This window comes from Phyllostomus discolor, chromosome 8, assembly GCF_004126475.2.
Source record: "Phyllostomus discolor isolate MPI-MPIP mPhyDis1 chromosome 8, mPhyDis1.pri.v3, whole genome shotgun sequence".
NCBI classification, from domain to species: domain Eukaryota; kingdom Metazoa; phylum Chordata; class Mammalia; order Chiroptera; family Phyllostomidae; genus Phyllostomus; species Phyllostomus discolor.
The window spans coordinates 108,448,962-108,588,683 of record NC_040910.2 but is presented as its reverse complement, the minus strand read 5'-3'; the positions used below and the strand labels follow the sequence as shown (position 1 = coordinate 108,588,683).

The following is a 139,722-nucleotide window of genomic DNA, read 5'->3' as shown; positions in this document are numbered from 1 at the left end:
TTTGGACTTATATAAATAATTTTGATATAAAAATGTGTTATGCGTTAATTCTAATACATATCTTTGCCTGTTAAATCATTAAATACTTTTCAATATTTTTAAAAAGGTAACTTTTGGAAAAAATAATTTAAAATTTTTATGTAAATTTATTTTTTATAAAAATATATTTAAAGTTTTATACTTCGAATATAATTATGTCTTTAATCCTTAAATATATTTTAAAATCTGGACAATAACATGATTAGGGATTTTGCTGGAAGGAAGACAAGAAAAATAAATTTCATGTAATTGTTATAATCATTTATGAGTTATATATGTATTTATTACTCATCTGAATGTGGTCAGCCCGTCAACCCAGACATGCGCAGTGAAAATTCAATTCGGTCGTCTTGGATGTTTTGCTACCTCTCGGTCACATATAAACCAAAACTTTGTATACATTTCAAATGTTTATCCTTTGAAAGGCGTATCGGCCAGAATATGAGGATAGAACACATTTAACAGCTTGTTCGTTGATTCACAACTTGTACATATTCAGACGGATGACCTGTTGCCTTCAGCTGCCTTCCTGCCCCCCAGGGGGGCTGCGACATGGAGAATTTTTTCTTGGACCCTAGATTGGGTTTTCCAGTTCCGTGGGTGGAGGGCCACCTGCTGCAGGGTCCGTGTCTGTCCCGTCGGAGGGAGTGGGGGTAGAGAGTCCTCCTGGGCCCCTTCTGAATGCTGACACCATCCCCTCCCAGATTGTAAGCTGCAGGAAGACCCTCCTCTGGTCAAATCCCCGGCATGTGGTCCTGGGCTGTGGGAGCCTCCCTCCCGCCCGGGGCTCTAATCCTGTACAGATCAGAGTTTATCTGGGTCATCTGAGACACTGTTAGATTTGGGGGGGTCTAGCTCATACAGTGGTACCCCAAGAATGCCTTCCTCCCAGGGCTCTACCTCCACGCCAGCTCCAGCTGGCCTCACATCCCAACCTGCAGGGCGCTGCTGCCCCGCTGGGAGGCGCCTGCGGGCAGAGGGCGTGGGCAGTGCTGCCCACTCAGAAGCGCTCCAAAATTCTTTGGGTCAGGCCCCGCCATCCCGTTGTAGAGGCCGGAGTGGCCACCGGTAACAAAACTCTTCTGCCTCCTTGTTGCTCCAGTGGGTGGCAGTATCTCCCGTGGTGACTAATGGTACCAAGATGCGTGGCCTTCACGGGGAGGTGACAGGTGGTCAGGTCATCATTCCATAGATGGCTAACCCCACGCCGACCCTGCCAGGGGGCGCTCTTTCGGGTGCAGGGGTCAGAAACCCAACCCGGACTTGTTTTCACAGAAATGGGCTGCACTGCGTTGCAGGGCCGCGGGAAGGAAAGGCCAGGGTGTGTCCGGGGAAGGTGGACGCCGGGGCTGGCCGCCTGTCTGGGCTTGGCTTCCTCCTCCGGAGGCTCCTCCCCTCGGTGGGCGATATCCAAAGGAGTTCAAACCGTTGGCTGCCGTGGGCTTCCTTCCTGCGAGCTGGGCTGGGCCGCTGAGCTCAGTTTGGACTCGAACTACATTGTCACCCGGAGGGCGGAGCCTCAGAAGCAGAAGCCGCTCCCAGGAGAAGAAGGCGGGCAGACAGAACCACCCGTGCTGCCCGCCCCATCTGCCCGGTGGTCTTCCCACAGTTGTCACTTATCCTTCGAGGCCCATCTGCCATTCTCCCCGAAGCTGCAACAGGCCTCCAGACGCCCGATTTCCACAGTTAAGGCCAGAGTATTTCCAGGCAGGTGATGATGTCACAGAACAGGGGTTCCAGAAGGCGGGGGGGGGGGGGGGGGGGGGGGGGGTCGGGCAGCACTCCCACCTTCTTTAGAACACAGACCAGAGTACAGTTCATGAAAAAGAGGAGACTCCCACCAAACAGCTTCGTTCTACAGACTCACACAGACACCCCTGAGCCGCCTGGGACCTGGGGTCACCGGGGGGTAGGAGAGAGGTAAGCTGCAGAAGGGGGGGTAGAAACGCACCTGCCAGAAACACTGTCGACCCCCAGGGGACCCCAAGAGGGGACTTTGTTGCCTCCCAAGGCTCAGTGACACCTGTGTCTGAAGGAGCCCTCCCGAGTCTAGGGCAGGGTAGGGCTGCACGAGACACACTTACACTAAAAAATGTATTTGTCGTTTGTCTGAACTTCTAAAGTAGCTGGGCATCCTGTGATTCCGTTTGCTACATCTGGCGACTGTAGGGTGGGGGAGAGACACGGAAGGACGGTGGCAAGCTCAGGATGGTAGGGAGGGAGTCTCAGGAGACCGAACAGAAGGCGTGGGGGAAGGCAAGGCCTTTGGGGTAGCCTCCCAGTCCAGACAGAAGCTGCTCATGCCTGACTCATGGAGCTGATGGATGGAGAAGCGGAACCTTTGCCCTCAGGAACCTTAAACACCTGGTTTAAGGGAAAGATACACAACGCCACCCCGACTAGGGCCAGAAACAGCCCCGCCCTCTGTTTGCACGGGGTTGCCTGTTTCTGAAGAATATGGGCCATTATTGTATGCACATTCCCTGTGTCTGGTTTTGTCTGGTGGTTCCTTGGGGTTAGACAGAGGTTGCACGTCCCTAGCCAGAACACCACAGAACGAATGAGAGGAGACTGGAAGCAGCCAGGCGGGCAGCAGCGAGTGACTGCGCGAGGACCTTTGGCTGCTCTCTCCAGATCCCTCAGCCTCTCGGAGAAGACCAGTGGAAACCGCCGCCGCACCTGCTCCCCTCCGAGGATGACGCGGGCCTTCCTCGTCTCCCTGGTCAGCTGCCTCATTGCCATAGATCAGGCCGGCCTCATCCACCGCTGTGACTTGGCCAAGGTGCCGCCCCGGGAAGGCATGCGTGGGTTTGAGGGCTGCTCCCTGAGAGACTGTGAGTGCCCCTTCCCCGCACCCCCACCCCATTTCTCCTCTCCTGGTCGTGCCCTGAGTGGCCATCTTTCTCTCTCTCATTCACCTTTCAAAGACAAGTTCAGAAAGCAGCCCTCTGCAAGAAACCTCTCCCAACAGTCCATAGTCATTCAACAATCATTAAATGAGCACTTATGAAGTGCCAGGAACTACTGTAGGTGCCGGGGATGTACCCAAAGCCTCTTCCTCACAGTGTTCCCATTCTGGGGGAAAGACCAGCAATTTACAAACACACAAAAATATACAAAGCACTTCCTGATGGTGATAAGTGCTATGCAGAAGAATAAAGCAGGGGAAGTGATGTGTGATGCCGTTCTAGAAGGAGAAGTCAAGGAAGGCATCTCTGAGGAGGTGACATCGAACAGTACTGAATGAAGGACCCGGTCACCCAAATTCTAGGGGAAGAGCATTCCAGGCAGAGGGAACAGCCAGTGCAAAAGGGTATATATCCTATTGCATGTTGGGGAAATCTCCATTTCGCCCAGAATTTGTGCACAGCTATCTTAAAACATTTTCTCCTTTTAACTTGCTTTGTGGGTTTTTGGGGTGCATATCTCCCTTGTACTATAGGCCCTTTGAAGGTAGCATGTGCATTAGACCCAGCTAAATGTCCCTCACTGGGCTCAGCACTGTTCCTGGCACACAGTAGGTGATCAGTAAGTGCCAGAAGCATGGATAGACAGATGAAGGATTGCACTGGGGTTGGGGGGGGTGGAGGATTTAAGGGGAGAGGAGAAGCGAGGGGTCATTTCTAGCCTGCTAGCCCCCTCTAGCCTCTCAGGTCTTGTTCCTTCCTCTTATCCCTGGTGTTGGCCTTGACCGCTGTGTGTGAGGCCTCCTGGTTTGGTCTGGGGATGCCTGAAGTTTCATCTTGATGGGTGGAAGTTCTTGCTGAGGTGGTCGGGGCTCCAGCTGGGATACTAGGAAAAGTGAGGGGGGGCCGACACGCAGCTGCGTTCCGCAGTTTATACGAGGCCCTTCGGGTGGGGATGCCAAAGCCAGGAGTCCCAGAGTGACCCTCCAGGTCTGGCAGTCCAGGGCGTGGTTGCTGGCACGGCCCCCACACAGGTGTCATTGGGATCAGTTTCAGGACTGTTGAGAGCCAAGTCTTACGAGTTTCACATTTCCGGGGGCTCGTCTCCCCGCCCCTCCCAGTTATTTTCCCTTCGGCTTCCCCCGCCGCGGTACCCTCTGGCTCTTTCAGCATCAAGGGGGCAGAGGGGCGGTATACATTTGGGGACTCCCCTGCCCTCTTCTCTGAGCCGGAAAAGGGGAGACACCGAAGGAGGCCCTGCTGAGCTCGTCTTCAGCATAGGATCCCCCGATAGAGCCGTCTCCAGGGGCTTTTGATGCGGGGCACGTCGCAAGGGTCAGCGGCTTTCTGGTCCACGCCACTTGTGTCTGTGGTCCAGCCGCGCCATGCGGGGGCTCCCCGGGCTCCTCACCCGCGACCCGGTGCTCCCGCGCTCCCCCTAGCGGCCGCCTTGGGGCCTCGCTTGGTCCCGGGACTCTCGGAGGCGCAGCTCACATGACCTCGCTCCCGGGCGGGACCCGACCCATTGGGGGCTCGGTTCGCTGCACCGCGGCAGCAGCTGGCTCAGGTGGGCCGCTCAGGTGAGATGACGCCCCAGACGCCCAGTCTTTCCTAGCACTAGATAGGTTTGCACACACGCGCACACGCCAGGCTTCTCTGCACACCCCTAGCCTCGTGGTTTCAAAATGTGTTGAGGAAATGGATCGGTTTGCATTAGCACGGGAGCCCTATCTGGTTCTGTGTGTGTCGTTTTCCTTGCGTGCCAATGGGCTCCTGCAGCAGTTGCTGGTGAATGGCTGATTAAAAAGCAGCGTTGAAAACCAGACAAAACCAAAGCAAATGTGGTAATTCCCCCAACTCAAAGTCATTTTGGTAAAATTCAAAATAAAAGTGAGACATTGTAGGGACACGGGTTTTACTAAACGCGGTTTCGAGTCTCGTGCTGCAGGCGATGTACAAAGTTGATCGTGCAGACACAGTTGCCGAGGGTGAACTTTGGGGTCAACTTCTAAATCACACAGCAAGCGTCTACAGGGACTTGTTAGAAAATGACTTTTTCTTTTTATCCCCTTGGGAAGGATAAAAGTCCTTCTTGGATCTGGAGTGAATTTCTCCATGGAGACTCCTCTCCAGTTTTCTCAGGGAAAGTTGCTCTAGGCTGGTGCTGAGATGAATTTTTTTTTTAACTGCACAATTGCTGCTTTGTATTAAATACGTAGTTGCATGTTACTAAACTATAAAAAAAACATAAAGCATGACTTGTAGCAATAACCTACAAGATTTTTTATATGTGTGTTTGTTAATCTGGATTGACTCAATTAGAAGCCAGTTTTAAGAGCATTTACCAAGTAAAGTTGATGAGGAAATAGGATCTTTAAAAAGTAAGGTGTGTCACTTTTTTTTTAAGGAGATGGGAGCAATAGAAGTGGTTAAATAAATGTAAATGTTTCTGTTTTTTAAAATGCTTGAATACTTACTGGAGAACTGAAGGAACAAACCAGGTGTAATCCCATTTAGAGCATCCAGACTGGGAATGGGAAAAGTAACTTCTTTTGCCCAAAGGTAAAAACACCTGCCTTTTGGGGGGCGGGAGGGAGGTTGCTGGCTGGAGAATGAAGGGAGTGAATCATCAAGTTTCATGTTTTGTATGGAGAGAGGACTTTGCCACCTCTTGCCAGCTTGGTTTCGGTATATCTTTCATGGTGACAGTTTTTACTGTAAGAAATCACGTGTGGTCCTCTCGACCAAGTCACCAGAATCGAAAGACCCACAGAGACGGAGTGACCCTGCCCCACGGCGGTTTTGGTGGGGCAGTTCAACGAACATTAATCGTCTTTGAAGACCTAGCGATCATACCTGGATTGATCGCCAGTGTGTGTGCTGAGTTAAATTACAAGTTGTGGTTGGGTTTCCTTTAAGAAAAACTGGATTATTTGCATACTTACGTGACATTGTGTTTTTCCTAATGACAGTCTTCCTTGTGTATACTTGCCCCACATTTATCCGAAACTAAGGGTTCTGTATCTCTCTGTTAATCTTGTATCCCCGTCATTTCCTGGCCTGGTGTCTGGCAGATGGCAGACACAGGCGCTCATCAGAGATCAGTAAGGCACTGATTGTGAGTAGGGGAGAACTAGGAAGGGATGAAGTTTTGATCATTCTTCAGGGGGTTCCATAACTAAACATTTTGCATGTGGGGGACTCAAACCGGCCTGAGTAGATTCTGGCACGCAGTGCAACCGGTGACTGGTTTTAACGGCAGTCGGTGCGTTTTGAGCTGCCGTTTCGTATCACTTGCCAGGCGTTTTCCTTTCCTGATCGGATATGGTGTTAACTTGTTAGATGCTTTCCTTTTTTTTTTTAGATTTTTATTTATTTATAGAGAGAGACATCAATGTGCGGTTGCTGAGGGTCATGGCCTGCAACCCATGCATGTACCCTGACTGGGAATTGAACCTGCAACACTTTGGTTTGCAGCCCACGCTCAGTCCACTGAGCTACGCCAGCCAGGGCCTAGATGCTTTACTTTTTGAAATGTTATTTCCCAAGATTATGGCAACAGGGGTGGTACCTTTTGTGTTCTAAACTTTTAGCACATGTCCACTTGCCTAGAATGAGTAGCAGCGCAGGACGGTGGGCTGTGTAGGCTAAGCACTGGTTCCATTCACTGTTTCGTCTGTGCTTCCAGACAGTAAAGGCCAGGAAGAAGCGTATCGGGCTAATCACATGCATGTGTGTGTGTGTGTGTGTGTGTGTGTGTTATTTGGAAGTAGAACCATTCTAGGGCTGGTTTAAGACATTCTCCCCAAAGCACACAAAGACATGTGATTGGTGGGCTTGAATCCTGCTGTGCTGTCGAGGCTAAATGTGAAACAGACTTTACTGGTAATTTAGATGGATTTTTGTAGACTAGAATGTTGGCTTCAGTGCTGACATTAAGTTTCTGCTGAGTATTTTGCAGGTAAATATGACTGCGGATGGTGCAAAGACAGTGGTTGATGTTATCAGCATAATTTTCTAAAATTATAGATTTAAAAAGGTTTATTCACTGGAGGCTGAGTGTTTTCCTTTTATGGAGAAAACATTTAAATGACATGTGAGCACCTTACATACCCATGTAGAGATGGCAGCTTGTTACGATGGTACAAAACTGAAATCATCTAGTTTTGCTTAAGCTAGAGGTATTTGGCAGAATGAGGCCTTTATTTATTTTTCTTGTTAAAATTCAAGGTTAGTTCAGCCTGTAGGTTTTATGACCTACTTTGCCAATACCTTGAGAAGGATTGTATAGAAAATCTATTTTGAGCAGGCATTTGGGAAAGTTCGGACAGCACCTTGAAATCCAGCACTTGCTAACTTAAACATTTTAAATCCTAGTCAAAATAGAATGGTTCTCACACTTCACTTGCGTGGGACTTCTGAGAACACTAGCTGCAATCTTGACCTTGGGAGCCTCGGATGACCACAGAGAGCACAAGGTCGGCCGCTGTCCTGGGCTGTGCGGAGTCTGGCTTCCCGTGCACTCTGTGAGGAAGGGGCTCACTGTTGATGCTGAGGATTTCAGAAACCCGAATGTAACAAGAGACCCACCGCTCGTATGAGCCCAGTCTTGGAATCAATTCCGTTTAAAACCCGTCACTATGGGCTAGACACTGGAAATACGATGCAGCCCCTTCTCTCTCTTGGAGTTTACATGCTGGGGGCTGTGCCAGATGATAAACAGGAGTGAAATAAAACAGAATGGAAAAAAAGCCGCGAAGGAAGCAAATTGGGTGCTGGTTACAGCAGTTCGAGAAAATTATTTAACATGTGGCTTTAGCACCCTGAGTGTCTTCCCCACCTGCACGCCCAGGGTAGCCCTCGGACAAGTGCCGCTGTTACCCTCTTAGATCAATGGCTGCGCTGAGCCGAGGTGGCGGGAGACGCTTCCTCCCATCAGCACTCGGTTTCAGACCCTCTCGCCCAGAACGAATTGCTCACCGTCCAAACCCCATCTACAGAAATCTGGGAGTCATTACTGATCCGGCGGTAGCTCTGTCTCATCGAGTAGCGAATGAAGAGTCAGACGTGGATCCCGAGAACACGGAGGGAATGGCAACACTGCAGAACTGTGAAGTGCGTCCCCCTCCCACCCACCACCCTGCTGGTGTTCACTTGGTAGATCAGCTGCTTTCCTTGGAAAGTAGGAAGCAGTAGGGCCAAGAGGAGGAAGAACACCTCTCAGATTTCAGCTTTTTTAAAAAAAAAACTTACTTATTTATTTTTAGAGAGGGAAGGGAGGGAGATAGAGAGAGAGAGAGAAACATCAATGTGTGGTTGCTGGGGGTCATGGCCTACAACCCAGGTATGTACCCTGACTGGGAATCGAACCTGCGACACTTTGGTTCGAAGCCCACGCTCAATCCACTGAGCTACGCCAGCCAGGGCTAGATTTCAGCTTTGAAAAGGAGCACAGATCACCAGAACTGGACGAGCACGTTTCCCGGGACGGCAGGCCCTGTGGCTCCCTTGGACAGCTCTACAGCCCCCCAGCTCCAGCCTCCTTTGATCCACTCCCCAGCATCCCTAGGCTGCCGGAGCCTGTGACCACCCCAGCGTGCAGCCCGAATCCTGCCTCACTATAAGGTGGGGAGGGGAGGCCCAGCAGAAGTAGTTGTCCCCTCTGCAGGGGGGAGAGGACCACTGGGTCCCTGGAGATTCTGGGGGCCAGGCCCCCTTTTATGCAGTCACTTGCAGCCCAAGACAAATAAAAGTTGCCTAAATAAAGGTTGGAACTGAGGCGGGGAGAGGTGCTGGGTTGCTGGGGGTGCATGCATGGCTGGGTTGCCAATGGTTCTGCTCCCGCTCAGCATGTGGTGCAGGCACACCACTCGCCTGGGTGACTCGCTGTGCCCCAAACCTCTTCCTGCCGTGTCTCGGCTGCACCTCGGGGCCCCACAGCGCCTGTTCACGTGGCAGCTGCTGTGGTTGCTGGCCCAGGCAACTGAGCCTCTGGCGTTGGCCCTGGACTCGGCCCTGCTCACCTCCATCACCCCCGTGGGGCCAACGGAGCCCCGGGTTTTTGGATCAGCAACCCCCCACCAGAGCCTTCAAATACCTCCGCACCCCTGTCACTCCAACAAGAGGCCTCAGCTCGGCCCACCCACAGGCCCCTAAGGAAGTGGGACCTTCTCTAACCCCTCAGGGGGCCCAGCTCAGCAAGCAGAAGCCCCTTCAGCCCAGGAGGAGGCCTCAGCTCCGGCGACGATGTCCTCTGAGCCGTTGAAACCCTTGTTAGTCCACCGAGGAGGTCCCGGTGGGTATCCAGCCCCCTCCCAAAATGCTGAGTCTTCAATCCAGCAGGGTTGCTCAGCTCTGCCCCAAGTGCCTCTCGCGGGTGTGCAACCTTCCCCACTCCAGCAGAGGCCCAGCTCAGCCTCCAGAATCCCCAGTGGATGTTGAAGCTCAACCTTCAGGGCACCGTGCAGTGACCGTCTCCCTCTGGGTTCGGCGGAAGCTCGGCATTCGGTGCTGCCTCCCATGAATGTTACAGATGGGGAGCTGGGGCCTGGAGGGCCGAGGAGCCCCCAGAGGAAATGCAAACACCTGTATCGCCGGGACATCTCAGGCTGTCCTCGCCACCCAACGGGGATTCCTTCCGCAGCCCCTCGAGGAGATAGACTCCTCTGCATCCCAGCAGGAGACCCCAGCTCAGCCTGCCGCAGGGGCCGGCACTGCAGCCCTGCAGCAGACCCAGCTGCTCCACAGCGCCCCCCGCTGACGCTTCCACGCCCAGCTCCTGCTGGGCTCCGCGGCCAACCCGGACTGAAGTTGCAGTGCAACAACCATCGGACCTGGAAGCGATCAGCCCCCAGCAGGCCGAGTCGTCTGAGACGGGCCCTCCAGCGACCGAAGAGAACCCGCCATGAGCACACGTGGGCTCCGCCTGCAATGAGGAGACGCTGTCGTGTGCGGCCTGGACTCACGGCAGAGGCTCCACGAGGTGGCACTGTGCCCGAGCCGCCACCTACCACGGCGCCTTCACCGTGTTGTGAGAATTGCCTTTCTTCGTTGGCTCTCTGCATTCTGCTTGACACGGCGGCCTCCCCTCCAGGTCTCCCTGGGCGTCATCTTTGGTTCATCAACCATTCCTTGTCTTCCCTCTTCTTACTCTCGCTGGCGCCCTCACCAGTCTCTCGCTCGTAATTGCCCGCATTGTTTTCCCTCATCCGTGTTTTCAGCCCCATCATTTCATTCCCTCCCTCGACTTTCCTCCCACTGTTGCTCCGTCCTCTCCACAGGGACGCGGCCCTCTCCCCATCCTGTCGGTGGTGACACGACAAAGTGGCTAAGAGTAGAGATTCTGGAGCCGAGTGGCTGGGCTCGCACCCTGGTAGGCCGTGGCTCAGCGCTGGGACTCAGTTTCCTCATCTGTAAAATGGAGACCGTGGTGGTTACTCCCCCAGAGGACCGGGGCGGGGGTTCGATGAGCTAATGTATAGAAAGTACTCACACCCGCGCCCAGCGTGTATGTGTGCGTGTCACCTGCCATCATTACTTGACTCTTCAGTTACGTGCAGAGCTCATCGTGCCCTCTGGCTTTCTGTCTGTGTCACCCATGTTGTGTCCACCTGGGGGCTAAGTAACCGTGGGAGCCACAGATGTGTGACACTGTCCGCAGTACATGACGATGACAGATGGGAAGAAATGAAATATGCACAAAAGGGAGGTGATATCTAATTACCGTCTTTTGCCATGGATAATGCTTTTTTGCCCAAATTTCTGAGGGAAAAATAAGGATACACATTACACATGGGTCATGCTAATTCTGTAGCTATATAGACATTTTTAATTCTTGTATTTATGCTTATGCATTCAAAGTGTAACTCTAGAAAGCATTAACAATATTTGTATGCAAAATAATACCCTGGAATACAGTGACCAGTTTTGTTTCTAGACATCAGTAAATAAAAAGTTGAATTGAAAATTGAAACAAAGCCCTGGCTGGCATAGCTCAGTGGATTGAGCACGGGCTGGGAACCAAAGTGTCCCAGGTTCGATTCCCAGCCAGGGTACATTCCTGGGTTGCAGGCCATAACCCCCAGCAACCGCACATTGATGTTTCTCTCTCTCTCTCTCTCTCTCCCACTCCCTTCCTTCCCTCCCTAAAAATAAATAAATAAAATATTTTTTTAAATGTTTATTAAAAAATTGAAACAAAAGATTCTTTTTCGTGAAAGTTTGGGGCAAAAACGTTGGGGCGCATTATACAGAGCAAAATACGGTAAGTACTAAAAGAGTCACAGGCCAGAAATGCCATAGAATTCAGCAGAACCTGCAGTCACTGGGATGATGTAGACATGGGAAAGCCTCACAGATAAGCTAGATTATCCATGAGGATATTCAGCTGGGACTTCAAGGGTGGCTATGATTTGTTAGGGAAAAAACAGTGAGTACAGTGTAGGCAAAGAAAGCCATGATTGTGGGAACGATCAGGACTTAACAGACCGGTCTGGCTGTAAAGAATCGATTTAGGAAGCAATGAAAACTGTGGTTCTGAAAAACTGTGGCTGTCGGCCAAAGGGGCTTGAAAGCCCCACTGAGATAGGGAGAGCCCCTGGAGTTTTCAGGTGAGAGAGAGACAGATGATTAAAATAGAGGATTATTTTAGACTCCCTGCATAGAGAGATCTAGAGGGGAAGCTTGATTCAGGAAGACCAAATCGGATGTTCTAGCAAAACCGAGGAGTAAAATGAGAAGGCACTGAGTCCGGGTGGTTGTGAAGTGAGTCCACACGTTGTGGTGAGTCTGAATCACCCGGTGATTTTAATGTTATTGACGTTTTCATTTCCATTTTCAATCGAGGATGGTAAATCTTTAAACAAATAGTGGAACTGCATTGTTTTTATTCATTCATTCAGAGCTCAACCCCCTGCTTTTCCAAGAACACCGCCCTCGCTGTAAGTCAGATTAAGGAAGGAGACAAAGGAGTGGAAGGGGGACGGAATGGACAGTAGTGGCCGCGTGGTGTGTGCTGCGCTCTCTGCTCCGCGCTTCACTTCCAAGTGAGAACTGGTTCGTTCGTGTGTCACAGATTGTGCACCTGTTTTGTGGGCATCAGTTGCGATTGCCCTTTGCCTCCTAGGGCAGGTAGAGATACATGTTTACTTTGTTTGTTTCTGCAGTTTTATAAAAACAGCACCCATGATGCTGTTGTGCGAAAGTTCTATTTACACCCTGAGGATTCCTGGTTCCTTCCCCGGAAGCTGCTACCAGGCCCTTCCGGCAGGTGGGAGGGCTCCTGTCTCCTTCCACGGTCCACCTCTGAGCTTGCTCTGAAGCTCAAGGTTTTCTACCCAACAAACACTCAGGTGCTTCTAAGTATTTTTCTACATAGTAGGCTGATTGGCACCTACAGGGTAACTTACAGAATGTGCTTTCATGCCCCGGTAGCTTGAATACAGCTTTCTGACAGTGATCTGGAGCATGTCATAAATAATCACACGGTGATACTCACATAAAGATAGCATTGCAAGCCCTGGCTGGCGTAGCTCAGTGGATTGAGCGCAGGCTGCGAACCAAAGTGTCGCAGGTTCGATTCCCAGTCAGGGTACATGCCTGGGCTGCAGGCCATGACCCCCAGCAACCGCACATTGATATTTCTCTCTCTCTCTCTCTCTATCTCCCTCCCTTCCCTCTCTAAAAATAAATAAATAAAATCTTTAAAAAAAGATAGCATTGCTTAGTTTTCAAAACAATGTTTTAACCCATGCTGTTACCCCCTTCTACCCCAAAGGTGGGCAGAACAGGCATTTTCATCTCCTTTGGCAGGTGTGTGAAAACAAGACTGGACAGCGTGGAGACCTATCGCTCAGGTCTCCGGTTCCCAGTCGGGGGCTCTCCGCAAGGCCCCCGAGTCTCTCCTTTCTCAGGACCCTTCCTCCCGTCTTTGACCCTCACCACCACAGCGGTACTTTTAATTCTTCAAGAAATGAAACCCAGCTGCATAACCATACCTTCGACCCTCACGCAGGCAGAAGCTTTAGACAGTTCCCCACGTAAAGCTGACAATATAAACAACGACTGAAAAGAAAGCAGAGTAGGCCGCTGGCAAAGGTCACCCTTTCCCTTCTGTACTGAGGACCCCGAACATGATGGCACTGATTTATCGATCATTCCACACTGGTGCACGACCTGCCAGATCTCAACCTACGCCCCAGAGGCCTGCCTGAGTTTAAGCAAACAGCACGTGTGGTCATGGTGGTTTGTTCTGTGTAGAGTCTTCTGTTATGGGGGCCGGGGTAGGGACCACGCTAAGGAGCCCGTGGGCAAGTGGGGAAGGGCGTGTCCAGATGCGGGCCTGTTCGCCGTGGGTGTGGGGCGTGGTCATCTGTGGTGGCAGCAAGAACACGAGCACTCCGAAGAGGTGCAGGGAGGAAGCCTCACGCTCCCTCTGCATCCGAGCGGGGCAGGGGGGGCCCACGAGTGTGGGGAGTCGCAGCAGACCCGCCGGGAGTCGAACCTAGTGCCATCCTCCAGCCTCAGGTTTTCTTCAGTTCCGTGCAATTGGCCCTTGGGGAACCAATGGATTCATCCTCAGTAAAGTTACTGCAGTTCACATTATGGAATGTTCTGGGTGAAAAACCACCCACTCAAGAAGATGCCGTTTCCTCTTTGCTGTGTTGACAATCCCAGGTTCACGTGGTCTCCCCTCCAGACGGCACTCAAAGATCTGCTGGCTCCCAGTGTTTTCACTGGGCGGGGTGGCCGTTGGCTGACGGAAAGCTGTCCCGTGAGTCCTTCCTTACCAAAAGTGGTCTCTTCCTTCTTTTTAACAGATAAAGAATTCGTAGAAGAATTGTTCAAAAAAGTGTTGCGAGGCCGGGAGAAGGACACCAGCGCTAAGCTGACAGCCGAGCTGGAGAGAGCGTTCTCCGGCAGAAAGGTGGACAGCTTGTCGGCCTTCCTGAGTAAGCAGCTCGACTGTCACGGGAGAAGGGACATTCGTGCACTAAACCGCATATTGCCTTACCCTGGGGGAAAATATAGGAGATACAGAATCAATGTTGTCACCATTTATTAAACTCCCGTGTTCAAACGTACCAGGCAGAGGTATGCCCCTGAGTCACTGGAAAAAAACAACAGAAGGAACCTTTCCAAATAAATGGAGGGCCCTGGCCAGTGTGGCTCAGTTGGTTGGGCATCATCCCCTCAAAGCAAAGGTCGACGGTTCGATTCCCAGTCAGGACACATGCCTGGGTTGTGGGCTCGGTCCCCGGTTGGGGGTGTGCTCAAGAAGCAACTGGTCAATGTTTCTCTCCCTCTCTTTTTTCCTCCCTTCCCTTCTCTCTAAAAATAAATAAATAAAATCTTTTAAAATATAAAACATAAACCAATTTTTTTAAAAAGTAATGGAGGAAACTATTTTCTGGAACAGGCCTCCTGATAAAGCTTCTCAGCGAGCAGCGAGAAGTTAAGGTTCCCAAGGAAGAGCACGATACGAATCCGTGGAGGAATGAGAGCTCTAAGGCCGAGAAGAGAGAAGCCGGAGGGGATCAGGCAGCGCACGAGCCCAGGGAGGTGAGGACAGCTCCCGACACTCCCGGGGGCTGGGCGGCCGGCCGGTGGGCACCTGCCGTGGAAGCACCCAGGCGGGACGGCCAGGGGCGCCTGGTCTGAAGCTCGTCTTGGCTACGTGACTTTGGCTGAGCCGGGATCTCCCATCCCGCTTTGCTCGTTTAGAGATCGGTGCCACTATTCCTCGGATAGACAGAGGGCAGGCCTAACACACAAGACAAATAAATTACACAAGAAAATGCTGATGCTCAGAGCACATAACACATAGGTCTGGTCTTTTCTTTAAGAACGCATTAGCACTTCGCCTGAAAAAATAGGGTTTTAGAGCGGTGGTTAAGAATAGTTAGAATCGCCCTGGCTGGCGTAACTCAGTGGATTGAGCACGGGCTGCGAACCAAAGCATCGCAGGTTCGATTCCCAGTCAGGGCACATGCCTGGGTTGCAGGCCACGGCCCCCAGCAACCACACATTGATGTTTCTCTCTCTCTCTTTCTCCCTCCCTTCTCTCTCTAAAAATAAATAAATAAAATCTTGAAAAAAAAAGAATAGTTAGAATAGGCTAGAGAATAGTTCGTTTTTATCCTTTCCATCTCTTTGGGGTTTTTTTTTTAAACATTGTTCTTTGTTTATTTTCTTTTTTAGCTTGCTGCAGAGTTGCCAGAATACAGGTATCATGGCAAACTCGTCGTGGCGATACCTGTGATCACAGGGGCGATCACCTCCATTGTGGTTTTCTGTTTTATGGCGGTAAGACCACAGTTCTTTCAGGTTCCCAAAGTGTGTTCTGTCTGTAGGATAGATTCGGAATGCTGTCAGATTTCCACACACTGAAAACCAGCCGCTTTCCCACCAATGCCGCCCTGACACTCTTCTTTGGTCACGAGCACTGAGGTATGCTCTGGTCTTTTATTGCAAATTATATTCCAGGGGGTTTTAAAGGAAGACCCCTCCCAGAGATCTCTGCAGAGTTGAACTCTAGATAGCAACCTGCTAGACGTATTTTGAGAAGCTACGTTTAATAGGCCGGAGTGGACACGATAGCAAAATTTCTTCGACTCAAAATAACGATGTCGCTTTGGTATACTCACCAGTTACTCTCCTTCTACCACTGATTTCTCTCCTTGTTGCCTGAAATGAGGAGAGAGAGAGAAGCTCTGCCCGCAAGGAGCTGTGCCTCCCTGGCATAGAGGATGCGGCTCGAAGATAAAAGCGTGATCTCGTCAGTTCATTAAATGTACTTACCAGCTTTCTTCTCTAGCGGGGGAGGGGCGTCCAGACTCTTGGAGTCTCTGGCCCACACTGGAAGAAGAATTGCTTTGGGCCACACATTAAACACACCAACACTAACTGATGAGCAAAAAAAAGTTTTAAGTTGGGCCGCCTTCATCACCATCCTGGGCCACGTGTAGGTAAATTCAGCTGAAACACTGCCACCTCAATCTGACTTCAGGCTTCTCCAAAGCACGCCGTCCGTATAGTCCTCTGTTCCTGGAGCTCGCCTGTGTCACTTTCGTTCCCTTACATGCTGGCAGGTGCTAACAGGCAGGTGCTAACACTAAAAGGGCGATTCAATAAGCTGACGATCTTGACTCTGCCCTACTAATTCAACCTTATTTACCTTTCCAACGCTGGTTCCAGCCAAAGCAGCCCCCACCGTACTGTAGCCACACTCTGCCGATTCCCACCTCTGTATGTGTCTTTGCCCATCTAAAATGCCCTTACTGTGCTCGGCCTGTGGAGCTCTCAGAAGCCAGCTCAAGTTCACCTTTCCTCATAAAGCCTTCCCCAAGTGCGCCAGCCCTGTGGCCCGCGTCCTCCTGTGAGATCTGTCACCATGTCGGGGGTGGGGGGCGGGATCGAGAGGCGTTCCCCTCCCCTGAGAACTTAAAAGTATGGTAGATAATTTTTTAAAAGGTGGCCCCCTAAGAGAAAAATACCAAGGTCAGCATATCACGGGGCAGAGCAAAGGTGTGCAAGGACCAAATAAATGGCTTCCTGGCCACCAGACTTGGGTAAAACCTGACCGGATGTCGCACCTGCTAAAGAGGAGCGTGTCCGTCTGCAGGATGGTTGGGCGGTAGTGAAGCAGGGAAAAGGTGGGGGACCGACCAGGGCGCTGCCCGTCCCAGCGGTGCCTGAGAGTAGGGTGGCAGCTCGGGCAGCAGAGGTGAAGAGCCAGGCACACCAGCCAGGCCGTGCCTGCCAGGGAGCTGGAGGGTTCTGGCTAACTCGGTCCTTCCTCCTGGGCACTGAATCGAGCTGGCTGCTTCTGCTCTGCTTCTGCTCCCACCAAGTAGCCTTCTGATTGTGCCTGAGTGTGCCACGAGGCCTGGCTCAACAGAACGTGTTTCCCTGACCCAGACCCCGGAATGTGCAGACACGGGTGGTGTCTGTGGGACAGAGGTCACTGTCATTGTCAGGCCATAAGCTGGCATTCTGGTTTGTTATTAACCCTGCGGTATTGGCAAGGGGAGACCACTCCATTCAGAAGAAGTGAGTCCTCTCTTGGTGAAGAGGGTCTGATTTCTGAGCCCAGGAGCCTGGGGACCAGCATGGGGCCAGCTGGCCGAGGCCTCTGGGAAGACCGTTATGGGCCATCCCCGACACAGTACCCTCTTCATCTCCAGCTGGCCTATGGCCTTTTGCTTTTTGGAGTTTTATAAACTCCTATACTGCATTTAATTTCTATGTAGCTTAACCTTGCGCTTATGGTATATTTCTTCACGTGGTTTCACTATGTCCTCTTCCCACTTAGATGATAAGCTTTTTGAGGACACGGACCACGCCGTGTTTTGTTTTGTTTCGTAGTGGACAGTGCTGGTGCTCAAAGGAACAAAGATGAGGCGCTTTGTCAGTTCCACAGTGCGGAGGGGTGCAGCCTGGCGTGTATTTGAAGCAGCGTACAGACTGCGGCACCAGACACCCCCGGGTGCTCCTAAGATTTTCAAAAGTCACCTCTCAATATTCTGATCAGTGGGAGAAAGTGAATAAATGGTAACAGAATAGCAGCCTAACCATCTGAGGGGGAAGTAACAGCAGACATCTGTTTCTTGCTTTAAAGAAATGAATTTACATAAATGTAAAAAAAACCCCATAAAAGTACTAGAAGAAAATAGAAGCAATATTTTTGTAGTTTAGTTGTGGTAAAGCACTTTCTGACACTGATACCACAGGGAGAACCCTTTTAAAATTTTTTTCAATGTGTTGATGCTAGGGAGAAAGAGGAAGGGGTGTGAAAGAGAAACATTAATCTGTTGTTCTATTTATTTTTGCATTCATTGGTCAATTCTAGTGTGTGCCCTGACTGGGGATCAAACCCACAACCTTGGCGTATTGGGACACCGCTCTAACCAACTGAGCTGCCCGGCCAGGGGCAGGCAGAACCCTTTGATAGATTTGACCTCCTTGTTTACTATACCGTGAGCAAACTTAGCACTGGTTTATGCCAAGCATAGGCTGAAGTTTTCCATATGCCGCCTTACTCAATCTCTACCCTCCTGTGAGGACAGTATTACCACCCTCTTCTACAGGTGAAAGAGATCACCCTAAGGCCCCAGGGGCAAAGCCAACAGCAGAACACAGTTTTGCCTGACTGCGAAGCCTGTGCTTCTTACTCTACTGTTCTGTCTCTTTAAACACAAAAACACCGGGGTCTATTTGAATACTGAAATTCAGTGAAGGCCAGACCATCTGGAGGAAGACAAGGGCGGTGAAGAGCAGGGTGTGTGGACGCGGCCTGCCGTACCCTGTCTGCCGGTCTTCTCACGGCTTATGGCTCGTAGGTTTTGTCAACAAAGCCTTCGTCACCTCAAGGAATGAAAGTAGTCTCGGATATTCCAGTCCTTTATATGACATCGTATTATTTATGATTTTTAAAGTTTGTCTACCATCGGTTTTATTTGTTTGTAGTGTGGTTGACTGTTTTTCCCCTAGGTAAAGATGTGATCATTGTAAAAATCTTCTACTGAATGGCTTATTCTTTCTTCACTGACCTAAAATGCTATGTAGTCTGCACACAAGTTATCTTTTTCTGGTCCATTGGCAATATCACTATGTAATTCCAATTCCTTTATAATATATGTTGATATCTGGTAGGGTAAGCTCCTGTTCTTTGATCTTCTTTTTCATACATTTCATAGCTATTCTTGCGTATTTTCTCCACTAAATGTCAGCTGTCCGGTTTTTACTTAAAACTATCTTGGGATTTGAAGAAGGTTGCATGGTATTTGTAGGTTAATTTCAGAGAACTAACATCTTTTTTTTTAAGATTTTATTTATTTATTTTTAGAGAGGGAAGGGAGGTAGGGGGAGAGAGAGAGAGAGAGAGAGAGAGAGAGAGAGAAACATCAATGTGAAGTTGCTGGGGGTTATGGCCTGCAACCCAGGAATGTACCCTGGCTGGGAATCGAACCTGGGACACTTTGGTTCCCAGACCGCACTCAATCCACTGAGCTATGCCAGCCAGGGCAACATCTTTAGAACATTCTAAGAGTATGGTATCTCACGTCATGTATTCTTCCTATTGTCCTTCAGAAGAGTTTTAATCTTTTCATCTCCTAGGTCTTAACGCATGTTTTGTTAAGTTTATTCCTAGGTACTTCATCCATTTTTATTGATATTGTAAATGAGTTCTTGCTTTCATTTTTTTTTAAGATTTTATTTATTTACCTTTGGAGAGAGGGTCAGGAAGAGAGAAAGAGAGAGAGAAACATCAGTGTGTGAGAGATATTGGTTGCTTCTCACAAGGCCCCCCACTGGGGACCCGGCCTGCAACCCAGGCATGTGCCCTGACTGGGAATCGAACCAGCAGCCTTCCAGTTCACAGGCCAGTGCTCAATCCACTGAGCCACACCAACCAGGGCTCTTGCTTTCATTTTTTTAATTAGTTATTTGTTGTATATGGGAAAGCTTTTGAGGTTTGCATGTTGATCTCTTGATTTTGGACTTAGTCATCTTACTGAATTGTTGTATTACTGCCAATAAAATTTTAGTTGATGCTCTTGCTTTGAGAAGTTTTGCATCATTTCATATGCAAATATGTTTTATCTCTTTCCTTCCAATGCTTCATTTTTCTTATCAAATTGATTAAGACCTCCTCAACGACGATGAATAGTAACAGTAATAGTAGGTATCCTACCCTTGTTCTTGACCTTAAAACAAAGCTGCCGTGTAGGTTTCTGGTAGATATTTTTATTTCCTTTTTTCTAAGAGTATTTCTTAGGAATTACCTGCAAATATTATCTAAAACAACCAATAAAAGGCATTGCCAGCTGCATGCAAGACCCTAACTTAGGGGCTATGAAAAAGAATCAAAGGATTATAAACAGAATTCTTGTCCTCAAAAAAGTTACCATCTCCTGGCTGGCATAGCTCAGTGGATTGAGCGGGGGCTGGGAACCAAAGTGTCCCAGGTTCGATTCCCAGCCAGGGTACATTCCTGGGTTGCAGGCCATAACCCCAGCAACCACAAATTGATGTTTCTCTCTCTCTCTCTCTCAATCTCTCTCTCTCTCTCTCTCTCTCTCTCTCTCTCTATCCCCCCCTTCCCTCCCTAAAAATAAATAAATAAAATCTTTAAAAAAAAAAAAGTTACCATCTCACTTAAAAGGGACGAATAAAGATTTAGAGACAGTGGTCATTATGATGAATAATCACGATATTGCTTTCTTCCAAAACAGATTTATTGCCACAGAACATCATCAGAGGGAGGTAAAGAAGGAAGCTCAAGGTAAATACTAGTCTGGCATTTTTTAAAGTAGAATTTTAGATCTAGAGGAGCTGCTTCTTCCTCTAAGCGGCCTGAGGTGACCTCTGAAAATGGTTTACTATTCACTTGACCCAGAAAATTCCACAAAAAGCACACAAATCAAGAGTTTCAGCCCTGGCTGGTGTGGCTCAGTGGACTGAGTGCTGGCCTGCGAACCAAAGGGTCATCGGTTCGACTCCCAGTCAGGGCACATGCCTGGGTTGCAGGCCAGGTCCCAGTAGGCGGGCATGTGAGAAGCAACCACACATTGATGTTTCTCTCCCTCTCTTTCTCTCTCCCTCCCCCCTCTCTAAAAATAAATGAACAAAATCTTTAAAAAATAAAAAAGAGGTCCAAATTTTCACGCTCATTTGAAGCACGCTCATTTGAAGCACACTCGTGAAACGGCCCAGGCCGTCGAGGGTACGCCTATCTGAAAGTATCTGAAGGGTGTCACTGGTGGAGCTGTTACAAAGGAAGAGTTGGTAGATGTGTCCAGACCAAAGAATGGGGTGGACGCAGGGTCTGTAGACCCCCGAAAGTGCTGAATTTTTGGTGCACGTGCCTAAAAATGCAGAAAGCAATGGAGCGCTGACGGGTTTACATATAGACTCTCTGGTCATCGAGCACACCCAGATGGACGAAGCTCCCGAGACCCAGAGCGGAACTCCCAGAGCTCATGGGTGGCTTAGCTCATCCGTGAGCTCTCCCTGCCACACGGCGATGATTCGTGCCGAAAAAGGGCAGATTGTTCCTAAACCAGAAGAGGAGGCTGCACGGAAAAACAAATCTCCCAGAAGGGAACTAGAGGAGAACTTAGAACCCGTCTATTTCAATTTCCTCATTTTACAGTGAGGAAACCACCAAATTTGGAAAGAATGCTTTTATGTACCCTGATGCTTTGCCTAGAGTTTGCAAACCAGCTCCCTAGCCCCCGCCAAGGTAGAATGGGACGGGCACAGAGGCGTCTGCTGGCACTAGGCCTGGAGGGAGACAGGGTGCAGGGGGAAAGGTCTTGGTTGTAGCTGTTCCTGCTGGTAGTGGAGGCTCTGGGGAAGGGATACGGAGGCCACGGGTCTCAGGGGAAGGGTGCTGGTCTCCTCCAAGGCTGAGGAAAGGTGGGATATAGAAATCCTTCCAGGGAAGTAGCCGGGAAAGTTTCCCCTCCTATCCTACCGGTGTTCAAGCCACTGTTCTCTCCAGTCGCTTTATCCAAACCCCATGGAATTTTAACCAGGGGAGACCTTACCTGGTAGTGTGTCTTTTCCTCTAACGATGAGGAAGTGGAGAACAAAGGGAAAACGTCGTACCCCACGGTCACACGGCTAGTGTGTGTCAGAAAGAAGACGGCCCCTTTCCAGCTGGGGACTTCTGCACTGATTCACGTGCTTGGGCTGTGAGCTGCATTGTATGTCACAACTCAGCACACGCACGCCGCACAGACATGAGTCTCTCCAAACGAAACCATAGCGCACCCTGATAGTGTTTCTATGCTGTTTGCATTCAAAAGGAGTGTTGTGTATTTTCCTGCTGGTTGTGACCTTTAAGCTGATTGCGCAACTCAGTCGCTCAGCAGAGACCGCCCATCAAACAGAAGGCAGCAAGCCAGCTAACTCTGCTGTTCAGATCCGGGCATTTACTTGCTGTGATTTAGCTTATAGGGTAAAGCAGCTAGGAAAAGAAAAGCACCTTCTCCCTCCTCTCAAGCAAACCATGTCCAATGCTTTTGGGGAGCGTAAACTGCTTCTGCCCAAGTGGTGGTGCTTTTTAAAAATATATATCTTTATATATACTTTTTAAGATTTTATTTATTTATTTTTAGAGAGAAGGGGATTTGAGGGAGAGAAACATCAATGAGTGGCCGCCTCTCGTGCGCCCCCAGCTGGGAATCGGGCCAGCAACCCAGGCATGTGTCCTGACTGGGAATCAAACCAGTGACCCTCTGATTCGCAGACTCATGCTCAATCCACTGAGCTACACCAGCCAGGGCTTGTTGTCGTTACTGTTGTTGTTTTAACTGCATGAGGGCACTTGGCCAAGAAGGGGAGTGGTGATTTTGCTCGTGTGCATGGACCCAGGTACCCATTTGCTCCTAATAAGACCAGAGCTATACATTGTGAGAGAGAGACATGGGGAAGGGCACGAACCACTAATTGTCGCTTTGCATTTTCCTCCAAGGGGCTTTTGCTCAATTCTCTGGCCTATGAGATGCTCACCGGCTGCTCCCACGACAAAGGTAAAATAAAGTACTCTACGGTGGAACACAGCAGAGGAAACAAGAATTAATATTTCCCTGTGTGTTTCCCAGGAGCATGTTTCCGCCCGAAGGCAGCCGCTCTGGCTCAGGGACCTGTACCGACCGTGCAGTGCGAGGCGCATAGAGGACATGGCGCAGAAGCTGCATGACAGGGAGTCCTCGGCTGAGGACAAGCTGTACTACCAGATGTAAATGATGGGGAGCAGTTTAGAATAAATAGCATTTGCCGGCTAGACTGAGGACATGAGGAATAGCGTGATTGTTCCGTTCAAGAACAAAAGCCTTGGCCTTCTTCCTCTTACCCCAGGTTGCGTGGTGAGTTCACGGTGTTAAGGGTCGCTGCCACAGACTCGGCTGCGTGACAGACCCACGTGTGAGCCACGGCACAGGAGACTGCTACCGAGCGACCCCCATCCTCAGGCGACCTGCCAATCTTAGTGAACTGTGTGTACAATAAATTGTGTTTGTTTTTGTTTTTTTAGTTCATCGTCTTGTGATCATTTTCCTAGATTGACGGAGGCATCATTGACAAAGAATAAACACTTAAAAATCCGGTTTTTTAAAAGAGTATGGGAAGAACCAGCTTCCCACAGCAGGACCAGGAAGAACACCAGCTGTTCCAGTATCGAGGGAGGCGGCTGCATTGAGACTAGTATGATGGCTCCGGTCCGAGGAAGGACCTCACTCCACTGCTCAGAATAGCAGTTGTAGAGCTGTGACTGGCTTAAAGAGGTGACAACTGCTAGACCTGTAATAATAATAGCTGGTCGGCTTCGAGTGCTCTCTGCAGACCAAACATTGTCCCGAGGACATTGTTTAGTGTTCATATCAACAGACATCTTCCCCAATCTGCAGATGAGGAACTGAGGCTCAGAGAGTGTTTGAAATGTCTATGAATTCACACATCCTGATCCCTCTTCCTGAGGTTAAGGGGCCATGGGCAGTGTGACCTGACTTCTCTTTTTCTGAACATTGAATTCAGTTGGGAAGTTTCTGTCTTCAATGCTGGGTCAAGGGACCTATGGAAAAAATACACAGTGGCAGATGTCTTAGCACCACACTTACTAGGTGGCTCCAGGCCCCTGTTTAGGGGAGGCCCAGAAAACAGCATGGGGTAGAGCTGGGATTCGAACCTAAGCATTTCTGGCTCTAAAGCCCACTTGTTCTGTTACTGAGGGAACTATGCTACTTCTCCAACTAGGATCAGAAAGAGCTGGGTGAGAACCTTCCTTCTTCCCTTTTATTAGGGGTGCAGCCTTGGGCCCCGAGTTGCTTCCCTCCAGCCTGTTTTCTTATCTGTACAATGGGAGAACAGAAGCACCCCCTGCCAGGTGGTTGGTAAGGACAAATCACAGCTTTCTGTGAATGTTAAATCCCTGACCCCTTATCTCCTAGGTTAGGGCAGAGATTCTCAGATTTTGCTGTTTTTCTTTTTAATCTTCTTGCTCAACCCATAACCGCAGTGAAGGCCCTTAGCACTGACTCATCTATCCTAAAACCTGGGGTGGGGGGGCAGGTTTTCACTCCTGGAGAGAGAATTTACACCGCAGAGGGCCACACCCCAATGACTGGTTTTACAAGTGGAAACTGGCACTGGGACCTTGACCTCCTTGGAGGTATGAGGGACACCTTCCTCCCCGGAAAGGCAGATGTAGCTCAGGAGCCCCGGTGGAGATCAGTGCAGCTGGCTTCCAAGAACGGGCCTGCTCCTCAGCCGGCCCTGTACCCACCTGTGCTTCACCCAGCCGCTCCCCCGAGTCCCTGCCTGCTCACACTCGGTGCCAACTGACCAATGATTACGTCTGTGAAGTGTCTGAAGCACTGCAATACACCCCCTGCTGCTTTAAAAAAAATTGTGAAGCAATTTAATTTGATAAAATATTTCAGTCAAAAACTAGTCTCAGGATCAAAGTAGGGTAAATCAGGGGAAATGACATTAGGAAGCTACAATGTGGCTATTTCATTTTTTAAAAAGATTTTATTTATTTATTTTTAGAGAGAGGGGAAGGGAGGGAGAAAGAGGGGGAGTGAAACATCAATGTGTGGTTGCCTCTAGCGCACCCCCTACTGAGGACATGGCCTGCAACCCAAGCATGTGCCTTGACTGGGAATAGAACCAGAGACACTTTGGTTCACAGGCCCTCACTCAATCCACGGGCTACGCCAGCCAAGTCTATTTCATTAAAAATTTTTTTCCATTACCTTTTATTCCCTATATCTCTTCCACCTCCATCCACCCCCTGCCCCACTGTTGTCCATGTCCATAAATTTTTTTTTTCATTTTTGCTTGATTCCTCAACCCCGAAATCCACCTCCTCCTCCAGAGCTGTCGAGTTTTGAGTCCATTTGGAAGAGAAATGTCACTTTTACGAAGGAAATCAAACACATTTAGCTGTATGGTTAATTGAGCTTTGCTGATGGGCGGGTTATGGGACACTGCCCAAGAAGTCTGTAGGCGCTCCCATTTGGAGCAAGGTGTGGTGAGAACACGAATGTTTTTCCAGAGAGCCTCCATCCCGGGGACTACAAGTTGGGCCTGAGCTCTGCCTGCCGGGCTACGCTGACACCGTGTCAGAGGCAAATATAGAGTCGGCGTTATTGGTCCCATTTTACAAGTGGACGACCTCCTCTGACCGAGGCCAAACGACAGCCCCAAAGCTACGCAGATAGAGCTGAGGCCAGACGAGGTCATGACCCGGGCCGACAATGTGTACTTGATGCAGACTTTGCGGGAAACGGGCAATAAGGACGCGCTCCGCCCCGACGCCGGGCCTCCGCTCTCCGCAACCTATTAGGATAACGGACCCGGAGCCTCTGAAAGCCCCTCGGGGGCTGAGTACAGTTAGGCGCCCCAAAGCGCTGGCCCCGCCCCCTCGGTCCCCGCCCCGCCCCGCGACTCCTCCCGGCTCCGCGATAGGCTCCGCGGGCAGGAGGCGGGGCCTGATCTGAGCCTACGTGATGGCGTCAGGCGCCTTGGGCGCAGCTTGATGTTGTCGGTAACCCGGAGGGCCGCTGGGTCAGGTCGGATCTCCTGGGGCTGCTGCGGCTGGGAGAACCTCATGCCCCGCTCCCCGCTCCCCCTCCCTTTGGTGAGTTAGGGGTTGGGGCGTGAAGGGTAGCGGAGGGGCGGCGGACCGAGACGCGTACGGGCGATGGGCCAGCTTTCGCCGAGATCACAAACCCCCGCTTGCCTCGAGACTGCCCTGCTTCAGAGCCCGCACCCTTCCCTACCCAGATCCCGTGCCCCAACTTCCCACTCCGATCCAAGCCTCCGGCAGGCACTGCACTGCTGGCCCGTCCCCTCTTTCTTCTTACACCCGTGACCTGACTCCAGCCCTTACCCCCACCCCTTCACCACCGGTCTTGCATAAATGCAGCCTCACCCTTGACCCCACTCTAGCCCAATTCCAACCCGATCTCAACCACATTCCTCCACCTCCCTCTTTCACACAGCTCATCCTCAGCCCTCAGCCCTTTTGGCGCTCTTAATGCTCCACGCAAATCTCTTTGAGAACCACTCTTCTGGTTTGTTTTTCTGAATCAGCTTTCTTATCCCAATCTCCCACATGCCCTGCTCAGCTCCCCAAGGTCTGCTCATCCTAAACAGCCCACCTCTGACCCACTCTCATTTAAGACCGAACACCAAAGTGAGTGCGCTTTGAGCTCACGTCTTTCTTCTTGATAACTCCCATCACAGTCCTGTCCCAGGTCTTATAATTATGTATCTTCTTGTCCTCACAGACTCAGCCCGTAACTTCTAGCCTATCATATACTTCCATACTTCCTTTCCATCTCCAGTCATCCTCAGGACATCTTCCATCCCTAAGTCTTTGCTAAACTGCCCCTGACTCTTGCTGCACCAGCTTCTACAGCTCTCAACCCATCTTCTTGAAAATGGGGTCTCCAGCCCGGGCTCAGTGGCCGGAGTGGATTGAGCGTGGGCCTGCAAACCAAAGAGTCACCGGTTTGATTCCCAGTCGGGGCACATGCCTGGGTTGCAGGTCAGGTCCCTGGTAGGGGGCACGCGAGAGGCAGCCACACATTGATGTTTCTCTCCCTCATTTTCTCCCTCCCTTTAATGGCGTATCCTCTGCTGTCCCCACCTCAACTCTTCACTCCAACTCTGTACCCATTCTTCCCTTGACCCAGTCCCCATTCAGTCCCCATTCAGTCTGAGATCTCAGTTTACAGTGCCCTGTGAGCCCCACCAGCCCTCCCTCAACGGCAAATCTAGGGGCTTACTCAGAGCTGGGCAGTTAGAGACGGAACAGCTTGGCCGGCGCGTGCAGGGCCTCCAATGCTAGTAAGTGTGGAGGAGTAGAGATACCCCTCTGGGTCAGGGGCTTTCCCCAGGTGTCCGGTCCCCTCTTTCTGTCCCCAGGAATTATGATTCCAGCAATCATATTAAGTTGCTGCTGCTTCTGTGGAATGGCAGGTATCCTCCACATGCCAGGAAGGTGAGGAGTGGCCACTCATCCAGCTCACTCAGGCTGAGGCAACAGTAGCCATCACTTCCTTTGGGCTGGGCTCCTGGCCTTGAAGAAACTCAGGAAGTACCAGTGTGTGGGATTGGCCATGGTTACGGAGCCATTCCAGCGTGTGTTGCCCTAGACCTTGGACAAGACCCTCACGGAGGGCTCCTCTGCACCGCATCTGGTGACAGATCAGTCCCAGCACTGACCACAGGGAACGCTGTGGGTGCCAGAGGTGGTGTCGCGTGTTGCGAAGTGTGTCAGTGAGCAGGTCCCGAGGAGGCTGAGGACTAGGTGGGTCTGGAGGCTGCTGAGCTGCTTCCTCTTTTTGCGGGGGCTGCATCACCGACTGCTGGCCACCACCATTGCCGATGAACAGGGAGCAGGGTTATCTGAGAGGAGCTGAGGCACGGGGCATCCTGAGGCCCTCAGGCCCCATGCTCAGCATTCATGGGCTGTTTGAGTATGTGTTTTCTCCAAATTCTGGAGACCTGGTTTCAGGGGGTTGGCCCGATGACAGCAATTTGTAAAGGGCCCCAAGCAGGACCATTGTCTTTGCTTGCCTGTTACAGTCTTGTTCCTGTGAAAATTGAATGCTCTTCTACCTCTAGTAAGTCCCCAGTAACGTGTGATAGGTCAGAATGGTTTTCAGCCTGTTGGCAGCTGGGCTTTGTGGAAGGAGTTCTTATCACTCAAGAGTTCTATACTTCAGCTTCCCGCAGTTTATGAGGGGGAGATACCTGCCCTGAGCCTTATTTTCGTTGGATTCATCCGTTCATTCAGGTGCTTTGTGAGCACCAGTGTGTGCCGCGCACTGTTCTAGACACTGGAGATACAACGGTGACTGAGCCAAGGAAAGTACCTGTTTGTATTGTATTCATTCAGAGATTGGCCCTTGCTAGAACCCTAGGGGATCTGGGACAAGGAATTAGGGGAGGTGGCTGTTACTGGATGGAAAGAAAGAGGAAGGAAAAAAAAGATAGCCAGTGTTCACTGACCTCACATTTCTGGCCTCACCCACCAGCCCGTGGTCTGGGAATCACAAGCTAGACGTTTCTCACCCTCCAGCTGGTATTCAGTTGCTTCAAAGGCCCGGTTCCCCCGGCGCACCTGCTGGAGAACACTGGACCAGAAATCCAATTGTCTTCAGGTGGAAGCAGGTGCTATTTACTCATTCATCACTCACAGGGCTGAAAGATCAGCTGCCTTTCTGAATCAGAAGATAACTTTGTCATTTTGTTTTCCAGCTGAAAACCATGACTCATCGATCGATACTAGAGTAGCTGGACGGCTTAAACAGCAGGCTGTTGCTCCAAACAGCCAGGTACTACGGGATTAGATTCAGTCCGCAGAGAGGAGACTATTGGGAATGGCGGAGCAGTCTCCGAGGAGAGGAGGTTGCTGTTTACTGCTGGATGGAATGCTTCCAAAGCCGTGAGGTCGGCTCATCCATTTCTTCTTTTAATGTAAGTCTCCTGTAAGCCATTTTTCCCTTTTCTCTCTTCCTTGGTTTCTGGAGGAAGTAAAATTGCACGTGTTCACAGGGCCAGGCAGTATAGCGAAGAAGAAGAACCAGGACGATTCCCCCCTTAAGTGTGTGCTAGAATGCATAAGAAAGGACGGCCCTGAAACTTGGGTACCGGGGCAGGAACCTGGCCCCAGCGGCTTGGGACCGCAGACCTGGCCAGCAAGACCGTTTCTTCCTGATCTTAAGCCGTATTTGATAAATGGAGTTTCTGAGTGCCCCATAAGAGTCAGCAAGTATTAAATGTGCCTGAGACTCTTTGAACCAAAGACCTGAGGCATTGGCGTCTGGTCAGAGGCACAGGACGTGGGGTGAAGACACTGGAGGATTCTGTCCCTTCCCCGGGGCCTGTTTGTGCTGAGCCCTGGTCTTTAAGAAGTCCTCTCCCAGGACTGCCGTAGGAGTTGACGCAACGAGAGAAGCCTGAAAAGCTGTGTCAGGATGAGTCAGGACTTAGGGGGAGAGGCAGGCTTAGCGGGGTTTGGAGTTTCCTAAAAAGCAAATTCACCTCTTCTGCTCAACTCCACTGGGGCTCAAGTTGGCTCCTTGGTCCCTTCAGCCGAGTCTCCCTGAAGCCACACCTCTCTCTGGTTTGCTTCTTGGTGTCCGAGAAGGCTGTTCAAGGGACCGGGAGCAAAGCCAGCCCCACAGGGTGGCAGGTCGGGGCCTGGGCCACCACCGGGAGAGTGACTCAGCACTGACTCAGCAGTCAGGAGACCCGAAGCCCCGTCTGCTCCCACCAGCAAGTTCTCGGTCAGGGGCCGTGGGACTCCTGCCTGGCAGCCAGTGTCCGGCCCCTGCGAGGCACGTGGAACACACACCGCAGGTGGGGGGGCTCTGCCTGCCTGCCCGAGACCAAAGCTGTGCCCCGAATTGTAGCCTGAACCCCAGGGTCGCAGTCCTGTTTCAGAATTGTCCGGTGGCTTTTCTCCTGGATTCATCTCCGCTATTGTCATTTCGTGGTTTTTCTGACGCTTCGTTTTAGGCAACAGTTGTTTGTCTCTTATCTCACTCGGCTCTGAGCTCTGACCTCTCAGCGTCAGTTTGCCTCCGTTTTTTCGTGAACCTGCGCTGGGCCCGGGCACCCACTTGTTGATAAGCCTCCTCCCCTAACGGGCCTTAATGGGCCCGGGCTATGATTCCGGTCGTTGAGGTCTAGGCCCCTGAGGGCCTGGCCTTGGGGCTGGCTGAGGGAAGGGCAGTCTCACAGCTTGAGGCTCTGTGTGGAAGGGCAGGCCCAAGGGTGGCTGTAGGCTGCTGGAATCCCTGAATGGGGTTAGAGCTCAGGGTCTTGGAGCCAGAGAACCAGGCCTTGGCTGGCTGGGCTGCACAAAGTAGCCTAGACGGAACCCAGCCTCCAGGATCAGGCACGTTTTTCGAGGGACTCCATCCACAGTACATACCTCTTTCCCTGTCGCCCTGCATGGCCAGACTGTGGAGCCGGTCTCCAAGGAGGGGCCTGAGGATCCCGGGTAAGTGGGAGCAAGAAGGTGGCTGAAGGGAGAGGCAGTCGGACGGGGGCTGCAGCCAGGGCCCCGTGTCCTCCCTGGGGGTCTCCGCGCCCTGACTAGCGCTGGCTCCGCAGGGGCTGTCCCGCATGCGCACCTCCCTCCCCTGCATGTCCTCACTTGGGGAGGCTGGTTCTGGGTCCTGTTTCCCCTCTGCCCACTCCAGAGGCCAGGGATGGAATCAGAGTTTTTTTTCCCACCAGGGCTCTCGGCGGAAGGACCCTCCCCCAGCCCCCTGCTGCCCCCTTTCCCTGCCAGCTCCCTTCCCCGCCACTCCTTAGCCCTCGCTCACACCTGTCTCTCCCAGAAGGAAGGCGATTGCACTCATTCAGGGGTCTGGGGCTCCCCTTGAGCTGCGGTGGGCCTTGTCCTGGCCGAGGCTGGGGCACCGACCGCATCAGCTCTGGGATCTTGGGAAGGCCCTTGACCTGCGTCAGTTTCTATTTCCTATCAGTCGCATTGAAGTAACAAAAGAGCCCTCCCAGGGTTGGAATGAGGCAATAGATGTGAAGGGTGTAAACCCATTTAGCAGGCCTTGGTTGTATTAACTTCTTTTTTTTTTTAAGTGTGTTGTGAAATATTAAGGCTTTTTTTTAAGATTTCATTTATTTATTTTTGGACAGAGGGGAAAGGAGGGAGAAAGAGAGGGAGAGAAATATCAATGTGTGGTTGTGTCTTGTGCTACCCCCACTGGGAACCTGGCCCCTAACCCAGGCTTGTGCCCTGACTGGGAATTGAACCAGCAACCCTTTGGTTCAGAGGCTGGCACACAATCCAATGAGCCACACCAGCCAGGGCAGTTTTGGGGGAGCAGGGACAGCAATAACCTGTTATCTTTGGTGTCCCCTCATGGTCAGCTGTGGAGTCACTAGGTGTTTGTGTAGATGTGACTATGTCCGCCTGGCCCTGCCCTGTGCAAGCTGCTGGGGTGGGACTCAGACGAAGACCCAAGCCCCTAGCCCCTAGCCCCTCCCTCACTTCACCCTCAGCCACTCCTGGGAGGAAGCCAGCTGCCCGAGGGGTTTTCCTGTGCTCTGACTCCACCTACCTGGGCAGTTTGCTTCAGGCAGTGGGATTCTTTGCCTGTAAATTTAAGTGGCCACATCCGCTGCGATTATAGGTGCCATTTGTCCTTGGTACCTACTAGCCCCTGTCCTAGGCATCTGCACAGTCATCATCTCCCTGTGAGCAGTCGGACACAGTGGCCCCGTGTGCCTCGCTGGTTAACAGCAAATTGAGGTTAGACCCCGTGTTCCCCTTCCCTCGTGTCCTTGGGCTACCCAGGCTTGACCGTCGCCGCCCAGAGGAGAAGCGGCTGTGTAGCAGGAGAGCCTCCCTTTTGCAGCTGTTTCACTTGTCCTTTTCACTGCGGAGCGGCAGGCGCCGGGCGGGAAGGAGCCAGAGCCGGCAGGTGCAAGGCCGGGCCCGGCCCTGGCTGTGATAGACGAGGCCTGCTTCCTGGTGCCCGAGGGTTCTCTGCACCTGCAGCCAGCCCTTGCAGCCAGCCGCAGCGGCCCCGGGCGCCCTCGGCTGTGTCGCGAGACCATCAGCCTGTTGTTCCCTGCATTTAGTGCCAGCGCCCGGCGTGCAGTGAAGAGCCCTTGCCCCCCACTCCTTGGGGCCGGTCCGCCCTTGGCACTCCACAGGGCTCCGCCCCTCCCAGGATCCTGGCCCTCAGACTGTTTTCCGTCCCTGCTTCCTTCCAGAAAATCCACTCTCAGTTTTACTTTTGAATTCAATGGTCTTTCTTTCCGTTGCAGTTTGAGTAAACTGGGCTGGCCTCATGCTGCCCTCCTGGGGGGGTGAGGGGGGGTGAGAGGTGGTGCGGGGGTGTCGAGGAGCTGAGCTGGGGGCCCGCTCACCTGGCCGCCTCCTGTCTCAGCAGGTGTCATGTGATTCTCCTCGGGAGCTGCCGTATGAGTGGAAATGCTCTCAGTGGTGGAGAATGGACTGGACCCCCAGGCTGCCATCCCGGTAGGTGGCCAGGGACGATCGGGGGTGGGGCAGGGGGGCACAGCACGGCCGTGTCATTGGCTTCTCTCACTTTGAAATGTATGGACACCGCCTGGTAAGGGGGGCCTCGGGCTGAGAAAAAGTTCTGGCGGAAGCAAGCTCCGAGGAGGCCCTACCCTTTCTAGACCATCTTATGGGTGATAAAATGAGAATTGGCAAAAGAACAGTTGGAAGTGAACGGGGGTTACCTGAAGACTAAGGATTTCTCCAAAGAAGATATACAAGTTCAGTAAATACACGAAAAGATGCTCACCATCATTAGACATTAGACAAACACTAATCAAAACCGTAAGGGGAGAGTTCTTCACACCCACGACGACGGCTGTAACCAAAACGGCAGACAGTAATAAGTGTCGGCGGGGTCGTGGAGAAGGCGGAACCCTCGTACCTCGCTGGCAGGCATGTCAGATGGTGCAGCCGTTGTGGGAAACAGTTTGATGGTTCCTCAAAAAGTTAAACTCGGTGTTACATGTGACCCAGCAATTCCGCTCCCCGGTGCCTACGCATGTGAACGGAAAACATATGACATGTTTCCACACAAAAACTTGTGCATGAGTGCTCACAGCCACATTGTGGCGAAAAAGTGGGAACAACCCAAATGTTTATTAGCATTTGATAAATAGGAATGGATATTCCTATAAATGGATAAATAAAAGTGGAATATCCATGAGTGGAATGTTATTTGTGATAAGAAGTAATGAAGTACCGCTACAGGAAGAATGCTTATCATAGAGGAAGTTTGGAAATGTGCTAAACAAAAGCAGCCAGACTCGAAGGGCTGCCTATTGCACGACCCCAGTCGTATGTACTGTTAGAACAGGCGGACCCCGAGAGACGAAGCAGGTTAGTTGTTGGCAGGGTTTGGGGCTGGGGGGGGGGGGGGGGGGGGAATAGGATACAGTATTTCTTTTTAGGGCAACAAATGTTCTAAAATTAGATAATGGCCACAGTTACACAATTCTGTGATGACACCAAAAACCATTGAACTGTATACTTTAAGTTTTTTAAAAAATTTTTTAGAGAGAGGGAGAGAAAGAGAAACACTGATTTGTTGTCCTACATGTTTATGCTTTCATTGGCTGCTTCTCACATGTGCCCTCCCCAGAGGTCAGACCCACAGCCTTGACATAGCGGGTCGATGCTGTAACCAACCGTGCTGCCCAGCCCAGGGCCTCTTCTGTGCACTTTGTCTTCATTTTCTATAATTAGCACATGCTAGTTTTGCAGAAGGCACAGATACACACATACGAGTGTGTGCATGCGTAGTTGTGCATGTATTTTGCGACGGGCAGAGTTACACCCCGGGGGTCGCCGGAGGATCTTCTGAAGGCCCGTGTTACTGTGTCCGGCCCTGCCCAGGTCATCAAGAAGAAGCTGGTGGGGTCCATGAAGGCACTGCAGAAGCAGTACGTGTCCTCGGACGCAGCGGTCACCAGCGAGGACGGAGACGCCAACTCCATGTGCAGCGCCCTGGAGGCCGTGTTCATCCACGGCCTGCACGCCAAGCACATCCGCGCCGAGGCCGGGGGGAAGAGGAAGAAGAGCGCCTACCAGAAGCCTCTGCCCCAGCCTGTCTTCTGGTCCCTCCTGAAGGCCGTCACCCACAAGTGAGATCGGCTGGGGAGGTTTTGCTTTGGGGGGGAGCTTCGGAGTGTGGGACGTGGGGGGCTCTTCATCTCCCGCCGGGTGGAAGAGCCACAGGCGCGCTGTGTTCTAGAACAGAGATGGCCGAGGTAGGGGTTGTCGTTAGACCGAGCCTCTTCAGCCCTTCTTTCCTCACGGAACAGTCTGGGACTGCTTCCAGCCTCTGGGCCGGTCCCTTCAGCAGGTGCCATCTTTTTATTTTTATTTTTTTTTAATTTTATTTATTTATTTTCAGAGAGAGGGGAAGGGAGGGAAAAAGAGAGAGAGAAACATCAGTGTGTGGCTGCCTCTCATGCGCCCCCTACTGGGGACCTGGCCCACAACCCAGGCATGTGCCCTGACTGGGAATTGAACCGGCCACCCTTTGGTTCTCAGGCCACCACTCAGTCCACTGAGCCACACCGGCCAGGAGGTTCCGACGTTTTGCCACATGCTGGCAGAGTTCAGTAGCGGCATCAGAGGTTATGTGGTCTGCAAAGCCTAAAATCTTTACTGTCCGGCCCTTTGCAGAAGGAGCTTGCTGACCCTGCCTTAGAATGTTTGAGCATCTCCATTCTATGCTCAGTATTATAACGAGGTAGGGTTTGCTTTTTTTTTTTATATATATAAGAGTGAAATCCAAGTAGAGCATCTGAATATTTGTCCTGAGACGCTTGTCTTTGTGGCCCCGCCCCCCACCGCCTGGGCCTGGAGCGAGGAGCTGGCACTGTGCCTCGAAGGGCTATTGGATGCCACCCTCAGCCCACAGGTGCCTTGTCAGTCTCTAATCTTCCTTTCCATGCCTCCTGCCACCGCCCTGTCTCAGGTTCTTACCTCACTCCTGGGTGACAGTGGCAGCCTAATTGTCCCCCGTATCTCATTCTGTCTTTCCTTAACATTTATCGAGCTTAAGCTCACTGGAGCCAGTCTCGGGGCCCCACGGAGCACAGTCCGTCCTCCCACGCGGAGACGTGAGCGGGGGACTGTGGGAGTCGCAGGAGGGGTGTCCCATCAGAGGCCTTCAGACACTGAGTTTGGTGCACCCGGGGTCTGGTCCTACCCAGAGCCACCCACCCTGACATCCGCATGGCTGAGGGCAAATCACTTTCCTACGCAAAACCCTACAACCCACCGGCTCCCCAGTGCCAGCCTCGGGTCTGGTTCACTCGGTCGGGGCCCCAGAATCTGTATCCTGACCAAGTTCCCCAGGTGACTCTGAGGCACAGCTCGGTGTGGGGGCCACCGGCCCGCTTTGCCTCACCAGTTTGATACTCAGAACCCTGCATTACCTGGCCCCGCCCCCGAGCCCCCTACTGCTCCCCCCGTTGTAATTGGAGTGCTCCCCACTCCGGCACAGGTCCGTTGCTTTCCTCCCCTTGACGCCTCTTCTCCGGTTAGCTCCATGTTCCCAGGGAGCCACCCTGTCTTTGCCTCTTGAAACACCACAAGGCCCAGCTCGATGCTGCCCCTTCTGTGGCATTTCCTACTAACAGCAGGTGTGCCCTCGAGAGGCAGTTACCTGGGCGGAGGGCAGGGGCCACGTCTCCAACCCTGTGCCTTCATCGCGCCGAGGACCTTGCACTTAAGGACGCGGCAGACACGTCCTAGACGCAGGCAGGCAGTATCAGGGACCCCAGCGGTAGTTGTAATGAAAATGGCAATTAACCTGCATGGCAACAGCCTCAAAAAGTTGGGGGTTATTGCTTAATATTTCGCAGTCCCCCTTAGAACACTATTATCCAAACATTTTCCATGCCTACCTGTACGTGCAGCCGTTATTACTGGCCCCTGCCGGCCGGTGCGTACAGCGTCATCTTGGGGGTGCCAAGCCCCTTGCTGAAAGCGCCCCGCCCCCGCCCCGCCCCCAGGCACATCATCTCGGAGCTGGAGCACCTGGTCTTCGTGAGCACGGACGTGGGCCGCTGCCGGGCCTGGCTGCGCCTGGCGCTCAACGACGGCCTGATGGAGTGCTACCTGAAGCTGCTCCTGCAGGAGCAGGCGCAGCTGCGCGAGTACTACCAGCCCACCGCCCTGCTCCGCGATGCGGAGGAGAGCGAGTTCCTCCTCAGCTTCCTGCAGGGGCTCACGTCCCTCTCCTTCGACCTCTCCTACAAGTCGGCCATCCTGAACGAGTGGACGCTCACCCCGCTAGCCCTGTCCGGGCTCTGCCCGCTCTCCGAGCTGGACCCCGTGCCCGCCCCTGCTCCCGAGCTGCAGCGGAAGGAGTCTCTGGATTCCATCTCGCATTCCTCGGGCTCCGAGGACATCGAAGTCCAGCACTCAGGCCATAGGATCCAACGGAGCAGGCAGCTCACCGCCTCCTCCCTCAGCCTGGACACCGCCAGCTCGTCCCAGCTGTCCTGCAGCCTGAACTCGGACAGCCTCCCGCTCCAGGAGAACGGCTCCAAGAGTCCCGATCACTCCGAGGAGCCCATGTCCTACGACTCGGACCCGGGGACAGCCAACGCGGATGACTCAGACCCGTCTCTGCAGGAGTGAGTACCTCTCCTCCGCCCCCTCCCTCTTTCTTCTTCTTTCCTCCTCCTCCCCCTCTTCCCCGCCCTCCTTCCCTTCCTTCCTGCACCATGTGAATGCCCGTCACCACCCTGAGCTCTGTCGGGGCGAGAGGAAGGGCGTAGGGAACACCATCCCCCTTCCTCAGGGACGGGAGTCGCTGGGGCCTGTAACTGGGGGCAGAATGTGGGCAGAGAGGAGAATGGGTTCCCGCGGGGCGCGGGGCTCAGGGCTGGTTTGAGCTCCGACTCCGCCCTGGGGGACGTTCAACAAGTTATTTAATCTTACTGGGACTCGGTGTAAAATATTAATTTCCTTCTTTACCGAGAGAGAAGGAAACTAATAGTTCAAAGCTATATTTATGTCTTCCAAAAAATACAGCGGAGCCTGATGCCTAAGGGTGATCTTCTGCCACCTCACAGAAGACCTCCTAGAGGCCGGGAGGAGGGGGCGGACCAGTGGGGCCCAGCCCGGGTGTGGGCGGAGCTGGGACACTGGCTGGGGAAGGGAGCCTGGCAGAACCCTATTCCGGCTTTTTAACTAGCTAATGTATTTTTTTTTCTTTTTTTAAAAGATTTTATTTATTTTATTTATTTATTTTTTAGAGAGGAAAGGGAGGGAGAAAGAGAGAAACATCAATGTGCGGTTGCTGGGGGCCGTGGCCTGCAACCCAGGCATGTGCCCTGACTGGGAATCGAACCTGCGACACTTTGGTTCGCAGCCCGAGCTCAGTCCACTGAGCTATGCCAGCCAGGGCGCTAATGTATTTTTATGGTTAAAAAATATATAATGTGTAGGGGGAGGGAAGTAGGTGGAGGTGGAAGGAGGGTACGACAGGAGGGATAGACAAGTGGTAATGGGGAAGAAAATAAAATAAAAAATAAACTATAGTTTAAAAAACTACAAAAATCTAACATGTGTGTAGTATAAAGTCTTTCCACCCCATAACCATAATTGTTTTCTTGCATATTCAAATGTTTTTAAATGCATCTGTGATAATATGCACAAGCCTACTTTAAAATTTTATTTCCCATTCTCCCACCTCTTTCCACAAAAGCTAGTATAAACACACCGTTCTACACCTACTTTTGGAGGAGATCTTTTCATATCAGAGTTTCTTTTTTTCTCCCCCGTGACATGTTTTTCCCTTCTGTGAACGTACTTTGGTTTACTGAATCAGCCCTGCATTTAATGGACTTTGGGGGTCAGTGTTCTGTGGGTAACCCTGTGTGTGTGGTCTTCTAGTTCTGTGCAGTCACCTCTGATCAGTGAACTCCCACGAGCAGAACTGCTGAGCCAAAGGATAGATTAATTTATAATTTTCACAGATACGGCCTTTTACACCCCATCAGGAATGTGCCTCTGTCCCCTCAGCCTTGCCAACGGAAGGCATTATCACACTGGATGTTTGCTCAGCTTATGGGTAAAAAATGGTAACCTTCTACTGAGCATTTCCTGCCATCCATCCCCATTTCAGCAGCCCCCGTTTGGGACCTGCTTTTTCACTCCTGCTGCCCCACCACCACCTCCCACGTTTGGCTCAGGTCCTTATAGGGTTCCTGCCCCGTGTGGGAACACCACCAGTTTGGGGAGGTGTAACGGACCGACTTGGAGCAGATTGAGTTTCAAGCCCTGCTCCGCCCCTTACAAGCCCAGTACTGTCAGGCAAATCGCAGGCTCTTGCTGAGATTCTGTTCTTTTCATCTTTATGAAACGGAGGTGCTCTCCCACGGCTGTTCGAGGATCAAGCCAGGGGCCTGTGAGTGAGTTGCACACGAAAGAATGTCTGGCAGGCACCGGAACCGGCTTCCGAGCCCTGCGCGCAGTAGACAGAGCTTTCCAGGGCCGAGTGGGAGGAGCCGGGCAGCACTTGCTGGAACGCGGCAGTCCCGGCCCCGGTATGGCTGCGCCTGCGCAGAACATAGGCTCCTTTTGTGAGCCTCAGTCCTTGCTGGCCCCTCCTTCCTCCCACGGACCGGCCGGCCTTCCCTTCGTCATGTGTTTTGCCTTTATCTTTCATCGGTCTTGTGATGGGAAAATTCCAGCTTGAGGTTGTTAAGGCAGCGACCGACCACTCTGTGTGGTTGTTAAGGGGAACTCGAGGGGAGAAGGCCAGGATGGACAGGCCAGCACGGGGCAGTGTGTGAGGAACCAGCACACACTGGACGCACAGATGCACAAACACACACCCAGCCTTCTTGGCGGCGGGGGTGAGGTTAGTCTTGGAGCAGCCGCAGGGACCGGCCTGTCGTGGGGTGCGTGTTTCAGGGGCAGAGGCTCTCACCAACACTTACGAGGTCACTTTGGCTATTTTTATTATAGTACTTAGGTGTAACTTAAAATTAAGTGTAAATGCTGTGTGCTTATAACTATAAAATCAAAACATCTACAAATTAAACATAAAACTATAAAACACTAACATCCAAAATGAAATGGACGGATGTAATATTTCACCGAAACCGAGTTGGCCTGATGAATGGAGAATGTCTGGCTGCCAGCGTAGCCTCTTCTGTGCGTGTTGGGCCTGAATTATAATGACCCCTGAGAAGCGGGGGTGCGTTCTGTTGGTAAAGAGTGTGGACTCCGGGGAGCCAGACCGCCTGAGTCTCCCTTAACCCGCTTTTGGACCCGGGACAGGTTCCTCGGTCTGTCCGACCTCGATGTCCTCACCTGTAAAACAGAAACAGCGACATTTGAAGGAATGCCGGGAAGATGAAATGAGTTGAGACAGTGCTCAGGGCAGTGCCTGGCGCATGGCGAGTGCCCTATAGGTGGTGTGATCGTCACTTTCTGCCGAGTACTCTGAGAGCCAGTAACCTCAGCTCCGCCACTCCTTGCCTCTATAAACACTGCTGCGGAGGGCTGGTTTTAACATTTGTCAGATGTTATCGCGAGGCCTTCCCTCGGAGGAAATGATTCTTAGCGTGCTCAGCCCGCCTCTGCGCATTTGCTGGTGACTGCCACGCACCGCCCGGACGAGAGCCGGCACGTTCAGGAAAACCACAGGCTCAGAACCTCTTGGTGGGGGTTCTTTATATGGCAGCCACCTGGGGTCTCCAGGCCACGTTTCTTATTTATTTCTCTCACACACGCGTAGTAGATACATGTGCTTAGAACACATACACTTTTCAGATGGTTTTCTAAGTGCACAGAGTTGCAGAGTTTTGGAACAAAATGTTTTCGAAAACCACTGCCCTGAGCCAGACAGAAGTGGATAGGCAGTAGCAATTTCACTGTTTAATTTCTGTTTCATTTCCTTCAAATGTTTTCAGAGTTTTCTGTCTTTTGCCTTTCCTTCAAAATCTGATCTCTGGCACTTTTTCCAGTTGAGGCACCTTCTCCCTTATTCTCATTGGGTCTTGAAGACCAGCACTGATTCTGGTCAAGTTCTGTGAACTTGATTTCACCTTGACCTTGGTTTTGGTTTGGTGGAAGCTCTAATTTATTGTGCATGCTTCTTGCTTTTTTTTAAATAATAAAGATTATATACTTTTTTATTTTTTAAAAGATTTTATTTATTTATTTTTAAAGAGGGAAGGGAGGAGAAAGAGAGAGAGAGAGAAACATCAATGTGCAGTTGCTGGGGGCCGTGGCCTGCAACCCAAGCATGTGCCCTGACTGGGAATCGAACCTCCGATGCTTTGGTTCGCAGCCCGAGCTCAATCCACTGAGCTACGCCAGCCAGGGCAGCTTCTTGCTTTTTTGTGGTGTTTCTTTAGGCATCGTCACTCACTTATTCTAACACCCAGTCTATTCTCTCATTAAAATCTTTCTTACAGGTTAGGACTCATTTACAACGGGTGACCACTTTGGTAATAACACTAGTGAGTGTTTCGATAATTCTGCTCCTTTCCTTCTGGTTTTATATTTGTAGACACGGAGGCCGAGCAGTCTTATCAATAATAATAAAAACAGCTACAGTAACAAATTGGGGTTAACATTTATTGAGTGTTTCACTGGGGCCAGACACTCTACTAAGTATTTTACCCGTATTACCTCATTTGATTTTTGTCACAGTCATAAAGGTGGGGTTTGTTACCACGCCTGTTTTACAGATAAGGGAATTAAATCTTTGAACTTTAGGGACCTGCCATGGGCAGCTTAGCAGTGTGCTAACCAAGGCCAGAACTCGGGGTCCCTGCCTCTACTCACACCACCACCTCCCAGGAGCTGGGATCTCCCAGGGGATATTTGTCAAAAGTCTGTCCCCCTAGTTCTTTTTGGAACGTGGCCCCATTCAGTCGCAGTAGTTTGGACACATACAACTGGTCAGCGAATGCCCCTTCCTCCTTTGCCTGTGCAAACTAGCCCTTTGCTTCAGAACTCATCGTTGCCTGTTGTTGCCTGCAAGTGGCACTCCTGAATTTTTATTGCTCTGTTTTTATTTATTTATTTACTATAGTTTATTAATTATGCTATTGGAGTTATCGTGATTTCCCCCCTTTGCCTCCCCTCCACCCAGCACTGCCCACTCCCTCAGGCCATCCCCCCACCATTGTTCATGTCCACAGGTCATATGTGTAAGTTCGTTGGCTTCTCCATTTCCCGTGCTGTACTTTACATCCCCATGACTATTCTGTAACTACCAATTTGTACTTCCTAGTCCCCTCACCCATGAAAGGGGACACCCTTTCCCCCACACTCCCTCCCACCTGGCAACCATGAAAACACTCTGTGTATCCATGATTCTGTCTCTGTTTTTCTTGTTTGCTTAGTTTGCTTTTTAGATTTAATTGTTGCTAGATATGTATTTTTGCCATTTTATTGTTCATAGTTTTGATCTTTTTCTTAAATAAGTGTCTTTAACATTTCATATAATAATGGTTTGGTGATGATGAACTCCTTTAGTTTTTTTCTTGTTTGGGAAGCTCTTTATCTGCCCTTTGATTCTAAATGATAGCTTTGCTGGGTAGAGCAATCTTGGCTGTAGGTCCCTGCTTTTCATGACTTTGAATATTTCTTGCCAATCCCTTCTGGCCTGCAAAGTTTCTTTTGAGAAATCAGTTGACAGTCTTATGGGAACTCCCCTGTAGGTAACTAACTGCTTTTCTCTTTCTGCTTTTAAGAGTCTCTCTTTATTGTTAACCTTTGGCATTTTAATTATGTTGTTTCTTGGAGTGGGCCTCTTGGCATCCATCTTGTTTGGGACTCTGTGCTTCCTGGACTTGCATGTCTATTTCCTTCACCAAATTAAGGAATTTGTCTTTTATTATCTTTTCAAAGAGATTTCCAATTCCTTTCTCTTTCTCATTTCCTTCTGGCACCCCTATGATACAAATGTTGGACCTCTTGAAGTTGTCCCAATGACTGTTCATACTACCCTCATTTTTTTGGATTCTTTTTTCTTCTTGTCGTTCTGATTGGTTGTTTTTGCTTCCTTATATTCCAGAACATTGATTTGATTCTTGGCTTCATCCACTGTATTGCTGTTTCCCTATAAATTGTTCTTTATTTCAATTAGTGTATCCTTCGTTTCTGACTGATCTCCCTCATGCTGCTGAGGTCCTCACTAGGCTCCTCAACCATCCTTACAACCAGTGTTTTGAACTCTGTATCTGATAGATTGCTTGTCTCCATTTCATTTAGCTCGTCTTCTGGAGTTTTGATGTGTTCTTTCATTTGGGCCACGTTTCTTTGTCTCCTCATTTTGGCAGCCCCCCTGTGATTGTTTCTGTGTGTTAGGTAGAGCTGCTGTGACTCCCTGTCTTGGTACCAAGGCCTAATGTAGTAGGTGTCTTGTAGGGTCCAGTGGCACAGCCTCCCCTATCACCCAAGCCGGATACTCAAGGTGTGCCCTTCATATGGTCTGAGTACACCCACCTCTTGTAGTTGAGCCTTGGTTGCTGTTGGCAGATCAATGCGGGGGGGGGGGGGGGGGGGGACTGTTTACCCAGGCCAGTCAGCTACAAGGGTTGGCTGTGACCACTAGTAATTTGGGTGGGACAGAGTCTCTTGTCATCTCCGAGTCAGGTCAAACAGTGACCACATTAACCGAGGGGAATGTGATGTGTCTTCTGGACCCAGGCTAAGCCGTGAGGGCAGGTGCGTGCAGACTCCTGGGCTCCAGACAGCGTTGTTGGATCCGAGCCTGCATTGGTCCTTGACGGATTCAACTGGGTTCATAAGCAGAAGCGGAGCTGGCTAATAGGTGTACTTCAGAAATGGGACTTGGGTTCTCAGAAGCCTCCAGAGAGGGAGGGCGGAGCAGCCACCAGCCCATGCACATTCCAGAAGGCCCAGAAGTGTGTGTGTGTGTGTGTGTGCGCAAAAGCAGCAACACTGGCTCCCTGAGGCCCCAGAAGCACCACTTAGGGGCAGAAAGAGCCAGTCCCTGGGGAGGAGTGAGCAGGGGCACACCTCCTGTATACTTGTGTACACGCCTGCACACCTGTGTTCACGGATTCCCAGCAGCAATGTCTGGGCACGGGAGCCTTCTCTGACTCCGTGGCCAGTCCAGCTCTGGGGTGGACCAGCCCTTGCACCTCACCCCAACCCTGCTGCCCAGTTACTGGGCTGGGAACAAAGTCGGTCCTCACTGCCACTAAGTCTGTGTCCCGGGGGTGGAGTCCTGGTGCCTCGGTGCTCTTGGGGAGCCCAGCTCTGGGACACTGTTCATGGGCCCGGCTGCAGTCGGCCTGGGGAAATGATTGCCCCCGTAACCATTCATATGGCCGAGCAAGCTCTCCAGTTAGCCGTGCAGAGGGTAGAGGCAATCCGTTCCCATTGCCATTCACATCAAGGCCTGCCTCTCTGCTCTCTGGGCTTTTCACCTGAGATCCTGGGCTGCACAGCTGCCCTGCCCACCCTCTCTGCCTGGGTCCCAGCTGGGGACACACTGTGGGGAGGGCCAGAGGAGGGCAGTGGGTGATGACGAGAGTGTTGTTTGTTTCTTAAATCCCAAAACAGCAGTTTTGCACTCCTACCACTGTCCCCGGGGCCTTGGGCATTCTAGCTGACAACCTGTCACACGGGTCTCTTTGTTTAAAACCTTCCAGGGTGTTGTCGGAGTTCAGCAAAGCCCAGGTAAACTCTGTGCCAACCAACGGACTGAGCCAAGAACCGGGGATCCCCACGCTGGAGGCCTCGCTGTTCCCCCATGGCACCCTCCACAGTGCCCGCCTCGACACCAGCACACACCTGCACTTCGATGCGCCTGCAGGGCCCGTCCCTCCCCAAGCGGCCCCTGGGGCTCGGGATGGTGGCCCCACGCAGGAGCCACTTTCCCAGGCACCTGGCTCCCAGGGCTTGCAGCACCTGGGCACGGACCACACTGTCACTTGGGGAAGCACGTCAGACCAGCAGCCTTCCCGTCCTGCGAGAGCAGTCGGCCAAGGCAGTGGCCAGCAGAAGCCGTCGGTGGGTCTCGGAGCTGGACCAAGCCCTGTGGTCTCCTCACCCACCAGTCCGGTGAGTGGGACAGGCCGTTCTGGGGTGGTGCTGGTGAAATGTGTCCGCACTGGCCGGGGTTGCCCCGAGTGGGCTCTGCCTTCTCCCCACTTACCCCGTCTGCCCGCGTGGTGTTAGTGTGGACAGCATCGTGATGATGGAGCTACTGTTCCTCAGTGTGTGAGTAGCGGGGGCCGTGCCGCTCAGTTCCCAGGGGTCCCTTCTGTTATCTTCACATCGCCCCGGGAGAAGATAGTTCTCGTCCACCACAGACTCTCCACTCGCAACCGCTGCCGCTTAACGCCTGCAGGCCTTGGGCGGGATGCACGCCATCCCCCTGAGCCTGGGTCTCCTCCTCCGCACTTGTTATCAATTCATCAATATTGTTCTATAATATCTTTGAAAATACTTACTTTGCAACATGATCCAGATTTAGAGCTGTGCTATCCAGCCCTGGCTGGTGTGGCTCAGTGGGTTGAGTGCCAGCCTACAAACCGAAGGGTCACCAGTTCAATTCCCAGGCAGGGCACATGTCTGGTTTGCCAGCTGGGTCCCCGGTTGGGGCATGTGAAAGGCAACCACATGTTGGATGCTTCTCTCCCTCTCTTTCTCTCCACCTCCCCCCTCTATAAATGAATGAATGAATGAATAAAACCTTTTAAAAAGAAAGGAAAAAAAGAACTGCACTATCCAGTTTGGCAGCTACCAGCCACATGAGGCTGTTGAACACCCAAAATTGTGGCTGTCCGAATTCAGATGAGCCATGTGAGACACACAGTGGATTTTGAAGACTTAGTGTGGGGACAAGAATGTAAGATTTCTCATTAATTATTTACATATCAAAATGAAAATATTTGGATATATTGGGTTAAATAAAATACTTCATTAAAATCAATTTCACCTACTTCCTTTTACATTTTTTAAAATGTGGCTACTAGAGCATTTTGTTTAAAAGATTATATATATCTTTAGAGAGGGGAAAGGAGGGAGAAAGAGAGAGAAACATCAATGTGTGGTTGCCTGTTGCACGCCACCCAGGCATATGCCCTGACTGGGAATCAAACCGGAGACCCTTTGGTTCACAGACTGGCGCTCTATCCACTGAGCCACACACACCAGGTGGGGCTGGCTGCCGGAACATTTAAAATGACACGTAGTGACTCACGTTGTACTTCTGGTGAACTGCGCCGCCCCGCGGTAAGCCAGTGTATTTTGTAGAACAGCGCCACCCCGCGGTAAGCCGTGCAGTTTGTAGATCACTGGAGGCAGGTCGGTCCTGGGACTGGATCTGGGCCGTGAGGCCGAGCGCCACTGGCCCCGTGGAGCAGCGGTCAAGCCCGTGCACACAGGCTGTCCGGCCATTTGACGTGTGTTTCTGTGTCCGGGAATGCAGGGGTAGGGACGGTGCGCACGTGGACGTGCGAAGCACAGAATCTGCCCCTGCGCTGCCTGGGGCTCCTGTCGGCGCTGGTGCGTGGTCTCGCTCTTCAGCTCCGTCCGCGCACGTCTGCCCTTCGGCCGGTAGCTTCCAGATCCTATATAACCCAGGATGGGACCGGGGCCATGGAACAGGCTAAAAGAGGCACATACACGCGCCCTTTCAAAACAGCTTTATGGCGATATAACTCACATACCATACAATTCACCTAACTAAAGTACAGAATTCGTTTGTTTGGGTTTTTTTTTTTTTTTTAGTATATTCACAGGGATTTGCAACCATCACCAATATCCAATTTTGAAACCTTTTTATCTCCCGTCAGAGAAATCCCTGCCCATTAGCAGGCACTCTCCAACCCTCTCCCCTCCCCCTACCTTATTCCCCGCAGCCCCCGGCAAGCACTGATCAGCTCCGTCCATGGATTCCCTCTCCTAGACGTATCACGTAATAGAATCTTACAATATGGAGCCTTCCAGAGTTGGCTGCTTTCAGTTAGCACAGTGTTTTAAGGTTCATCCATTTGTCGCATGCGTCCCTGCTTCATTCCTTTTTGCTGCTGAGCAGTATTTCGTTGTAGATCCAGTTGTATGAATATGTCACGTGTTATTTATCCTTCGTTAGTTGATAGACATTTGCGGGGGGGTTCCCCCTCTCCCTGCTTCTTGGCTATTAGGAATAATGCTGCAGTACACATTCATGTACAGGATTTTGGGTGGACGTGTTTTTAAACCTCTTGGGTGCGTACCTAGGGGTGAAACCTTTGGATCATAACTCTGGTTACCCTTCTGAGGAACTGGCAGACCGTTTTCCGAAGGAACCGCCCCACTTCATGTTCTCGCCAGCAGGGAGTCCCCCTGCGTCCTCGCCAGCGGTCCTTATCGTCCTCACTGTCACCGTCGTCATTGTTGTTGCCACCACTCTAGTGGGTGAGAAGGGGCGTCTCATCACGGTTTGGATTTGCGTTTCCCTGATGGTCCATGATGTCGAGCATCTTTTCGTGTGCTTGTTGTCCTTTCTGTATCTTCTCTACAGAAATGTCATCAGAACCTTTGCCCAGGGTTATCTGTCTTTTGATTCTTGAGTTATAATAAGGGTTTTTTTTTTACTTCCTATTGAATTTATTGGGGTGACATTGGTGAATAAAGAGTTATAATAGTTTTTTATATATTCTGAATCCTAGACCCTTCTTAGATATGTAATTTGCTAATATTTTCTCCCATTCTGTGAGTTTTTTGCTTTTTTTTTAATTAACTTTTTAAATCTTTACCTGAGGATATTTGTATTGATTTTAGAGAGAGAGGAAGGAGAGAGAGAGAGAGAGAGGGAAACATCAATGTGAGAGAAATATGGATCGGTTGCCTCCCATATGCGCCCTGACCAAGGATCAAAACTGCAATCTAAGTACGTGCCCCAACCAGGGATCGAACCAGCAATCTTTTGGTGTATGGAACAATGCTCCAGCCCACTGAGCTACCCAGCCAGGGCTCTTCTCACTTTCTTGATTGTATCATTTGCAGCATAAAAGTTTTAAATTTTGATGTAGTCTAGTTTATCAGTTTTTTTCTTTGTTGTTTGTGCTTCGATGTTGCTTCTAAGTACCCATTTCCTAGTCACGTCATGAAGATTTACTCCTGTGGGTTACTCTAACATTTTTATACTTTTAGTTCTTTTTTGTGTTTTTTTTTTTTTATTGTTCTTAGTTCGTACAATTAGATTTGGGACCCATTTTGAGTGAATTTTTATATACGGTATAAGGATGACGTCCCACTGCATTCATTTGCATATCCAGTTGTAGCAGCACTATTTGTCAAAAAGACTATTACTTCCCCCTTCTAAAAAGTCCTGAGACGTGATGTATTTAAAGTCCCGAGCTCCGCTCCGCGGGTGTGCCTCCATGAGTAGTCACGTGTGATGTGCGCTCTGTGACCGCCATCCGGGTCGCGATGTAGAATGTCTCCAGCCCATCAAAGGAAACCAGAGATCCGTTTTTCCTGTCATTGAACTTGATATAAGTGGAGTCATACAATATCTACTCATTTGCTTCTTTCACTGACAGTTGTATCTGAGATTCACGAACCGTACACACAGCATGGGGCTGTAGCCTGGCCCTCTCCATTGCTCTACGGTATTTTATTACAGCGAGAACGTATCGGAGTGTGTTTCTCCGCGCTCCCACTCACAGACATTTGGGTTGTGTCCAGCTTTGGGGCTCTCATGGAGAAAGCTGCTGTGTGTATTCTTGAACTTGCCTTTCGGTGAACCTGTTGACTCATTTTTTTAACTATGATTTTTATTTATTGATTTTTAGAGAGAGAAACATTGACGTGCTGTTCCACTTATTGATGCATTGACTGGTTGATCCTTGTACCTCCCCTGACCGGGGATCGAACCCACAACCTTGGCACATCGGGACGATGCTCGAACCAACTGGGCTACCCGGCCAGGGCCCTGTGTCCCATTTCTGTGGGTATATATTTAGCAGTGGAATTGCTAGGTCATTGGGTAGGCATATGTTTTAGATTTCGCACGTACCACCAAAAGGTTTTCTGATGGTGCTTGTGCTAAGTTGTCCTCACGTCAGTGATACGTCAGCGGCGTCTGGGCAGAGCAGCTTCCCGTGTCAGCAGAGCTCCTCCTCTGCCCACCAGCTTTCGACCCCCCTGGCCTTCGGGCCGCTCGCGACGGAGCAAGTTCCTTCCAGCCACGGGCATTCCCACTGTCCGTGCCCCGTGCCTGGACCCTCTTCTGACTCATCCGTCTCTGTCTCCGTCTCCGCACTGTCGCCCCAGCCTCCCCACCCGCCCCGACTCTCTTTCCCATTCACCTGCTTCACTTGGTGACTCTCGTCCCTGCGTGAAATTATAGTATCTCTTTACTCATCTGCTTGCTTATGTTCTGTCTTCCCGACTGGAATATTGGCTCCGTGACTCGAAAGGCCGCGTCTGCTCACTTCTGTACTGTCAGCCCCGAGCACTGTGCCTGGGAGGCAGTGGGTATCCATTAATAGTTCCCGAACTCTCCAGAGACTCTTGAAATGCCAACTCATGTAAGTGTACACCGAGAAGTGCACGGCCACGTGCAGGGGTGGGCGGGTCGGCCTGGCCAGGGCCGACTCCGCCTCCTGTAACGTGGACCCGCAGTCCCCGCCGCTGAGTCCGGCGTGAGCGCCTCGGACGCCGGCCCCTTCCGGGGCCCACATCCCCAGGGGGGGTTGCAGGCCGTGCATTGCTCCGCTGGGTGGTCGCCGAGCGAGCGCCACTGGGTGGGCTCCATGCCTCCGTGCAGGGCGGGGCTGCGCCCTGGGCGCCGCCTCCATGGTCCTCAGCTTCTGGTGCTCCTGTCGCTGAGTCACGGCTGTGTGTTTCCCACGTTGGGAGGGGAGCTCGCTGCCGCGTTTTCTGATTCCAAACGCCGTTTAGTCTTCCTTTAAAATTCTTTTTAAAAAATTCTTTCAGTTCGAAGCACCATGCTCGGTAGAGATGGGACAGACAGACAAGGGCCCTGCTCTCTGGGCGCAGACCCCAGATTAGACACTGTAACTGCACCGTGGGAGGTGCTGGGAGGGACGGGTGCAGGGTGTGGGGAGCTCCCCAGCAGGACTGTGCCTGTGGGGCCTGTGGGGTGGGCAGGTGTGGGCCCGGCTGCTCAGCCTCATTTGCAGGAGGAAGCCTGAGGCCACCCGCAGTCACTGCCCCCACGGGCCACCCTCCTACAGCACACGCTCCCCTCCCCCAGGCAGGGCAAAACACGCTTTTCCCATGTCGGTCAGAGACCTGGTGTCTCGCGCCTGGGCCAGACTCCTCTCGGGTTAGCCGTTGTGTAAAGCGTCCCAGTGCCTTTAGTAACTCCAGGTGGCATTCCTCTGTCTTGGGTCCCCGGCGGCAGGTGCTGCTCTGGCTGAGATCCTTGGCCAATGGTGATTCTCCCCCAGCTGGTAAAGGGGCAGGAACCGGCCAGATGTGGGCCCCCGGGAGAGCAGGAGATAGCAGGAAGGCGGTGTGAAAGGGGCGGGAGAAGGGAGATCATGGTACACTCCTCTTTCCCCACCTCCCTCTCTGCTTCGTAACCAGGGGCCCTGGCGTGGGGCACAGCCACAGGGCTCGGTCCAGGCCCGTGTGCAGAAGCTCTAAGGACCCAGTGTCCCCACTGTGTTTCTCCAGTGCTTAAGGGAACAAAGGGTTTTCCTTAGAGTACCGATCCCTGGTGGCTGACCCTGGTGGTGGTCCTTGGAGCGCATCTGCCCATTCCCAGGTAGCCTCCCCCACCGCCATGGACAGAGGCGCCCTCCCCGGGGACTGGGCACCATCTCAGAATGCACATGCGCCCCCTTCCTTCCTTCCGGCTCCCTCGCCCCGCCCTTGTCATTTTACGTGAAAGATGTTTGGAAAGCCAAGGCCCACGCTTTCATCTGCTCTGACTCTGCGCCAAACAGCCTTGCAGGTCCTGGGACGGGAGTCGGGCCAGGCTGCCCCGGGATCCCGGCTGGGCAGTGGGAGGAGGGCGGGCTGGGGGTGGAGAAGGAAAGCCTCCAGGAGGAGGTAGTAGATCAGGGGTCCCCGGTCCCCGGCGGTGGGGTGCTACCAGGCCGTGCCCTGTTAGGGATGGGGCTGCGGAGCAACAGGTGAGCAGTGGGGCGCCTGCAAAACTCTGCTCCCATCATGGCCTGAGCTCTGCCTTCCGTTTCTTCTCCCCCGCCCTCCCCCCACCTCCAGGAAAAACTGTCTCCCATTGAAACCAGTCCCTGGTAACAAAAATGTTGGCGGCCACTGTACGTAGATGACCCTGAGCTGAGTCTCAGTGCACAGTGGTCCCATTAGGGCCATTAGCAGAGGCTGGGAGGCCCCAGACCCCCCAGGTGTGTGCGCCAGGCTGCGTGAGGCGGCCCAGACCACCAGGAGGTTGCTGCTGCCCGTCTTCCTCAGGGAGTCCCCCCGCGTCCAGACGACCTTGTCAGGTTTTGTCCAGAGTCCCGTGTTGTCGGTGGTTCCCTGCAGCCGCCCTCGCTGATGTCGTCCTGTCACCGGCAGAAGGAAGCAGCTGCCGGGGCCGCGGGTTTCCAGGGGAAGTCCTGGAGGCCGCGCTCTGCGAGCCCCTCTGCTGCCAAGTGCCTGACTCAGAGCTCTCCCTGTCGGCCGAAGGAGCCTTACAGCGTCTGAATGAATTAAAGCGTCTAAACCGAGCCTTCTGGGGAAGCCCCAGTCCCGCTCCCCTTCCCTCTCTGTGGTGGGGGGGGGGGGAGAGGCAGTCCTGATTTAAGGGTTGGAAATAGCATCAGGTTGAGTCACACGAGAGCTGGTCCCACCCCTCGTGTGACTCATTTCCTCCGTGTAGACAGCCGTGTCCGGTGGCCCCTGCCAGCTTCCCGGCCTCTGCTCTCACACACTTAGGCACAGATAGGCCGGGAGTGCTTGAACTAGCAGGGGGGAAGAAGGTATAATCCCTTCCCACGAGCCCCCGGCTCCAGACCCGCTCTGTGTCCCGTAGCCAGTGAGCGCTTTCAGACTCAGAGAGGGAGCAGCAGAGGGGAAGGGCCTGGCTGCTGGGGCCTCAGGCGCCTGCTCTGCCGCGGGGAGCAGAGGCGGGGCGGCCGGCCAGGACTCTGGGTCCTGCTCACCTTGTCTCAAACCCGATAAGCAGGACCGAAAACCTCTGCATCCCGTAGACAAACAATGCCGAGAACTGGATATGCACATAGAAAAGAGGAAAGGTTGACCCCTTCCTCACACCATACACAGAATTAACTCAAAATAGATTGTAGACCTAATTCTGAGAGCTAAAACTACAAAGCTCTTAGCGGAAAACACAGGACTAAATGAATATTAATGTGGCCTTGGGTTACATAGTTTCTAATAGTTTCTTAGCTGTAACACCAAAAGCACAGAGGAAAAAGAAAAACAGATGAATTGGACATCATCAAAACTTAAAAATTTTGTGCCTGAAGGGGTGCCATCAGGCAAGTGAGAAGACAGCCCATAGAACTGGAGAAATTATTTGCAAATTGTATTTGTCTTCTAGGGCGCCTGTAGCAGGGTACTGTAAACAGGTTGGCCTAGAATGACAGGAATGCATTGTCCGCTAGAAGTCCAAAACCCAGGGGTTGGCAGGGTCGATTACTTCTGCGGTTCAGGAAAGAACCTGCTCCACCCTCTTCTCCAAAGAAGATATTCAGGGGACCAGGAAACCCATGAAAAGACGCTCAGGGTCGTTAGGCATGAGAGACGTGTGAATCAAAACCGCAGGATTGCGCTTCATGCCCCTCGGGAGGGCTGTAGTCAGACAGACAGATGATAACAAGTGACGGAGAGGAGCTGGAGGAACTGGAACCCTCGTACATGGCCGGTGGGGGTGTAAGATGGCACAGCCACTTAGGAAAACGGTTTGGAAGTGCTTCAAAAAGTTAGACCTGGTTCCCATTCCTTTCACTCCCAAGAGAGTGGAAAACAACATCCACACAAAAATTTGCACGTGAACATTCACGGCAGCATCATTCATAGTTGCCAAAGAGCAGGAAAAACCCAAATGGCCATCAGCTGGAGAGTGGGTAGACGAAACGCGGTCCGTTCGTACATTGGAATGTTATTTGGCGATGAAAAGGGATGGAGCACACACACACATGCTACAACGTGGATGAACCTCGAGAACATTATGCTAAGGGGAAAGAAAGAAGCCAGTTAGACATGACCGCATGTTGTGACATTTCATCTACACAAAATGCCCAAAATGGGAAATCGGTGGAAACAGAAAGTGTATGATCGGCTGCCTAGCACTGCAGTGGCTGAGGGGAAACCAGGAGTGACGGGTAACGGGAATGCAGTTGCTTTGCGAGTAGTGAGGATATTCCCCGCTTGGTGGTAACGGTTGCCCAACTCTGTGACCATCTCAATGAAGACGTTAAAAAAAAAAAAAACCAACAGCAAAAACACGACTTTAAAAACAGCCCATGTCTTTGCTTCTTTCCTAATAGAAAGGCAAGAGCTGGATCTCGGAAGATGACTTCTACCGGCCCCCCCAGGAGCGACCCCCGGAGAGCCCTCCCAGTCCTTCTGATCGCTCCGTGGCTTCTTCCGGGGGGACTCCGGAGTCCAGGCCCGGGTTCCTCAGGCATTTTTCTCAAGGGCCAAGGAAGAGCTCCTCCATGGGGGCCTTGGATGAAGCTTGTGTGCCTTCCCCGGGAAGCAGGAGCAGCAAGGCGGCCACGGCACAGGAGCACAAGAACTTCCGGGTCGTGCACCGCAGGCAGATGGGTAGGTGGCCTCGGGGTCCCCTGCAGCCTCCTCGAGGGGGTCCTCCTTTCGGAAAGCAGCTCTGAAGTCCTCTCCTCCCTTACTGCTTGGGTGGGGGGGGGCGGTTCTTCTCACCCCAAAATGTAAAAAGGAGCCACCCCTCCCTGAGCCATTCAAGAAAGCATGGCAGGGAAGGTACTATGTTTTGTTACACAACCTTGAAAAGTGGTATCCCAGCTTGCCTACAGAGTGCAAAAATGCTGTTTCTTATATTGAAGTGGAAAATACCCTCCCTGAAACCACCCCATAGATCTCATTATACAGAACCCTGGATTCCGTCTGGAGCCCCGAGCAAACCCGGCCTCTCGGAAGGCCCCCGAGTTTCAGCTGCTCCTTCCCACGGCCTCTGTCACGGATGGCTTATTTAGCAGTTCTGGGGGCCGCATCAGATCGGTTCAGTGGCCTCCGTGCGCTGCTTGCGCTGAGGCCAGCTTGGTCTCCCCACTCCTACCCTGCCCCATGAAGTCCAGGATGCACCCAGCGACCATAACCTGATTTTCCGTAACCCTCACAAATGAACTTCCTCTTTCAGTCAAGCAGACAAGTGCGCCCTAGAGCCAGGCTCCTTCTCTCGTATTCTGTCTGCCGTGGCCCAGCCGAGAACTCCGGCCAGGTTCCTGGGGCCCTGGCCTGGGGAGTGTGGGTACAGCCCTGGTCTCCGTGCTGGCTGCTCTTAGGGTTTTCTGCCGGCCAGCTGACGTGGTGGTACCTGTGCTGGAGAAGGTGTGCTCTGTGCCTGGGTCGTCAGGTTCCCCGAGGAGTGGGCGGACCCTCTGCAGTGGCCCAGGCTGGGAGGGGGGAATCGTGTGCTCGCTCTGGTGGCAGACCCCCTGGAGCAGGGGGCACTGCGCAGTGTGTGGCGCATGGGCACGTACTCACTCATTCAGCCAGTATTACCTGAGCACCCGGGATGTGTCAGGCACTGCCCTGGGTGCTAGGGACGCAGCAGGGGAGAAGGCAAGGTCCCTGGCTTCGTGGGGCTTACGTTCTGGTGCGAGAGACAGGAAGTAAGAAAATCAGCCAGCAGACATAACGGCGTGGGCGGGCGATCATAACTGCTGGGGAGAACAACAGGTGGGGAGTGCTGGGTCGGAGTGCGGTGTTTAGTGTAGGATGGCCGAGCGAGCCCCGCACACCGGGCGACATTTGAGGACACAGGGAGGGAGGGAGGGAGAGAGGGAGTGCGAGGCAAGCTCTGCCGTTCCATTGTTGCTCCCGCACTCCGTTCCTGGTCCGCTTCTCTACTGACACCCACTTCCCAGCCGATCTCACCCACTCGCAAGGGCTTTATGCCAACAACCCCCCCAGTTTTTATCTGTGAACCTTGACCATGAACTTCACATTCAGATCCTCATCTGCTCCTATGCATGCCTAGCGGGCTTCTCGAAGGTGACGTGTCCGAAAAGCACGCCCCGATCCTCCCATTCCAAACCCGCTTCCCTGCTCATGATCATGAAATGGCCAGCCTGCTCCTCCCAGGTGCCGGGGCTAAAGACCCTGGAGTCACCCTTGATTTTCCTTGTGTTGCTCCGCTCCTCAAATCCACCAGCAGATCCCGTCACACATGCAGAACCTTCCACTTGTCACCACGGCCACCGCCTCAGGGTGCACTGACATCCCTGGCCTGGTGTTTTGTTGTTGTTGTTTAATTTTAGATTTTATTTATTTATTTTCAGAGAGGGGAAAGGAGAGAGAAAAGAGAGGAAGAGAAACAGCAGTGTATGGTTGCCTGTCAAGCACTTGGGTTGTGTGAACTTGGCCCATAACCCAAGCATGTGCCCTGACTGGGAATCGAACCAGCAACCCATTGGTTCACAGGCTGGTACTCAATCCACTTGAGCCACCCCAGCCAGGGCCCTGGCCTGGGTTATGACAATAGTCTCCCAACTGGTCTCTGTCCCCGTGTCGTCCTTCAACCTTGAGCCAGGGTGACTCCCCGTGTAGAATGTGCCAGATCACGTCCCTCTGCCTGAAACCCTGCAGTGGCTGCTGTGCCCCTCAGAGCAAAAGTGGCTGGCTTGTGTCCTGGTGACAGTCACTCTGTCTGCACTCGCAGGACCGCGGGCTCCGGAGGTTTTTTCCCTTGGGTGGTGAAGGGACAGGCCCCTTGTCTAAAGTGCCTCTCTCCGCCCCCAGGACTGTCCAACCCGTTCCGGGGTCTCATGAAGCTGGGCACCGTGGAGCGGCGGGGAGCGATGGGCATCTGGAAGGAGCTCTTCTGCGAGCTCTCCCCGCTGGAGTTCCGCCTCTACCTGAACGGCGAGGAGCGCACCTGCGTGGAGAACTGCTCGCTGCTGCGCTGTGAGTCCGTGGGGCCGGCCCACAGCGACGGCCGCTTTGAGCTGGTCTTCTCCGGCAAGAAGCTGACCCTGCGCGCCTCCTCCCAGGACGAGGCCGAGGACTGGCTGGACCGGGTGCGGGAGGCCCTGCAGAAGTGCCGGCCCCAGCAGGAGGACGAGTGGGTGAATATCCAGTACCCGGAGCCGCCCGACGACCTCCCCGACGGCCCCCAGGGCGGCCCCCCCTCCCACTCAGACTTGCTCTCGGAGCCCGAAGCCCTCCAGGCCACGCAGCTCGATTGGTCCTCCGCCCAAGTGCCCGAACCGGATGCCATCAAAGAATCCCTCTTGTACTTGTACGCAGACAGGACCTGGACGCCCTACGTTTTTTCCCTGTCCTTGGAGTCCCTGAAGTGCTTCCGCGTGAGGAACGGCGAGAAGGTGCTGAGCGACAGCCACGGCGTTGAGACCGTACGAGACATCCTGCCGGACACGAGCCTCGGGGGGCCGTCCTTCTTCAAAATCATCACGGCCAAGGCCGTCCTGAAGCTGCAGGCCAGCTCCGCGGAGGAGGCCGCCTCCTGGAGGGACCTGGTGCGCACGGTGCTGGCATCCTACTTGGAGACGGCCGAGGAGGCGGTGACGCTGGGCGGGAGCCTGGACGAGAACTGTCAGGAGGTGCTGAAGTTCGCCACCGGGGAGAACGGCTTCCTGCTGCAGTACCTGGTGGCCATCCCCACGGAGAAGGGCCTCGACTCCCAGGGCTGCTTCTGTGCAGGTGCCGGCGCGCCCTCCCGCCACCCGCAGCCCCCCCAGCCCCCCCCAGCCTCCCTCTGTCTCTGGTGGGGTTCCTGTTTGAGGCTCTGCACCCCTTCCTGTCCCTCTGCGAGTGGCCCCATCCCACTCTTGGGGTGTTGCAGCAAATGAGGCTGTTTGCAGCTGTTGCAGCAAAGAGCATCTGCTCCTCCAGCACCCAGGAGGGCCGGCGGCCCTGCTCGTGGGAGCCTCCCTCCCTCCCGCTCTGCAGTGCAGCCTGCGGGTGGCAGCCCTACTGTGTGCCTGCCCCTCTCTGCTTGGGGAGTTATGGGGCTCAGAGCACTCCACTCCCTTCATCACCGTAGTACTGCATGATTGTATTATTTGGGAGTAGGGACGTGGTACCCTCTCACAAGTTTTTGCATGCTCTTGCAAGTGCACACAATTTTTTTTTAATTACAAAAATATTCTCATACTACTCAGCACTGTCCAATACAACTTTCTATGTGGACGAAAAGGTCGTAGATTTCTGCTGTCCAGTTCACTGGCTACAAGCCACATGTGGCCACAGGTCCCTAAGATGTGACTAACGAGCTGAATTTTTTATTTAATTGAAGCTGATTAAAATTTTTATTTATTTATTTTTAGAAAGGGGAAGGGAGGGAGAAAGGGAGAGAAACATCAATGTGTGGTTGCCTCTCACACACCCCCTACTGGGGACCTGGCCCGCAAATCAGGCATGTGCCCTGACAGGGAATATAGAACTGGAGACCTTTCAGTTTGCAGGCCAGCGCTCAACCCCCTGAGCCACACCAGCCAGGGCTGATGTTGATTTAAATTTAAAAGGCCACCCTGGCTGGTGTAGCTCAGTGGATTGAGTGTAGGCTGCAAACCAAAGGGTCACTGGTTCGATTCCCAGTCAGGGCACGTTCCTAGGTTGCAGGCTAGGTCGCTAGTAGGAGCCATGTGAGAGGCAACCACACCTTATGTTTCTCTTCCTCTCTTTCTCCTTCCTTTCCCCTCTTTCTAAAACTAAATTTAAAAAAAATTATAAGTAAATAAATAAATTTAAAAGGTCACATGTCTCGTGACCACCATGTTGGACGGCATAGCAGTATATATATTGTTCTGCAACTTGGACTTTTTCTAGTTAAAAATACACCGTGGACATTATTCCGAGTCAGTGCATCTGCTAGGTCATTGCCATCATCCAGCCCACTTCTGTGCAGGGGGCTGGGCCAGGTGCTTCTCAAGTCTGTTTGGATCGTCTCACCTGATCCTCACAACCACCCTGTAGGGAGAGCAGCTACCATTATCTCTGTCCGTAGCTGAGGAAACTGAGTCACCGGGCCAGTAAGGACCTGTCCCCGGTCCACACAGGTAGTAAGTGGTGGAGCCAGGTGAGGACCGCGTTGGTCCCAGAGCCTGCGCTCTTCACGGGTCCCCCGCGGCCCTTCAAGGCTGCCTGCTATTCCACAGCTCACGCTCCATCCTTAGCTCCTCCCCCTCAGTGGAACCAGCCACTCCCACCGCCGCCCTCCCGGCGAGCTGGGCGGAGCTTGCTTGCGTGCTGCAGAGTGCCCAAGCCTCCGCCCGGGCTGCGGGTGGTGTAGGAGCTGTCCCGTCGGGGTGGATCCCCGGGGGACTGGAGGGGAAGGCCTGCTTCAGGTGTCTGGGAGGAAGTGGTCTGTGGTCAGTACCCCTGGAGGGTGGGAGAAGCTAGACAGGGCAGAGCTTCCGGCAGAACACTTCTTCAAGCCTCAGCTCCCCCACCCACCCTCACACCCTTCGGCAGAACACTTCTTCAAGCCTCAGCTCCCCCACCCACCCTCACAGCCTTCGAGGTCGTTTGCACTTGTGGGTGTGAGTGAATGCCGGCCAGGGTGGGAGGGGCGGCTCGCACTGTCCCCACCACCCACCTGCGGGCGAGACTGGAGCTGGGGAGCCTGGGCTTCCCTCTCCGCCCGTGAACACAGCCCAGGGGCCAGGCAGGCACCAGTCACTGCCGTTCGGCTTGTATTTCGTAGTTTGTGGGGCACTTTCAAAACCGGTCTCCTTTCAACTTTGTAATAACCCCACAGAATAGCCAGTAGTAGCCGAATCGTGCAGACAATTCGGAATGAAACCCGGCAAAAGTTCGGTGAAGGTCAGGGTGAGGTAATGGGTAAGCAGAGGAGCCGGCCTTTCTGGTCCTGAGGCCCGAGGGGATGCTTTCCCCTGGCCCCGTGGGGGAGGGGCTGCACACTGCTCCGGACTGGAGCGGGCCTTTGCCCGGGGCACACCAGCTCCCACTCCCGCTGCTCCCCGCTTGGGGGCACCCCCCGCCAAGGGGCTGCCGCTGCCCTGAGGTCACCAGCAGCGCTGGCTTCAGGCTGGCACCCGGCAGCGTCCGGACTGCCCCATGTCCCCAGCTCCCGCCCTGCTGCCCAAGGTCCTGCCTCAGTTGCTTCCTCTTCTGGGCCCAGGGGACCAGCAGAGGGACAGGCCAGGAGGGGGTGGACAATGGTCAGCAAGCGGTGGGGACGTGGAGCGCAGGCTCCAGAACCAACAAAACCCGACTTTGAACTCTCGTGAAGATTGATTAATGGGGTTGATTCTGAGTGACAGCGGTTCTCACCCTCGTACTTTTTTTTTTTTTTTACCTTTATGCTTTCCTTAAACAGCGGGCCCCTCCACCTTAGCAGCTTCCTCCGCGGTCCTAGGGAGCCACCACTGGCCGCGCCGCCCGCCACTCACCCTCCCACCCTCCTTCTCCCCAGGCTGCTCCCGGCAGATCGGCTTCTCGTTTGTCCGACCCAAGCTCTGTGCCTTCTCTGGCCTCTACTACTGCGACATCTGCCACCAAGACGATGCCTCAGTGATTCCAGCCAGGATCATCCACAACTGGGACCTCACCAAGCGCCCGGTAGGTCTCGAGCCCAGCCCGCGGCGGCCACACTGAGTGGGCTGCTGAGTGGCGGAGAAATGGTCCCCCCTCTTTGCCGCTGCTATGCATCTGCTGGGAGGAGGGGTTCGACTCCCAGGGACAGCAGGGTCACTGGTCCGGGCCCCGGAGGTGGGGCAGCTGACCAAGAGAAAGCTCGGTGCTTTTCTGTGGCCCCGGCGCGGAGCTCTGTCAGGGCCCGCCCTGGTCCTGGGGGGGAGGGGGTCTGAGGGCGCTCTTCCCAGGGCCACAGACAAAACTGTTTCCGGCACCAGCAACAGGATGGGTGGGTGGGTGGGTGGGTATGGATGGGGGTGGGTGAGTGGGGGTGGGTAGATGGGTGGATGGATGGATGGATGGATGGGTGGGTAGACATGGATGGGGGTGGGTGAATATGGATGGATGGATATGGGTGGATGGATGGGGGTGGGTGAGTACGGATGGATGAGTGGATAGGGGTGGATGGGTGGGTGGGTAGATATTGATTGATAGATGGGCAGATGGGTGGGTGGATATGGATGGGTGGGTGGATGGGTAGATATGGATGGGTGTATGAGAGTATGGATGGATGGGTAGATGGATGGATGGGTGGGTGGGCGGGTAGATACGGATGGACAGATGTATGGATAGATGGGCGGATGGGCCAACCAGCCGGTTGCACTTGCCCTGGGAGCAGTCGGCCTTTTCTTTGACGTAACAAACGAATGGCAGTGACTGGGAAGCAAGACCTCAAACGCTCTGGAGGAGGGCAGTGTTGCGCTTTCTCTTGTGCACCGGAACCGAAGAGGGACCAGAATGAAGGTGGCGTGAAGGTGGGAGAAAGCAAGGCAGGGCTCAGATGACAGGACAGCTGACGAGGCGGCGTGGCCTGGAGGGTGGTCCCTGCGTGGGAGGAGGGGGCTGGCGAAGAGAGGCATTCCCAGCGTACGTTAACCCGGATGCACAGGCCAGGGGGCAGGGCTGGCTTAGGGCGAAGGTAAGCCTTTCGCTAAAGGAGTTACAGGCCTGGGGCGTGACTCCCCACGTGACCTGCCTAGATGGTCACTTAGGATCTGATCCTGTTGTGAGGTTGCTCCCCGTCAGAGTCAGCACCCCTTTTTGTCCCCGCTGTGCACGTTTGTCATTGCATGCACATCTGCTTCTGTAAACTTGGGGTACGCCAGACTCACGCTGCTTTATAACACGCTGCGTTTGCTTACTGTTACGTCTTCGGTACTTGCGTCCACCACACGCTTCTGGCTGAGACGCATCCTGAGATCATGCATGTTTCCTCTTCTCCAGCTGAGCTTACCCACTTTTCTGGCTGTGTTGCCGGGAGCGAATGATTTAATTTCCGCTTCCTCTTCTGGAAAGGGGGGTTAACAACGGCCTGTTTCAGGCTTGTGTGGGGACTGAAGGGGGAACAGTACGCCCCCAGGCACTTCGACGGCGCCTGACATCTGTGCCCGTCCCCTCTCCTGGGGTACGTCCCACCCCCTGCCCCTTGCCCTCTCACCCAAGCGCAGGGAACGTGACCCTCAGAGTCCGAGCCACCCCGGCCTCTGCCCCCCTGGGGACAGGAACCCCGAAGACGTCAGCCTCACTTGGGCTTTTTCTGTTGGTCAAGTCGTCCCCACCCCTACCCTCAGCGTTAGGTATCTGACTAACAGCGTGGAGAAAGTCAAACCTCAGAGTCACCACAAATGCAAAGGACCCTTTGGCCGCAAAGCGCCCGGCGTTCACAGCACACGGACACTTCCACCGAGCCGCCTCCTCACTCGTTGCTGTAATTCTTTTTTTTGTTTGTTTATTTGTGGGGTTTTTTTGTTTTGTTTTTAAAGATTTTATTTATTTTTGGAGAGAGGAGAAGGGAGGGAGAAAGAGAGAGAGAAACATCAATGTGTGGTTGTCTCTCATGCGCCCCCACTGGGGACCTGGCCCACAACCCAGGCATGTGCCCTGACTGGGAATTGAACTGGCGACCCTTTGGTTCGCAGCCCGCGCTCAAGCCACTGAGCCACACCAGCCAGGGCTCGTTGCTGTAATTCTTGTGCCACTTCCTTCTCCCAGCCAGAAAATTGCAGTGCGCTTCTCGGCATATCTGCGGTTGAGAAATGCAAACCAGACAGTGACCGGCTGAGGTTAGGGGCCGCATTGCTCACCGTGACCACTCCGGCTGACCCACTCGGGTGAGGCCTGCCGGGCACCTGGCAGGACGTGCGGCCGGGGCGGGGCTGCTCTCTTTGTCTGCTCTGCGCCCACGGGAGCAGAGACGGTCCCCGGGGAGCACAAAGCCCTGCCTGTCTGCGGCACTTGGCAGTTTCCGACGCACATTCCTCGTGTTATTCCATCTGAGCCTCACCCCAGGCCTGAGGCTGGGTCGTGGGCGGGGCCGGGCCAGGCCGGGGCTGGGGCACAGCAGCTTGATCCAGGTCACCGGGGCTTTGCCACGGGGCTGCCCACTGGCCGGGGGGCTGGTGCCTCTGGGAAACGGGACAGAAGGAGTTGCCCATCCTGGGGGAGGCGAGAGATGCCCATGGAGCTGGTAGACCGGCAGCCACAAGCCTCCCCAGCCCTCGGCCCATCTCCCAAGTGTGGGCAGCTAGTCTCCCGAGCTCCCTGTGACATCCCCAACCCCCCCACGCCCCCGGGGGCAGCCGGCCCACTGCGCATGCTCAGAGTCTGGTGGCAGTCCCCTTTACGAGGATACTCTGCTGCCACTGTGCCAGGAGCTTACCAGATCACTCTTTACTCTAAACTCACAATAATCCCAGGAGACAAGTGCTTTATTTTTCCCATTGTGCACACGAGGACACTGAGTCACAGAGAGATGAAGGCAGGTTCACAAGGTCACACAGCTGGGAAGCAGTAGAGCCGGGGTTCAAGTCCCAGTCTGACTTGCCAGCCGGAGTCCTAACCGCCGCCCCGTAGCCGACAGCGGAGAGTGCCGCCTCTCTCCTGTTCTCGCCACAGCGAGGGGACGCCTCGGGGGAGGGGGAAAGGGCCCTGCCGCTAGTGTGGCAGCCTGGTGCATGGAGGGGGTCCTGGTGTCAGTTTAGGCCTGGGCTCCGCCTCCTGCCGGTGGGCCAGGTGAGCCGCTGTAGCTCCTCTGAGCCTCAGTGTCCTCCTCAGTCAAGTAGGGACGATGGCGCCTTCCCCTTCGGGTTGTTACGAGGAGGAACAAAAGATGTGGTTGAGGTCCTCAGCCCAGTGTCTAGCAAACAGTAGGAGCTCAATACTTGGCTTTGGCACGGGGGTGGGGCCTGAGGGTGGAGCCTCTCTGCCCCGTCAGGTGGGAGAGTGGGAGATTGGTCGCCGAAATCTGGGGAGGCTCGGGGAGCCCGGGGTGGTGCTGCCGGCGAGAGCGGAGGGAAGTGGGGAAACCTCTTGCTGAGCCGTGTCTGATCTGTGGCTTCCTGTGGTTGGACCCTGACCCAGATCAAGTCACCTGCTCCTGCGTCAGCTCAGGGGACGGTGCCTGTTTCCTTTGGGTAGGAAAATGGGGGCTGGGCGGAGAGGAAGTAGTGGGAAAAGTCCGGGAGGCCCCGGGGAGAGGGGTCCCTCCTGCGTCCCCGCCAGCGCCAGCGCAGTGGTCTGGGGGCGGGGCAGCAGCTGGTGCCACGGAGGGAGGGCAGGCGAGGAGGTGTGAGGGTCACACCTTCTCGGATCAACCAGGTTCAAATCTTGGTGTCGATGAGCTGTGGACCCCGCCCAGGTCCCTGCCTCTCTCTGAACGTAGGTCTCTTCAGGTCTCTTCATCAGTAGAATGAAGATGGCCCTGGTGGGGTGAGTGGGGGAGCCCGCGGGTGACTCAGTGCCCGGCCCGGAGCTGTTCACTGAGCCTCCTTTCTCTCCCGCCCCCCTCCGCTGCCCGGTTGGTGGTGGCCGCAGGTCTGCCGGCAGGCCCTGAAGTTCCTGACGCAGATCCGGGCCCACCCGCTCATCAACCTGCAGCTGGTGAACCCCTCGCTGTACGAGCACGAGGAGCGGATGCATCTCATCGGGCAGAGCCGGGAGCAGCTGAAGCTGCTGGGCGACTACCTGGGCCTGTGCCGGAGCGGAGCCCTGAAGGAGCTGAGCAAAAGGTGAGCAGCCTGGACACGGGCACCCGCAGGCACACGCGGCACCCTCTCGGGAGAAACGCCGGGGCCCGGTGGGATTACCACGTGCTTGAGGAGCGGCTCCCATGGGCTCACACGGTCATTCAGTCATTCAGTCATTCAACAAATATTTATTGAGAACTTACTAAGTACCTGGCACTGGGCTAGGTACACAGGATACAACACAGAAGGAGGCAGGCCTGGCCCCACCCTCTCGCAGGGAAGGCCGCTGCTGGGGCTGAGGCCGGGCTGGGGGGGTGGGGGGGGATGCCCACCTCTAGCTGGAGGAGGAGGACAAGGAGCGAGAAGATTTCCCGGGGGACCTGACATCTAAGGTGTGACCTGGAGAATAAGTTACAAAGGAGGAGAGGAGCAGGAAAGAGTGTTTGAGAGGGAAGCAATGACGGACGTGAGGCCCCATTTGTGGGGAGCACGGGGAGATTTTCGGAGGGAGCAAGGGGGGGACGTGGGGCGTGTGGTGACAGGAAGACAGGTGAGGGCCAGGCCACAGAGGGCTGGTGGCCCGCCCTGGCCTCTCCCTTTGCCGGCCAGCCCACCAGCCCGCCAGCCCTTGGCTGCTCTGCTGTCCAGGGCAGCTGCCCTCCCACAATCCTCGGGAGAGGCCGAGATTGGGGCGGGACCCGCAGGCTGCCCTTTAAGAAGCTTCAAAGGGCCAGCCCAGGGGTGAAAAGTGATGCTGGGCTTGGACTTAGAGGCTCTTTCCGTGCCTGTCACAGTCACCTCCCAGCCCCCAGGTCACAGCCCAGGCTGTGGCCGTCAGTGGGACTGGGCTGTTCTGAGGAGGACAGATAGGCCTCAGGCGGAGGAAGTAGTACCTGCTGCCCAGCTGGGCTTCACTGCTCTGCTCTGGGGGCCTGGGGCGGCTCACCAGCCCCTCCACGTTTCCCCTGTGGCCACTCTTCCCCACTGGGCCGGCACACAGACGCCCTGTCCGGTGGGCTGGGCCTCCTCCGTCCGGCTGCCATCCTCCCAGAGCCGCTCCTGCCTGGCTCCTCGGGGCCAGGGTGGTGCCCGGTGAGGTCCCCGGGGCCTCAGAAGGAGGAGCTGCTGCAGAGAGCACTCTCTGAGGCAGGGGTCTGCTCCACGGGGCCTGGAGGAGCAGAGAGCCTCTGGGGCCATCATGAGGGGCCCCAGGAGGCTGCTTCCCTGGGTGGGAGGCTCAGCCATCAGCTGGGTGCCTGGATCTTGACTCACTCCCCTGATTTCTGAGAATCCAGGACCCAGGGCTCCAGAATCTGTTCTCCTGCCTCCCCCAACCCCATGACCAGCGTGGGGAATTCTCTGGAGTCACATGGGGCCTCGTCACCTGACCCAGGTGTCAGGGAGTCTGCAGACCTGAGGAGACCAGGTACCTACAGGGGGCTCCTGTCCCTGCCCTGCTGAGATGGTTTGGTTGGCACCCTTACTGACCTGTGCTGACCACTAGGGCCAGTCCTGCCTCCTTCTCCCCAGCCCGACGCATCTGCCGCGTGCCCAGCCTCCGGGAGCGCTGGGCCGAGACGGTGGGAGTCCCGCTGCAGAAGCAGCACAGCAGGAGGAAGAGCGAGGGGAGCCTCTGCCTGGGCTCAGACCCGCCGTGTGACTCTGGGAAGGTGCTTCCCTTCTCTGAGTCTCAAATCACTTGTCTGTACATTGGGCAAGCTATCCCTGCATTCTCGTGGCCTTCCCGAGTTGTGGTGCAGGCCGCAAGGGGGCTTGGAGTCTGGGAAGGGACACAGACGGGGACCGAGGGCCCTGGGTCCGTGTGGCCTGTCGTGAGAGAGGGCCCCTGACCTGGGCAGGGCCCTGAGGGCAGGAGCAGCTCCCACAGGAAATGGCATCCGAGCTGAGGGTTTGTGGAGTTACTTCTTTTCAGGAAGGAAGAAAAGAATGCTCTTCTCCTTTGCAAAAACAGCATTCAAATGGCAGGAAAGAGAATCAGGCAGGAGGTTGGGACATTCTCCCCTCCCGGTCTCAGCACCTTTGGTGCCGGTGGGCACGCTTCCAGCCCTCACTCCGGCCTCACACGCAGGGGACCAGCGATGCCACAGCACGCGGGGCATCCCGTGTATCGTGAACTGGGGCTCGGGAGAAGAGGGGGACAGGAGGCCCAGCTTTTCTAGCTAAGGTGGGTGGCATGGCAGGGGATGGGAGTGTGGCTCACCGGGGCCTGCAAGGGGCTTCATGCCACTGGACTGCGGGTGCACGGCCAGGCCTGGATGACCCTGTGTGCCAACCAGAGACGTTTGGGGTTTATCCCGCCCACACTGGGGAGCTGCCAGAGGGTTTTGAGCAAGGGACTGTCGCATTCCGGTCGGGCATTTAGAAAAACCCAGTTTGCAGCAGCAGCAGCAGCAGCCACCCGCCCGAGAGGCAAGGTGGCCTGGACTGAGTCGTGCAGGGCAGAGGGCGGGAGGACAAGAAGGGCAGAGGGAGAACAGGCCGGTCTTGGACGTGGGACCCCTGTTCTCTCCGAGGACCCGGCCCAGGGCTCCCACCGGCAAAGGGAGCTCCTCCTGCCTCAGTTGTCAGGCCTCTGAGTGTGACAGACCCGGATGCAACGGCTCATGGGCACAGCCCGGACCTGGCCGGGCCCCCGGGCCTCCACGACCGTGAGCAGAGGGTGGATGAGAGACGTGACTCTCCAGCCAAATCAGCCCCACCTTTCCTGCCAGCTCAGGGACAGGCTGTGCGGTCCCCGCCCCCTTGGTCTTCCTGGTGATAAATGGGGGCTTCCTGTTCCCAGAAAGCCGGGGTTTTCCTGGGGAGACCAGCATAGCGAGCCGAGCGTCCGGCCGGCAGCGACCTCGCCCCACAGAACACCACGTAGCCTGCCTGGCCGCCTGGCGGGACCTGCCGTCTCCAGCCTGGAGTGGGCTCCCCCTGGGCCATCACTGAGGCCGAGCCCCCGCTGCAGACACCCCAGGGCCTGGCCCCATCCTGACCCTGGGTGTTCAGAGCCCCCTGGGGCAGGTTTCCGAGCTTCCTCAGACTTGGAGCGTTGTCCCCAGAACCCCAGCAGCACACACACAGGGGGCCGGGCTGGCTTTGTACGGGGGTGGGGGTGGGGGGGCACCATCTGCAGGTGTTTCCTCCGGGTCCTGCAGGATGTAACCCTCGGGATCTCTGCCATGCGCTCTCCCTCTCTGGGCAGAAACCAGAGCCCAGCTGGTGGCTGAGCCTCACCCTCTGCCTCCCCGCCCCCCCCCCGGCCCCGCCTCCGAAATGGGATCTGCCTGGGTGCTTGGGGCAGGCCTCGGTGCCTCTCACTAATGCCGAAACTAGATGCTTGAATGCCTGTCCCTCGGCGAGGCCAGGGGCTGCAGGAGGAGGGCAGGAGCCGCGGCCGGTGTGTTTCTGTCCCCGGCCCTGTCCCTGACGAGCGGTGGTGGCAGCAACGACCACAGATGGACAGGCACTCCCCGGGTGGACGCGGGCTCTGCGGGCAAACTCCTGCGTTCGGATGCCCGCCCCGCCCCTCCCCGGCCGGCATCTGACCTCTGTGCCCGCCCCCCCGCCCCGCGTCCTCGCCGTCCCATAGGGGGCGCTGGTTCTCGCAGCGCCGGCCCCAGGAGCCACTGCGAGGACCGAGCGAGTGCGCATGTGTGTGAACACACACGTGCCTCCGCCCGGCTCCCGGACCGGCCGTCAGCGTCCCTCGGCCTCTTTCGTACCATCATTTTCATAGACGTTTGCTTTATTTGTTCTGTACTTTTCCATTTTAAAACATAGTTGTAGCCTTGCCGGGATATAACTGACAAATAAAAGGGCCAGGTATTCGAAGCGTGCGGCGCGATGACTAGCCATGTGGACGCATCATGAAGGGACTTATCTGGTGTGGTTAATGAACACTTTCATCACCTTCTTTACTTATTTCATCTGTTTATTTATGCATAAATATTTTAAATGTTTTTAAGATTTTATTTATTGATTTTCAGAGGGGGGGCAGGGAGGGAGAAAGTAAGGGAGAGAAACATGGATCAGTTGCTTCTCGCACACCCCCCACTGGGGACCCGGCCTGCAACCCAGGCATGTGCCCCGACTGGAATCAAACCAGCGACCTTTTGATTCACAGGTCGGCGCTCACTCCACTGAGCCACACCAGCCAGGGCTATTCATAAATATTTTTTTGGTGAGAACATTTAAGTTCTACTCTTGGCAAATCTCAATTACGTGGCACAAGTTTACCAGCTACAGTAGGTGATTGCTCATTGTTTACTGTGGGCTAGGCACTGTGCCAGGCGCTCGAAATAAATTATTTAATCCTCAGAACAGCTCCATTTCTCAGGTGAGGAAACCTGAGGCTCAGGGCGGGTGAGGAACCAGCCCGAGGTCTCAGTGGCGAGTCGGTCACCCAGGAGCCCGGGTTCCAGCCCTGGCCAGCAGGCTGTGCTCGTGGCCACCGCCCCGCCCAGGCGGCAGGTGTGGGTGCCCGGCTGGTCCGGTCAATGGTGCCGGGGACGAAAACAAACGCAGGTCGGCCGGGCTCGGGAACCCTTCTCAGGGACCCCTGTGTTTTCTTTGCAGGCTCAGCCACAGGAATTACCTCCTGGAGTCGCCCCACAAGTACAGTGTCGCCGACCTCCAGCAGGTGAGAGAGTCACCCCCCAAGACCTCTCTAGCGGGACCCCACACCTGGAGAAATCCGAAATGGAGAGGGGGCGGCGTGGCCTGCGTTCCCTGCACCCAGGCAGCCACCCTCGGCTTCTCAGAGCCTTGTGATGGGCGGCCCACCATCCCTGCGTCCTGGGGCAGCGAGCGAGCGCCCAGCCCCCTGCAATAAGCAGGCACTGCCACGAAGGCCAAAGTCACAGGGGCGAGAGTTTGAGACACCCCGTCCTCGAGGAGGGGAGGAGCGGATTGGGGTTTTGTCTGTCAGTCCCGCCGCCCCGTGGGCACCAGCGCTGGATGCCCCGGTTGCTCGCCTCCATCTGGGGAGGGCGTTGTGCCCACGCGGAGTGACGCTGCCGTCGGGGTAGGAGCGTTGCGGGCAGGGCGCCAGGAGCCGCAGCAGCCACGCTCTGCAGGTGACCTTGGCCTCCGCGCAGCTGCCTGAACGGCCCGGCGGCCCGCATGTGCCCTGACAGGTCTCGGAAGGGACGTACGAAGGGTTCCTCAAGGCCCTGATCGAGTTCGCCTCCCAGCACGTCTACCACTGCGACCTCTGCACCCAGCGCGGCTTCATCTGCCAGATCTGCCGCCACCATGGCATCATCTTCCCCTTCGAGTTCGACACCACGGTCAGGTACGGAGGACACCCGGCGGCCTCCCCACCCCCGTCCTACCCGCCGCTCACCCCGGCGTCCGAGGGGCAGGCCCCGCGCCACTGCACTTGAACACACTTAGCACCCTCTCCGGGCCAGCGCCGCGTGGTGGTGGCTCGTCCAGAGCGGCTGATGCCCGGGGCGGGCACGGCCAGCCCCCGTCCAGCTCAGGCACAAGTCCAGCCCTCACGGGACACTGTTGGTTTGCCAGGGGCGAAGGCGTGTCTTCCTAGGCCTCAGTTTTGTCATCCATGAATGGGTTGAAGAGGCACCGAGGGAGTTACTGCCCTGCCGTGGTGGACACAGCCTGGCACAGAGCAGGCCCCGTGGGTGACCCCTGGTGCTGCCTCTGCTCCTGTCATGGTCATTCTTGTCCCCGGTCACCACTCATTATGAGAGGCCTCCAGATGGACACATCCATCCAGCAACCTCCATTCCGGCCCACGCGGGGGTGGAAATCTGAACTGGCGGGCAGGTTAATTCCTTTTCAGTAGGTGTCCCCCGGCCCAGACTCAGCCCCGAACAGAGTGGGGCTGAGTCCTCCTCACTGCGGTGGCTCAGGCGCAGGTGAGGAGTCACTCAGTGAGTCTCGGCTGCCTGTATTTAGAAATGAAACGGAGGGCGCCAGCGGGGCCTCCATCCGTGACCTTGGGGAAGCTTGACTGCAGGATCCTCTGTCGCTGGGCGGAGAGGCAGCGCCCGCAGGCCGGGGGGTGTGGGCCCTGTCCGGGGGCACTGGCCGGCCTCCCGCCCGCCCACCATGACAGGCTGCACTTGCCCCTTTCTCCCAGGTGCGGCGAGTGCAAGACCGTCTTCCACCAGACGTGCCAGGCCGTGGCGAAGGGCTGCCCACGCTGTGCCCGCCGGCGCAAGTACCAGGAGCAGGACGCTCTCGCCTAACCCAGTCTCCTGCCCGCCCCCCCCAGAGGCCTCGGGCAAGGCCTCAGCTCAGCCGTCCCAGCCAGGCCCAGGCGCTCCCTCCAGGTGTCACAGCTGCCTCCCTTGTCAGGGAGACTCAGGTGTGACCAGAGCAGGAGCCTGCCGGAGGGCGCCCTGGATGACGCACGCCCTCCTGCTCCAGGAGGTGGGGGCGCCAGCAGAAGCCCCGTGTCTGGGGTGCTGGGCCGGGGGCTTTGCACTAACCAGGCTCCGGCTGACCGCACTGAGGTGGCGCGTCCATCAGGGCCGTTCACACGCGGGGGACGAGACTTGGGACACATCTTCAAATTCACATTCCTGATTAAAAAAAGGTCTAGTTTTTTAAGGTGGGTTTTTTTCCCCCCTTCATATTTCAACAGAAAATATTTTTTTATTGTTCACCTTCACCAGTCACCCAAGAAATCCAGGCATCCTCACCTTAAGCAAACGCACAGGTGCGGCTCAGGCCTGGTCTGTGGACAGGTGGGTGGCCGGGCCAGCGGGCCACACCTGGGCCAGCCGGACTGGGTGCCTTTCCTTCGCCCTCCCCAGCCGCTGGCCGCCAGAGCTGCAATGCAATGTGCCAAACGGGCCAGGCGGGCGGGGTCAGACCTGATGACCCCCCTCGTGCTCTCCCTCTCTACTCCCCACCCCCACCCTGCCGGCCCAGCCGAGAAGCCCAGCGTCTTCCTCTGTGCCCTGGACTTGGGTCCCTGCAGGGGAAGGGGGACTCAGGACCAGCACTGTCAGCACTTTGCCGTCCCAGCCGGGCCCCCCTTCCTCGGTGCGGGGAAGGGTCGTCGTCTCGCCTGCCCCTCAGCCCTGTGCGTGCGCTCCTCACTCCTACCCTGCACACGCATGGCAGGGTGCTGCTGCAGACACCCCGGGGACCCACCCCGGCTGGGACAGAGGCAGGCTGCACCCACAGAGGAGGCCGTGAGCTCGGGCTGAGGACGAGCCTCACGCACGCGGCAGAGCAGCAACCTGTCCTCCCCCGAAGAGTGCCAGCCCTGCGCCCCAGACGCGCAGGGACCTGCGGGAGAAGGTCCGAGGAAGAAGGGTGCCGCACCTCGGTTTACAAAGCCATGAGTTCCCCCAGCCTCGCCGGACTGGCCGGGCAGGGCGGGGCTGTGCTGCAGGAGACTGGAGCCTTGTGCTGCAGCGCGGTCACCACTGAAGAGGTCGGGGCGGGTGGGAGTCTGGAATTGTTTCCAAGTGATACTTAGACCCTCGGGGCTCGGGGGGAATCTGGGTGTGATTTCTCTGCTGCCTCCCCCCGCCCCACCTCTCCGGAGCCCAGCAGGCTCCCCTCAGGCCTGGGGTCCTCTGGCCACCTGGCACGCACAGCCTGAGACTGGAGGCCTGAGGTGGAGACCCGCCTGCCACCGCCAAGGGATGAACCTACTCCCACGTCTCGCTTGGGGTGGTTCGGCTGCTGAGTCACCTGCCGAGCTCTGAGGAGCGGGATGAATTGTGCAATAGGACAGAGGAAGTGCTCGGCAGCTGGGGGAGGGGCTGCCGCCACAGAGCCTCTGTCCCCTCTCGGAAGCAGGCGCACACCTGTACCCAGGGCACCAAAGCCTCCGGAACCCGAAGGCGGGTCCCCTCTCCTCGTCTCACCCGCTCACAGTGGCATTAATGCTCCCCTGCGGACCCAGCCTGGCCGGAGCCCGGATCGCCCCAGGCCCCGGGTGGGTGGCACCGCCCGTGCCTGGCCCTGTCTCCTGGGGTCCGTGAGGATATTCCGTGCTCCAGGGTGTGCCCCAGGAGGCGGCAGCAGTGAGGCCTGGGAGCCACTCACCTCAGCCCATGCCACCCGCACCCTCCCGGAGATCAGCAGCATTAGCACGGACCCCCTGCCATCGCCCAAAGCCGCCAAATGCTTTCCGACGAGCTGACCTTTCCCCCCTCACTTCCAATGGGAAGCTGACGTGAACCTCAGTCTTTTTAACATGTCATTTTATGCAATAAACTCTCTGCAGCGCGGGGCCCCAGCCCTGAGAAGTGCTTTGCAATGTACTGAAGGAACTGCTGCCGTGTGATTTTTTTGAATGATTTTGCAGTAAAGACCTGATATTTCTAACCTCTGGTCTGGCTTCTGAATCCTAATGCTGCCGCTGATGGGGGGAGACCCTGGGCCATGCACGGCCAGTCTGATAGGGCCTCCACGCTCCTGTACATCTCTGGGCACAGGAGCGAGGGGGTGGGGGGAGGGGCAAACATTGGTAAGCAGGGGGCGTGTGTGCCAGCAGCGGGCGTGGGAGGAGAGAGGCAGTACCAGGCTCGATACAGACCCCACCCTCGCTCTGAGGAGGCAGAGCCCCCGTGGAGTCAGAGGTCAGGGCCTTCGGGAGGTTTACTCCACGTACAGGCACAGGTAACAACTGCGGCTGACGCCTGAAATTCCACCACCACGGATGCCTGAAATTCTACCACCATCGCTTCTTTCCTGCGCCGTAAATGTCAGAGCCCGGGCCCCGGACGCTGGAAACACATGGAGCCTCAGGCCCATGCTTCCCGCCGGACTGAGAGAGAAGGGGCTCAGGAAGGGCAGGCTGTTTGAGCAGCCCCCCCTCACCCCCCCATTCGGGGCCGGGGCTCGTGGCGTGAGGGCTCACGGTGGCTCTCGCTTGGGTGCAGGCCTTCCTCCGAAGGTCCAGGAGAAGCCTGAGGGTGTGTCCCCCCCCCGTCCCCCCCCCACAGGGTGAAGCCCACCACGGCCCCCTGTGAGGACGAAGAAGGAAACACTCATTTTCAGGGACATGGGGCTGCAGGAGAAAGGGGCTGGGGAGACGACACTTAGGACTGCAGTTTCCTGTCCTTCCAGCTCGCGGGGAGGCACCGGCTCCCCGTCCCAAGGAGCCCAGCTGCCTTCAGGGGCCTCAGCTCCCTCCAGGGCGGGCTCTGGAAACACCCGAGAAACCTGGGTGGAGGGCTGGGGGGAGGCAGGCCCACCAGGGGACCAGGGGCAAGAGCCCCGGCCTTACCTCTGGACACAGCATCTTCCCCCTCAGCCAAGGGTCGCTTGTTTCTCCCCTCCCCGCCCAGCCGAAAGGAGGGTGGGTTGGGGGAGGGGGGGTTTGGAGACCTCCATCCAACCCCAAAGAGGAGGATGGCTCATCTCATTTCAAAAGTAGTGATCATCATTGCCCTGGCTGGCGTAGCTCAGTGGATTGAGAGTGGGCTTTGAAGCAAGGCATCGCAGGTTCGATTCCCAGTCAGGGCACATGCCTGGGTTGCGGGCCGCGGCCCCCAGCAACTGCACATTGATGTTTCTCTCTCTCTCTCTTTCTCCCTCCCTTCCCTCTCTAAAAATTAATAAATAAAATCTTTAAAAAAAAAAGTAGTGATCATCGTAACTCAATACATTGCGTGTTCTGATCATGATAATGCGATAATAGTCACACATGATTCTCAGTGCATCTCATTTAATCTTCCCGACAATCCTGTGAAGTAGGTGTTACCGTCCCCAGTTTACAGGAAAGAAAACAGATGCCGAGATAAGATAAGGATCTGGAGCCTAGCCCCAGGAGCTAGCTCGGATCTTGCCCTGGAGACAGGCTGGAGGGTGGCCCTCCTCTGTGACCAGGATCAAGGAGGAAGTGTGTGTGTTGGGGGGGAGGGGGCGTCGGGGGGCGGGGGGTGTCAAGCGGTGGGAGGGAAATCTGGCCCAAAGCTGGTGAGGAAGCTCCCTCGCCCTTCATCCCGCCACCCTGGTCCTGCCACCTCCAGCTCCCAGGAGACAGCCAGGTGCGGCCCGACCTCTCGGGACGTGCAGGGGGAGGGGGCGGCGCCCGGGCTCCTGCGGCGCTGGCCCGGCCCAGCCCAGAGGGGACAGGAAGCCAGGACACCGGGGATTGTCTCCGGCGGCCGCAGCCCAGCCCCAGCCCCAGCCCCAGCCCGGGAGGAAGTTCAGCCCGGTGCTCTCGGCTGGGGCCTCCCTCGCTGTATTGTTGAACAGGAAACCCGGCAGCGCGGTAGCCGGGCGGTGGAGGAGGGAGCGCCGGACGCAGAGCCCACGCGCGCCCTGCCGGGACAAGTGGAGGCCAGGCTAGCGAGTGGACACCCCGAGGTGCCAAAGCCGGGCCGGATCTGGTGGGGGGTGCGGAGTTGGGGGTGCCGCAGGCGGCGGGTCCTTCTTCCCCCGGGACCATCGCGCTTCTGCTCCTCTTCGTCCCGGAGCTGCGCGGGCCCGGGAGGATGCCGCGCGGGACGGTCTCCTCCCCACGGAGGACCGGGAAAAGAGGGTGGCCCTGTGTCCCGGGGAATGGAGGCGCCCAGGCCCAGGGCCCAGCGCCGAAGCAGGCGTTGGCGCCGCTGCGGCTCGCGTCGCCGGGGCAGTGGCGGCGGGGCACCTCCTGGTGACAGGTCCGTCCCCGCGCTCCAGAGGTCCTCCCGGCTGCCCGCATTCCCCCTGGCAGTCGGGAAAGGAGCCCAGGCCCGGGTCCCCTGCCCACGCAGCCCAAGCCCCTGCGTCCTGGTGGAGTTGCTCCCGGCCCCGCGGAGCTGCGCCGAAAAAGCGCCTGGGGAGGGCGGGGGCTGGGCCCGGCGCGGGTAGTGCCGGCAATCGGGCTGGAAAGGGCTCGCAGTTGGTGATTCAGAGCGCAAGTGGCCTCGCTACGCCTGGGAACGCCCCGGCCAGAGAACGCGCCCGGGACCTGCGGGCCTTGGGACACAGAGGCTCGTGGACGACTGACCCGGGCCTGAGAGGGAGAGGGTGGGGGCGGGGCGGGGGCGGGACTCCACCTTTTCTGCTCGGGACCCGCCAGCGCCCCTTCGGTGGCTGCCCTCCGCGCCCCCGTTCCTCCCTCGCGCTTTCCCTAGCGCCGGGTCCGGCTTCCAGCGTCCCCGCCGGCACCGACAAACTCACACTCCCCCTCGGTTCTCCCAGACGCCGCTGCTTCGGGGCTTGGGGACGGCCCGGCAAAGCACACCTCTGCCTCTTTGTTCCCTCCGCCAGCTCCTGCTGCCCGCACCCTCTGCGGCCTGGCCCTTGAACACCGGCCCGACGAGATGGCAGGAGCCTAACCTGCACCCATCTGCCGGCTCAGCGCATCCAGCCCATGGGCTCCCGAAGCGCCGCCTGCCAACGTGAGTGAGCCGAGGAAGGTCAGGGGAAGGTGGCCAGAAGGGGTGTCCTCCCCGGGCTTGTTGGCTTAGGTCTGGGCAGCTCTCTGACCCCGCCTCCGAGGCCCAGCGTGCCTGTGACTCACGGTACGCCGCTGGCCCCTTCGAGGAACCCTTGACAAAGTAAAGGAGGGCTCTGCGGCCCCCTCTGTGGGGGCCCCTCACCCTCAGCAAGCAGCCAGGCTCCCGGCTGCTGGTCCCGGGGGGAGGGCCACCTTGGTGGGAGGTGTGGTCAGTGTGGAAGGCTTGGAGGGACCAGCCGCCTCCCGAGCAGGTCCCCGACTCATCGCGCTGATGAAAGCACACAGGCAGGCTCAGAGCGAGGCTGAACCAGCTCGGGGTGGGTGGGGACTGTGGTGATCCCTCCAGGAGAGCTGTGGGGACCCCTGGAGACCACGCGCGAGTAGTCACCGCCACAAAGTGCATATTCTAGGGGCCGCTCTCGTGGTGGCGACGTACAGATCTCCGCTCAGGCAGGGCCGACAGGCGGCGAGGGCCACGCCCTTCTCCGGAGGTGGGAGCTGGGAGCTGGGAGCCGGAGGGCAGGGGCGGTGCGGGCCGGTCTGGGCGGGCCAGACGTCGGGTTCACGTCCGCGGCACAGCCGCTGGAGAAGGAAAGAAAAACCGAGAGAACCGGTTCCCCGGCCTTGGCAGTCTAGGCCGTCCCGGCCAAGGCTCTGGAACTAAGCGGAGCAGGGACACTCCCAGGGGTTGCGCGGCCAGAAAGAGGCGCTGCGGACGCGCATTCCCTGAGCTCTGGAGGCGGCAGGACCCGGAGGAGTGTGTAGGGAATGAGCTGTTCTTCCCCCTTCACAGACGGAGAAACTGAGGCCCGGTCCAAAAACTCTCAGGCAAACTGTGGCGTCGGCTTGACCTCGGGCAATCACTTTATCTCAGCGATTTTCAACGAGTGCGTCCCAAGAGGCCCCCTGGTGTGCTGCACGGATTTTTAAAATATGCAATACCTGACTGTTTATAGTCAGGAGCACTGACCTCTTTTCCCTTAGTTTGTCAGATTAAAAAAAAAAAAAAGAACAGCCAACACAACAATAGCCACCCGATGTGAATAAATCAAAACTAGAGCAAATTGTTTGCAGACCGGCAAAACAATATATTTTTGTTGTGCTGTAGAATTTTGGTGATTAGTTTATGTGCGCCATGAGATGCAAAAGGCTGAACATCATTACTCTGTCTCTGAACCAAGTCCCAGTACTAGCCTCAGTCTCCCCATCAAGGAATTGAATCCAAGCTCACATCTTAAAATCAACACGGCAGAATGAAAGGGGTGCCCTAATTCTATCACTGGGAGTGAGAACGAGAACCTAAGAGATTTTATCGGAGTCTCCCGTTTCCGAGATAGGAAAACTGAGGCCAGAACGCGCACGGCGAGCGCAGCAAGGACACCCGAGCCCAAGTTGTCCGTCCCCGAAGTGGGTGCACCTCCTGGCTTCGTGGCCTTGACCTCCGTGCCCCTCCTCCTTGCTGTCCCCAGGGAAAGGCTGCGGCGGCGATGGCGGCGGACGTCGAGGGGGACGTGTACGTGCTGGTGGAGCACCCCTTCGAGTACACCGGCAAGGACGGGGGCCGCGTCGCCATCCAACCCAACGAGCGCTACAAGCTGCTGCGCCGCAGCACGGAGCACTGGTGGCACGTGCGGCGCGAGCCCGACGGACGCCCCTTCTACCTGCCCGCGCAGTACGTGCGCGAGCTGCCAGCGATCGGCGACCCTGCCACCGCCCCGGCGCCGCCCGCGGCCCACCCAGGCCCCGCAGCCCCGGAACCGCTGGTTTATGACTACCGCTTCGTGAGCGCTCCGGTGCCCCCAGCCCGCGACGGCGTGCCCGCCGAGCCCCGGGGCCGTGCGGGCTCCCTGTGCGGCCCTGCGCAGCGCGGCTCCGGGACCCAGCGCAAGAGCCTGGCGCCCGGCCAGCCCACCTGCCTGTACACACGGCCCGTGGCGCGCGTGCGGCCCGCGCAGTCCCTGGACGACCTGGCGCGAGCCGGTGCCGCGCCCCCTGCCGGCCTCCTCGGGAGCGCCGGCCGCTTCAAGGCCTGCAGCGTGGCGGGCTCCTGGGTGTGCCCGCGACCCCTGGCGCGCAGCGACTCTGAGAACTTGTACGAGGCCATCGACGACGTGCGCGCACCGCCGCGGGAGGAGCGCCCGGAGCAGGTTGGTCGCGGGGAGCCGGAGGCGGGGTGATGGGGGGAGCACGGGAGGGGGCTGCGCCAGCTCTGAGCGGGTGTGCAAGGAGACCCACGTGGCTTAACGTCCGGACAGACGGGTAGCAGCAGGGTCCGCGCGGGCTTTGGCCGAACTCCCTCACACCGAGCCTCGCTTTCCTCAACCGCGAAACGAGGGGTACAGGCTCACAATCTCTTATCTGAAATTCCAAAATCCCCCCAAAGTTTCCCGAAGCCCAAAGGTATCTCCATGACAAAATTGATGGCAAAATTTGACTTGAACCCATGGGAGGCCATTGGTGGTCTTTATTTATTCCATTTAGTGTGAGTGTTCAGGGTTTGCTACAGATGAACTTGAGTATAGGGCGCTGACCCAGGCAAGCCTTGCTGGGAGCGTTGCGCCACCTTGCGTGCGCCGTGTTGCCATTCTAAGATCGGCACCATTCCGAAACGCAGCGGGCATGAAACAGCGGGTTGCGGACTTGTAGCCGGGGCTCCATGCATCGCCTTCCTCGCAGGAGCTTGCAGGCGAGGGGGGTGTCAGACGAGATCATGGATATGGAAGTCAGGAGTCTGCTTCCCTTTTTGGCTGCCTCTCACATTTCAGTTCCCCCTTTAAAAAACAAACAAACAGAAAGCTTGAGGCCGACGGGCTTGTTGCAGAAAGAAGTCCAGTCATAGTGGGGTTTCCTTCCCCCCCCTCCGCGTCAGAATCCAGTTATGTTCGTATGGGAACTCGAAAACAGCACGCTTTAAAAACTGTGACATCCCTCACGATTGTGCGGGCGGCGCTGGCATCTTGAACTTGGGGACTTTTGCAGGGAGGGGAGCGGAGGGGAATACACAGACACCTGCCACCAGCTGTGTGGCGATGGTCCCATTCGCTTCCTCTCTCGGGGTCTCAGTTTTTCCTTTAGCCCAGAGAGGGGCAGGGGAGATGGCTGGATGACCCCTGAAGCTTGTGAGGCTATGGTTTCTTTCTTGGTATTTGGTGTCATTTCAATAAACATTGGTTCCTCCGAGTGCCAGGACTGGGTCTGGGACGCCCAGAGGAAGGAAGCACCGTCCTCACGCCCCCGGGCCTTCCTTCCACCCATCCGGCTGCAGCGCCCGGAGCTCAGGAGTTGAGGCTGCAGAAATGCTCATTTGACTCCGCTGAGTCACCGGCCAGCGAGTCATCACCCCTCAGCCCCAGTGTCATTGTGTGTAAACATAAGAGAATACCTAAGGATTAAAGCTGTTGACAGCCTTCTACGTCGCGAGGCGTGGACGCACCTGGCACGTAGTGGGCGGTCCGCCAAGAAAGTGGCTGGGGTCCCACTTAGCTTCCTTTCCTCTGGGTCTGCGCCGCCTTCGCCCGGCTTTCTGCAGGGGGCAGCCTGCCCCCTTGTGACCAGCTTGCGGAACAGCACCTGGCGGTTGGGGACCGGGCTGCGGGATGCGAGTGGGGGTGGGGGAAGGAGGGTCCTGGTGCCCGCGCCCTTGACGCCCTCCAGGCAGCTTCTCTGGGCTAGATAGCTGAATGCCAGCGCTTTTGCTCCCGGCGCCCCTCCGTTTTCTGGGCAGACTCCTGGCCTCCACGTTCTCTGCCCTGCTGATTGGCGGGGCATCCGTTTCTCTGAGTTGCGCCCTTCGAGGTGGAGGGCTCCCTGCCCTTCCGCACCGCCGCGTCCCACCCAGAGCGTGTGCGGGAGTGTGTTGTTGACTAGGGAAGAGGAGCTGCCGAGACTCTGCCCATCCCAGCGCCCAGGACCAGGGTGGAAGAAGGAGGGGGAGAAGACCCCAAATCCGGGTACCTCCTGAGAAGTCGCCCCAGCAGCCACAATCACTGCGGGGGCGGTGTCTGCCCCTCCTTCTGCAGGCTCCGCGCAGCCGCCGGGGTATGCTGAGGGAGGGCAGGGGTGAGCACCTGCCAGAGACCCAGGCACTGGCCAAGAGGCTGTGTCTGGTCCCACTTCTGGCCCTAGTTCACTGTGTGGCCTCAGCAAGTGGTTTAGCATCTCTGGTTCCGTTTCCTCATTGTGTGATGGGTGTAAATCACACCCCCTGTGACCACACACCCCATCCCCAGCAAAGTCCAGGGGCGGGGAGTTTGTTTTTCCGCTTGGAAGGAAGCTCCACTCGGCCCGTAGTTGTTCCAGGCAGCATTTAAAGAAGGGATTTCCTGAAAGGTGAGCCTGCCTGTTTTCTTTCTTTCTAAGATATTTACTTACTTACTTTTAGAGAGAGGGGAAGAGAGGGAGAAAGAGAGGGAGAGAAGTGTCGATAGGTTGCCTCTTGTTCAGTTGCTTCCGGTCTGCTCTCCGACTAGGGACCACACCTGCAACCCGGGCACGTGCCCTGACCAGGAATCAAACCGTGACCTTTCGCTTTGCGGGACAAGGCCCACCCAGCTGAGCCACACTGGCCAGGGCAGGGCTGCCCCTTTTCCTCTTGGAGGAGACAGGGGAAGCAGGTTCTCTCCTTTCCCTTCATTCGCTTGTTCACAAATTGGGAATTGACTGAACACCTGCCAAACACCAGGTGAGCCTTTAGATCTAAAGGTGACTGAGGCATAGCCCTGGCCCGGGGCCAGGGGGGCCCACCATCTGGGACAGGAGGATGTCAGGAGGGGACAGGTGCCTCAGTCCGGCATGGCACAGGCCATCTGGGATCCAGCTACGCTCAAGTGCATGTGCAGAGGTGGAGGTGTGAGAGGTGGCACTTGGGGGGGGCCTTGCAAGCCCCCCCCTCCTGGAATGGAGGCTCAGATGGGCAATGGGGAGTGCCTGGCCAGGAGTGTGGGCTTTATCCTGAAGGCCTTGGAAGGCTCTCAGCAGAAAAGGGAGAGGGGCTGAGAAAAGACCCGTGTTGCAGGGGCTTTGAGAACGGAGGAGGGCCTCTGTGGTCTCCTGGATGCTCCGAGGTGACAGGAGATTTAGGAGGTAGACTCAGCAGGACTGGGTGGCTCCCAGGCTGGGGAGGGTGTGAGGGACATCGAGATGAGCTCCAGTCTCCCGGCTGACATACGGTGGGGGGCGCAGGGGGGCGATGGGGAGGAGAGGAGTGGGCAGTGAGGCTGAAGCAACCACCCTGGCCCCGCTGGGCTGGGTCAGGAGGCAGCCGGCTGGCCGAGGGAAGGTATTCAGTGTGTGACAGTGAAGCCAAGGGTGTGGAGGCGGTGTGGACGGGGGAGCAGGGGTGCCTGGGGCAGCCACCACTTTGGGTGGCAAAGGGAGGAGGGAAGAGCCTGAGAGGAAGAAACCGGCAGGGAACAGGGAGGAAAACCAGGAGAGAGCCGGCCCAGAAGCTGAGCCCGAAGAAAGGGGAAGTTAGATAAAAGCCATTAAACGTTTATCGGAAGAGGCCACCAGAAGTTGGTGGCCTCCTTATCAGGAGCTAGTCCAGGGAGCTGCTGAAGGCGAGGAGGCTGAGGAATGAGGGCGAGGATGTGGGCTGAGAGTGCGGACGGCTCTCAGAAGCTTAGCAGGGAGAGCGGAGACGCTGCGCGGCCGGAGGCCGGAGGGGGTGGCGGGGGGGGGGGGTGGCGGGGGGGGGGAGACTCCCCCGAACCTAGGACAATGGGCAGGAGCTGGGAGGAGGTGGCTGAGGGGGTGGGGAGGTATTGGATGACATGGGTCCTGGGAGAAAGGAGTGAGGCAGGGGCCCCCAGGCAGAGGCGGGGCGGGGGGGGGGAGGACAAGTGTGTTAAGTGGAGGTGACACAGGGTTGTAGAGGGTGGGAGTCAGTGTCCGGTTGATGGACCACTGAGCAAGGAATGAGGGAGGTGTGGAGGGCAGGACAGTTGTGAGAGGCAGGGACCTCCCCCCCACCCCCAGAAGAGAGGAGCCACGGCAGCAAACAACATTTGACAGTCTCAGCTAGAGCATGACGAACCCCTGGCGTGTGCTGGTCACTGTGCCAGACACTGGGGACACAAAGCAAGGTGAGACGCCACGTGGTCCTGCAGGCCCTCGCTCCAAGGCTCCTCCGCCCAGCAGCTCCGAAGGCAGGCACAGGTGCCACCCCTTTTGCCCCCCCGTACAAATGGAAGTTCAGAGAGGTTCAGTGACTGGCTGGAAGCCACACAGCCAGGAGGTGGCAGCACTCAGGTCAGTTTCAGCCCTCCTGGCCCCAAACCGCACTCTGGCCACCAGGCTCTGTCTCAGCCGGTGGCCTTCAGGACTGGCCACCCTGTTCCCCTCAGCAAGGACAGTACAAGCCGTGGGCAGAGAGGCGTTCTGTTTTCTGAATGTTCTGTGCGGGCGTGCCCAGCCCTGGCATGGGCTGCAGGGAGAGGGGCATGCATTCTAAATCCTCACCTCGCTTTCTGCACCTGAGGGGGCTGGGGGAGAGTGAGAGGTCCCAGGGGAGGGCAGAAGCCCCTGCTTCTGAGGAGGGAGAGGTGGAGGACAGGGGAGGTAAGCCCCAGCATGCTGCAACCCCCACCCCCGCCCCCCTGCAAGGAGGTGCTCCAGGAGCCCAGGGAAACCTGGGGAGGAGGGGGCCCGAGACTCCTCCTCTGTGGCTCGGGGCCCAGCCCTGGCCAAGGGGCCCTCCTGACTGGGGCATTTCAGGGTGAGGTCACCGTCCCCGCCCAGGCCTGCCATCTGGACTGCAGCCCGCCCCCGCCGCCTGGGCATTGGCCGCAGGGAGGAAAGAGTTACAGCCCCGGCCTCCGAGGCTTCTTATGCAAGCCGCCCAGGAGGCACCTCACCTGAGGAGGTGGCCTGGACTGGAAGGAGCCCCAGGGCCCTGGCTTCTGTCTCCTCCGCTGGGAACTGTGAGTGACCCTTCACCTTCAAGTGGAGCTGGGACCCTGGGGGAGAGGGCAGTTTCTCCACTCTCCCCCCTCCCTCCCTCCCTGGCTCGCACTGGTCTTTCCCTGCCCCAGGCTAAAACCCACCCAGGGACTTCCTGGGAGCCGCCCAGCCCTCCCCTCCGGGTCCCAGGCCTCCCTAGCATCCACCCCTCCCTCCCCGGAGCAAACTCCCCGGGCAGCCCAGGCAGCCCTTGAAACAGAAGAACTGGCCTTGGACAGGTCCACCTGGATCCTCCTTTGGGGACAGCCAAGCAGCCTTCCTTTAAGGAAGGGGGGGCTGGCGAGAGCAGGGGGCTGAGCCCAGGAGGAGGGTCCAGTGAGTGCCCTTGTGTGCACTGCTCCTCGCAACAGCTCTCTCCACCCAGGGCAGCCCACCTCCAGGCAGCCCAACTGGTTTGTTCACGCCTGGCCTGACCATTTCCCCTGTGACTCATGTGCCACCCCAGGCTGACCCAGGATCCCCACTGCCCAGCCTGGGTCCTGGCTCCTGAAAGAGCAGGTTGTTGGGGAGTCCCCTCCCATCCTCACCCCACATTCCTGGCCACGAAGAGCCCTCCCCACCCACAGCTCACAAGGCCAGAAAGAACCACCTCTCACCCTGCGGGCCGAGGGCAGCCCCCGTGTCCTCCGGGCGGTCTCCCCCACGCCTGGGCCGCAGCGCTGCACCTACTCAGCCTCTGGTTCCCTTCGGGTCCAGGCCTCCTGAGGCTGCGCCCAGTCCAAGTCCACCTGCCTCCCCGCTTCCTTCCTGAGCCCCGGCAGCTGCCCCAGCCTAAGCTCTCTCGCCCTGCCCTTCCTGGACCTGAGACCAGCACTGGGAGGGGCCGCGCAGCCGGCACTGAACGGCAGCCCCGATGGCTGGTCAGGGCCGGGCCCGGGGGAGGCCGTCACCACGACTGGGGGAGCTGGTGGTCAGGTGTGGTCAGGGCCCCACACTGAAGTCTGGGGAACAAGGGGACAGTTGACGTTGGTTGGTGTACAGAGAAATGGGGCCGCCAAGGCTGGGTCTCAGAGACATCCTGCTAAACTTTGGAGGCTGTTTCCAAATTGAGAAAGGACTGTGGGGTTGAGGGGATTTCCAGAGTGGCTGCCGCAGCGCGGTGAGGCCTGCGGGCCGCTTCGGTGCAGGCCGGGCTCTGGGGTCCTGGGGGCGCTGGTCCGCCAGGAGGCATGCAGGGGAGCGGGGCAGGGGTCCCTGTCCAGCGCTCCGTGTGTGTCGGGGGCGGGGCTTCGACCCAGGAGACGCGCCCAGCCACCACCCCTCCCCCTCTGCACCCGTGGAGGGCCCCTGGCCTCGTCTGAATTTGTAAATAGCTGTTCCCTCTGCAAAAAGAGTTTAATCCCATGACAAATATTTGGCTAATGGGGGGAAATTATAGTCTAATGACTGTCAGCATTTTGGGTTTGGGGTTTTTTTCTGTTCTGCTTTCCCATGTGTGGGCAGTTTTACAGATATAGGGACGCAGTGGCGTGCCGATAATTATGCCATAATTTTTTGCTCACCATCGTCACTGATTCGGTAAATGTCAGGCGCCGTCCTGGGCACCGGGAGGCAATAAAGAATAAGGCACGGCCCCTGCCCTCGGGTAGCTCTCTGTCCAGGAGGAGGTACTGGCAAGCAAACCAACAGTTATGATCTGGGCTGGCTTTTGCATCTACAAAGTGCTGAGTGTGCGTGGGGGGTCGGGGTGCTTGGGAGGAGCAACCCGCCCCCCTGCCGCAGGATCTCACTAGCCAAAGGGAAACCTGAGATCGCCCCCTGGCCAGGGCGGTGAGGTCAGAGGTGAGTGCAGCCCCCACTGTGGAACCCTCTGCACCTGGTGCTTTTTCAGTGGCAGACATTTTTTTCTCATGGACAGGAATCGATGTTTTCTGTGTGTGTGTGTGTGTGTGTGTGTGTGTTTTAATCTGAATTCTTTTTTTAAAGGTTTTATTTATTTATTTTTAGAGAGGGAAGGGAGGGAGAAAGAGAGAGAGAGAGAAACATCAATGTGCAGTTGCTGGGGTCTGTGGCCTGCAACCCAGGCATCTGCCCTGACTGGGAATCAAACCTGCAACACTTTGGTTTGCAGCCTGCGCTCAATCCACTGAGCTACGCCAGCCAGAGGCAGGAATCGAATTTTTCAAGTCTTCTACCAGCTCTCCCAATAATTTCCTCCGTTTCATATTTTACTAGAAAAGCACTCGTGGTTTTGCTCTAGATTTATGAAATCTCCCCTTTTATATTTACAGATTTCTTTTGACCAGGTTAACAATTTTTCTAAGTTTTTCATACACAGGAAAAAAGTTTTTGTTTTCTAGTTAAGTTTCCATCTGGATCCAATGTAAGTTATGGATTATATTATTTCAAACTTGCATTTCCTTTGTGGACTTATTTTTTTTTTTTGCCCTTGTTCTGTTCCAATAGAGGGCTATTAAATCTCCCACTCGAATTTTCTCTATAATGTTTTTCATGTGCTTTTGACAGCTTTTGTTTCTTATATTTAACTATGATGTCGTTGAGAGCACACCGATTTTGACTGTTCCGTCGGCCCAAATTGTGCCTTGCGCCACTAACTTGAAGTTCACTCTTTCTGTTATTAATATGGTGGCCACTCTTACTTTTTATTTTCTTTTTTTTTCCATTTCTGCTATCTCTCAGTATCCTTTTATTTTTCACCATTATCATTTTTTAAAAGTGTATTTTTTAGTTTTTTTTTATTTATTTTTAGAGAGGGAAGGGAGGAAGAAAGAGAGAGAGAGAGAGAAACATCAATGTGCGGTTGCTGGGGAGTCATGGCCTGCAACCCAGGCATGTACCCTGACTGGGAATCGAACCTGCGATGCTTTGGTTCGCAGCCTGCGCTCAATCCACTGAGCTACGCCATCCGGGAAGAGTGCATTTTTTATATATAGGGTCTAGTTCAATCTGTTCACATTTAGTTCAGCAACTGACACGCGCTGTACGTGATCTGTAGTTTTCCTTTTCCCCTCAGCGAGGCTGCTGTCGCCTCTCTGTTTCTCCCCCTGTTGGTCTGTTGTCCTGCTACCCTTCCCATTCCATTCTCCACTTCTGCTTGTCCCTGGGGATCCTCAGGAAGCAAGTTCTGTAGGACCTGCGGGGATGGGGGTTCTTTTTCTCGGCACTCCCGTCTGAACGTCACAAAACCTGTCAGCCTTTAGACTTGGGTCTTCTTTTCAGTTTAGAGAAATCTCTTTGTTGCATGATTATTGTTTCAATTTTTAGATGAAGAGAAGGAGAGGGAGAGAAATATCGATGTGGATTGGCTGCTTCTTGCACGCCCCCAATGGGGGACCTGGCCCATGAGCCAGGCACGTGCCCTGACTGGGAATCGAACCAGCGACCTGTTGGTTCGCAGGCAGGTGTTCAATCCACTGAGCCACACCAGCCAGGGCTGATTATTTTTTCTTTCCATTTTTTAAAATTATCTGCATGTTCATTCTCCTGACTGGATCCTCCCAGTTTCTTATCTTTTCCCTCTTTATTTTTTTCCCTCTTTATGTACTTTTGCTTCTGCTTGATCTTCCAGGGCACAGATTTGAACCTCAAGAGTGCCCAGCTTTCCCTTCCATTGGTAGGATGTGATGATATATTTTAAGTTCTAAAGTGCTGTATTTTGCCATGTATAATGCGCTCCCATGTATGATACACACCCAAATTTTTGGCTCAAACTGTCACGAGGAAAATCTTTCATTGTAATTTTTTAATTCAATTTTTATTTATTTATACTTAGAAACAAAACAGAGTGTCATATTCCAGGATGTTATATTACATACAGTTACTGCTTTTTAGAGTTACGCTTTTAATGCATAAGCAATAATAGAAGAATTAAAAACACTTACGTAGATACAGAATTAGTACTACCCACGTATAATGCGCACCCTTACTCTTCCCTCAGAAATTTGGGCGAAAAAGTGCATATTATACACGGCAAAATACTGTAGTCCTTTTTCCCCCTTTGGTACTTCACTTGAATCTTATGAGTTATTTTTTGTTCAAGTTGTCATTGTATTTTCCATCCTTTCTCTCCTGCTAATAGTCTCAAATTTTGTCAAACTGTATACTTAACATGGTTTTTAAAAACCAAAGCAATCTCTTCAAATACGTAGTAAACATTCCCACACACTCCCCTGCCTCCATGCCCGGTTCTCCTTCAGCTCCAGAGTCACCGCTTTTGCTAATTTTTTCTCTATTCTCCCAGGTTTTCTCTATACAGATACAAACTAGTGTGAGTGTGTGTTTGGTTACTTGATGTTCTGTTTGCTTTACACAAGGGTAGTAGGCAGTAGGCATGGTCCTACATTTTGTTTGTTTGTTTGTTTGTTTTTTGCCTTTTGGGATTAACAATGCAGCTTGGAGATTGTAGATACAGTGTATCTGTCTCCTTCCTGATAGCCACGTGGTTTTCCGTTGTTGAAATGTATCACACTTCATTGGACAGGGCTGCGGTTCCTGGACCCTCAGTTTGTATCCAGTCTTTGGCTCTTACCAGTAATGCTGAAAATATATTATCTTAAGGGAGCTTGGATATGTATTTTTGTGCATTTAAGGACTTTTTCTGCCAATGATCCATTCATACCCTTTGCCTATTTTCCTATGGAGTTACCCGTCTTTCCCTCACCGGTTTTCTCAGGGAGCGTGTCTGTGCTGGCGACGTGCCCCTTTGTCTACAACATGAGTTGTCACCCCCCCCCCCCCCCCGCCAAGCTTGTCATCTGACTTTGCTAACAGTGTGTTTTAGCCACACTCGTTCTCCTTCAATGATTTATATAACGGAATGTGCGAACCACTTATTTCATGGCTTTTAGATTTCGAGCCATAGTCATAAAGGCCTTTTTAAAAATATATATATAGAGAGAGAGAATTTTCCTCATGTTTCCTTCTTTGAGTATTTTTATGGCTTCACTCTCCGAACCTGACTCGGGGGTCCTTCGGTGCAGTAGAGCTGAGCGGGCAGGGTGAGACGGAGACCCACCTTCAATGATTTGTTTCCGGACGGCCCCCCAGTTGTCCCGTCAGGTCTCATGGACCAGTTCCTCTTTCCGCCGTGACCAGTGATGGCATCTCTAGCCCGTCCGGGCCCCAGCCTTATCGGGGCCTGACAGCCGTGGCTGGTCAGGTGGTTCTGTTCGCCTCCCTCGGCCCCTGGGCTGCGCGAGGAGCGGACTCTGCGTGTGTCTGCTCACGGGGACTGGGGTTGAGTTGTTGGAGCTCTGGCCTGGCGAGGGGCCCTGGGGCAGAGAAGGGGCGATGGCCCCCACCGATGGGTCTGCCGGGCTCCGCCGGCCCCCGCAGTCTGAGACGCCGGCAGGGATTCTGCCCGTGTCCACCTCCCCGGTGGCCCCAGCCCGAAGGGTAGAGAGTGTTTAGCCCGCTGCCTGGCTCCCCGTCTGCTCCCAGGGGAAGGGGGTCTGGCACGAGGGGTACCCTGCCTTTCCCCCTAAAGTCCCACGGCGGACCGGTCTGCCCTGGGGCCTTCCAAGCCTCAGACACTCGGACCTCTCCCGGCCAGGCCTGCCCACCGTGCTGGACTCGGGCAGGGGAGCATAGCAGTTGGGAGGAGAGGGGAGGGGAGGGGAGGGGAGGGGAGGGGAGGGGAGGGGAGGGAAACAGGACATGCTCAAGCTGCCGTATTCCTGGAACTCCGGGCCCCATTGGTGAGAGGAGAGAAAGCACTCTGTCTGTGGCAGGTGGGGGGTAGGGGCAGACTGGGAGGGCCACTCTGTCCCAGAAAAGAAATAATTAGTGAATAATGTTACTACTCGTAGAGTAGTAATGCTGAGGATAGGGAATAATTGCAAAATAAAAAAAAAAGTTTAAGGGTTTTTTTCTCTTGTTTTTTAAAAGATTTTATTTATTTATTTTTAGAGAGGGAAGGGAGGGAGAAAGACAGAGAGAGAGAAACATCAATGTGCGGTTGCTGGGGGCCGTGGCCTGCAATCCAGGCATGTGCCCTGACTAGGAATCAAACCTGCAACTCTTTGGCTTGCAGCCCGTGCTCAATCCACTGAGCTACGCCAGCCAGGGCTTATTTTTTATTATAAAAAATTTCAAACATACAAAAGAGCAAGAAGAATATGAAAATGACGATAACTATACCTATTACTTATATTTAACAATTACTATTTACCATGTTTGTCCTTTTTTCCCTAAGAAATAATAAATTCCACGTGTCATCATATTTCTTTCCTAAAAGCTTCAGCATGCATTTCTTTTTTTCTTTTTAAGCTTTTATTTCTTTTCAGAAAGAGGGGGAGGGAGGGTGAAAGAGAGGGAGAGAAACATCGATGTGTGAGAGATACATGGATTGGCTGCCTCGCCCCCCACTGGGGACCTGGCCCTCAGCCCAGGCGTGTGCCCTGACTGGGAATTGAACCGGCGACCCTTTGGTTTGCAGCCCACGCTCAGTCCACTGAGCCACACCAGCCAGGGCGGCATGCATTTCTTAAAAATGACACTTTCCTCCACAGCCACAATGCCATTATTACATCTAACAAAATTAACATTAACTCCTTTCTAAGATTCAGGCCGTAGTCAGATTTCCTCGCTTGCCCTAAAACAAGCCCCTCGCGGCTGGTTCCGTTTGAGCCGGGGCTGGTGAAGGGCCACGCAGCGCATTTCTTTGTCTCTCAAATCTCGCTCGACGGCCCCTCCCTTTCCTGCTGCCCTGACAGCGGCTTGAGAAAGAGCCCGGGCCAGCCCGCTGCAGAAACGTCTGTTTTGGATTGGAATGTTTGCTTCCTCCTGGCAGTGTGCCCACGTTCCTCCAACCCTCGTCACCTGGGCACAGGTGTGTCAGAGAGGCTGGGGCAGGTCATGTCACCAGGGCTCAGGGGCACGGGATCCAAGGCACGCAGGAGTCAGGGACGACTCCGGGTCTCTGTGTTCGCACCCCAGAGGGGATGCCGGGATGGAGAAAAGCAGGGCCGGTGAACAGACTCAGTCTGAGACGGCTTTTCAGTGCCGAGCTGACGTGGGGCGGGCCGTTGGATTTCGGAACCTGGAGGTGAGGTTGAGAGTCATTGCCCTAATGAGGTCGGTTGAGCAGCTTCCCCGGGGCAGTGGAATGAGAAGCAAAGATGAGCGACACCAGCCGCACACGGGGAGGTGGGTGGGTGGGCCGAGGAGCGAGGACCCCAGGCCCGAAGAGCAGAACGGAGGAGCAGCAGACAGGGGAAGAGAAAGCGGACCGAGGCAGGGGCCGCGCCTGAGGCTGTGTGGGAGGGAGAGGACTGTAATAAGCACAAGGACCGGAGGGGAGCCAGGCCGCACCAGGACCAAATTTGGCGTCGAGGAAGTTGTGGGAGACCAGAGCAGCCGGCTGGGGGTTTGAGCGAGTGGCCGGCGCAACGGCGGAGCACACACACACGCTCCTTCGAGAAGGCGGGTTTGAGAAGAAGGAAGGGAAAGCTGGGTCCCGGGGCACACTTTCCCTTCTCGCGATGGAGAGACCTTGCGTTGGTTGCAATGCCAGAGGGACAAGTCGGAGGTGAGGCAAGCTTCTGGGCAAGCGAGAGGCACTGAGGTGCCCCAGGCCCAGGAGGTGGGCTGGGACAGGAGCACCCCGGGCCCTCCATGAGGGGAGGGAGGGGACACAGCTGGGCGGTGGGGGGGGGGGGGGGGGGTGCAGATATGTTTGAGGGAGTGGGCAGAAGGCGACCGCCACCATCACATCCTCCCACCCCCGCACCCCCCCGAGGCTGGCTCAGAACCACAGCCTCTGCTGGCAGTTGGCTTCCTTGACAGCCGTTTCTGACTCCTCCCGGCCCAGCAGCAGGAGGCTCCCCGTGTCTGCTCGCCTTACTCAGAGCGCCGGGGCCTTGAAGGGGCTCCGCCCCAGGGTCCACCCACCCCGGAGGAGCAGGCCGAACAGGCAGCCCCGTGAAGTCACCGAAAGGCTGCAGCACGGTCAAGGGCTCCCAAACCCAGAGCCAGGAAAGCAGAAGTGCAGCTGCCAGCCCTCCTCCCCGAGTCCTCCTGGCGGGTGTGGGAACGCAGGTGCCTGCCAGCTCGGCTGTTTCACAGAAGCCGGCCCTGTGAGGGAGGAGAGCATGACAGCCCATTGCGCGGACAAAGACACTGAGGCCAGGAGCTGCAAGGGGATATCCAGAGAAAAGCGGAGGCAGTGCACGCAAGAAGCCAGGTCTCTGGACTCCTGCTCCATCCTTTTTTCCTTCTAATTTCATAAAGCCTCTGCCCTAACCCAAGAGAAAAGGCTCACCACAGGCCGTTGTGTTTGGAATCTCACGCTTCGCCCGTGATAAGATCACCCTGAGCCACCGGGGCCTTGCCAGACACAACATGCGTTGCCCAGGCCCCGGCCGGGACCGGGGACATCAGGCTCTCGGGCTTGTGCGGCTCCCCTAGTGTTCTGAGGCTTGAGGATCCAGGGCCTGCGGGTGGCCCCCAGCCCCCCCACCGCACTGTGTAGGTGGACACGTCAGTCACTAGAGCTGGGGCGGATACGCAGTGAGGCCTGGACTCTGCTCAGGGGAGGGGCGGGCGCCCCATCGGTTCTGTGAGCTCGCCGAGCTCCTGGAGGCAAAGGTCACCGTCCATTCTCCCTCTCCCTCATCCTGGCCCAGCCCGGAGGGTGCCGGGCAGGCTCAGGGTCAGCCAAGGAGGTCCTGTGCCCTCCCCAGGTCCCTGAGCTAGACCCCAGGCTGTGGGCCAGGGTCCGTGGGTATTTCTTCTGCCTCTGGACCCCGGGAGCTGGGAGGATTGTTTGGCTGCACCTGAAAGCCCCTGCGAGGGTTCTGAGAGAGGGGACAGGACAGAGGGCTCGAGAAACATGCAGCTGGCTTGTTCTGTCCCTTCCCCCACCACACATGTCTCAGGACTTGGGGGTGCAGTTGAGGGAAGAGGACCCCACTGGGGAGCCACTGTGGTCACTGCCTCCTCTCGCTGGGGTAGGGGAAGCTGGCGCAGGAGACCCGAGGAGCCGACCTCGGTGACCAAGAGCAAGCAGAGCCGTGTGGTTGGGGCCCCGTCCCTGCAGTGTGCGGCCCAGAGCATACTTGCTGGGAGGCCCCCGGGCGCACACGCCAGACCTCTTCCTGGGGAAAGGCGGCAGTGGGGTCCTGGCTGCCTTTTCGTGGGGTCCCAGCCCCCCGCCACACTGTCACTCCTGGTCCCTGCTTCCCAATTCCACCCACAGGGCAGAGCTGAAGGCCCGGGTCCCCGCGCCCGCCCTGCTCTCTCCCCTCCCCGACCCCAGTCCCTCCCTGGTGGCTCAGAGTTCCTGGCTGCTCCGGAATCCACAGCTGTGCCCAGTCCTGGGCTTGGCTCCCTCAGCCTTGGTGGTGTGTCATGTGTGTGTGTGTGTGTGTGTGTGTGTGTGCGCACTCGCGCTCCCTGACCCTCGGGGTGGGGCAGTGTGGTGTGTTCTGTGTGTGAAAACCTCAGTGGAAGAGATTAGTCTGCTTCTGGGGTTCAGAGTCGGGGCACAGGAGATTGTAGGGGAGGTTTTCCCCTTTTTTTGAAGATTTTATTTATTTATTTTTAGAGAGAGGTGAAGGGAGGGAGAACCAGAGGGTGAGAAGCATCAACGTGGGAGAGAGAAATATTGATCGATGGCTTCTCACACGCCCCCACTGGGCACCTGGCCCCACCACCCACGCATGTGCCCTGACTAGGAATTGAACCCGTGACTGTAGGGGAGCTTTGGAAGGCAGAGCAGAGCACAGACCCCAGACTTGCTCTGGTTGTGGTCCCCCAAGTGTCCCTCATCCCAAATCCATGGCTGGTTTACTTGGGTGTCCCTGCGCCGAGCCCGTAGTAGTGGGTGCAGGCAAGGAAAGGCCCGGGGGACACGGGCAGGGGGGAAGGTGACTGGAGTGGGAGAGTAAGAGATGAGAAGTCTGGGGTCCCGGGTGGGAGGCTGGGGGAGCCCTCGGGCTGGCAGGTGGGTGCGCAGGTGCTGCCTGGCCCTTGGGGCTAGGGCGGGAGCACCCCTGAGGGGACCGGTGAAGACAAGGTGGCCCCCAGGGGGTTAGAGGAACGGCTGCAGCTTCTCACGGAGGACACGCGGCGTCCACTGTGCTGTGCGTGAGCAGGGCCTGTGTGCCCACCTGCAGGGGAGGGTCAAGGGAGGAGAGGCCAGGAGGAAGCTCTCAGAGTAGGGTTTGGGCGCTGGGTCCTGTCCCCCCTTCTCTGGGTCCTTGGGGGGTGGGGGAGGGGCGTGGGCACCCTGGGGTGTGTGTGTGTGTGTGTGTGTGTGTGTGTGGCCGGGCAGCGGAGGCTGAAGGCGGCGGGCCCCAGCGGTCAGGCGGGTGGATGGTGGTGTGGTCAGACGCCTTCCTTTCCTTCACGTGGCTGGAGGGGTCCAGAGACCGGTTTCTTCTGATACCACGTCTGCCCAAACCCCTTCCTCTTTGAGACGCCCAAACTTCCTCTTTCCCATCACACCCTCCCTGGGCCTCGGGGGAGTTGTCGGCCACTGATTGTCCTGTCTGCCAGCTCAGACCCCGGCACCCGGCTGTCCCCATGCTTGTTCCCGTCTGTGCAGCCGCCCCCTTCCCTGGCCCAGGGCTCCAGTGCCACCCCCCGTGGAGCCTGCTCAGGGGCCGTGTCTGGGGGTCTGGGATTTAGAGCGCACGGAAAATCGGAGCACCGAGCGGGGCGACCAGTGGTGTTCCCAGGCAATAACAACCCCTGTGACCCGGGCAAAACCCCCGCACCCCCCAGCACCCCATCTCAGGCTGCCTCGGGCCCCCGGCAGCAGCACTTCCGCAGCCCTGACAGGAAATGAGCTGGAGGCTCGGCCTCCCACCATCTCGAAGCAACTTCTTGTTTCCCTGTTGCCCTGTGCCCGCCGGGGCTTGTGCCCCGTGGCTCCACCCCCAAGGCCTTCCCAGGACAGCATCCCCGCCGCTCAGAGGGAACAGGATGGTGGATATCATTGCCAAGCTGACCCGGAGGCAGAGCCGGGCCCCACGGGGGCAGGTAGGGGACGCTGGCATTTGGGGCTGAATTCGGCCTCTGGTAGGGACAGCAGAGGGGCCTGTGAGGTCCAGGGGCCAGCAGTGGACCTCTGTCCCCTGGCCTGTCGGGAGCTGGGGGGCCGGGGTTTGGAGCAGGGAGTCTCACGGAGTATTTGGGAACCCTCCTCCGTCCCTCTTTCCTGCTCTGAGGCCTGGCCCGCCTGAGAGGGGCTGCACAGGGCGGCCGAGAGGCAGCGAGCAGCCGGGGCGGGCCGGGGGAGCAGGAGAGAGGCACCTGCCACCTGCTCGTGGGTGGGAATGGGAAACCAGAGGAGTGCTGGGGGCTGGGAAGCCGAGTGTGGTGAGAGCCGGGCCGCTCTCAGCTCCTTCTTCTGGCCCGAGGCGGGAGGACAGTTCCTCTTTCCCCCTGGGTGCCCCCCGTGTCTGTACCACGCCTGTGTCTGGGCCCGGGAGCCCTTGGTGCCCTGGTCGGGCCCCTCTGGATGGGCTGCATCCGGGTCTCGCTGGGGCTCCCCGAGTCAGGGGTGAGGGGCGGCAGGCCCCACTCTGTCTCAGGCTCCCGCTTGAAGGCAGAGGGTGCGAGGCACGGGCCCCGCCTGGCTTCCAGGAGCCAGTCCCACCCAGGCCGAGGCTCTGCCAGGAAAGAGAGGAACCTCTGTCTTAGCCACGAGGGGCTCTGGGGGGAGTTCTAGAAATTGCAGGGGTGTCAGGGTTGCTGCAGTCCAGTTCCCTCACAGGGGGTGCGATTCTGCTTACTCACCTCCAGTGAGGCCCCTCGTTACCTCCTGGGGGGCAGCCGCAACCCAGAGAAAGTTCCTCCTCCGAGGGGAGCACTGTCCTGCCCCCATTTAACCTCTGATCTGCACTCGGGTGCCCCGAAGTGTGCTTCTGCCTCTTCCCTTCCTCACGACGGGCCTGCCGCGCTGGAGGCCTGACTCCTGCTTCCAAACCTCCTCCATAGCTGCTGGGAGTGTTCCTTGTGCAAGACTCCCATCAGCCCCACCAGCCTGGGGCTCCTCGTGGCCTCAGGGCCAGGGCCAGCAGCCTGGCCGGAAGCCGATGCCCGCTCCCAAGAGCCTGGCTCCTCCCTTAGCCAGTCCACGGTCCATGCGCCCTTCCAGCTCCTCTCTCGGGGATGGGCAAGACCACTGCCTGCCTCAGTGGGTCCAGCTGGGGAGCAGTGCAGGCGGGTCTGGCCATCCACCTTCCTCTACTGCCTCCATCCTGTCGTCGCCGGGAGTCTCCTGTCCCTGTGCTCGAACCCTCGTTTCCAGGAAGACCTTGCTCAGAGCTAACCCCAGTCTCTCCCGTCGTGTCGGGGGTGTCTGTTGGTCCCTGGAGTCGGGCGTGGAGATGACTCGTGGACTCAGGCAGCCAGTGCTCTCAGTGGAGCCACATCGGGCCACCCTCTGGGGGTGACTGGGGTCAGTTCAATCATCCTGAGTCTTGCTCTCAAGAAACTCCTGCCTTTTAGGGGCAGAGAAGGGAGGCAGGTGGGTGGACAGTGAGCCAGTGAACTGAGCACCAAGGCAGAATGCCATCAGGCCCTAGCAGGCCAGAGTCACAGCAGGTCCTGTTAAGGTTGCTGGTGATGCGGGCTGTGAAAGAACTCACAATGAGCTCTGGCTGGCGTGGCTCAGTGGATTGAGCACCGGCCTGCGAACCAAAGGGTCGCTGGTTTGATTCCCAGTCCGGGCACGCGCCTGGGTTGTGGACCAGGTCCCCAGTGGGGAGTGTGCGAGAGGCAGCCACACACTGATGTTTCTCCTTCTCTCTCCCTCCTTTCCCCTCTGTCTAAAAATAAATGAATTGGCCCTGGCTGGTGCGGCACAGTGGATTGAGCCCTGGCCTGCGAACTAAAAATAAATAGATAAACATTTTTTAGAACAGAATTCACAAGGAGAAGAAAATGTCAGGATTAAGGTTTTATTCACTCTCCAAGAAAGGAGAGGGGCATGGCGTGGAAAGACACACCGGCCTTGAGGGGTGGGGTCTTTGAGCTTTTATTGGATTATAATTAGATTAAAAAAGGTTGGGGCAGGGGGGCTGCTGCTGTGGGACCCGCGGGCTGTTGGGGTGTGGGAACACGAGTCTACAGTTTGTTCCAGCATTATCTTCCATCTGGGGCTGTGAGTGCTGTTCTTGCTTCCAGCACTGTCCAGTCCTGGGCACAGAAGCTCAGAGGAGTAAAATGGCTGTCGTGTTTAACAAAGGCATGGGCCTGCCCAGCAAACGGTGCCACTGTCGCAAGTGGGGCTGGCTTTGTCCTTTCGGGTCAGACTTTTCTCTGGAGGGAGAAGGCCTCGCCTGGTGAGGCCAGTGAGCCCAGCTCCAGGGGAGGAGCGGTGTTTGGGTGGGCAGGGGATGAGAGCGGGCAGTTCCAGGCGGAGGGCATGGCCGGAGCAAAGGCACGGAGGTAGGAAAGTGCCTTTGCGTGGGAGCTGGTGTGGTTGGAATACAGGATGCCACAGGAGTGCGGTGGTGGGCGGAGAGAAAGGAGAAGTGGGATGGAGGGTTGTCTCGGCCACATGAGAGCTCGTGCGGTCAGGGAGAGGAGCGAGGAGCCGCTGGACTGGTGCGCCCAGCTCCTCCTGCCCCCACATGCCTGGGGCCTGCCGTACATCCCCGTGTGAGGCTGCCACGCCTTCCTGTTCAGGGGTGTTCGGGGTTTTTGTTAGCAGCAACCCTCGTGGACATACTGTGCGTTTTACTTATCACACTGCTTCCTCCCAGCCCCCCACCATGTGCATATACGTGCAGGTCGCTAGGGCAGGGATTGATGTCCATTTCTATTTCTTTATTTGTCTGTTTGTTTATTGATTTATTTACTTATTTAGTGTGGTTCTATTCCCAGTTAGGGCACATGCCTGGATTGCGGGCCAGGTCCCTAAAATAGGGGGCACTTGAGAGGCAACCACACATCAATGTTTCTCTCTCTCTCTCTCTCTCTCTCTCATCACCTCTCTAAAAAATATTTAGTTATTTAATTTTTAGAGAAAGAAATGTCACTTTGTTGTTCCCCCTTTCCACGCATTCATTGGTCGTTTCATGTATGGGCCCTGACTGGGGATCGAACCTGTAACCTTGGCATACCGAGATGACACTCTAACAGACTAAGCTAGCCAGCCGGGGCCTCGTGTCCATTTCTTCGCTGCTGCATTCCCGAGCCAGTGCCTGGGGCAGAGCAGGCGAATCTCTGCTGGACAAATGCGTGTGTTTGCAGGCGCCTGCCTGAGGCTCAGGGAGAGCCCCCCCTTGAGCAGGACATGCCTCCCCCCTTGAGGCGTGCACAGCTAAGTGAAGGTGTCACGGCAACAGAGAAACTTCTGTGGCTTAAAAAAAAAGTTTATTGTACAAAACATTGAGGCTGCAGAAAAACTTAAAAACAAAACAAAACAAAAAAAGCGCAATGCCTATCATTACCCTGCCCATAGACGACCTGAATTAGTCAGCATTTTGGAGGGTTTCTAAAACACAATATTGGAATTAGGCTAAGTTTACCATCTTGAAATCTTCTATTCCCTTGTGGCATTTTAAAAATTAAAAAAAAAAACAAAACAAAACAGTATTAAGCATGCGCTATTCTGCTGCCTAAGGTTTGATAGTGTAGCTCTCTGTCCCTCTGGGGGACCGAGGGTGCAAGGCTGTGGTCAGCACACGGGAGAAATCTCCGGAAAGGTCTCAAACCTGACCCTTGAGCTGAGTCTTAAGGAAGGACTAGGAGTCAGCCAGGTGAGGAAGGGGTGGAGATGGGCCTGGGCAGGCTGTGATTGAGCTGAGGCCTTTAGGAAACAAAGCAGAGAGCCTGGGGGCGGGGCTATGGGAGCTTAAAGTTCAAGTGCAGGGGCAAGGAGTGGCAGGAAATAAAGTGCAAGATAGGCAGGGGATGGGTGGCTTCTGGTGCCCTGTTCAAGGCTCCTGAGACTTTGCCCTGTGTCTGCAGGGGGCCCAGAGGGTGTCAAGCATAACCAGGCTTGTATTCCATGTGACTGAATCCTCCAGTCCCCTCACTGTGGGCAGCCGGGGCCGGGAGGGTGGTGGGGAGTCGAAAAAGAAGGGTTCACCTTTCTTTGCCCCTCCTTCCTCCCTTCTGTCTGGCTCGCCTCTCTTTCCCTTGTCTGGAACTCATTCAGAGGCCTGAAAACGCCACATCCGGGAAGTTCTAGCCCCAAATCCAGAGGCCGCACTGAGTCGGGTCCCAGAGATTTCCCAGCCAGGAAGAAAGGGGAGGGGCTGCAGGCGCCGGGCCCACGTGAAAGGGGACTGCAGCCGCATTGAGAAATGCGTAAAAAACAACAGTGAAGAAAGCAGAACATAGAAATGTACAAAAATATGGAACACTACAGATAAAGGGGGTGTGAAACCCATGAACCTGTGGATAAAAATCAGAATAAAAAGGTTTAAACTAATATAAATAGTCGAATGATTGGATCAAAGAATGCGGGTAGTTTTTAAATTGTTTTGTGAGTCAATAAAATTAAAACTTGAGGTTGAGAAGTAGGAAAGAAAGAGCTGTGCCCTGGAACTCAAACCGGTGTGGGAAGCTGTGCCCGAAGGCGGCGTCTCTCTGCCCCCGCGGGGCCCGGGATCCCAGGGCCCGCCCCTGCGAGTGCGCAGCTGGGAGAATTCCTTCATCGATACTTTACTGATACATAATTCATGGCATTGTCCCACGCATCTGGGGCATTTCACACATTACAAAGCACTTTTCAAGAACAGTTCCTCATTCTCTCTGCACTAGGATTTCTGCAAGGGCAGGCAGATATCCTGCAGCAGGGGACCTGAGGCAGGAAAATATGTGATTTGCTGAAGGTCGCCCGGGGGGCAAGGGGCCTGGTCCGGACTGCGTGACCCTGGAGCTGACCCCATGCCTTCCGTCCCGCACAGGTGGATGAAGCCCCAGAGCCCGTGTACGCGAACGTAGAGAGGCAGCGTCCGCCCACCCCACCCAGCGCCCCCGCGGCTCCCCGCCCCGGCCCGGTGTGGGAGACGCACACGGACGCGGACACCGGGCGGCCCTACTACTACAACCCGGACACGGGCGTGACGACCTGGGAATCGCCTTTCGAGGCCGCCGAAGGCGCCGCCAGCCCGGCCACCTCCCCATCCTCGCTGGGCAGCCGCGAGAGCCTCGAGGCCGAGTGGGGCCAGTACTGGGATGAGGAGAGCCGCAGGGTGTTCTTCTACAACCCGCTGACGGGCGACACGGTCTGGGAGGACGAGCCCGAAGACGAGGACCAGGACGAGCTGAAGATGCAGCCAGGCCTGAGCCCCGGCAGCCCCAAGGACCAGAGGGTGAGGGGCGGGGCCGAGTCTGGGTGGGCGGGGCTCGTCCTTAAGGCCTCTGACCCCGCCTCCTCCCCCCTCCCCCGCAACCCAGGGAACGTGGGGTGGAGGGGCGGGGCCACGCCTGGAGGGGCGGGGCCTGGTCAGTGGTGGGTGGGGCTGGACCTGAGGGCCTCTCTGAGGGTCTACTCCTCCCTCCAGCCTCCCACCCCCGAGGCGGACTACCCTGAGTTACTGACGAGTTACCCCGAGGAGGACTATTCCCCTTCCGGCTCCTTAAGTGAGGCTGGGCCCGCCTCTCCCCTGCCCACGCCCCCTGGCTGGTCTTGCCACGTGAACTCGGAAGGGAAGACGGTCTACACCAACCACTTCACCCAAGAGCAGGTAGGGGCAACGGACGAGTGGGCTCACAGAGCCTCCGGGACATGCCTCCAGCCCTTCCTTCCTCACTCGTTGCTCCCCTTAACACCAATTTGCAGCTCCTGAGTCACCTACATCTGTCCTTCCAGACTCCTTGGGTCTATGCTGGGCTCTGGTTAGGGGGAACCTTTTCCTCCCCTTTCACGGGGCCGGCTGGCAGCCCTGACCCTCCCTCTCCCCACAGTGGGTGAAGCTGGAGGACCAACATGGGAAACCCTACTTCTACAACCCGAACGACGCCTCTGTTCAGTGGGACCTGCCCCAGGTAACCCCCTGGGGAAGGGAGAGTCCTGGGGGGAGAGGAGAGGGTTCTATATGACAGTGTCTTTCTCCCCAGGTCCCAGTGCCCGCCCCTCGAAGCATCCTCAAATCTAGCCAGGACAGTGAGGCCCCAGCCCAGGCCAGCCCTCCTGAGGAGAAAGTAAGGGAAGGGGCATGGAAGCCCGGTAGGACCCCACTGAAGAAATAGGGGGGTTCTGGAGGCGCCGCGGTCTGGAACTGGGCCAGGCATGTCTCCCCCATCGGCCCCAGCACCAGCTTGGGCTGAATGAACCCGGGCCCGGGATGTCCCAAGCCGGGAGTCAGGCCAGGCTGGGAGCTGGGAGGAAATCCCTCCGCCACCAGCAGCAAAGAGGGCTCCGTGGAGACTCGGGCGCAGCCCGTGGTGCACAGCTGGCTGAGGGGGGGACCAGCATCTGCCCCCCAGGGCTCCCCCCCTCAACTGCCTCTTCTTTCCGCTCCTCTCTCTAAGATCAAGACCCTGGACAAGGCGGGCGTGCTGCATCGCACCAAGACAGTGGACAAGGGAAAGCGGGTCCGGTGAGAGTCCGCCCACACCCACGGCAGGGCAGGGCAGGGCAGGGCGGGCCTTGGTGACGACCTTCGCTGAGTACTGCTCCTGTGCCACGTGCCGTTAACCCTCATAGCAACGGTATAAGGGGCCCTGTGTGGGCACTAAGGCTGGAGAGACAAAAGGAATCCACCTCTGAGAGTTGGGTGTCCCAAGCTGTGCTCTTAAGCTCTGCATCCTGCGCCTGGGGACAGGAAGGGGGCCTCAGCGGCCCAGGGCCCAATCCAAGCCCCGCCCCCTCCCCCGCCCCCACCCAGGAAGAAGCACTGGAGCACCTCCTGGACCGTGCTGGAAGGCGGCGTCCTGACGTTCTTCAAGGACTCCAAGTCCTCAACCGCAGTCGGCCTGGTGAGGCCCGGGCCCCCAAGGCAGGGGTCACCCCATCTGCTCCTGACTCCCCCAAGTCTGAGACAGCGGAGCCTGACTGTCCAGGAAGCTGGGCCTTTGGCAGGGGGTGACAATAGCAGATTCACCGCCCACCTGGAGGGAGGGTGGCTCCAGCCTGGCGGGCAGGCAGCTGGGGACGGGGTGCTCTGCTGGCAGGAATGGGGGCTGTGTACCTCTGTCCTGTCCTCTCCCCCGGGGGCAGGCAAAAAGACCAGCCACCCCGCAGGCTCTGTGGTTGGGAAGTCCCAGGATCTCCGAGTCACGGGAATCCCTGGGCCCATATCCCCTAGAGCTGTGTCCCCATCCCGTCGCTGGAGCCAGGGTGCCGAGGCAGCTCTGTCTGAACTGAGGGCCCCCTTGCCTTTCCTTTCCCTCCCACAGAGGCAGCCTTCCAAGGTCTCTACCCCCGAGTACACGGTGGACCTGAGGGGGGCCTCTCTCTCCTGGGCCCCCAAAGACAAGTCCAGCAAGAAGAATGTGCTGGAGGTGAGTTGTGGGGGTGGGGAGACGGAGAGGGGGCTTGCTGAGGGCTTAGGACTCAAACTAGGCAAGCCCCAAGCAGGGGCACCTGGGGAGAGTGGGGGCTGGAATCCTCAGGCTCAAGGCCAAAGGCCTTAGGGATCTGTCACAGCAGCTCTGGCCCCGAGGGCTCTGCAGTTTCCTCTCCAGGGGCTGAGCTCACCAGTCCTTGGCCTGGGAAGGTGATGAGAAGCAGGGGTGCCTGGGGGACGAAACTCCGTCATGGCCAGTAGGCAGCCCTCAGCCCAGCTGCCCTGGCCTGGGATGGACGGGGGCGGGGCTCCAGTGCCCCTGGCTGCTCACTCTGACCGGCTGGGGAGCATGCGCTGGCTGGTTAGAGCTCAGCTCCTTGCTGGACCGTGTTCCCTGAGTTAGCCAGGGCCATGGACACATTTCTCTGTCTCCGCCAGCAAGCAGAGAGGGTCCAGGTGGGGTCCAGGCAAGGACCCTCACAGTGTCACACACTTCACTGTTCTTGTGTCCTTGTCCTTGTCTTGTTTTTATACTCCTTTCACTCTCACGTCCATCCCCAAAAGTTTTGAGACAGCTCACAACAAGAACATATGGTGAGCTGGTGAAACCCTCTGAAAAGGCAGAACCAGGCAGAACCGTCGGAGGAAGGGGTCAACGTGGAGAGGGATTAGGGGCAGATGAAGCACAGGTGCTACGGTTGTTGCTGTTGAAAAAACTTAGCTCCGGGTTTCCTGGTAGCCAAAGCAAAAAGAGAATGGCGGTTAGTTACGTGGCTCTTATTACTCATTGGGGGTGGGGGTGGAGGGAACCCGCCCAGCTTTTGAGGGAAATCGAAGCTTGTTTTCTAACCCTTAGCTCTTGAAAAAAAATTTTAGCGTGCAGCTCCATTCTAGTTTAGTGCGGGACTCTTGGGTCCGCTTCAGGTAGCATTGATGAAAGCTGAGATCACGGCCCTCCTTCTCCGCCCAGAGAAGGTAACTCTGCAAGGAGCTCGAGGGTGTAGCTTTCCGATGACTCACGGAGCTTCGCTGGGTGCGGGGTACCCACGGGGCAGGGTTGGAGAACTGGTTTCCTCTCCCCGGCTGCTCTGATCAGCAGGTCCGGAGGCTTCCGTGGGCTCAGCAGGGCAGGACGCCGCGGTCCCCCGGCAGTGTCCGCCACAGGCGCCGGCTGGAGGAAGGACATCCCTTGTGCCAGGCCCGTTCCTTTTCTGACCCAGGGAGACACCCTCCCACCAGGGCTCTGTAGGTGTCACCTCTCCGGCAGGGGTTTTGATGCCATTTTCAGAGTACACGCTTCTGAGTCGTCCTCTCTGGCAAGGACAGGAAGCAGATGGCACTCTCGGAAGCTGCTCAAGCTGCGGGGAAGGCTGGCTGTCTCGAGTGGAAGTTGGGGAGCCCCCCGATTCCCGGCGGGCGGGTGGCTGTCCTTCCTCCGCTCAGGGGTGGCCTGCAGGCAGCTCAGGGACGTTTCTCAACAGACAGCCCCCCATCCTTCCCTAGCACGGCCAGGTCTCCACGGCAGCTCCGCTCCGTCACCCCAGGGCCTCAGAAAACTCTAATAACAGCCTTCCCAAGGCAGCTCAGCTTGCCTGTCCGTTCAACAGGACGAAGGTTCTGTGGAATACGTTGCTATGTGATTACATAGCTCTGTGTCCTGTATGAAACTTTCCAATGTGAGCTGCTTCTGTTTTGAGACAGCTGCCCCAAACACTGGCTGTTTCAGAGGTGTTGTGAGACCATTCTCTGGGGTGACAGGCCGGGTTCCGTCCGCGTGGACAGTGGGGCTCTGCTAGCCGCCCCCTGAAGGTTCTCTGGTCCGTGTGGGCGTGGGGATGGGGCGGAGCGTGCAGGTCTTCTTTCCTTTATTATTTTTTAATTTATTTTTTAAATATATTTTTAAAGATTTTATGTATTCATTTTTAGAGAGGGAAGGGAGGGAGAGAGAGAGAGAGAGAGAGAGAGAGAAACATCAGTGTGCGGTTGCTGGGGGCCGTGGCCTGCAACCCAGGCACGTGCCCTGACTGGGAATCAAACCTGTGACACTTTGGTTCGCAGCCTGTGCTCAATCCACTGAGCTATGCCAGCCAGGGTATTTTTTAATTGAAAACAATTATTTAAATAGCACAAAGTCTACGTTTTCAAGGTGGGCAGCCAGAACACAGCCCTTTGTGACTCGGGAAGCCACACCCTGTGGTCTGAGGCGGTGTCTGCTGACGCTGGCTCTCCGTGGACCCCAAGGGCAGCATTGCCATGAGCTGCTGAAACCAAACATTCACGTTAGCCTCGCATGCTGGGTCCTCAGATCCGCAGGCTGATGAGAGACCTAGTCTGGCTGCTGGCCGCCTCACCCTGTTCTTCGGAGATTTGTTAGGGGATAAGGCCACTCAATGGCGGACCGCCTGGCTGCCGATCCCTGCTCATTGCTCTGCAGGACAGGATCGTGGCTTTGGGAATCTAGACCCTGGGGTCCGTGAGGGGGACTGTGGCCTGTGCTCAGGGTGGAGCAGCCAGCGGACCCTCGGGGAGGGCCGTGCTCCCTGCAGCTCACGGGCCCCTCCCAACCACGTGCGCCTTGGCTGGGAGTGAGCACGAGTGAGTGGGTTGCCGCCCCGAGCCTGCTGGGCAGAAAGAGCTTTGAGTAGTCACAGAACATTTTCCCCTCAAGCATGTTGTTGTTGTTTTTTGTTTTTATTTTGTTTTTTTTTTAGATTGTTTTATTTATTTTATTTTTAGAGAAGGGGGAAGGAAGGAAGAAAGAGAGGGGGAGAAACATCCATGTGTGGTTGCTTCATGCGTGCCCCCCACCAGGGACCTGTCCTGCAACCCAGGCATGTGCCCTGACTGGGAATCGAACTGGCGAGCCTTTGGTTTGCAGGCCAGCACTCAATCCACTGAGCCACACCAGCCAGGCTTGTTTTTATTTTTATTTTCTTCTTTTTATTGAATCTATTGACGCAACACACTGGTTAACAAAATTATACAAGTTTCAGGCACACCATTCCACGACACATCATCTGTACACTGTTGTGTGTTCATTACCCCAAGTCCAGCCTCCTTCCCCCACCGTTTATCCCCCCTATACCCCCTCCACCTCCCCACCTCCCCTGGCAATTACTCTTCTTGATGAAGCGGGCTGTAAAAGGATGTGTTTCCCAGGGTGGAGAGTGGGACGCTGTCACCTACTGCCTTTAGTGAGCTGGAATACCTTGGCCTGGGATGAGGCCCTTACTGCATTAGCTCTGAGTTCCTGGGGACAGGAACAGACCCGGGGAACCCGAGGTGACTGAGTGACTTGTGTCTCTCCAGCTGCGGAGCCGGGACGGCTCAGAGTACCTGATCCAGCACAACTCAGAGGCCATCATCAGCACCTGGCACAAGGCCATTGCCCAGGGCATCCAGGAACTGGTGAGCGGAGCCTGGGGCCTCCAGGGCTGGTGGGGAGGGCGTGGCCAGTCATCATGCAGGGCAGCTGTGCCCACGGCGGGTGGGGTCCTCTACGCAGGCTCTGGGAGCTCCATGGCACCAGTGGGTAATGCCCCTCCCTGCAGATGAAGCCCCCCCGCCCCACCCCGCCACTTATGGCCAGATGGCAGGAGGGCTGCTGAGGAACCAGCCTCCGGGGTTGGCCTGCTCTCCAGGTGGGGCTGGCTGCATGTCCTGGAGGAATATCCCATTTCAAGGGAGGCGGGAGGAAAAGAAAACACCTGAGAAATAGCTTCAGGTGGGAATGACAGGCAGAAACCAGAAAATAACATGTTAAAGGGTTGAGTGGGAGAGTCTACCAGTTTCCATTGCAGAAGTAGAGATGGGATGGGCCCTGCTGGCAGCTGTGCTCCTGGAAACCACCCCAGGGGGCTTCCCGGCCCCGCCTGCCCTGGGACCCATGATGGGTGCAACCTGTGGCAGGGGTAGTAGTAGTAGTAGTAGTAGCAGCGGGGGGGGGGGGGGCGGGCAGGAGTCCAGATGGGGGAGTCGTTGGCTCAGGCCCCCGCTGGAACTGCAAGCTCAGGCCTGGGAGCCACGGACTGAGCATTGCTCACCTAGTGGAGTGCGTGCAGAGCTGCCGTGGAAAATGCGGGAAACAGGGGCAGGACCTGGGGGATGGGAAGGGCAGAACAGAGTCAGACTGTGTCTCAGCACCTGGAGAGCTCCACGCAGCCAAGGAACGTGAATGCTGTGCGGTTGCCTGGTGGAGGCGAGGGGAGTTCACCTCGTCAAGGGAAGAGTGAACCCTGCGGGGTGGGAGGTCACCAGGCCCACGGCGAGGGCACTTGGGTCCCTCACCCCACCTCAGAAGGACCCGGGCTGGCCCCCCAGGCTCTGCCTCTGAAGCCATGCGATTCTAGTCCGCAGACCTGCCCCCGGAGGAGGAAAGCGAGAACAGCGGCTTGGACTTCGGGTCCAGGGAGCGCCTGGGAAGCTGGCGGGAGGATGAGACGCGGTCGGGAGCAGGTGTGCGTGGGGATGGAGGGGTGGGAGGGCGGAGGGCATCTTTGCGGGGCGGGGGAGGGGGGTGGACGACATGGAGGGGACCTACTGGGCCACCGGGGAGCCCCCGACTGACTCGCCCCCGCATTCCCTGTGGCAGCTGGGCCCGCCCTGAGCCCTGGGGGCCAAGATAGCGACTTGAGCAAGGTCCGGTACAAGCTCCGCAAGTTCCTGCTCAGGCGGCCTACCCTGCAGTCACTGCGGGACAAGGGCTACATCAAAGGTACCGGAGGGGCCGGGAGAGAGCGGGGCGGCGCGGGCGGGCCTGGGGAGGGCGGTGCCGGCTGACGAGCCTCTCCCCCAGACCAGGTGTTCGGCTGCGCGCTGGCCACGCTGTGTGAGCGCGAGCGGAGCCCGGTGCCGCGCTTTGTGCAGCAGTGCATCCGGACGGTCGAGGCCCGCGGTACGTGGGCGGCGTGCTGGGCGGGCACTCCGGGCGCCTGACGGCCTCCTTCCGGGACCCCATGATGGAGACCCCGGGGTGGGCACAAGGTGGAGAGGAAAAGACCGGGGGCTCCCGAGTGGGAATCGTAGCACGGACTTTGGCCCCATACGACCAAAGCCGGGCTCAGCGCCTCCCTTTCCTCAGGGCTGGACATCGACGGGCTGTACCGCATCAGTGGGAACCTGGCGACTATCCAGAAGCTGCGTTACAGGGTGGACCACGGTGAGGACTGTCCCCGGGCCCCGCTCCAGGCCCTGAAGGCGTGAAGGGGTGTTGACCTCCTCTTCCTCCCTCCCCCCCTTGCCGCAGACGAGCGTCTGGACCTGGACGACGGACGCTGGGAGGACGTTCACGTCATCACCGGCGCCCTGAAGCTCTTCTTTCGAGAGCTGCCCGAGCCCCTCTTCCCGTTCTCGCACTTCCCCCAGTTCATCGCGGCCATCAGTGAGTGCCCGGGAAGGCAGGGTGGGTGGGTGGGCGGGCAGGAGTGCAGCGGCCTGCCTCGGGCAGGACCCACGCGCACCCTGGGAGTCGGCCCCATCCGTGCCCCTCGCCGAGCCGACTCTCCCCTTCCCCACCCAGAGCTGCAGGACCAGGCCAAGCGCAGCCGCTGTGTGCGTGACCTGGTGCGCTCGCTGCCCGCCCCCAACCACGACACGCTGCGACTCCTCTTCCAGCATCTGTGCCGGTGAGTGCGCAGGCGCGCGGCGGGAATGGGGAGGCAGGCACTGGCGGGAACCCCTGCCCCACCCCCACCACCACCACCACCAGGCTCCCGCAGCTCAGAGCCCTGACTCCGCTCCACCCCACCCCACCCCACCCCCACCCCCGCTGCAGGGTGATCGAGCACGGAGAAGAGAACCGCATGTCGGTGCAGAGCGTGGCCATAGTCTTCGGGCCCACGTTGCTGCGGCCGGAGACGGAGGAAGCCAGCATGCCCATGACCATGGTGTTCCAGAACCAGGTGGTGGAACTCATCCTGCAGCAGTGCTCAGATATCTTCCCACCGCACTGACCCCGCGGCGGGCCCTGCGGGCCTGGGACTGGGCGTGGCCACGGCGGCCCTGCCACGCGGTTGGACATTTCTGAGACCTTCAGCCTCCCGTCGGTCCACAGGCCGCTGGGGATTCTGCACCCCTCGGCTCTGAGGGTATGGCGACCCTGGGTGGGAAGTTCACAAAATGTGATTTTTTTCCCCCTTACCGCTCCTGTGTTGGGGTTAGTTGGGTTCTGATCTTTATTACAGCGCCACCTACTGTGCGTGTGCGGGAATGCGGGGGTGATGGCTGTTTTCTGGGATGGCCCAAGCCCCATGCTGGGAAGAGGCATTTGGGTGAGGGGCTTCCTGGCTTCCTCGGGCTTGAGGCCTTAACAGGGACCCTGTGGACTGGCACTGTGCCCAGCGGACCTCCCGCACGGGCGTCGAACCTGCTTCCCGCGGGCCCCACGGATGAGCTCCGGCCCAGCCCTCCCCCTGGCTGCCTGTGGACCCTTTTCATTTGCTTTCCTGTTTGGGGTTCTGGGAAGCCGCCTTCTTTGACCCACTTGCGTCCCGTGCAAGGGCTCTTCCCATTCACTAAATGTGTGCCCGGCACCCACCACCTGACACGCACCAGTTCCACACAAAAGCCCGTTTTGCAGATGAGAAAACCGAGGCTTGCAGAGGCAAAGTGACGAACTTGTTCAGGGTCCGGCAGGCGATCTGACTCCCATCTCAGGCTCCTCTGACAGCAGAGCACAGTCCGGTGTTAGGGTAAAACCGATCCTATTAGCTCCCCCCCCAACCACAGCATGGGCTTATGGGTAAAGCAAAAGAAAGGGAGCTGGGTGGGTTCCCCCTGAGCCTGGGGAGGTACCTGAAGGCGAAGAGGAAACCTACCCAGCTGTTCTTCCTTGGGTGGGGGGTGGGAATTGCACCAGCTGAAGCCCTGGCCCCTTTCAGTACCTGCTGTCAGGTAGGCCCACCTGGTGCTCACCTTGTGATGTGAGCTGGGAGGGGCCTGCGGGGTGGGGGGAAGGAGCACGGAACTTCCGTAAAGGAAGCGTGGACCCCGGGGTCAGCAGCCCGCCTTCCCTCATACACAAACCTCCTCTGTTTACGGGCCTCCGCCCCCCGGCCCCGCCCACCCTGTTCATTTCTTCAACCAGCAATAATACTTCCTATTTATTGACACTTGCGCCGCGCCAAGCGTCTTACTTGGATGATCCCGTTTGTCTCTCACAGCCAATATTTATTATCTGCTCTTCTGCGCCAGGCACTGTGCTCTGGGGCCAGGGGACTGCACGGTGCCTCCCCGATGGGGTGCAGGGTCCGGGGGGTGAGGCTGGCCCAAGTCCACCCCGAATGCCAGTGGGGCCTGGGCAAAGTTACAAGTGGAGGCCACATACGTTGAAATACTGTAAAGTTATAAATCAAGATAACAACTGTTCAATAAAATATGTTCCATTCTCCTACTTTGACGAATATACTTTCTTTTAAAAAAAAAGATTATTTGTTTTTAGAGAAAGGGGGAGGGAAGGAGAAAAACAGGGAGAGAAATGGAAATGTATGGTTGCTTCTCTAGCGCCCCCTACTGGTGGCCTGGCCAGCATCCCAGGTACGTGCCCTGACTGGGAATTGAACTGGCAACCCTTTGGTTTGCAGGCTGGCACTCAATCCACTGAGCCACACCAGCCAGGGTGACAACTATACTTTCATACTGACCTGGAAGGCCAGGTTCTAATGCAAACTTCAGGTCATCCAAGTTCCAAGCCCGAACACGGTGGCATGAGAAGAGCTGGCCCTTCCCTCAGCCTGCCCCCTGTGTCTTCCCCGCCGCAGACCTGTCCTGCACCTATGTGGACACTGCCACCCACGAGTGCGAATTGCCATACCCCCTGCAACCTCCTTCCCCTGGGCCACTCCACGGGGTCCCCCCCTCCAGGGGATGGGCCTGGGGCCGTTTGGGCAGGGGATTCTGGGATACCACGTACCAGGAGTATGGTCTAAAGGAAAGGGCCTGGGCTCTAAGAGAGCCCCCACCGTTTCCTCCTCCTGCGGGGAGAGGCACAGAGAAGTTGAGTACGGGGACCCATGGCAGGGTAGGGACCTCCTCAATCCAGGCCTAAGGCTGAGAACTGGACATATACCAAACACTAAATTACTTGATGAACTACGTTCAGAGCAGAGCTAGGAAAAAGCACAGGGACCTGTGAAGCTGCGTCCCTGGGCTGTGACTGTCCCCCAGGGACCTGAGATGCCTCTGCAGAAGCTACATTGAGCTGAGCACTAAAGAATGAAGAGGAGTTAGGGGAAGAGTGTATAGTCAGAGGGAACAGCATGTGCAAAGGCTCTGAGGCAGGAAGATCTGTGGGGAGAGCAAAATCTAAGACCCTTGTGATTAGGACCCAGAAATCTAATGCTCATGGGTGTGAGGTGATGCAGGGAAGGCTAGACGGGGGCAGCGTGTGCAGGGCCTCGTGTGCCACAATAAATGGGGCCCTGTGGCACCCACGGGTCGTCAGGACAGCAGGACGATCCCTGGGCAGGGATGTCTTGGGAAGTGTCCGCTCAGTGTTGGGACATGCGCACTTACCTCCGAGACCTCTTACGGTGATAAAAGGAGACGTGTGCAGGACACGTGGCCCAGAGCCTGGGGCAGGGACGTTCGTAAAGTCTCTTTAGTCTTTGTTCCTCGGGCCCGGAGAGTCCTGGGTCCTGGGTCCTGGGTCCTGGGGTGAGACAGCCCCTGTGGTGAGACTGGTGGGAGCCAGATGCAAACGCGTCCTGGAGGACCCCCCAGGATGCAGCCAGAATACCTGGTGGGCAGAGCAGCTCACTGGCCTGGGACTGTTTCCCAGAGGTCCAGAGCAGCCTGTCTTCAAGACTTTGGCCTGAGCCCAGGTAGTGCTGAAGGTGGGGCTCTTAGTCCGTTTTCGCACCAGCGCATCAGAAATAGATGAGCGCCCCCCTCTGGCCAGTGCAGGACAATACCCACTGGAACCACCAAGGGAGAGGCCCTGCCAGGAGGAATTGGGGCTGTGATATCCAGTCCCCTGTCCCAGCCCGCCCCTAGGGGAGTCTCCCGTGGGCAGCCGCAGAAGAGGGTTTGGGTTACGAGAGAAGCTGGCAGGTTTCCGTTCATGGACTTGACCCTCTGCAGCCCCCAGCATGCCACTGAGTACAGGTGAGCAGGTGGATGATATGGCCAGGGGTATTATTTTTTTTTAATTTTCATAATATTTTTAAGAGGGGTGGGGGAAGGAAGGGAGAAAGAGAGGGAGAGAAACATTGATTGGGTTGCCTCTCACATGCCCCCAACTGGGGACCTGGCCACAAGCCAGGCATGTGCCCTGCCTGGGAATCAAGCCAGCGACTTTCAGTTTGCAGGTCGGTGCACAGTCCACTGAGTCACACCAGCCATGGCCTTTCCATCAACTTTTTATTGTGAAAGAGCTGTTGACTCATAAGAAGTCACATAGCAGGTGACGTGATACTATATCTGGAGAAGCCTAAAGATTCCACCAGAAAACTACTAGAACCGATCAATGAATTCAGTAAAGTAGCAGGATACCAAATAAATATCCAGCAGTCAGTTGCACTTTTGGACACCAATAATGAACTATCAGAAAGGGAAACTAAGAGGCCTGACTGGTGTGGCTCAGTGGGCTGGGTGTCATCCAGCAAAGCAAAAGGTCACCAGTTCTATTCCCGGTCAGGGCACGTGCCTGTGTTGTGGGCCAGGGCCCCAGCTGAGGATGTCAGAGAGGCAGCCGATCGATGTTTCTCTCACACATCAATATTTCTCTTCCTCTCTTTCTCCTCCCTTCCCCTTTCTATAAAATAGTCTTTTTTAAAAGATATTATTTATTAATTTTTAGAGAGGGAAAGGAGGAAGAAAGAGAGAGAGAGAGAAACATCAATGTGCGGTTGCTGGGGGCCGTGGCCTGCAACCCAGGCATGTGCCCTGACTGGGAATCGAACCTGTGACACTTTGGTTCACAGCCTGCGCTCAATCAACTGAGCTATGCCAGCCAGATCAAAATAAATAGTCTTAAAAAAAGGGGGTGGGGATAAAACAATCCCATTTACAATTGCATCTAAAATGAAATACCTAGGAATAAATTTAACCAAGAATGTAAAAGACCTGTACTCATAATTATAAGACACTGAAGGAAATAAAGGAAGAGCAAATAAGTGGAAGTATATGCCATGTTCATGCACAGGAAGAATTAACATCATTAAAATGTTCATACTACCCAAAGCAATCTATAGATTCAATGCAATTACTATCAATATATTATTGGTGTATTTCACAGAACTAAAACAAATATTCCAAAAATGCATATGGAACCACAAAAGACCCTGAATAACCCCAGAAATCTTTAGAAAGAAGAACAAAGTTGGATGAATCATATTACCTGGTATCAAACTATACTACAAGGTCATAGTAATCAAAACAGCATGAATCTGGCCTAAAAACAGACATACAGGTCAAAGGAGCAGAACGGAGAGCCCAAAACTAACCCCATGCCTTTATGATCAATTAATTCTTGACAAAGAGGCAAGAATATAAAATGGGGTAAAGATAGTCTATTCAATAAATGATGTTGGGAAAATTGAACAGATATATGCAAAAAAAAAAAAAAAGAAAAGAAAAGGAAGCCAGACCACCTTCTTATACCACACACAAGAATAAACTCAAAATGGCCCTGGCTGGCGTAGCTCAGTGGATTGAGCTCGGGCTGCTGAACCAAAGCATCACAGGTTCGACTCCCAGTCAGGGCACATGCCTGGGTTGCAGGCCATGACCTCCAGCAACCGCACATTGATGTTTCTCTCTCTCTCTTTCTCTTTCTCCCTCCCTTCCCTCTCTGAAAATAAATAAATAAAATTCTTTAAAATAAAAAAACTCAGACAGAAGTCAATCAATTATTATTTAAAAAAGAATAAACTCAAAATGGGTGAAAGACTTGAATGTAAGACTCTAAATTATAAAAATCCTAGAAGAAAACATAGGGAGTAAAATCCCAGACATTTCTCATGGAATATTCTGATATAGCTCCTGGGGCAAGGGTAATAAAAGAAAAATTAAACAAATAGGACTACATTAAACAAAATGTTTGCACAGCAAAGGAAATCACCAACAAAATGAAAAGACAACCCACTGAATAGGAGAACGTTTTCACCAATGACACATCTGATAAAAGGTTAATATCCACAATTTATAAAGAACTTACACAACTCAATACCAAAACAACAAACGATCCAATTAAAAATTGGCCAAAGGACCTGAATAGACACTTCTCCAAAGGGGACATACAGATGGGCAATAGACATATGATAAGATGCTCAACATCACTAGTCATCAGAGAGATGCAAATTAAAACCACAATGAGATATCACCTCACACCTGTCAGAATGGCCATCATCAATAAATCAACAAACAAGGGCTGGTGAGGATGTGGAAAAGGGAACCCAGGTGCACTGTCAGTGGGAATGCAGATTGGTGCAGCCACTGTGGAAAATGGTATGGAGTTTCCTCAAAAAATTAAAAGTGGAACTGTTTTATAACCCAGCAATTCCACTCCTGGGTACATATCCAAAGAAACCCAAAACACTGATTCCAAAGACGATACACACCCCTATGTTCATAGCAGCGCTATTTACAATAGCCGAGATTTGGAAGCATCCCAGGCGCCCATCAGTAGATGAGTGGATAAAACAGCTGTGGCACATTTACATCATGGAATACTACTCAGCTGTAAAATGAAGAAAATCGTACCCTTTGCTACAGCATGGAGGACCTGGAGAATATTATGCTAAGTGAAGTAAGCCCGTCAGACCCTACGACTTCGCCTATATGTGGAATCTAATGAACAAAATAAACTAGCAAACAAAATAGAAACAGACTTATAGACTCAGAGAACAGATTGACAGCTGTCAGAGGGGACGGGGGTTAGGTGAAAGGGATTAAGGTGAAGGGATTAAGAAAAAAACCCCTCATAGACCACGTGGTGGTTACCAGAGGGGAAGAAGCTGGGGGAATAAATAAAGGGAAATAACTGGTGATGGAAGGAGACTTGACCTGGGGTGGCCAACACACAATACACTATACAGATGATGCATTATAAAATTGTACACCTGAGACCTATATAATTTTATTAACCAGTTGCACCCTAAAACATTTAATAAAATTTTTTTTAAAAGAAGAAGTTGCATAAATAGTACCGAGAGGCCTGTGTGCCCATCACTGAGCCTCCCCGGTGGCGACAGTTTACAAAACTGTAGCGCATTATGAAAACCAGGGAAGTAATGGCGCCATACATTGAACTAGACTTCAGGCCTTCTGGTTTCGCCATTTTTGGCATGCACTCATTCTTTGTCTGTCTTTGCCTTTGGGTCCATGGCATTTTGTCACACGCATAGATTTATATGCCTACCAGCACAGTTACGATAGAGAATGGGCCCTGGCTGGTGTGGCTCAGTGGATTGAGTGCCAGCCTGTGAACCAAAGGGTCACAAGTTTGATTCCCAGTCAGGGCACATGCCTGGCTTGCAGGCCAGGTCCCCAGTAGGGGGCGTGCAAGAGGCAACCACATATTGATGTTTCCCTCTCTTCTTTTTTCCCCCTCTCTCTAAAAATAAATAAATAAAATATTTTTTTGAAAAAGAGAGAATTGTTCTGGCTGGCGTAGCTCAGTGGATTGAGCGCAGGCTGCGAACCAAAGTGTCACAGGTTCGATTCCCAATCAGGCCACATACCTGGGTTGCAGGCCACAGCCCCCAGCAACCGCACATTGATGTTTCTCTCTCTCTCTCTTTCTCCCTCCCTTCCCTCTCTAAAAATAAATAAATAAAATCTAAAGAGAGAGAGAGAATTGTTCCACCTCCTTAAAAGAAACCCCTTACACTGCCTCTTTCTAGCCACTCTCTTTCCCCTTCCCTCATGCCTGACAACCTTGCCTTAGCTCCATCCCTCTAATCGTGACATTTGGAAAATGTCCTAAAAATGGAATCATAAAATATGCACCTTTTGAGATTGGCTTTCTGCACTCAGCATAAGGCCCTTAAGTTCCATTCAAGCCGTTGTGGGTATCAATAGTTCCTTACTTGCTTTTAAAGAGATTCTCCCAGATGTGAGTGGAGGAGGGAGGGCGGGAGGGAGACCCATTAGGAATCCAAGTAAATACCCCAAGCCAGGCCTCGGTCCTGGCTGGCCTCTGCACTACCTCCCTACCCCTGCAGAGTGACCCCAGAGGTGCTCAAGCCCTACTACGGGTGGGCCACGGGACTGAGCGATTGGATTGTTGACGCAGAGCTGCCAGTAGAGGGCGCCAGAGGCTTTTTGTCCCAGGGAGTATTCTCAAACTACTGGGAGGGTTCCAGGGAGTTTTGGGCCCGCGGTGCGGGTGAACCAAGAAAATTCTGGAGTTTTGTCCCTCCTCCGGGGCCCAGCCCCAGAAATCGCGGTGCAGCCCTGAGCTCCACGGCTGAGGGCTGAGGCTGACGACGGGTAGTGGGGAGGAGGCAAGCTGAGGCCTGGACCGGGAGGAGGTGGGCAGGCATGGTGCAGGGGAGAGCCCGCCAGCCCTCCCCCACACCCGTGCTCCCGCTCAGCGAGTCTCTCTGAGCCCAGGCCGCCAGGCTGGGCCTTGGCACCTCTGCCCCCTCCAAACTTCCTCACCTCTGATAACGGCCTTCAGTTCCTTGCCCACTTCTCCCAAGAGAACGCTCCCAAGGCCTCTCTGAGCGTGTGCTAACCACCTCTCCGTCTCCACACTGCGTATCCCTCTCTCACGTGCCTCGTGAGCCGCCGCACGTTCCTGCACGCGGCCGCCCACGGATTCAGGGCTCACCCAGCTGGCGCTGGGCTGTGTGGGGCTGGCGTTGGTGAAGCCAGCGGAGTGGGCTCTGCTGGGCGCGGGCGGCTGCTAACCTTAGGGGTGGGGAGAGACGCCCCACCGCAGCGTTCCCGGGGCCCACTGGGTGGAACAATGCCGCGTGGCAGGCACTCTCCTCCAAACCCACGCTGGCCTCCTCTCCTTCCAAATTCAACCCACTCTCTTGGCTGGATCTCAGCCCCGCCCCGGGCTTCTGGTCCCCAGGAGCTTGGGGATGCTCAGCCGCCCCTCTGCCAGACCGCGCCCAGCGGCTCCCCAGCTCCATGCCCTTGCTCAAGCCAGTCCCCCTCTGTCCAGGGCCCTTGCGCCTATTCGCCCATTCACTACCCACATGTCCACTCCTCCCAGAAGCCTTCCCCAGTGCCAAGCACAGAATAGGTTCAAAGGTGGGCGTTCCGTCCTCCGTGCCCCCACATTATGTTGTCTGAACTTCCACGATGGAATCTTTTCCATGCAGCCTTGCCTAAGAATTTGTAGCTGGCACATCTGCCTGGCCAGAGACTTCCCATTCATCTCTCATTCCCTAGGGCCTTATCCCCCAAGTTTGAGTAAGTGAACGGACGTGTCAGCTGTCGGATCTTTGCAGCCCTCTTCCTGTGCCTGCTTGTGCCTTCCACCCCCCTCCCCCGTGATTACTCCTGGCTGGTTTTCTGTGGCATTCCACCCCCCGCCACCCCGGCCAGGCTCACTCCCCTCCTCTCTCCCCGGGCAGGCTCACCCCCACTGACAGCTGTCCCTGCTGCCCTCGCCCTAAAGGGCCCCAGGCCACCTCACAGCCCAGAGCCCCATGCACGCCCTCCCTGTCCTTATGTGTCTCTCCAACTATTCACCTTCCCCCAGTCACGCTCCACCGGAGCAGGAATTTTATCTGCACGATCGGCTGCTGCACCCCTGGCACCCGGCCGCCCTCCATCAATATTTATGAGATGAACGAATGGGAGACTCTCCCTCTGAGGTCCAGGGAGCAGTTCAAATCCCACACATCCCCGAGTCATATCATCATTTCCTCCCTCCCCACAATGCGCTTCTCCGGGCTGGGCTGCCTCTCTCCTCTCGGTCCTCCGGTTCGGAAACCCCACCGTCCGCTCAGACATCAGCTTCTACTCTCTTCGCATTACCACCCAGACACCACACCGGCCGGCTTGTGCCTCCTGTCCTCCCAGTTCCCACACCCACCCCGGTCCCTGGCGCGCCCCCAACTTAGACCCGGGGCAGCACCTGGACCTGCGCAACTGGTCTTAACGGGACTTCCTCGCCTCTGTTTTTGCGCTTATCCGCACGGCTGACTGAATGAAGAATCAGTCTCATTGTGTCAGCCCTGAGTGAAACCCTCGTGGCAGCCACGCCCCTAGCAGTTGCACGTTAACACTTCTTTTCCACTGGTTCATCTCTTCGCTGGAATCAGGACTCTGGCTGTGCTGTCAGCCCCGAGGGAATGAGCTAGAACGTAGTAACATCATCTTATTTTATTTATTTTCCAGCTACCTACTATCTATGGTGTGTGATGTTGGTTTTTTGGTCATAGTAATGATGGTCCATAGAATACATTTATTTGGCAAACGATATTGCAAATCATATGTCTGTCAAAGGACTCACATCCAGAGTATAGGAGAGAAGTCTTATGTATCACTAGGAAAAATCCAAAGAAATGTTAACATCAAATAGAAAAATGAGCAAAAAAACTTCAGCAGTTCATGAAAAGAGGACATGTGTAAGTGGCAGGAAACAGATAAAAGGTGCTCAATTACATTAGTTACCAGGGAAATGTGAATTAAAACCACCATTTGATATTCTTGTACACCCAGCAGGATCAAGAATAAAAACTTCCAGTGTCAGAGGTTCACAAGGATGTGGAGTAATTGGAACTCGGATTCACTGGTAGTGAGGGTGTCATTTGTAAGAAATGCTCTGAGAGGCCAGCCCTATCTACCGACGCTGAGCATACCCGCCCTACCCCCGACCCAGGAGTTCAACTGCCGAGTGTGATTCCAGCAGAAATGAGCGCGTGCGCTCACCAGGAGCTATGTACATGCGTGGCCATAGGAGCTTTCCTCATGACAGCCAAACACCGAGAGCAATCCCCACGTCAGTGGTAGAATGCACACGTACACCCCAGACGGGACTGTACATTCACAGACGGGAACACCGTGTCAAAGTGGGAATGGACACATTAAACCATGCAAGTGTCGAGCCAGACACAAGAAAGAACAGTTTTTCTGGTTCCATTTGCATGAAGTTCAGGAGCAAATAAAATCAACCTATGCTGTTACGACTCAGAGACGGGGTACAAGTGGGGCTGTACCTGGAGGAGGCACCAGGCCAGCTGCTGGGGGGCTCCTAATGATTGTATTTCTGACCTGGGTGAAAAGGTCACTCATCGATCGATGCTTTCACTCATTTGTTGCATGAGTGAAAATGAACTGATTTGTGTACTTCTTCGTATGTATGTTACACATCAAGAAACAGTACTTGAATTGAAATTTTTAAAAAGTAAAACATTTAAGACAAGTGTTAAGAAAATGGGAGTCTGAGAACATGGCGGATCTCTCTCCCTCTCTCTTTTTTTTATCCTCAACCCGGGTCACGCTTATAGATTTTAGAGAGAAGGGAAGGGAAGGAGAGAAGGAGAGAAACATCAGTGCAAACCCACAACCCAGGCATGTGCCCTGACCGGGAATCAAACCTGTGACCTTTTGGTTTGTGGGATGACGCTCCAACCAGCCGAGCCACACCGTCCAGGGCCATGACAGGTCTCTTGAAGGCCGAGTGCACACGGCAGGGGTCCGGGACACTCTGCCCTCCACAGTCAAGTCCAGACGGCCGTCCCTGGCTCCTTGGGTCTGGCACCGTGTCGCAGGGCAGTTCAGCGTGACGGTTAGGAGCCCAGATTCGGGACTCCTGTGAACCTGAGTGTGAACCTGAGTTCGATCCTGAGCTTTGCCACGGGCAGTGGGACTTGGGACATTACGTACCCTCTCTGGGCATCAGCTTCTTCATCTATCAGTCACTGTGTCAACGGGTGATGGGCTTGACCCGTGGAAGGAAGTGGCCCGGCACTGGGCACAAAAGGTGGACTTGGCGAACAAAGCCACCACACTCAGCTGCCTGCTACGCCCTGGACAAGCCCCGCTTGTTGACACGTTTTTGCACCCCAAGTGTCGGTGCAGGTTGTCCCCCCCACCCCAGAATGCCCTTCCACTTGACCATCACACTGCCCATCCTTCAATGCCCAGCTTAAACACCTCCCCCCATAAGGTGCCCCGCCCCTCATGAGGTACACCCCCCCTCCTCTGGGCCATTTACCCATGAAGAGTTGCGGTTTCTATGGTTTGCTGTTCCTTTAGGGGTTGGCATTTGCTTGCAGGAGCAGGCTCTCGATATGTACCTGCCAAAGGAAGGCATGGGCAGATCTTCAAATGGTTCCACTTTCTCAGCAGTTTCTGGGGAAGGGGGGCTGGTTCCTTTTCCACGCTCGTAAGACTCTCAGGCAGGCAGCCCTGCAGGAGGGACCTCGCTCGCCTCCCTGGAGAACTGGCACCACGGGACGTGCTGTGGCTCAGCGGTTATCGCCATGACGTCAGCCTCAAAGGTTAGGGATGCCCCCAAGTCGTCCCAGTTCCCTTTAGGGCCCTATATGGATAGGTCACCCATGCGAGCGCCTCCCATGTCTCCTCAGCCTCTTGGCAGTTTAACAGGTTCCCTAAGCCAGGCATTGGCTGTGTGTGACAGGGACACTTTGTCTTAAACCTTTATGTCATCGGGACGGCAGCGGGGAGAGCGGGGCAACTTGTTCAGATGTGACTGCACATGTGACTGGGTCCATGGCGCCCTCGGTGGTTCGGTACATCGGGACACATTCCCTTGGCAAGGCAAGTGCCGTAGAGCCCCCTATGAACCCTGCGCACCAAAATCTGGTGCCAATCAGCATGCCACTGCACCCCACCCTCCTGCACCCCATGTCTCCCCAATTATGCAGGGGCCTACACAGCGCCAGGGCTCTGCCCTTGCCAGCCCCTCAGCCCCAAATAGGGTGCCTCGGCGTTTCAGCCAAAGGTACAGTTACTAAGTGCCAGCCTCGTGCTGGTCGGGGTGGGGCAGAATAGGCGGGAGTCCCAGCCTTCCTAGCTCCTAAATGGAGACAGATACAGACACGAATTCACAGTACAGGGCAGTGCGTATAACTGGGGAGGAGCACAGGGCCCTGAAGGCAGTCGGAGAAGAGACACCAGGTTTGGAGGGGGGAGGTCAGGGAAGGCTTCCTGGAGGAGGTTAACATTTTTTTTAAAGATTTTATTTATTTATTTTTAGAGAGAGAAGGGAGGGAGATAGAGAGAGAGAGAAACATCAATGTGCGGTTGCTGGGGGTCATGGCCTGCCACCCAGGCATGTGCCCTGACTGGGAATTGAACCTGCAACACTTTGGTTCGCAGCCCGCACTCAATCCACTGAGTACCACTTACTGAGTACCTACTATGTGCCAAGCGTGGCGATGAAGCCAAACACCTCCCAAGTGCAGCATGGGCCAGCCTGCAGAGTGATTCCCCACCGGGTATGGCAGCTCATCCTCGCAGCAACCCCAGAGAAAGGAACCCGCCCACCCAACCACCCACCCACTCAGTCACACACAGAACAAGTGTGCGTCGCGTGCTTCGTGTGCGCCAGCTGCCAGGGAGGTAAAGCAGGCCGGACAAATGAGGCCCCCTTCCCTGGGGGTGGGGAAGAAGAAGCTCACAGACCAACCAACAAGGTAATCTTAGATGACACGTCACATGAACGACGTGACAAACGGGGTGATGTGACCGGGAGCGACCTGGGGTGAATAGCGGGCCGCACTGAACGCGTGGCCGAAAAGGGTCTCTGAGAAGCTGACACCCGAGAAGAGGACATCCAAGAAGAGGGCATCCCACCAGCCATGGAAAGAGCGTGGCAGGCTGGTGCGCTGCAAGTGCAAAGGTGCTGGGGTGGAGCACGCCCGGGGCACTAGGGGAGCAGAGGGGGTGCTCCTCATAGCTGGGAACTGACTGGTTCCAGGGGGGTGAAGTGCGGAGTGGAAGGGGCGAGGCAGAAGAGGAAGCCAGCAGCCAGATTGTGAAAGCCGGTAGGCATTTGGGTGAGTTCTACAGCGAGGTGCTGGGGAAGGTTTCAAGGTGGTGAGCCGATGGGCTCTGAACGGTGTTCTCCCATGACCACGGAGCCAAGGCGCAGTGTCTGCCTTGACTTCCCAAGTGGGGGTGGGGCGGGTCACACTGTCAGACCCAACTGCGGGAAGCCTCGGTTTCTGCTCCAAACCTCCTTCTCTCCATCTCAGAAAACTGCGCCCCACCCCCCGATCCCTACCACCCTGGCCAGAAATGTCTTAAGTCCTACCCGAGTCCTCTCTCCCTTTCTCCCCTCGCCTGATCACTTCTGTCTGTGGTCGGCCAGGACAGGATGACCATGGGAGCAGGGGACAAGAGTCGGGGCTGTTGCAAGAGAATAAACAAAAGTGGACTCCGAGGTAGGAAGGAGAGAAAGGAAATGGAAATGGGGGGAACGGTGATGGTGGGGGGAGAAAGTGGGAGAGCCACTGGGGGGAGTTTCCGAAGGAGCCTTCCTGGGAGGGAGTGAGCTGGTCAGGGTGGAAACTCAGGATGGGGCTGTCAGCAATGAGGATGAGGTCTAGCTAGGGTGTGACCCTGAGAGTGGGCAGCTGGGTGGAGTGGAGACAGTAACGTCTGGATGCAAGGAGGCCAGGCTGCTGCCGGAGCATCCCCGCGGATGCTGGAGTCACAGGGAGCGAGGGTGATGAGGCCCCACCCAGCATGGGGGGGAGCGGCTGGGAGGCAGCGGCTGCCAACCTTGGGTGGCATAGCTGGTCCTTGCGCGCTTCAAATGTGCTGCGTTTGAAGGAGAAGGAATGGCCTGGAAAATGCATAGGGAACAGGGAGGACAGCCCCTTCCACCTCCTGGCCCTGGGACGCCTCTTCTTGCAAGGGTTGCTGGGAACTGTCCACCAAGGCCAGGGGGCGGGGGAAGCCCGGAGGGCCCCGGAGCTCCAGAAAGGGCTGCAGAGGAGTGGAGGGAGAGGCCTGGAAGGGAGGTGGGCCGAGCTGAGGCCACACTTGGCAGACCTCCCAACTAGCCGCAGGAGGAAGACGGGCCGCAGGGAGGAGCAGGACGAGCAGGGAAGAGAAGGAGGCGGAGACCATGGGTCTTAGAGGGCACTGTGGCGGGAGGGAGGGTCCCAGAGACAGTGAGATGTTAACTAGCTTTTAGCACAGGTTAGCTAGATTTTCTAGAACTGCCTCAGACTCCACCCGCCCCAAACTGCCAGCACTGGGGCTTCTAACCTAGCTGTCTCTCCAGGCAGCAGCACTAACCGCCCCCACCCCCACAGCCCACTCTGGAGGGAGGGGCCCCTCCCTGCCTGGGGCCCAGAACCGCCGGCAGACTCGCTTGCAAGTACGTGAGGAGTACAGGGAGGGCAGGCCCGTCTCCTCGCCCTGCAGATAATCTCAGTCGGCACCACCAGAAAGGCGCTACCTAACGCCACAGAAAGGCTCTTCAGCCACGAGGAGGGTTGGGGGCAGATGTGGGGGGCGCTGGATTAGCCAGCAGGCCCCCCACAGCCTCCCTACCACGCTTGCTGCGGAAAAGCAGGTGCCCCCCAGAGAGCTGCAGCTACCTGTTCTGTGCGTGCAGGTGGGACCCATCTGACACTGCCACCGTCTTCCCCTGGCAGGCTCCCGCGGGGCTCTGGGAGGGAAGCGGGGAGAAACTGGCCCTGTGACCTTCCATCTTGGCTGTCACCGAGTAGTGATCCTATGGTGTGATGGAGCTGGGCTCTGGTGTTTGGCGTCAAAAATCTGACAGATGGGAGGGTATCCGGCGGTTTCAGAGGAAGCTCCGACCAACTCAATCCCCTCGTCACCCACTCCCAGCACCAGGAAGGAGCGGGGCTGAACCTGGGGTGCAGGGGGCGAGGCTCCGTCCTGAACCCTGGAATTTCACAGACCAGCGGGTGCTCCGTGCACCAGAGTGGGAACTGGAGTGCACACAGCAGCGGGGAGAGGGCAGAGCTATGGGGGCCCCAAGGGGGTGCCTCGGCCGCTCGGGAGGTCAGAAGCCCACACCTGCCCGTAGGTTGGGAGTCCTCACGGAGCCTGGGCCAAGGGCTCAGGAAGCCTGAACGTGCCCTCTGCTCAGAGGGGACTCCACCAGAGGCCTGGCGGTCACTGACCATGATGACAGCCCCTGCAACCCTCACCCGAGTGCTAGCAACACACTAGGCAGGAAAACCAGTCTGTCCTCTCAAGACACCCCCCAACACCCCCGACCGCTGGGCCCCACCGCAGCGCCCACGGCACAGAGGGGGGAGCGGTGGTGCCTCATCTGCCGCTGGCCTGGCCACCCAGAGACAGACTGACCACCCACCCGTCCACTCATTTACTTGTTAGGGGAACGTTACTGAGTCCCCACTGCGTGCCAGGCGTTGCTGTGAGTGCTGAGACGCAGATTACCACCCAGGTAAACTCCTGTGAGCTCCTGCCTCCATAGAGAGAGCTAAATAATAAGCAAAGAAGTAAAGGAAACATAGGTTAGAGAGCTGGTGTGGCTTCCCAGTCCAGACCACTGACCCCTTCCGATCCGGGGACTAGGAGAGCGCTCTGTCTGGGCTGGAGCCCGGAGGGGTGAGGGTGCTAGCTCAGGAGCGGGGGGGGGGGCAAACCCCCAGAGCCAGCATCTCTCATCACTGGGAACCCAGGGAGTAGTGAGGTCTGGTCCCCTCACTCCGTCCACCTCTGGAGACCCTGACAACACTGAGGTTCTGGGCCCGTAGGCCAGATTTGGGGCCAGCCAAGGTGTCATCTGTTAGTGGGACCTGGCTGAGAAGTTCCCAGCATCCCTAGCAGGAGCCCCTGGCTCATCCGTCTCTCTGTACATGAAGCATCCCTCGCCGTCTACCGTTGACACGGGCTGTTGGCATAAACCTTGGCTGGGACTGTTGGCCAGGCACCCGTGCATGGTTACCTGGCTTCCTCACAACATGGCGGCCTGGAGCGGTTCACCTGGCCGCTCAGGGCTCCAGCGGTGAGTGTCCCTAGAGAACTTGAAGGACACTGACTGTCCTGAAGATGCACCCTTGGGAGTCACATCGCAACACTTCTGCCATCCCCTGTTGTCACCATATTCTATAAGGTTAGCTTAGCTTCTAGGAGAGAAGACACAGACCCCACTTCTCAATGGGAAAAGTGGCAAAGACTCGGCGGGTAGGTTTTCGAGCTGCCACACACAGCTAGGGGCGGTGGCACCAGAAGGGGAACTCAGGATGCCTGGTGGCAGAGTCCACACACCAGGCCACAGAACTTCACAGGAGGCCAGGCTGCCAGGAAAGACAAGGAGGAGTCGTTGCTGAGCCAGCAGAGGCGGCCGTGGAGCGGGGACAGAGAGGAGCGACACTAAGAAGGTGGAAGCTCTGTCCTGTCCCTTACGGACATCTCAGCCTGAGTGCGCACAGGACTGGGACTGCCAGGCTGGGTGGCTGGGTCTGGGGGCTAGGGCGTGTGTGTTCAGGGGGCCCCCTCTCCGGGGCTGGGGACCCGAACTGGTATCTCACCCTGGGGAGAAGGGCGGAGGAAGGTCCTGCACTCAGTGAGCCCGAAGGGGTCACAGGCCAAACCCCTCAGGGTTTTTGCAAGGAGCCGGGGAGGGAGCACGAAGGGTGTCAGACATCACTGCCCAGAATGCTGCCACCGCAGTGAAACTTGGGAAGTGAAACTTTTTCAGGGCCAACTTTCTCATCAGTTGTTTGAGGTTGGCTGTCAGTGGCTGCCCTGGTCAGAGCTGCAGGCGGAGACCGGGAGGCCCTGGTCAGGGGCGTGAAAACGCACCGAAACCTGCCTGGGGGATGTGGGGAGAAGGGGTGCTCTGGACTCCCAGGTGACCCCTTTCGGGGATTCCCAGCTGGGGGGGGGGGAGGGCGTGAAGTCACAGGGCCCTTCTTCAGCACCAGTGTGTGTGGCGGGGGGGGGGGGGGGGGGGGGGGGGGGAAGGGGACGGGCAGGGACTCTGGCTGGCCTGAGAATCAGCCTGGGTTTTGGCGGTAGCTCCACCAGGACAGATCTGTGTGACCTTCAAAGATCACTTCCCTCTCCGAGTGCTCAGTTTCCTCCTCCATCAAATGTCAGCTCAGTTGATCTTTAAGGTGCTTCCTTCGCCTGACGTCACCAGCTGATCGCCACAGCCTCCAGAGACACCATTTACCCCGAGCCCGTGCTCTTAGCCCCCACCCTGAGCCCGCTCCGTGGACAAGCGCACGGGAGGATGTTCCTAAAAATGAGGGCGTGGATTTAGCCCAGATCCGTCTTGACCTCAGGCTGAGTCTGCAACTAGACCTGCCGCCTCCCAGCTCCTTCCACGCACAGGGAGCATGGGGAGGGAGTGCGGATAGCTTAGGGGGGCCCGCAGTGCCGCGGGGCACCGCTGGTCACGTCAGCCCCCCTTCCCCAGGGATCAGGAGCATCCTCACCAAGCCCGTCTCCATCAGCACCACCCAGGGATCAGGAGCATCCTCACCAAGCCCGTCTCCATCAGCACCACCGTCCAGCCACCCACCAGGGGGGACACTGAGAGCAGGGGTGTGAGGGAGGAGCTGGAAAGTTCGAGACTTGGGACCCACCCCAGAGCGGCCCAGGTCCCCCACTGCAGACTGTCCTTGCAGCTCGGAATTCTCCCTGGGGCTTGTCACGATGCTTATTAACCATTTTGGGTAACTGGTGTGTAATACTCACCTTCCTTTGCAAACCGGAAATTTCATGAGGGCAGGGGCCCGGCCTGGTTCACTGCTTTATCCCCAAAGCTTGGAACTCTGCCTTGCACACAGTAGGCGCCCAATAAATAACTGTTAAGTGAATGAATGAATGAACGAATGAATGCTTTTGAAGCAGTTTTTCATCATGCACAGGTTAGGTATCTATAAATACGATGATAATAAGCCTCTTGGTTGTTCAACGTTTATCATTAATACACCAGCGAACATCTACTGGGGACTAACTCTGTGCCAGGATCAAGTTGCCAGATTTGGCAACTAAAAATATGGAACACTCAGTTATATCAGAATTTCAACGAATAATGTTTTAGCATAAGCACGTCCCATACAGGATGGGCCTCCTGCGTTGTACCTGGCCGGCCGCATTCTCTAACCCTCACACCAACCCTGTGGGAGGGGTATTAGCATTATGATGCCCCTTTGTGGATGAGGGAACTGAGGCATAGAGGGGTAAGTTCAATGTCACTCATCTAGAAAACGGCCAGACCAAGGCTGGGTCCCGAGTAGTTGTCGTCTCCGATCAGCCTTCAGTCGCTGTCCTTTCGGCCTCGCAACAAAAGCCCCATAGATGGGGGACATCCGGCTGGACTCTGAGACTCACCAAGGAACGGCCGTTTGCTAAGAAGGACTATAGCTTCGGCTGGTGGGACAGGAACAGCTCCCCAGGGGAGGGTCAGGAGAGGAGATGGGGCAGAGAGGGTGGGGGTTTCTGGCGGGGGGTGAGCTAGGGAGATGCCAGCTCTCTTGGTAGACCCGCCAGCCCACGCCCGGCTGTGGCTGACTTCTCTGGGCCCTGGCTCTGCTCCATAAAATGGACACACAACACAGATTCCCAGTCGGGTTTCTTATTTGGAAACTTCTGCCACCTAAAATCCTGGGGGCCAGCTGGGTTTTGGAATTCAGAATTTTTCAGATTAAAAAAAATTTTATTGATTGATATTAGAGACAGAGGAAGGGGAGGGGGACACATTGATCAGTTATTTCACTCATTCATGCAACCATTGATTCTCGTATGTGACCTGACGGGGGGGGGGGGGTGGGCGCTGAACCTGCGACTTAGGTGTATTGGGATGATGCTCTAAGCAGCTGAGCTCCCGGGCCAGGGCCAGAATTTTTCAGATTTTAGAAAGAAAAGTCAATGCCTGGATTGTGTGTGATGTGGCACCTCCAGGGGACCTGGAACAGCCTCCTGGAAGCAGGCACAGACATATGGGGTACACACTCAGCGAGATAAATAAAGACTATACTTTAGTCTCTGTCAGTTCAGGCCATGCTTTGCCCTTCTGTACGCTGAGTTTTCAGACGTTTGGGGGTTCCGGAGCTGGGGATAAAGGAGGGTAGAGCCTTTCATACACTGCACCCCCTGAGAGGGTGTTTGTCCCTAGGCTTGCCCTGCCCTCCCTCCCAGCATGCGGGGGACCAGGGGGGGGACAGGGCTGGTTGGAGCAGAGGCGGCAAAGGAGTTTCCAAACAGAAAAACTGGCAGCTGTGAGCCCCAGGACCAGGCGGGCGTTCCTGAGCAGTCTGGCCCGCGAGTCACCGCCGACGGTGCAACAGGCCAAGTTTAGGAATGTGTCCCGGCCAATCATCTGGCAGGGGTGGGCGGCGGGCAGACAAGGGCAAGGCTGTGCCGAGCCACTGCCTGGCACTAAGAAAGCCCCTCTCTGCGGACCCCTGCCTGTCCCAGCAGCTGGCTGTTGCCCCGCCAGCACAGGATGTCGTATGGGGGTGGGGGAGGAAGACACCCCAGGCAAACGTAAGACTGACAGTTCACGGGCTTCTGAAAGGGATGTAGGAGGAAGTAGTACAACTCCCATTTCTGCTGATTTATAGTTCGCCCTTTGGAATTTTAATTTATTACTTTGTCAAATAATAAGTTAAAAAATCTTTGCATTTGTATGATTTTAAAATGTAAAGATGCAAGGACCTCAGATAAATATTTGCACCTGCATAGTCACTGCCACATTCTTCACTACAGTAACAAGGTGGAAGCAAGGTGTCCACGGAGGGAGGAAGAGATAAACAAAATGTGGTACACGGAGTCCGTCCAGAGGTCTGCAGCCGTGTTATATGAAAAATAGAGACATTTACGGAAGAAGATACAAGGTACAAGAAATGGCACACAGGACAATGACACCTCAGTCCCCTTCAAAGCAGGCCCCTGGGACCTCACGCGGTTCTCCTAGTCACCATCAGCTGCCCCCTCATGTTTTCCTGAATCTCACCAACAGTCTGGAACCTCTTCCCTTTCAAAGGTGACTTTAGCTTTGGGAAAAGCCAGGAGTCGCAGGGTGCCAAATCTGGGCTGTAAGGCGGCTGAGTCACCTGGGTGATCGGAGCTTCACCACAAAGCTCTGCAGGAGACGTGATGCATGAGCTGGCGCGTTGTGGTGATGAAGCTGCCAATCACCAGTTGCCCACAGCTGCGGGCTTGTGAATCATCCAAATAGTTTCCACGGAGGAATGAATGTTCAAGCTTAGGCCAAATCTGATGCAGAATTCTTTGCTCTGCTGTCATTTTTTTTTTAAATGACTACATTTATTTATTTTTAAAAAATCTTTTATTGTTCTATTATCGTTGTCCCAATTTTTCCCCTTGGCTCTTCCTCCATCCAGTCCACCCCCCACTCCCACAGTCAGTCCCCACCCTGTTGCCCATGTCCACGGGCCATTCGTGCGTGTTCTTTGACTAGCCCCTTCCCCTTCTTTCCACCATCACGCCCCTCCTCCCCCGCACCCCACTCTGACCACTGTCAGACTCTCCCATGTGGCCCTGCCTCTGGTTCTATTGTGCTCATTCGTTTGTTTCTGTTCCCTAGGCTCCTCCTATAGGTGAGATCATATGGTATTTCTTTTGCATCGACTGGCTTATTTCACTTCGCATCATGCTCTCCAGCTCCATCCATGCTGTTGCAAAGGGTAGGAGCTCCTTCTTTCTTTCTGCTGCTTAGCACGCCATCGTGTACATGTACCATAGTTGTTTGATCCACGCATTTACTGAGGGGCACTTAGGCTGTTTCCAGCTCTTGGCTGTTGTAAATAACGCTGCTCACTTTGAATGTGACGGCCACACAGTGCACATGCTCACTCAACGGCGCCTCCCACCCCCATCGGCCGGTACAGTGAAGTCATCATGGTTCACGCATGCACATTCCAGTGCACTCTCCTCGGCTGCCAGGTCCTCATGACATTAACAATGGCTGGATTTTTCCTGACAGACCTCAAATACACTGGAATATCATTCCCCAAAAAGGAAGGAAATTCTGACACATGCTACAATATGGATGAACTTTGAGGACACTGTGCTGTGCGAAAGAAGTCAAAGATAAAGGGGCAAACACTGCACGACCCCACTCGCTCGAGGTGCCCCGAGTGGTCGAATTCACAGAACCAGAGAGTGGAGCGGTGGCTGCCAGGGGCTGGGAGAGCAGAGACGGGTGCAGAGTTTCGGTGATTTCCTGGATTACGAGAGCGCTGCATCCCCGGGGACACATCTGAAAGACAATGTGAGGCTCCAGGAGACTTCCAGGCACTTTGGCCGGCACCTGGATGAGGGCCAGGGGCGTCTGGGCCTGGGCTTCTGGAAGCTGTCTGCAGGGGGTGGAGACAGATGGCTTGTGCCAAAGTGAAGCAGCTTTGGAAACCAGCAGCAGGGAGAAGCCCGGTGCCTGGCGGAGGAAGAACCTCGGCTCGGGGCGCTCGGGACGACCCTCAGTATTCCCCGTCTGGCAGCTCGCCCTTGGGCAGCCACCCTCACACTGGGGGACTGTGCAGTTCACAAAGCTGGGGTCTGAGGACACTACCTTCTCAGGAGCTAACTGGTGAAACGGTGCTACGTACACTACCCTCTTCCGCTGTGTTATCGGTCCATGTAGTCTGCTGTGGTAGCACATGGATCTCCAGATCCCAGCGGCCTAACCCGACAGAGGTGCAGTTCTCACTCACACAAAGCAGCTGCCGCAGGGCAGCTGTCCTCTGTGCCGTGGCCCGGGGACCCAGACTACTGCCTTCTAGAGGCTCCTCCGTTTACAGTCTCCCCTAAAGGACAAGGGGGCTGGTCTCCAGCACTGAAATGCTTTGTTCCAGAGATGACATATGCCACTTTCGTCCATTGCTCAGAGTTCGGCACGTGGCCCCAAGGTGACTGCAAGGAAGGCTGGAGGAGCACATGGCTGTTGGGCCAGCACTTGGTGCCTCTGCCTCACAGGTGTCCCAGGGAAGAGGGAGACATAGGGACAGAGGAATTAGAAGACTTTGAAGTTGGAAATCCAGACTCAAACCCAAACTCTTCCACTCATTAGCTATGTGACCTTGGGGGAGTTCATTTCTGAGGCTAACTTCCCTCATCTGCAAAGTGGAGATAAAGTAAAAGCCCCTATCGCATTAGGGAAGGTTGATCAGATAATGCTCATACCCCTGGCCCTGTAGCTCAGCTGGTTAGAGGGTTGTCCTGATATGCCAAGATTGCAAGTTCAATCCCTGGTCAGGGCACATACAAGAATAAATTGATGAATGCATAAATAAGTGGAACAACAAATCTCTTCCCCCATCCTCGCCCAGCTTTCCTCTCTCTCTCTCTAAAAATAATTAAATACAAATTTAAAAAATATTTGTTAAAGGCTATGCTCATAAAACGTGCTTACTGATGCTAGGCACATAATAAATGGACACTATTTGATTAGTCTCATTTTGTTTGGAAAAAAGCCAAAGATACTCAACATAGGATTGAAAAATACAGCTGAGCCATCAGCAAATCTTGTGTCAGCCCCATAGCCCTCCCTTTCTACAGCTGGCCCTCTTCCCTACTCAGCCCAGGGCCCCCTGGCTCTCCCTCCCTCCCCTCTAGGAGGCCCCGCAGGGTGTGCGAATCCTGCCCCTCTCCCAGCGTGTTTATCCCAAGGCTCAGTGTTGACCGTGGGGAGGAAGCCTTGGCTCAGTGGAAGGTGTTACGAACGCTGTGAGCAGAGATGAGAAAGGGGAAGACCTGCTCCCAAACGTGGCTCCGGCTCATCTTTACAGCAAACAAGGTGCCCAGAGGACGGAAGGCCTCAGCGTGGCTATTAAGGTCTCTGAAAAGGTTTCTCGGAGGAGGTCACATTTTGGCACGTATCTAGAAAGCAGGGGAACTGGAGGTGGCTGAGTGGAGTGGAGTGGAAAGCAGCTTTGGAGACAGAGGAAACCAAGGGAAACCAAGGCTGGGTACGATCCAGCCTGGTCACAGAACTGGTTGGAACCCAGCAGGAATCAGTGGCAGGGACAGCAAAGCCCGAGCTCTCCTCTGCAGGGTCAAGTTGTCGCTGGGAATCAAGGGAGCCGTATTTCCCAGGCTCCCTTGCATCTAAGGGTGGCCTCATGACAGGTTTTTGCCAGGGAAATGTGAGCAAAATGTATGTGCCACTTGTACGCCAAGGGTTTCGAGAAGCGGTTCTGCTTTCCACGGGATTTCTTTCCTCTCCGACCAGAGGCGTGTGCCAAGGATGACCGTTAGACCAGGGCATGGAAGAACCTCAAAGGCAAACACCTGGTCTCTAAACGGCTGCGTGGGGGAAAGCCACCTGCAGACCAGGCATGGCTGCTATGAACTGGTACCTGGATGAGAAAAAAATAAACCCAATGTATTTGGAGGTTCACTTGTTACAGCAAGCAGCAGCATCTTAAAGCATAGTGGGTACATCTTTCTTTGAAGGGACTTTGGGATCATTGCAGGAAGTAGAGAGGAGTGTCAGTGCCCAGTGGGGCTGTCCCCCCACCCCCACCCCATACACGGCCCGGTTGCCTAAACAAGGAGCTTCCAGCCTTCCTCCTCCCACTCTCACCACGCACATTCTTCCTGATGAAACAGGGATAGACCCAGGATGGGTGGTGTTTGGGCTTGTCCAATTTTCTACTTCTTGAGAATCTCTCCTCAGAGCATGAGTTGCAAGTTTTGGCCCTTGTGAGAGGTGTGGGCAACTGACTCTATCCCTGGGTGGGGTGACAGGGTAAAGCACAGCTGGAGAAACCATTGAGGTGGCGGTCAGTAAGGGAGGGCAGCCAGCCAGCCCCGGGGTTTGGCCGTGAAGCTTTTAGCAGAGTAAATCCTAGGTGTTTCAGCCTCCTTCTCCTTCCTGCTGGCTAAGCCAGCTAAAGAGCAGAGGCTATGGCAGCTTCTTGCACAGAGAGCAAATTTGCCACCTACACCACCGAGGCCAGCGTCCTTGTCCACAGAGGGACCCACTGATCCCAGACCCCTGGTTGAATGACGCAGTTCTGGAGGTTGGAGAGGAGGGTCACAGGAGTGCTTGCCCAAGGCCCCTTGGCACTGCCCCGCCTCCCCTTCCTGGGAGAATGTTGAGGAAGGACGTCCCTTGTCAGGAACAGAACAGAGGAGAAAAAGTCTGTTTTCCAGACTATGTTGTGAACTTAAGCTCCCTCCCATCACATGGCCACGTGATATTTGACCCTCTCAGACCCACTGCAATTGCCTGCAATTAGGTGGCACCTCCCCCATCCCCTCTTCCCCACACGTAGGGTCTTGTCTGTCACTGTTCTGGCATTCAGCTCTGCTGCCAGCAACAAAAAATAAAATTTGAAAAAGAATGCTATTTGCAATAGCATTAAAAATGTGAAATATTTAAGAGAGATTCACAAAATATGGGTAAAACCTCTGTACTGAAGACTACAAGATATTGCTGAAAGTCAAGAAGACCTGGGGAAATGGGGAGGTGTGTTCACGGCTTGGAAGACTGAACATTGTCGAGATGTCAGTTCTCTCCAAAATGATCTTTCGATGCAACTCAGTTTCAAACATAATCCCAGCAGATACCTTTGTAGAAACTGGCATGTTGATTCTAAAATTTTATGAAAATGCAAAGGACCTAGAGCATCCAAATCACCTTGAGAAAGAAGAACAAAATTGGAGAATTTACCTCACCTGATTTCATGACTCATCATAAGGCTATAGCAATCGAGACATTGTGTCACTATCAAAAGGTGGAGGCATAGTTAGACACACTGTGCTTCATTGCACAGCCAAAAGAAGGACAACGACAAATTTAAAAACAAAAACAATCAGAACTGACAGAAAATCCAACTGTATGGGAGTCCAACAACCAAAGAGTTAAAGAAAAAACATTCATCCAGACTAGTAGGAGGAGCAGAGATGGGCAGCCAGGCAGACAGGACTCAAAGCAAGGACTCATAGCAAGCTGGTGGACCAGGTGGTCTCACATTTGAGTGCAGATAAACCAGGAGGAACAACTGGGGAGCAAGACAGCCCGTGCAACCCAGGGTCCCAGTGGAAGGAAATAAAGCCTCAAACCTCTGGTTGAAAACACCTGTGGGGATTGAAGCGGCGGGAGAAACTACAAGCCCCACAGGAGCATTTGTTGGAGAGATCTACAGGGTCCTAGAACATACACAAACCCACCCACCCAGGAATCAGCACCAGAAGGGCCCCATTTGCTTGTGGGAAGTGGGGGAAGTGGCTGAAAGTCAGCAGAGAGTGGAGCAAATGGCGTTTTTCCCTCTCTGACCCCTCCCCCCCCAAACAGTGCCACAGCGCAGCCACATGGGTTGCCCCACCCTGCAAATACCTAAAGCTCCATCCCTTCCTGTGTAACAGGTGCTCCAAGACAAAAAATTGTGGCCCAAATGAAAGAACAGATGAAAGCCCAAGAAAAAATACAACCAAGCGACAAAGAGCTAGCCAACCTATCAGATGCACAGTTCAAAACACTGGTAATCAGGATGTTCACAGGATTGGTTGAGTATGGTCACAAAATAGAGGAAAAAGTGAAGGCTATGAAAATTTAAATAAAGAAAAATGTACAGGGAACCAACAGTGATGGAAAGGAAACCAGGACTCAAATCAACGGTTTGTACCAGAAGGAAGAAATAAACAGTCAACCAGAACAGAATGAAGAAACAAGAATTCAAAACTATGAGGAGAGTGTTAGAAACCTCCAGGACAACTTTAAATATTCCAACATCCAAATTATAGGGGTACCAGAAGGAGAAGAGGAAGAGCAAGAAAACTGAAAATTTATTTGAAAAAGTAATGGAGAACTTCCCCAATCTGGCAAAGGAAATAGATTTCCAGGAAGTCCAGGAAGCTTGGAGAGTCCCAAAGAAGTTGGACCCAAGAAAGCACACACCAAGACACATCACTATTACATTACCCAAGATTAAAGATAAGGAGAGAATCTTAAAAGCAGCAAGAGACAAGGAGACAGTCATCTACAAAGGAGTTCCCATAAGACTATCAGCTGATTTCTCAAAAGAAACCTTATAGACAAGAAGGGGCTGGAAAGAAGTATTCCAAGTCATGAAAGGCAAGGACCTACATCCCAGATTGCTCTATCCAGCAAAGCTTTCATTTAGAATGGAAGGGCAGATAAAGTGCTTCCCAGATAAGGTCAAGTTAAAGGAGTTCATCATCACCAAGCCCTTATTATATGAAATGTTAAATGTTAATGTATCTAAGAAAAAGAAGATAAAAAATATGAACAGCAAAATGACAACAAATTCCCAGCTATTAACAACTGAACCTAAAAAAAAAAAACCCATGAAAACAAAAACTAAGCAACCAACTAGAACAGGAACAGAATCACAGAAATAAAAATCACATGGAGGGTTACCAGTGGGAGAGTGGGAGGAGGAGAGAGGGGGAAAAGGTACAGGCAATAAGTAGCATAAATGGTAGGTAGAAAATAGACAGGGGGAGGTTAAGAATAGCTAAAAGCTAAAGCCAAAAATCAAAAGCTAAAGCCATAAAGCTTCTAGACAAAAACAAGAGAATATCTTTGGGACCTGGGGGTGGGCAAAGTTATCTTAAATACATCCTAGAACGCAATAACTATTTTGAATACTTATTTGATACAGGTTGATACACTGGACTCCATAAAAATTAAAAACTTCTCAAAAGGAAAAAATTCAAAACTTCTGCTCATCAACATATGCCATTAAGAAAATTACATGAACAACAATTAAAATAAAATTAAAGGAAAAAAGAAAATGACAGCAATCCTCAGACTGGAATAAAATATTTATAAAGCATATCTGACAAAGGACTGATACACATAATTTATTGATATAATTAATATACAAAAACTGCAGGGGGTGATAAAAACTGCAGATATTTAACGTATACAATTAGATGGATTTTACATATACATAACCTCTGAAACTATCACCACAATCAAAGTAATAAATATATCCATCTCCTCCAAAAGGTTTCTTCATGTCCTTTTTTTGGGGGGGGGGGTTGGTGGTAAAAAAAAATTTTTAACGTGAGACCTACCCTCTTAAAATATTTTGTAAAGTGCACAATACAGTCTTGTTAGTCACAGTCACTGTGTTGCACAGCAGAGTTCTAGAACTTACTCATCTTGTATAACTGAAACTTTACGCCCATTGAACAGCGACTGCCCATCTTTCCCTCTCCCAGCCCCCAGCGGTTACCTTTCTGCTCTTCGCTGGGTACAATGTGGAATAGAAGTGACAGGAGTAGGCACGCTTGTTTTGTTTATTCCTGATCTTAGAGGGAAATCACTGACTCAGTCCCCCTTACGTGTGTTACCTTTGGTTAAAAATGCCTTTAATCACGTTGAGGAATTTCTTTACTATCCCTAGTTTGAGTGTTTTTAGCATAAAGGGATGTTGGATGTTGTCAGTTGCTTCTTGCAGAGGTATTGAGATAATCATATGGTCTTTGTCTTTTATTCTGTTGATACGGTATGCTATATTCATTGATTTTTAAATGCTAATCCAACCTCGCAGTTCTAGGGTAAATCTTACCTGGTATCATGGTGTCTAATCCTTTTGATATGGTGCTGGATTTGGTGTGCCGGTATTTTGTTGAGGATTTGTGTGTCCATGTTCACTACATCGATATCCTGGTTCGTAGTTTTCTCTGCTTGTGATGTGTTTACCTCGGTTTGTTATCATGGTGATTCTGGTGTCATAGAATCAACTGGGCAGTGTCTAGGTTTCTTGTTGACTAATATTTCGGTCAAATTTAGGTGTTGATCTTTACGTTCTGAGGAAAAGCCAAGGTCAGAGAAGATTCATCTGGAGCTCTCAGCTGGAACATGAATCACGGTGAACTGAGATCTTGTTCAGTCCCAGGTCGTGGGCCCAGAGACTGACTCAGAAAGCCTGCAGCAGGGCTGGGGCTCTGTGTTTCTGACGAGCACCCCCCAGAGATGCTGAGATAAGGGCCTTGTCATTTCACTCTAGGAAACATTGATAACTCGCCCGAGCTGACCCAGAAGTAGCCACAGATGATGGGCTAGAAAAGTCATGTTTTTCTCATGCGGGGGTCTCAGATGTGTCCATCTGAGATCCGATGTGTGTCCATCGGACATATCTAAATGGGAAGTTAGAGTATGCACTGTTTCTCAGACATAGTTGTCCACAGAATCTTTTCTTTTGGGAGGAGCCTCTCATAGGAGCGAGGTTTCACAGAGCACTTTGGTAAACACTGCCCCCACCATTACTCAGATGTCTCTGTACACTCGCTCGGGGCTTTGCTCCAAGAACTCGCCCCTCTAGCCTGCAGCTGCTTGCATCTGCGTGGCCATCAGTCAGAGGTCTGTCTCAAGTAGGGGTTTGATGGGTTAGGCATTTGCCTCACAAGTAAAACGTCAGGAGTTGCCAAAAAACCTCAATAATCAAGATAAATTATTATTTGGAGTCTGGGTCGACCAGATAGCCCATCAGGCAGCCAGTGGGATGTAGATGCTTAAGGATTGTTATGAGTAGAACCAAGAGCTGGGGTCTGTCCAGGTGGAGTCCAGCCCCAGGGCAGCAGGGAAGTCCAGCCAGATCTGTTGTCTGTCTCCCCTCTGGACTGTGAACCCCCCAGAACAGGGGCAGGTCTTCCACAACCTCTCAACCCCCAATCTGAATTCATGGTGCCCGGGACACAGAATTCCTCAACTCCTTCACAGAAAGAGCACAGGTCTGATGTCCAGCTTACTTACCCCAAGTCTGATCTGAGCACCTGACCCAGTGCGAGGCACAGGGAGACTCAGCCCATGAGTCTTTTGAGGTGACTGAGTGGATTTCATCTAGAAAGTTCTCCCAGTGTATCTGAGGAGTCTTTGTGAGGTTGCCTTGCTTTGGCTGTGCCCCCATCCTTGAACTGGGGGTTAGGGGCTCTGTGCCAGAGAGTTTCTGGAAAAAGTCTGTCCTTTTCCAAACACCCTTTTCTTTCTGGTCCAACAGAGTTTGACCTCAAATGTTCAAGTTCTAACATTTAAGAGCTGGACTTGGGCCTGACTGGGCTGGCGCTAGATGGCTGGGATTTGTGCAACCATCGTGACCTGACTGGGCTTCGTAGTTGGGAGACCCTCAGCCCCGACCTTGGGAGACAATCAGAAAGCCCAGAGTGTGGCCCAAGGCTGTCTACCCCGGCCCACCCTTCAGGCTGGTTCCAGCCCTACCTCAGTCCTACTCATTCCTGTGTCTCATTGCATGTGTTTGAAAGGAGTCCTGTCGTTTCCTTGGAATTTCCATTTTCTTTCTTCCAAGAACTATAAAAAATCTCGTCAATTAAATGGTGACCGCAGGAACAAGAATAGGATTCCCTTTAAACAACTTCTATAAAAAAGTTATTACAGTGACTCCACAGTGACCTGCTAAAAGGGGAAGCGTTTTTACTCTCAGCCAACATCCAGCTCCGGATGAGCCCCCCGCTGACTATAGAAAATTCTCGTCTTTGCAATAAAAAGCTGATCCCTCCCAGCCTCTGCTTGTCAGCACCTCATAAATTTACTGAAGAGTTGTTTCATAACTTCAAAAATGCGGTGATGTCTTCTGGGAATTAAGTTTTATTATAACTTGATGTTGTTAAACAAATTTCAGAGAGCAGGGCAAGCTAGAGTCCCAGGGAGCTGCATACGTGTGGGCTTTAGGATTGCCGGCTGGCCGGCCGGTTCTCAAGGACTGTGGAACGGGCCCTCACTCTAGGAGGCTGGCTGTCAAAGGATGGTCACTTCATGGACGGGGAACTGAGACCCAGGTTGGGGAGAGAGGGCATTGTCCACAGTTACACAGTGGCAAAGCTGAGGTGAGGACATGGGTCTCCAGACCCAGGGTCCTATCTCCCTTCCCCTCCCCCACTCCCAGGACCCAGCTCCTCTGCTCTGCTCTAATCCCTTCCTGCTGGGAAGGCAGAAAAGAACCCCAAGGCTGACAGAGGGAGCATGTGTGGGAAGGGGATTCAGCCGTTTCTCTGTTCAGTCGTCCATTGCATGTTGAGTCACGTGCCTTCATTGTGCCATGCCCAGTGGATTTCAGGCAGGTGAGAAGAAAGTGGGGAGAAGTCGGGAGGCCCCGGAAGTAGTAACGACTGAAGTGGGGCTCACCCTTGGCTGCGCTGCAGAATCACCTGGGGGTCATTTAAGAGTCCTGCTGTCCAGCCCTGGATGGATGGCTCTGTTGGGTGGAGCGTTGTCCCATGCGTCGAAAGGTTGCAGGTTCGATTCCTGGTCAGGGCACATGCCCAGGTTGCAGGTTTGGGCCTAGGTCAGGGTAGGTTCTGGAGGCAACCAGTCAATGTTCTTTCTCTCACATCAGTGTTTCTCTCTTTCTCTCTCTCTCCCTCCCCACTCCTTCTTTCTCAAAAATCAATAAGCATGTCCTCAGGGGAGCATTTAAAAATAACAAAATAATAATAATAAACGTTCTGATATCTAGGCCACACCCCAGATCAATTGCATTAGAATCTCTGGGGCTGAAATTAGGTATCATTAGGACATTTAAAAAAACTCCCCTTTGACCCTGGCTGGCGTAGCTCAGTGGATTGAGTGCGGGCTGCGAACCAAAATGTCGCAGGTTCGATTCCCAGTCAGGGTACATGCCTGGGTTGCAAGCCATGACCCCCAGCAACCACACATTGATGTTTCTCTCTCTCTCCCTCTTTCTCCCTCCCTTCCCTCTCTAAAAAATAAATAAGTAAAATCTTTAAAAAAAAAAACAACAACAACAACTCCCCTTTGATTCCAACCCACAGCCGCGTCCAGGACAGTAAACACCACCATTCTCAGTCAGACGAGACGACAACGGATGGAACCACTGTGCTGGTGGCGATGAGTGTCCACCCTCTACGGAGACAAAGCCGTGGGACCTCGTGCAGTGGGTCCTGGGCCCTCGCCCTCACTCATCTGGGTCACAAGAGGAAATCCTCGTCCTAGCAGCGCGTGTTCCTGCAGTGCGTGCTCTGCCCCACCAGCCATTTCTGCGCATCGCCTCCTTTTCTCCACAGTTGCCTAGCGACCCAGGCGCAGTTATCACCTGCACACGGAAGATGACAAACCTGGAATGGAACTCAAACCCCCATCTCCGAGACCCCTAAGCCTGTCTTCCAGTAAATGCGTGTTGAAATCATCATCATGGATTACTGTCGTACGCTTCAGTGAAATCAAGGCTTCAACAAGCATTTCCTGGGTGCCTCTCATGGGCTGGGCACTGAGCCGGGCGCTGGGTGTAGAGTGGTGAGCAGGGCGGGACCTGTCGCGCCCTCACGGAGTTTGCAGCATAGCCGGGCTCTGTTCAAAGACTCCACTCAGACTTCTGTGCGTGTGAATGAATGAGTCATTTCCAGATGCAGAGGGCTGTGAAGGGGGCCGGCGGGAGGCTGGGATGGGGAGTCATGGGCAGCAGGACCGGCTCCGACCAGAGTGGTGGGAAGCAAGCAAGTGAGAGCTAGAGAACAGATCATCCCAGTTCCAGCCCGCAGGGGCCTTACCCTGCCGGGCCTGGGCAGGCTGCCCAGCCTCCCCCTCTATTAGGAGAGCCGGAGATGACCCCTGAGCGTTTCGGGAAGAGCAGTGACAGGATTAGATCTGGGTCATCATTAAAAGACCAGCTCCCAGCAAGAGGATTCACTGTCAGTCTCAGCACCTACCAGCTGGGTGACCCATCCCCCCCCCACATACACCATCATCCTCCTCTGGCAAAGGAGACCCTAGACCAGTGACATCTCAGGCCACCAGCCCTCAGAGTCCATGGTTACAGGGCCGAGGAGCCCATTTGTTATTCAGCCCCAGCTCAGATTTTTAGGAGATACCAAAATAACAACAGCCTAGCATGGCGTAATTCGGCCAGAGGAGCCAGGAGAGCTTAATCAGAAACATCACGAAAATAACAACTTTAACCCAAACCATCCCTGCCAGCTGGAAATTCAGTGCCTCCTTCAAGGTGTTTCAAAAGAGTCCCCTGGACATTCCACAGGAGTTCCTTTTTGTGTTTAAATGATATTTGTGGGCGTGGACCTCTTCCTCTGGGGCCTCTGTCTTCGTCCCTGGAATATCGTGAGTGCCAGCTTTTCAGTACATTTCTACCTGGGAGATTATGTGTATCTAAAGATAGTGCATTATTTGCCAGTGAAAGGTTTACAATTAAAGATGACTCCAAACTCCGACATCCAATACGGCCCTTCTCCTGAGCCACCATCCTCCCTGAGTTCTGCACCCAGGAGGAGTGTAACCAGCGCTGTTGGGAAGGCGATGGCCAGGGAAGGGAGGTGGGAGCACAGGAAGGGGGGAGGGGTGCAGGGCACCCAGCAGGGCACAGAGTCCTCCGCCAGGACCCCTGTGGGGACAGCTAGAGACCCGCTGCACGTATGGGGTGTCAGATCAAAACTCTTACCCCAGCCCGGTCCCTGCAAGCTGTGTGACCTCGCACAAGGTGCCCAGCCTCTCTGATGGTCCGTATCTTCTCAAAGCAAACAGGGCGAATGATCACATAAGACCCTCCTTAGGGGCCTGAGAAGGTGGTGGGGTGAAACTAGTTCATGGGCTGGACGCGCACAATTCATCAGTTTATCGTTGCCTTCGGCCTGACGCTGCGGGTCCAAGAGAAGAGGAAAAAGTTAAAGATGCAGGAACCCGCCCTGGCTGGTGGCTCAGTCGGTTGAAGTGTTGTTCTGTACACCACAGCGTTCGCGGGTCCGAATCCCGGTCAGGGCGCCTACCTAGGTTGTGGGTTCAGTCCCTAGTCAGGGCGCACGCCAGATGGGGGGCAACCAACCGTGTTTATCTCTCACATCGACATTTTGTTCTCTCCCTCTTCCTCCTTCTCTCTTTAAAATCAATAAACACATCCTTGGGTGAGGATTAAATATAAAAAAAGATGTAGGAGCCCTGAGGGGGTCCCCAAACCCCATGCTGGGTACCTCGCAGCTGCTGTGGTCTCCCCTGGGCTGTGAAAATAACAGGGACCCTGCAGGGCAGGCTCTGGGCCAAATACTTTTCACAGGGTCATCTCGCAAGAGCATCAAGAATCAGATGCTTTCGTTCCACAAAAGGGGAAGCTGAGGCTCGGTGAGCTTTTACTCCTGGACTAGGCCAGCCTCTCCCCTCTCCCCCTGAGCGCCAGTCCCTGCGAGAGGTGACCGTGGGTGGGGGGGGAGGGGGGCACGGCTTCTGCGGGGCGGGAAAGCCCTAGGAGTCCTTTTAGAGGCCCAGGACAATGTTTTCGTTTTAATTTTTTTTAATCAAAAGAGAAACCGAATAAAATAAAAATGAGTACATAATCATGAAGCCAGCTTGGTTGACATTCATCTTTGTACCAACGCAGCTGTGTGATATACTTTGTAGTATTTTTATGGAGGAAAAGGTCCACAAAGGCAAAAGTCTCATGTGGCCCTGGTACCCCGTGATTCGGTCCCCACACGGGAGAGGAAGGCCAGGGATTCCTCATCCAGACCGTCCACCTGGCTGAGTCCCACTGGCCCCTGGGGGGCCCAGCAAGGCCAGGCCAGAGCAGACCCAGCCTAGAAGGCCAAACGCCTCAGCAAGGCAACGAGGCCCAGGCCACCCCGGCTTGGCCTGCAGAGCCCCTCCCCACGCCCTGCCCCATGTCCCTCCCGAGAGCCCCCCGCCACGGCGGCGTCCTCGCGGCCCAGGGCCGAGGAAGGGCGTGTTCCGATTCCTGGCAGAACCCAGCTTCCTGTTTTTTTTTTTCCAAGTGGACGAGGTCAGGCTGCTGCTGTTGCAAAGGGACATGGGGACCAGACATGGGCCAACAGATCCCAGCCATGAGGATGGGCTCTGAAGCAGAGGGAGGAGGGGTGGGCCGGCAGGCTGGCCGCTATGGGCGCCAGGACCCGGAGGGATCCCCTCTTCCTAACACCCTCACAGGCCCCCTACACAACTCGGCAGGGCCTCCTCCTTTTCCTCTCCGACCTCCTGGGCTTCTGTTTGCTCATCTGTGAAACAGGGAGGTTCTGCAGTGCCGGCCCACCTGCTCGGGGGGGCGGGGGGGGGTCCAAGCGAGGCTGAGCAGGGAGCGGTAGAGCTGGTGACCAGGGCCCATAATGATAACTGTCTGTTTCTCGCACCACCCCCACCTTGCGGGGCTCTGCCCTCTGTGCGATTTCCTCTTCGCCGTGACCCCACGCCACCGGAACGACTGCTCCTGTGTTGCTATGGAGGAACGTGAGCCCGAGTGCCTCCTCATGTCAGGTGCCAGGGCTGGGAAGCGGCCGATGTCGAGCTGTGGCCATACAACAGCCACCTCCTCCTCACACACATGGTGCAGGCAGAGCCAACACAGGACTGGTGAGTCTAGGCCTCCCTCTGGCCAAGGCGGCCGAGGAATTACTGGGCGGGGAGATCAGAGGCTTCGCTGGCCGGTGCCAACGGACACCAGGGATCTGTAAAGAGCCGGTGCGTAGCCTCCAGCCCTACCCCCGGCACCACCGTCCACTCAACACTGGTCCTTGCCTACCGGGTACATGCCAGGCGCCTGCCCTCAGCATGCCCCTTTGGGACTGTTTTATTCACTGCTTTCAAAGAGAGAGGAAGGTAGGAAAGAGGCAGAGAGAGAGAGAGAGAGAGAGAGAGGGAGAGGGAGAGGGAGAGACGTGAGAGAGAAACATCCATCGGTTGCCTTCCTGCACGCACCGAACCCAGGGATCAACCCACAACCTGGGTATGTGCCCTGACCAGGAATCAAACCTGCAACCCTTAGGTCCATGACATACTGAGCCACACCGGCCAGGGCCCCTTTGGGACTTCTGCACCCTTCTCCTTCCAGGGCGCTTTTGAGTTTGAATGTCAGCTCTGCCATTTATGAGCCATAAGGCTCTGGGTGAGTTTCATAAGCCATCTTCGCCTTAGACTCCAGCTCCTTTG

At 55.1% G+C, this 139,722-nt stretch overlaps 2 protein-coding genes across 8 annotated transcripts; both read left to right on the top strand.

The window, feature by feature from the left end:
• Positions 1–25,434: 25,434 nt before the first annotated feature.
• On the top strand, positions 25,435–70,568 carry PLEKHM1 (pleckstrin homology and RUN domain containing M1). 4 transcript variants are annotated; one of them, XM_028521585.2, is made up of 13 exons: positions 25,435–25,593; positions 28,224–28,442; positions 31,895–31,983; positions 33,382–33,629; positions 35,514–36,140; positions 43,155–43,566; positions 51,948–52,227; positions 54,403–55,323; positions 58,061–58,206; positions 62,095–62,288; positions 66,831–66,894; positions 67,391–67,548; positions 68,359–70,568. In XM_028521585.2, exons 3-13 carry the CDS (start codon positions 31,936–31,938, stop codon positions 68,465–68,467), a joined length of 3,207 nt encoding a protein of 1,068 aa, XP_028377386.1. In that variant the 5' UTR covers positions 25,435–25,593; positions 28,224–28,442; positions 31,895–31,935; the 3' UTR covers positions 68,468–70,568. The 4 variants fall into 4 exon arrangements, with proteins under 4 accessions (XP_028377386.1, XP_028377387.1, XP_035889949.1 ...); XM_028521586.2 differs by having other exon boundaries at positions 31,892–31,983; XM_036034055.1 differs by lacking the exon at positions 28,224–28,442 and having other exon boundaries at positions 25,465–25,593.
• A 1,397-nt stretch (positions 70,569–71,965) lies between these two features.
• Positions 71,966–106,362, top strand: ARHGAP27 (Rho GTPase activating protein 27). Of its 4 annotated transcripts, XM_036034051.1 has the most exons (18): positions 71,966–72,557; positions 73,446–73,576; positions 75,106–75,782; positions 96,426–96,833; positions 97,026–97,208; positions 97,429–97,509; positions 97,582–97,665; positions 97,996–98,063; positions 98,352–98,442; positions 98,863–98,967; positions 102,282–102,380; positions 103,322–103,427; positions 103,564–103,686; positions 103,768–103,866; positions 104,053–104,130; positions 104,218–104,352; positions 104,491–104,596; positions 104,746–106,362. In XM_036034051.1, the coding sequence occupies exons 2-18, from the start codon at positions 73,549–73,551 to the stop codon at positions 104,921–104,923; spliced, it is 2,649 nt and encodes an 882-aa protein (XP_035889944.1). In that variant the 5' UTR covers positions 71,966–72,557; positions 73,446–73,548; the 3' UTR covers positions 104,924–106,362. The 4 variants fall into 4 exon arrangements, with proteins under 4 accessions (XP_035889944.1, XP_035889945.1, XP_035889947.1 ...); XM_036034052.1 differs by lacking the exon at positions 71,966–72,557 and having other exon boundaries at positions 73,122–73,576; XM_036034054.1 differs by lacking the exons at positions 71,966–72,557; positions 73,446–73,576; positions 75,106–75,782 and adding an exon at positions 80,447–80,555.
• Positions 106,363–139,722: the final 33,360 nt, after the last annotated feature.

Excerpts from the sequence above, each read along its gene's own strand:
- PLEKHM1 (XM_028521585.2), top strand. The coding sequence starts at position 31,936 with ATGCTCTCAGTGGTGGAGAATGGACTGGACCCCCAGGCTGCCATCCCG. Across the intron at positions 43,567-51,947 it reads TCTCCTCACCCACCAGTCCG|AAAGGCAAGAGCTGGATCTC; the intron begins GTGAGTGGGACA and ends CTTTCCTAATAG. Across the intron at positions 52,228-54,402 it reads CGTGCACCGCAGGCAGATGG|GACTGTCCAACCCGTTCCGG; the intron begins GTAGGTGGCCTC and ends CTCCGCCCCCAG.
- ARHGAP27 (XM_036034051.1), top strand. The coding sequence starts at position 73,549 with ATGGGCTCCCGAAGCGCCGCCTGCCAAC. Across the intron at positions 103,687-103,767 it reads GGACAAGGGCTACATCAAAG|ACCAGGTGTTCGGCTGCGCG; the intron begins GTACCGGAGGGG and ends CCTCTCCCCCAG. Across the intron at positions 104,597-104,745 it reads CTCTTCCAGCATCTGTGCCG|GGTGATCGAGCACGGAGAAG; the intron begins GTGAGTGCGCAG and ends CCCCCGCTGCAG.